The 139,739-nt window shown below is 47.6% G+C and overlaps 6 protein-coding genes and 2 pseudogenes across 11 annotated transcripts; 5 read left to right on the top strand and 3 right to left on the bottom strand.

Annotated features, from left to right (window-relative positions):
* Positions 1–21,070: 21,070 nt before the first annotated feature.
* On the top strand, positions 21,071–21,437 carry LOC308560839 (histone H2A type 1-H pseudogene; annotated as a pseudogene). Its single transcript has one exon. The product of its transcript is annotated as a histone H2A type 1-H pseudogene (transcript).
* A 22,753-nt stretch (positions 21,438–44,190) lies between these two features.
* HYI (hydroxypyruvate isomerase (putative)) lies at positions 44,191–46,871 on the top strand. 2 transcript variants are annotated; one of them, XM_081144078.1, is made up of 9 exons: positions 44,224–44,426; positions 44,508–44,619; positions 44,751–44,931; positions 45,606–45,720; positions 45,931–46,009; positions 46,098–46,147; positions 46,251–46,320; positions 46,455–46,589; positions 46,712–46,871. In XM_081144078.1, the coding sequence occupies exons 3-9, from the start codon at positions 44,765–44,767 to the stop codon at positions 46,783–46,785; spliced, it is 690 nt and encodes a 229-aa protein (XP_081000204.1). In that variant the 5' UTR covers positions 44,224–44,426; positions 44,508–44,619; positions 44,751–44,764; the 3' UTR covers positions 46,786–46,871. The 2 variants fall into 2 exon arrangements, with proteins under 2 accessions (XP_081000203.1, XP_081000204.1); XM_081144077.1 differs by lacking the exon at positions 44,751–44,931 and having other exon boundaries at positions 44,191–44,426.
* Positions 46,867–94,981, bottom strand: SZT2 (SZT2 subunit of KICSTOR complex). The gene is made up of 72 exons (XM_081144079.1): positions 94,904–94,981; positions 86,565–86,690; positions 86,090–86,263; positions 85,623–85,793; positions 83,081–83,212; positions 82,188–82,329; positions 81,680–81,786; positions 77,569–77,779; positions 77,183–77,353; positions 76,504–76,738; positions 76,205–76,334; positions 75,303–75,445; positions 74,909–75,061; positions 74,654–74,768; positions 74,241–74,458; positions 73,950–74,165; positions 73,479–73,557; positions 73,195–73,289; positions 72,771–72,939; positions 72,468–72,582; positions 72,252–72,365; positions 71,867–72,037; positions 71,605–71,699; positions 71,252–71,375; positions 70,982–71,146; positions 70,691–70,895; positions 70,295–70,410; positions 69,930–70,176; positions 69,293–69,434; positions 69,074–69,166; positions 68,840–68,918; positions 68,443–68,736; positions 68,145–68,286; positions 67,859–67,966; positions 67,708–67,771; positions 67,293–67,478; positions 66,763–66,930; positions 66,589–66,676; positions 66,396–66,467; positions 66,014–66,215; positions 65,104–65,203; positions 64,265–64,394; positions 62,089–62,241; positions 61,903–62,005; positions 61,709–61,814; positions 61,511–61,622; positions 60,766–60,884; positions 60,491–60,655; positions 60,135–60,219; positions 59,819–59,983; positions 59,564–59,731; positions 59,073–59,206; positions 58,475–58,641; positions 58,256–58,353; positions 58,041–58,173; positions 57,788–57,918; positions 57,578–57,678; positions 57,328–57,504; positions 56,861–57,128; positions 56,679–56,758; positions 56,467–56,592; positions 56,141–56,340; positions 53,711–53,801; positions 53,392–53,472; positions 53,235–53,309; positions 50,807–51,020; positions 50,294–50,447; positions 50,021–50,143; positions 49,508–49,913; positions 49,270–49,386; positions 47,847–47,915; positions 46,867–47,697 (listed from the first exon to the last, which is right to left on the bottom strand). Exons 1-72 carry the CDS (start codon positions 94,928–94,930, stop codon positions 47,554–47,556), a joined length of 10,299 nt encoding a protein of 3,432 aa, XP_081000205.1. The 5' UTR covers positions 94,931–94,981; the 3' UTR covers positions 46,867–47,553.
* Positions 89,306–89,812, top strand: LOC308560367 (DNA replication complex GINS protein PSF1 pseudogene; annotated as a pseudogene). Its single transcript has one exon. The product of its transcript is annotated as a DNA replication complex GINS protein PSF1 pseudogene (transcript).
* Positions 94,982–95,079: 98 nt separating the features above from the next.
* MED8 (mediator complex subunit 8) lies at positions 95,080–100,306 on the top strand. Its single transcript, XM_081145005.1, has 7 exons — positions 95,080–95,136; positions 96,621–96,739; positions 97,412–97,556; positions 98,073–98,213; positions 98,404–98,485; positions 98,840–99,088; positions 99,925–100,306. The coding sequence occupies exons 1-7, from the start codon at positions 95,131–95,133 to the stop codon at positions 99,987–99,989; spliced, it is 807 nt and encodes a 268-aa protein (XP_081001131.1). The 5' UTR covers positions 95,080–95,130; the 3' UTR covers positions 99,990–100,306.
* Positions 100,307–111,745: 11,439 nt separating this feature from the next.
* ELOVL1 (ELOVL fatty acid elongase 1) lies at positions 111,746–116,776 on the top strand. Of its 2 annotated transcripts, XM_081145003.1 has the most exons (8): positions 111,746–111,974; positions 114,583–114,642; positions 114,827–115,017; positions 115,192–115,272; positions 115,411–115,467; positions 115,559–115,664; positions 115,754–115,890; positions 116,066–116,776. In XM_081145003.1, the coding sequence occupies exons 1-8, from the start codon at positions 111,884–111,886 to the stop codon at positions 116,285–116,287; spliced, it is 945 nt and encodes a 314-aa protein (XP_081001129.1). In that variant the 5' UTR covers positions 111,746–111,883; the 3' UTR covers positions 116,288–116,776. The 2 variants fall into 2 exon arrangements, with proteins under 2 accessions (XP_081001129.1, XP_081001130.1); XM_081145004.1 differs by lacking the exon at positions 114,827–115,017 and having other exon boundaries at positions 111,882–111,974.
* A 179-nt stretch (positions 116,777–116,955) lies between these two features.
* On the bottom strand, positions 116,956–125,039 carry CDC20 (cell division cycle 20). The gene is made up of 11 exons (XM_081145002.1): positions 120,872–125,039; positions 120,539–120,773; positions 120,272–120,420; positions 120,087–120,183; positions 119,775–119,903; positions 119,481–119,677; positions 119,273–119,367; positions 118,897–119,125; positions 118,618–118,743; positions 117,591–117,708; positions 116,956–117,201 (listed from the first exon to the last, which is right to left on the bottom strand). Exons 2-11 carry the CDS (start codon positions 120,717–120,719, stop codon positions 117,023–117,025), a joined length of 1,500 nt encoding a protein of 499 aa, XP_081001128.1. The 5' UTR covers positions 120,720–120,773; positions 120,872–125,039; the 3' UTR covers positions 116,956–117,022.
* Positions 125,040–125,174: 135 nt separating this feature from the next.
* On the bottom strand, positions 125,175–137,605 carry MPL (MPL proto-oncogene, thrombopoietin receptor; the record flags this gene model as incomplete). Of its 2 annotated transcripts, none has more annotated exons than XM_081145000.1 (12): positions 125,175–125,747; positions 125,957–126,044; positions 127,978–128,074; positions 128,223–128,382; positions 130,712–130,854; positions 131,029–131,210; positions 135,026–135,152; positions 135,407–135,569; positions 135,976–136,274; positions 136,795–136,973; positions 137,247–137,379; positions 137,527–137,605. In XM_081145000.1, the coding sequence occupies 12 exons, from the start codon at positions 137,603–137,605 to the stop codon at positions 125,460–125,462; spliced, it is 1,938 nt and encodes a 645-aa protein (XP_081001126.1). In that variant the 3' UTR covers positions 125,175–125,459. The 2 variants fall into 2 exon arrangements, with proteins under 2 accessions (XP_081001126.1, XP_081001127.1); XM_081145001.1 differs by having other exon boundaries at positions 136,000–136,274.
* Positions 137,606–139,739: the final 2,134 nt, after the last annotated feature.

Genomic DNA, 139,739 nt, shown 5'->3' with positions numbered 1-139,739 from the left:
TTGCAGGGAGCTGTGTGGACACATATGAGCTGACCAGATCTGGAGCAACAGCTGCAAACGGTCTTCACTAAAGAAACACGCGATGCTCCACTGCCACTCGCCAAGCCTGTCCTTCTTTGACTATGACCAAAAGAATTGGAGAATTAAAAAAAAAAAAGAATTGGAAAATTAGTTGGTGTGTGATGGGAATCACTAATTTTTTACACTTCAAGTTGTTTGTGATTTTACTAATATAATTATCTCAGGGATGTAGTACACCTTTTATTTTGTTTAGATGGAGAGGAAGGATCCAGGAGTTTACGTTAGGTCCTTTCTATGAAAAAAGCCCTGAATCCATACCGGTCAGGGACCTAGATAGGGATCAGGAGTTGCTGCTACTGTGAATTCTAGCTCCACCTCCAGGAACTAGGAGAATGACTGCAGGGTAGGGCTGGGGCCTCAATGGGCCTTCTGTGAGGTGGACTCAAGTTCAGATCTCCAGTTGCTCCCAACCCCATACACTCCCACTCTAACTAGTGGACCCCAGTGGCATCCTGGTGATCTAGGAATCAATGTTGGGTCAGTGTCGATGCCCAAGAACCTCTAAAATGCCTGGGGTAGCACAGGCCCTGAAAGAGGGTAGGGTATTCAGAACCCCAGGGATTAGCTTGTCCATGCTCCTGTACTGATTCAGCTGACCTACCTGGCCTTGGCCTCTCTCCCCACGTCACCTTGGAAGGCGTATTAGTCAGGATTTTTTCTGTCGCACATGGCAGAGAAAGTGTAAAAGTCCAAGGTGTAGAAGAAAAAGCTTAAATTCTCCATTGTGTTTTTTATTTCATTTAAAGAATATATATTTTTATTGATTTTTAGAGAGAGGGGAAAGGAGAGGGAGAGAGAGAAAGTAAGAGAGAGATTGATGTGAGAGAGAAGGTAACAATTGGCTGCCTCCTGCACACCCCCTACAGGGGACTGACCCAGCAACCTGGGCATGTACCCTGATCAGGAATCAAACCGGCAACCTCTCCGTACACGAGATGATGCCCAACCAACTGGACCACACCAGCCAGGGCTCCATTGTGTTTTTTAAATGTTTTCTGCTATAATCAGTATTTCTTTTTCTTGAATAACTTCTGCAAAGGAGAAAAAACTTAAAAATACTTTTTCCACAGGGGCTGGGTAGAGGTGGGTAAAGGGAGGGAAAATGGGACATATGTACTAGTGTCAACAATAAAAATAAAGTTAAATAAAATAAAATACTTTTTCCAAATGCCAAGGAACTCTACCACTATTATACTGCTAGCTGATTTAAATAAAACAAGAGCACTGACATCATACTCATCAGGTTAAATATTAAATGAAAAGTTCAATTTCCTATAACAAACTTACAATGACTAAATACAATTTTCTATAATAAACAAGCATCAGAGTCTTAAGGTTAAGGGTTATAAACAATAAACCATTGTAATTAGAGTAGAATATCACAGCAGAGCTTCTTGCATACAAACTACTCAATATCATCATCACAAGATACAAAAGAACAAATTTGAAATAAGATTTAAACTCTGTAAGGTTAACTCTCTCACTCTCTCTCTTCCATGTATCTTTCAACGTACCCCTAATCTTTACCACACAAAAAATTATACCCAGCCAGTGCTTTCCTGTCTTAAGAGACTTCATGCCAATAGCTTCTCATTCCCTCCAGCTTCCATATTTATTGCTTTCAAAACTCCTGGTTTCAACTACAATTTTAAACAAAGATGAATTAAGAAATTAGCGGCTTATAATTGTTTACTTCCTGAAAAATGACTGGGTCCAGGTGCTCAAATGGTGATCAAAATTATCTCTTTGTCTCTCTCTCTCCATCTCTCATCTCTACCTAATCTCTGACTCAGTTGGCTCATTGGCCTCTTCTACTGCAGAGTTTTTCCTCTGTGGGGACAGTGAATGGCTCCAGGGGCCTCAGCTCGTACTTCTAGAGGATGAGACAAGACTCTCTTGGTAGGTCTGACAGAAAACTTCCAGGCAAGAGTCAGATCGGCCCGACTTGGTCATGTGTCCATCCCTGAACTAATCATTATGGCTAGAAAAACGGAATAATCTGTAAGCCTGCTTCACGTACTCACCTTTGGGTTCTAGGGAGTAGGGGCTGAGCAGGGATCAGTGTCACCTAAACCTCATGGAATTAGGGAGGGTTCTTTTCCCAAAGAAAAGGATGCCAGGCAGACAAACAACCTTGGTCTAAGGAAAAAGGATGGAAGGTGGTGTTATATTAGGTCAATGGAGATAATACAATTGTGACATTTTCTCATCAAGCCCCATCAGGCAGTGAGGCCCATTGCCCAACCGACAGCCTAGAGTTTTGGACGCTGAGGTGGATTCTCAAGAATATGTTTACGCAAAATGAGTGTGCAGCACCCTTCCAGGTGTGGGCTGCCACCTGCCTCACTTACCAGAGCTGGATTGGATATTAGGAAACATGCTGGATGGACGCTCCAGCGGCCTGAAACCCCAGCATTGTATCATCCGCTCTGAAGACGCAGCTGCTGTGTTAGAAAGGTCATACCCTCAGGTCACTGAGACCATTTTTAATGAGGGAGTGTAGGCCATTTGGAATGGCAAATTGGTCTGGAAAAGAGGCTTGGCTGACAGCCTAGGGCAACCCTCAGAAGCTGTACTTACAACCTTGAATTGCATAACCCGGATCTACCTCCCTAGCCAGGTGGAGGTGGGGAATCAGCAAAGAGCTTTACTGGGAAATGAGCAGTTGTTGATAGTGAAGGGGAAGACATGGGTCCTTTTGGCAGGGAGGGCACATAACTCTTATGGCCTGAACATCCTACTCTGTGAATGACAGGGTTCACCCTGATTATTGGGTATTGCACAGGATTCTGTGTGCCTCATAAACGGATTGTGGAAGCAGTTGGAACTGTTTCAAAAAGGCTGCCCTATGGCACTGAGGTCCATGCATGATGACTGTGGGCCTTGGGGAAGGAACAGATGCTGGGGTTAATTAGGGCATGGTTCCTCTGGCCCAAGACACAGGACATCCAAATAAAATGGGACACCTGCGCCCAAAGCATTATGTGGACAACGTTGCTCACCAGTCAGCCTATTTAGAGATGACTCAGAGTGGCACACTCCTAGAAATGGTGTGCTTTGATGGTTTTCTTCTGAAAACGGACAGTTAAAATTGGGTGACACAGTTCCTCCCCTGTCTGGGATCAAGCCCACCAGGCATCAAGAAGCATCATCTGTGTCGGGGGTGCAGTGGGAGAAGTTCTCAGTTTATGGGTTTCTTGTTTTTATATACGCTCACCAAGAAGTTGTGAGATATTGAGAATCATTTAACCAGCAAAGTTGTAATTGGCAAGGCTAGGGCTGCTTCTCAACAGGGACCCTCCAACACAAAGGATTTCATAGAACTTTATTAAATGTGTGTGGAATGCTCTGTCCAGATGAGAAGCAGCAGTGGGGCCGGTACACAGAAGCTCTAATCCGTGCAATGCCCTGGAAACTCTGCTCATACTCCTCCAGGCCAATTCCTAAGCTTTTGCCTTCTCTCACTGTAGACTTTCTCCCTGTAAATCTTATGTCTGATAAAAGGATTTGCATCCAGAATATACAAAGAACTCATAACTCAATAATAAGGCAAATAACTCAATTTTTAAAGAGGCAAAAGAATTAAACAGGCATTTCACCAAAGACATATATGAGTGGCCAACAAGCACATGAAAAGATCCTCATCGTTAGTCTGTAGGGAAATGCAAACCGAAACCACTCCACACCCACTAGGATGCTAGAATAAAAAAGACAGGCAATAGCAAGTGTTGCTGAGGCTGTGGAGAAACTGGAGCCCTCGCACATGGCCTGTGGACACGGGAAATGCTGCGGCACCTGGGAAAACAGCCTGGCAGACTCTTAGCATAAACTGACCGTGTGACCCAGCAATTTCACTTCAGGTATCTGCCCAAGAGAAATGAAAACAGAAGTCTACAAAAGGACTTACATGTGGAAGTTCATAGCAGCAGTATTCATAACAGCCAAACAGTAGACACAACTCAAATGTTTATCAACTGGTGAATCAACAAGTAAAATGTAGTATATCCATATAGTAGAATACTATTTGGCAATAAAAAGGAATGAACTACCGATAAAGTCTACAGATGAACTTCAAAAACATTATACTCAGTGAAAGAAGCCAAACACAAAAGATCATGTATTCTATGATTCCATTTATATAAAATGCCCAGGAAAAGCAAATCTACATCAAACAAAGTAGATTGTAGTGGTTGCCTGTGGGAATGTGGAATGACTGGAAATGAGCACAAGGATTCTTTGGCGGCTGATGGGAATGTTTGGGGGTGATGGTTGCACAGTATTGCAAATTTACTAAAAATCATTAAACAATACACTAAAAAAAAAAAAAGACAACAGGATAAGTAATAGATGAATGGAACTGAGGGTGATGCTAGTATCCAAGGGTACTCATGGTAGAGGTAGGCTCTAAATTTGGCTGAGCTTCCTGATAGCCAAAGGAAAAAAGGAAACATAATTGAGTATGCTAGTCATAGTGTCTTTCAGATGCAAAACAAAACGAAAGGAACTAATTCTTAAGAGCAGCTCTGCTTTTTTCAGTCCTTAGACCTGAGAAAATTTTTCTTAGTGAGAAAACAATGTATGAACTAGTCAACTAGTCATGCTTACTATCCTATAGTCAATTTCATTTCCATGTTTTTTTACAGTTTCATACAATGTCCTTCATTGTCATTGATGGAATGAGGTTAGAGTTGTGCTGTTCAATATGTATGCCCGATAAAATAATTAAAATTAAATACTTTTAGAAATTTAGCTCCTCAGTTCCCCTAGCCACACAGGCAAAAATCACCAACCATGACTCAGCAAAAATCTGTCTCCATGAGGCATTCAAAATTGCTACCCATGATTCAGTGAAAATCACTAACCATGACTTGGCGAAATTATCTGGACAACTCAACGAAATCACTTTCTGTTCCTCTCTCTGAAATCAATAAAAACATATTTTTAAAAAATAACAGGAAATATGTTTCAAAATGTTTCTTCTCAAAATAACAAGATTCCCAAACAAAAGTCAGGCTTCTAAATTCACACTTACTTTAAGTCTCATTTTAATTATGAGCGGTAAAAACGAAATGAGAAATCATCTCTGAAGTATTAATGAGAATGACTTATTTTGTTGTTATTGAAATTACCTAGTGAAATATGTACTCTGTGAATTAAATATTGAGAGGGAACTTCGGGATTACAGTGGTTTAGATAAGCTATCACTATGAATGAAATTCTCCAAGCATTTTGCTAAATATCTTAGGCCATTGTTAAAGAAACAATGCCAACAAAAATTAAATCCTTCTTTAAAAATATTGATGCTTTTCAATGAATTTTCCTCTGTCTTTTCTACCCATGGCCTGTTCCCATCAAAGCCATGTGTGTGTTCACTCAGTAAGGAATTGGCGAGTCTCTGATCACACCCTGCCTTCCACAGCCTTAGACCAGCAATGAAATGCTCCTCAGCTCAATGTCAGAATTCCCCGCTGAGGTCAGGTTCTCTGACAGCCAGCACTTTTAACCAACTCAGACTACAAAACAGCTTTGGACAAGTTGGTCCAGCTTTGCACTGCCTAGAGAGCAGGCACTACAACATGCTTTTCCCAACCCAAACTGGAAAAGAGCTTGGTAAATTCAAGGGTATGAAAGGAAGTCAGTTAACTAGAGCATTTTGGGCAAAGGGGAAAATTATGTCTCAAAAACAAATCAACTAATGCCCAACTCTGTGAATGCTTTTCTGATGCTGCGATCCCCAAAGTCTGCCGTAGCAGAAAAGCTCACTGGAAAAGGTCAAAGGAAATGATTGATTAAATGACTGCACCAACCTTCCACCCATGGGAGACATGGAAGGGTGGGAAAACACCTGTAAGAGGACATCGACCATAATCCCCAGGACCAGCTGAACAGGAAATGCCCCGTGAGGCCAAGGAGAAACCAACCGCCTCGGTGAGGATTTGGTGGGCTGTGATGGCGAGAAAAGGATGGTGAACGAGGGGGGTGCCTGGTGAACCTTAGGAATGGGAGCCCAGCGGTGCGTTGGCCCCAGGTTGGGGTGAGACACCACCCTTGTCCATGAGGATATGGGGAGTCCTCTCCATACAACACTTAATCCGGAGACAGCAGAGGATAAGGGAGGAGGAAAGAGCGGAAGGGCAAGTTTCAGCCCCGCAGGGCACAAGGACATCCACAGTCACTTAACTGAAGAATTGGAGGACTGTTTTGCCCAAGACAGACACCCCCACCTATCTAGAGGCTGCCTGCTCTGTGGGGCATGTGGTATGCCCAGGCCCTTGCTACACTTCACATCAAAAGGATTTATAGCCCCCTCTGTGAGAAAATAGGAAACTCTAGCCTCAACAGACTAATAATTCCTTAAGGGGCTGAATCTTTTCCTGGAGGGGAGAGGAGTGGAGAGAAGATACCCGAACTGATTTGGGGTCCAGTACTGCTTCACCTGCTGGCGGAGCAGATGCCAGGGGACCGGCTATGCAGCGACAGGGCCCTCTTCTCCTGGGTGTGAGATGACAGAGCGGTGGCTAGCCCACGTCGGAGAGGGTGACGGCACGGCAGGGCTCAGATATTAAGAGTGGGCACTAGGAAGTAACTCCAGAGGGACTGCAGCCAATGTTGTCAGGGTTCTGCTCATGTCCCCCGGATCGTTTTTGCACACCAGCCCCCGAGTGCTTTCAGCCCAAAAGCCTGCACTCCGTCTTCGTCAGAGGCTGAGCGGACAGCGGGGCAGCAGCAGCCGTTACCGGTGACCACGGACTGCCTGCTCCCGGGCCAGATGATCCTGTGGGGTGGCCTCAAAGCCCTGCTGTGGGATGGAGCCAAAGTTACCCTCCTGGGACTCTGCTCAGTATCCCACCTCACTTGACCCTCTCCCTTCTGGCCCCAGAACTCTTGAATCGCCTGCACACAAACCCTCCTTTTGGGGTTTGCTTCTGGGGAACCAATCACATATCTGCAGCCCTGTGGGGATGGCTGTTAGTGAGCCCAGCTCACGGGGAGTGGGGGGGCGCTCTCACAGGGTACATGGGCTCCAGAAGCTTCTGGAGTGGACTGTCTGATAAGGTGCACGGCACAGACTGGAGAACCTGGGTGGCTGCAGCCAGTCGCTGTGGGAACGATCTGGCGGTTTTCCTGAACAATCTTAGCCCCTCAACAATCTGGAGGAGGCCCCTGCATTCCAGCTCTTAGTGAAGGGAGGCGAGAGAGGTTGGGATCAGCGCTGGGACCAGAGGACAGACATGAGGAGCTGGAGGTGATTTAGATGAAATTCTTAAAAGATGAGGCCTGGGGAGGGGAGAGATAAACCCCTAACCTGAGGGCCCTTGAGACAGGCCCTGGACCTGGCCAGATACCCCTCTCTAGTTTGTCTTTGGGGTGGCAAGTTTGGTGCTTTGGGATTACTGGATATCTTCACAGGCACCCCACAGGTCAATGGTCAGATAGCTTCACGGCCCACCTGGAACAGCCCAGGGCCTGTGGCATGAAACCCTCCACCCTCTCCTGCCCTGCAAATGTGTGTGGACTGTGGTGGTGAAGGGCATCTTACAGCAGACTGTGCCATGGGAGAAGGGTCTGGCAAATACTACATTTCTCTTGGGGAGGGGAGACTGAAGTGGGCAGAGCGACTGCCCAGGCTGCTCCTTCGGAGTAATGAGAACGCAAAATGGGGGGCCTGGACAAAGGGCACTGGAGCCTGGCAGAACGTTCAGCTTGTCGCTCAGTTCCCAGTGAATCCCAGAATCCTCCACAGCAGTCACACATTCCTTAACCCCAGGGCATCCCCCAGGCTTGGTGACTACTGAAGGTCCTCTCGGGCCAGCCGAGGTCTGAGAAGAGGCCCTGGAGAAGAGAGTAGGTGAAAATCCAGTCTAGGGCTGGCAAGCACATCCCTAATGAAAGCTCCAGGGGTGAAGGCAAGGCTAGAGTGGGAGGCGAGGAGGAGGCAATACGCTGGGAATGAGCCAGGAGAGACTCCAGGACACAAGCAAATAGCACACCCACTTCTTTTTGCTGAAGACCACAGCATTTCCTGAGCAGGAGAGGGTGGGGCCGTGAACCAAGGCCACCCAGGGGATGCTCAGTGGGTGGCCTCTGTCAGGCTAAGGGTGCTGGGGTTTTACACAATGATTTAGAAAGAGAGTGGGGGAGGAGGCTGGAGCCACCAGGGAAAGGGAGAGCAAGAAAGGAAGGGTGGAGAGAACGCAGAGGGAGGGCAGCCACTGTGAGCAGAAGGACTTGGGGGAAGGAGCTCATGGGGAGCAGTATAACTCCTGTCATCTCACAAAGTCTCAGGAAAATCCACATTATCCATCTCTGCATTTGGAGTTGGAATTCTATTTATCTGGGATGCAGGGACTGGCCACAAGGCTGTCAGAGGGAGAAGAGGCACAGTCCTATGCAGACCATTCGGGGGACATGATGAGCCAGTGAAATCCAGAGAAGGTTCAGGGTGGGGGCGGGGGGGGGAATGAGAGAGAGAGGCCCCATGTCTGGAATCCAAAGGACCTCCTGTTTCTGTTCCTCCTTTTCCCAGGACAAACAGGACTCCATGCAGCCCAAGTGGGTGGTCAGTGTGGAAGAATGGCTTCAGAACTCAAGAAGGCCCCCAGCTGAGCCAAGAAGGAGACTTTGGGACTTGGAGACCAACTCCAGCCTGCCAGAATCTGGCTGCAGCCTTGGCTGGATCAGAGAGACCTGGCCTGTGTGACATTTCAGGGTGTCGCCATGGGCCTGAGGAAAAGGGAACTGGGGAGCCCACAGTGCCTGCCTTGAATTTGACCCTAGGTCCATGAAGTATCCTTCAGAACTACAGGGGTTTCAGGAGAAAATGGAAGGACTTGGTAGGTCCCAGGAAAAGCAGTGGGCTTGAGCAAGTCGTACAGCCCACTGCTGAGTGAAAGAGGGGCCCTCTCTCCAAGTCTGTGTGACTGTCACTGTCAGGACTCTCATCTCCAGGGCTGGCCGTTCGGGGAACAGGAATGTCTGGGTGCCATGTTTGTGAGATGAGCAAGTGAAGAAATCTGAAGTATGTTTCTATTGAGACCCCAGTAGGATCAGAGGCTGATAAGCCTGGTGGAAGGTGGGTTACGCCTTTACTTTGGATCTCTTATTAAAGAAGGCAAGATAGTTCTGAATAGAAAAATAGTCATCCCCAACTCCATCACACCAACACCCACTTATAACAAATGTTTGTGACACCCCCTTTACTATTCTGAAATAAATGCATAGGTAATATTACCTACTATATACGTAGCTCCAAATGTTTCAAATGTCAAAAATATCCAAATAAGGTCCCAGCAGTAACAGGAGAGTGACATGATGAGACGATACCTGTGTGTCGGTGTGTAAGTGCTCAGGTGTACCTGCACTGATGCTGTAACGAGGGTCAGATGCTTGTATGTGAATGTGAGGTCCCTGTGAGCAGCATGGCTACAAACGCAGTGTCTGGCATCAAAATAACTCGAGGGGCTTTGCTCTTAGTTTTCCAAAATGTGAGCAGCTATTGGAAAAGTTCTCAGCAAAACTTAGAACTTAAAGGTTCTAAGCAAAAAGGATCTACACATAGTTGTTGCATTCCTGGAGGGGTCATCCTTGAAGGAAGTGGAGTCACTCAGGACACTGGCAGAACCTGGGGGTGGGGAGAGGAGCAGTAAGCCCCAGTTAAGTCTTCAAAAGATGGGAACCAGTATGTAAACAACCCCCCAGGAGGTGTTTAGAAATTTTGTGGGGGCATACTTGGTTGTCCTTGCATTTTGCAGTCAGGGGCCAGGCATGCTGGACGTTGTGCGAATTCAGGACAGTCCTGCACAGTGAAGAGTTGCCCTATATCCTGCCGACTTAGGACCAGCCCACTGGACTGTCAGGCAAGTAAATAACCTGGTTATAATGATCTGAACCAAGACCCTAACTCTGTGTTACATGACAACAAAGTGTGCAGTGCCCTCCACACAGTGTGGTCTTGGGAGTTGTCGCCTCTAAAAGGGTGCAGCAAATGCTAAGGACCCTGCAAATGCTCAAAGGGGAGCCTGATCTGGTCCTGACACATGAACATAGCCGGGGAACTGGCTGTCTGGACAGCCCCACCCTAAATGAGGAGCCAGCTCCTCAACACAGAAAATCAGATTGGGAGTTCTCTCCTGGCCGTCAGGTCCGGATTACAGAAGTGCCAAACGATTTGATTGCAACTGTGGCACTTCCCCAGTGGAGCTTCACTATGGGACCGAGCTCCCCACTGTATGAGAGAGCAATCTGCAGGCACTGTCCTCAGAAGGTAGCTTTGCATATAGCAGTCTCAAGGTTCCCTCCATCACCTACCCTCAGCAGGAGGGCAGCAACTCCAGGAAACAGCTACTCAGGGAAAGACAGAGGAATAGGCTAAGAGGGAGAGATGCAAAAGAACTGGCTGCAAAAGGGAAAGAACGCAAGAAAACCCGTCATGCGATGATGGGGCAATACTGCATTTGAATGAGTAGCACATTTCTTTCTTGTTGGTAACACCTGCTATTCCTCTGGGGTATACCTCCTGAACTCTGAAAACATCTGGTGTGAAGGTCACGGTGTTCTGCCCACCTGACTTCCCCAGATCCTCAGCAGAGCTGTGCTGCCCAGGGCTGGCCAATCAGAAGGCCCCATTCTCTCAGCCGCAGTGATGGGGCCAGGGAAGTCATGTGACCTGAGCTGGAACAATCACCAGTTGTCTGGGCCCTGCAACCCTGCAGATGTTGAGAGAAACAAATGTTTTCTCCCCTGGTGTTGCTAAGCTGAGAATATGTGAATTTGGAACTGTCAGCACCCATCTCCCCTGGCAACATGGAGGACACCCATCTAGAGCTGGAGAGAAGGTCAACACACAGAGGGGAGGAGAGGGAGCCCTGTAGGCTGTGAGCAAGGCTCTGGATCCAGCTGCGCACCATGCTAAAGCTGCCTGCGAACTTCCTATTGGAAAAAGCTCACAGATCCCTCCCCTCTCCCCCCTTTTTTCTGTTGCAGCTAGTTTGAGATGGATTGCAACTGGAAGAGTCCCAACTTCTACAAATAGCAATAATTCATTAATTCATTCATCAAATGTTTGTTGCGTGTTCATCACATACCAGGCATTGTCTCATGTATGCTGGAGCTGTCTTATAGTATAAGAGCAAACAAGTAAATTTGATCCCTACCCTCAGAGAGCTTACCATTCTGTGGGAGAGGCAGAGTAAAACAATTCCACAATCAGTTATTTTATATAATAATTCTAAGAAGTGCTGTGAAGGTATACCTGTGGAATTAAGCTCCACGAGGGCAGGAAACTTCTTCTCTTTTGCTCACTGATGTGTCCCTAAGGTCTAGGACAGTGCCTGGCACAGAGCAGATACTCAATAAATGCTTATTGAAAAAATGAACAGGAGACAGAGGACATAACAGAGAGGAGGTTCGAGAGTCAGAGAGTTTTCCCAGGAAGCAGCATGTAAGCTGAGATCTAAAGAACACAGAGGAGTTGACAGAAGGAGCAGAAAGTGTGAACGTGGGGCTGCTGGAGCAGGCCCACATGAGGGAGGAGTAGGTTAGCATGGCTGGAGCGCAGGGAGCAAGGGGAATGTGGGAGATGTGGGGGCCCTCACCAGGAGCGGCAATGGCCACACTCAAGATCTGGATCATATTTCCAGAGCAGTGAACAAAGCAGCCAGGGGCCTCACCTCGAGGATCTTAAATGGAAGTAGAGAATGAAAAGGGAACGGGGGCTGAGTGAGAGCAGACACGAGTGTGAAGCTTGTTGCATTCAGCCCCATGAGAGATGGTAGAGAGGAGGGCACAGCCAAGAGATATTTATAATCATTACAATCAAATGAATGGAAATAATACTCACATACCCAATAGGAAATGACTTCCTGGGCTGAAAAATGATTGGGTAAGTAAATAAGTCAATGAGTTCCAAGAAAAATTAATAAAACATTCTATACTAGGACATATCCTGGCAATGAAAAAAATTCTTTTTTTCTAAGATGAAGGAAAAACATTACATGGATCCATACATTAAATTGGGTCACAAAGGGGAAAATTTAGGTTGGTTTTAGGTTTTGCCTTAGCATTTCCAAATGCTAGAAGATAGGGAGCAATGGTTATAGTTTTGAGTGAAAAAGATTATGACACAAAACTTCTGTACCCAACAAATTGTCACTTATGTGCAAAAACAACAGAAATATATTCCAGATTTACAGAGAAGGATGTAGAAAATGTACCACTCATGTGTTCTCCTTAAGTAAACAACTTGGAGACACACTTCAGCAGCTCAAGAGATGAATTAAAATTAAGAACTTGAAAATGGGAATATTATAACATAAAAGGTTTGGTTGCAAGCATTAAAACCAACCTAATCTATCATAAGAATTGAACAACAAAAAATCTATTCTTAAAAAATATATGTGATTGAGGCCGGCCGGCCGGGTGTGGCTCAGCAGTTGAACATCAACCTAGGATCCAGGAGACTGCAGTTCAATTCCCGGTCAGGGCACATGCCCAGATTGTGGGTTCGATCCCGAGTAGAGGGCATGCAGGAGGCAGCCTGTCAATGACTCTCATCATTGATGTTTCTCTCTCTCTCTCCCTCTCCCTTCCTCTCTCTGAAATCAATAAAGATATATTTAAATATATATATATATGTGATTGAAATGCAAGTTGAATTTATAAACTCACAGTATATTTTATTTTATTTTTTAATAATTTATCTTTATTGTTGAAAGAATTACAGATGTCGCCCCTTTCCCCCATTGATTCCCCTCCCCCGTGCACTCCCCCAGGCCTTCACCACACTATTGTCTGTGTCCATGGATTATGCATATATGCATATAAATTCTTATGTTACTCTCTCTCCACCCACCCACCCCTGCTTTCCCTCTGAGATTCTTCAGTCCGTTCCATGCTTCTATGTCTCTGGATCTATTTTGTTCATCAGTTTATTTTGTTCATTAGATTCCACCTATGAGTAAGATCATGTGATACTTGTCTCTCTCTGACTGGCTTATTTCACTTAGCATAATACTCTCCAGGTCCCATGATGCTGTCTCAAAGGGTAAGGGATCCTTTTTTTTATGGACATGTTTTAAATGTCCGAGAAGATGCTTGATATAATTTCAGTCTTCTTAAACTTGTAGAGACTTGTTCTGTGGCCTACCATGCTAATGTCCCATGTGTGCTTGAGGAGAATGTATATTCTGCAGCTTTGGGGTGAAATGTTCTGTAAATGTCAATTAAATCCATCTGATCTAGAGTGTCATTTAGAGTCACTGTTTCCTTCTTGATTTTTTGTCTGGAAGACCTATCCAGTAAAATCAGTGGGGTATTAAAGTCCCCTACTATGACTGTATTGCTGTCAATCTCTCCCTTAAAGTCCTCCAGAAGGTTTTGGTTTTTTTTTCCAGCCTTTTTTTCAGTGAGTCTTTTGTTTTGAGGTGGGTCTCTTGTAGACAGCATATATTTGGGTCATATTTTCTTATCCATTCAGCTACCCTTTGTTTATTGATTGGAGCATATAATCCAAGTATATTTAAGGTTATTATTGATAGGTTCTTATCTATTGCCATTTTATTTTTTATGCCCATGTTTCCCTTTCTCTCTGTTTATACTTCTTATTACAGCAGTCCCTTTAACATTTCTCTCAATGCTGGTTTAGTGGTGATAAACTCCTTTAGCCTTTTTTTTTCTGGGAAGCTCTTTCTTTCACCATCTATTTTGAATGATAGCCTTGCTCAATAAGAGTAGTCTTGGTTTCAGATCCTTGCTTTTCATTGCCTTGAATACTTCATACCATTCCCTTTTGGCCCATAGAGTTTCTGATGAGAAATCAGCTCACAGCCTTATGGGAGTTCCTTTGTAGGTAATAGATTGTTTTTCTCTTGCTGCCTTTAAGATTCTGTCTTGCATTTTTGGCATTTTAATTATGATGTGTCTGGGTGTGGGCCTCTTTGGGTTCTTCTTGTTTGGGACTCTCTGTGCCTCCTGAACTTGTGTGACTTTTTCCTTCACCAGGTTAGGGAAGTTTTCTGCCACTATTCAAACAGGTTCTCTAACCCTTGCTTACTTTCTACTTTTTCTGGCACTCTTATGATGCAAATATTGTTATGTTTTATGTTGTCCTACAGCTCCCTTAAGTTGTCCTCCTGTTTTTTAATTGTTTTTTCTTTTTGGTTGTCTGATTGAGTGATTTTTTTCTACCCTGTTTTCTATCTTCTTCTTCTCCTTCTCCTTCTCCTTCTCCTTCTTCTAATATGTCTTTATTGATTTCAGAGAGAGCAAGGGAGAGGGAGAGATAGAAACATCAATGATGAGAGAGTCATTGATCAGCTGCTTCTTGCACGTTCCCCACTGGGGATTGAGCCCATAACCCAGGCATGTGCCCTGACTGGGAACTGAACCTCAATCTCCTGGATCATAAGTCAATGCTCAACCACTGAGCCACGCCTCGCCAGGCTCTACCCTGTCTTTTAATTTGTTGATCTGATCCTCAGCTTCTCCTAATCTGCCGTTTATTCCTTCCAATGTATTTTTATTTCTACTATGTCACTCTTAATTTCCTTCATCGTTTCCATATATTTTCTCATGCTGTTGAGTAGCCTTATGATCAGTATTCTGGCCTCTGTATCTCATAGATTGCTTATCTCCATTGCAAATAGCTCTTCTTCTGGAGAATTCTTTTGTTCTTTCATTTGGGGCTTCTTTTTTTGCATCCCCATTTTGGCTGCCTTTTGGATTTGTTTCTGTGTATTAGGTAGATCTGCAGGACCCCCAGTCCTTTGGATGGTCTCTGGTGCAGGCCAATTGTCAGATGCTGTTTGTGACTTGCCTTGAGTACCCTGTTTGAAGCTTTCTGCACTCCACAGCTTATAGTTCCCTCTGCTGGGGCTCTGTGGGAAAGGACCAAGATGCTCACCAAGGTCTGCTTCTAAGCCCTGGGTCCAGAAGCAAATCAGGCAGAGACTCAAAACACCCAGAGGCTGATTGTTATTCAGTCACTTAATGAACCTCAGGCTGTAGAAACTTCTCAGGGCGGAGTGAGAGGTTTTACAACAGGATGGGGCAATTGCTTCCCCCAGAAAGGCAAAAGCTGCTTGGACGGTAAATGTCTGTCTGAGAAAGATGTCCTCTACCCTAGGAAGGAATGACTCGACACAGGAAGCCAGATGGATGCCCTCTGAGATCTATCCCCAAGCCAGCATCCCTGGATTCACTGCTCTAATCCACTCTGCCCTCCCTCCGCCAGAGCCCAAGATGAGTGACTGCACACAAAACTTTGTGCATTGACCCTTTAAGAGGGTGCCTGCATTTCCAACTGTCTCTCCCTGGCAGACAAAAACCCTGATGCTTTTCACGGCCAGATGCTATGTGGGCACATTTCTCAGTTTTGGTGCTCTGGGCTGGGGAGCCAGCTTGGTGTTTAGACCCCAGAGTCCTCAGTGGGAGCCCCTCACAGCTGAGATATCCCTCTGGACCTTCAGCCCAGCCAGCCCTCTCGTGCCTCTGCATTTCCTACCAGTCTCCATGCAGTCTCTACTTTATGTCCTTGGCTATAAGGGTGCCCTCCAGCTAGTCTTCAGTTGATTATTCAGGATGGCTTTTCTATATTTTAGTTGTAATTCCAGTTTGGTTCTGGGAGAGTGTCAGTGTAGCTTCCACGCGATCCACTGCAATCTGGGAATCTCTCACACGATATTTTAAAAGACTAGAAAATGAGTGAGGAGTAAGGGAAGCAAAGATCCACTAAAATCTTCATTTGACATAAAGTAAAGGAGTTAGAAGATAACTGATTGTTCTTAACTTTCCTAATCAGAGAAATAGAGGCTTAAGAATATATTTGGTAAATATAAAAGTCAATTGCTAGTAAAATTAAAAACAGGATTCCTACCTTTTATTTTTATTTTAAATATATTTTTATTAATTTCAGAGAGAGGAAGGGAGAGGGAGAGAGAGATAGAGACACCAGTGATGAGAGAAAGTCATTGATTGGCTGCCTCCTGCACGCCCCCTGCTGGGGATCAAGCCCACAACCCAGGTAAATGCCCGGACCGGGAATCAAACCTTGATCTCCTGGATCATTGGTGGATGCTCAACCACTGAACCATGTCAGGTGGGCCAGGACTCCTACCTTTTAAATCATGGTAGGTAACAAAAAGAAAACAGAACATTCTCTATGGCAAAAAGCAGGAAGTAAAGGATTCCTAAGTAATAGAGATGCAATATGAAAAAAGGTTTTTAAAAAAATCTGGTGCTAAGATTTCAAGTGATTTCAATAAACAGGGGAAATGAGGGGTGAGGAGTAGATTTCAGGCATTCTAATGATTTTATCTTGTTTTGGGAGATGTTATTAATTTATTTGATTTTTGACATTGATACAAAAATTTATTTCAATATTCAACAAAATCTGTAAGGACACCTGCTAGAAGTATAGAAACAGAATGCAGAACTTCCAGATCACAAAAAGGAACAAAGATATACTATTAAGCCCTCAAAAATCAGGAAGGGAAAATGGAATCAGAAAGCATGATTGATAGAAAATATAGAATAAAATAGTAGGCAAAATTTCAAATACACCAGTAATCACAATAAACCATTAGTTGCAAATGATACAATGGTCTCCCTAGGAAAGAAATGATAATCATCTGTGAAACTATTAAAATCAAGAAAAATGTTCAGGAAGGATGCCAGAAATAAGAGCAACGTATCAAAATCAATATTTTTTCTATTTGTCTGTAGTAATAGATTAACAACTACTACTTCAAAATACCTAGGAATACACTTAAAACAATGTGTGCAAGACAAGGAAATAGCAATCTACCCAATAGAAATATAAGCAAAGGTTATAAACAGTCAGTTCACAGAAAAAGAAAAATGGTCAATAAACATAAAAACATGTTCAATTTCACTAGTAATCAGAGATATGGAAATTGAAACAATATTAATATCAAGAGTGAAAAATGGTTCACTTAATGTTTAGTGATTGTGATGGAGTGGGGAAGCAGATATTCTCATAGGAATAAAAATCAGTAAATCATTTTTGTAGGGCAATTTTGGAATGTTTAAAATTTAAATGTCTTTTGACCCAGCAATTCTGCTTTCAAGAACCTATTCCACAGAAATATCAGCACTCGTGCCAAGATACTCATTGCAGAATTACTTATAATAGTAAAAAAGGAAGGAAACAAATACCTAGAAGTGAGGGAATGATCAATTAAACTACAATATGTCCATGTGTAAGAAAGTACCAAGCAGCTGCCTCTCTTTTGTGCTTAGGTGGATTTAATAATTTCACCTTGAAACAAATCTTCTCCATTCAGGAAGGATAGCCTTAGTGGGATCCACCATTTATGGTAGTGTATGTTAGAGAGACACACCTTGCCCTGAAAAAGTGGCGAAATGAAGCCTTCTGTGGCTTTCATAAAAGCAGGATTTTTACGTATGCCCCTGGTTTGTGGAGGCTTGGACCTTGAGGAGAAGGTAAACTGATTTGTATCAGAAGTCCACAGCTTGAGAAGGAAGAGACAGTGATTGCAGCCCCTCTTCTCTGATATTTGACATTACGCTATTGAATGAGCAGGTGGAGTGCTCAAGTCTTGATGCAGGTCTGCTGGTGGGAAGAACACCGTGGTTTCCAATGGAGACCTCACTGTGAAGGAAGAATCTGAGCTGAAAACAAGTATCTAAGAGATTCTAGGGAAAGCTGTGCCTTTAGGCCCAAGTGCCTCGCCATGGTATTGTTTTGGGGAAACTGTAGTTGAATGGTAGCTCTACGAAGAAAGACCCAGGCCAACAAGGTCACTGCCAGAGTAGAAGAGCATTCACTGATTGTGGTGACCAGGTTCATTAGAAACACCATGTGGTATCAACTGAAGAAATGGAATGTCACATGAAGATAGATAACTACAGTGGCCCGCAAGGCCCGGTGTTACATGGCTCCCCATAGCAATATGACCTTGTCTCCAATAACTGCCCCCTCACTCACTCTGCTTCAGACACATCAGCCTCTTTATTGTTCCCCAAACATGCTAGCATGTTCCTGCTGCATTTTTGCTCTTGATCTTGCCACTGCCTGGAAAGTTCTTTCCTCATATTACCTCACTTCTTACAAGTTTGTTCAAACATCACCTTTTGAGTCAGGTCTTCCATTTTCACCCTTTGAAAAATTGCAAGCTCTTTTCCCTCCCAGATAGCTAGGGCTCCCCATGACCTTTCTCAGTGAAATTTTCTCTACAGTACTTAACACCTTATTTATTTATTTATTTTTAAATATATCCCTACTGACTTCAGAGAGAGGAAGGGAGAGGGAGAGAGAGAGGCAGAAACATCAATGATGAAAGAGTCATTGATCGAGCCCATAACCCGGGCATGTGCCCTGACCAGGAACCGAATCCCGATCACCCGGATCCTAGGTCGACGCTCAACCACTGAGCCACGCCCAGCCGGGCAACACCTTACTTATTTATTTTATTTATTTCTGACCCACCACTTCCTACCTTCCCTAGAATGTAAGCTCCATGAGTCAGGGGTTTTTTATGTTTGGTTCATTGATTCATCCCCATGACCTAGAACAGTGCTTGACACACAGCAAGCACTCTATGAATATTTGATGAAAGAATAAATAGGTACTCATAGAAAAACTCACGTCAACGTTTCTCTCTCTTTCTTCCCCTCTCTCTAAAAATCATACCATTGGGTGAGGATTAAAAAAAGAAAGAAAGAAAAAGAAGTGACTGCTAATGGCTATGGGGTTTCTTTTTTATTTTAAAAAATTTTTGTTAACCCTCACCTGAGGATATTTTTTCCATTGATTTGTTAGAGAGTGGAAAGGAGGGAGGGGGAGAGGGAGAGAGAGAAACATTTATGTGAGAGATGCATCAATTGGTTGCCTCCCCCAGGGATGGAAACTGCAACCCTTCTGTCTTAAGGCCGGTGCTCTAACCACTGAGGTTCACCAGCCAGGGCTATGGGGTTTCTTTTAAAGGTGATGAAAATATCCTGGAATTAGATAATGATGGTAATTGCACTGCCTTGCGAATATACTAAAAAAACACTAATTGTACACTTTAAGAAGGTGAATTTTATGGTATATAAAGTCCATCTCAATTAAAAATAAGCAGATTGGACAAAACAGAATCAAAGATTAGGGAACTTGAAGATAGGTCAATATAAATAATCTAAACGGAAGCACAAGGATAAAAAAAAAAAGGTTGAAAAGAAAGAGAACAGCTTATTAATAACATATGAGATAGCATCAAGAGGTAGCACCCATATAATTGGTGTCCCATAAGAAGAAGATAAATAGAATGGAGCAGAAAACATGTTTGAATTCTATTTGTAGATGTTTTGCCTGAAAATACTCCAAATTTGATTAGAAATACATAGCAAACACAGATCCAGGAAGCTCAGATAAATACAAAGAAAATCACACCTGTACACATCATAGTAAAACTGTTGAAATCAAGTATAACAAAGAAAAATCTTAAAAGCTCCCAGAGAAAAAGATACATTGTATAGAGGAGAACAATGGCAAAGTGTCAGCTGACTCCTCATCAGAAATAATAGGGCCCAGAAGACAATGGAATGACATCTGTAAGTGCTGAAAAAAAGGATTGTCAGCCTAGAATTCAACATCGAGGGAAATAAAGACATTTTCAGATAAGCAAAAGCTGAAAGTAGTCATTGCCTGCAAATTACACAAGAACTACTAAAGGAAGTTCTTCAGGCAGAAAGGAACTGTTATCAGATGGAAAATTGGATCTTTAGGGAGGAACAAAGAGTGCTGGAAAGGGAATATATATATTTAAATATAAAACAACTATTTTTATTTTTAAAAATTCTTTAAAAGTCAATTGTTAACACTAATAATATATTGTGGTGTTCATAAAGCATGCAGAGGTAAAACATAACAATAGCACAAAAGATAGGATGAGGTATAAATGTAATTAGATCATTGTATATTACCTTATATATAATGTGGTATATAAATTCAGCAAAGATTATGGTAAGTTATAGATGAATATTTTAATTCCTAGAGGAAACCACTAAATAATAATATAAAGAGGTAAAGGTTAAAAGCCTATAGAATCCAAAGAAGAGATATACAAATGGCCAATAAGCACACAAACAGATCTCAATATCATTCACCATCAGAAAAATGCAAATCAAAATCACAGTGAGATACCATTTCACACTCACTAGGATTGCTGTAATAGAAAAGACAGATAAAAAGTACTGGCAAAGATGTGGGAAATTGGAATCCTTATACATTGCTGGTGGAATGCAAAATGGGTTACTTTGGAAAACAGTCTGGCAGATCATCAAAAGATTAAACACAGAACTACCATATGACCTAACACTTAAACTCCTAGATATATACCTGAGAGAAATGAAAACATGTTCACACAAAACTTGCACATGAAAGTTTATAGCAGCATCATTCGCTATAGCCAAAAAGTTGAAACAGTTTGGTGTCCATCAACAAATGAATGGATAAATAAAATTCGGTAGATTCATACAATGAAATATTATTTGACAAAAAAATGAAGTACTGATATGTGCTTCAACATGAATGAACCTTGAAAACATTATGCTACATTAAAGAAGCCAGACACAAGACACCACATATTGTATGACTCCATTTATATGAAATGTCCAGAATAGGCAATTCTATAAACACAGAAAGTAGATTGGTGGTTGACTAGGACTGGGAGAAGGCTGGCAGCAGAGGGAAGGGGAACTAAAGGGTATGAGGTGTTTTGAAGGGGTGATAAAATGTTCTAAAATTGGCTCTTGTCTCACCTGCCAACCGCCCCGCCCGGCCCCTACCCAACCCGGAAAAAATTGACTGTGGTGATGTTTGCACAACTCTCTGAATACACTAAAAATTGACTGTGGTGATGTTTGCACAACTCTCTGAATACACTAAAAACCATTGAATTGTATATTATTTTTTAACATAAAAAAAATAGTGAGAGAGCCAAGTCAGAGAGGGGGTTTTCTGTCCATCATGTCCAGACACAGAAAGCAAGGAGGCAAGGCGCAGGCCAAGGCCAAGACACCGTCCTCATGGGCCGCGTGTCCTGCCTGCTCCACAAGGGCAACTGCGCCCTGTTGGGGCCGGTGCGCCCGTGGGCCCGTGTACCTGGCTGTGGTGCTGGAGTATCTGACCGCGGAGATCCTGGAGCTGGAGGGCAACGTGGTCCGTGACAAGAAAACACATCCCATGCCATGTGCAGCTGGCCATCCACAACAGAGAGGAGCTCAACAAACTTCTGGGCAAAGTCACCATATGGCAGGGCTGCATCCTGCCCAACATGCAGCCAGTGCTGCTGCCCAAGAAGACCGAGAGCCACCATAAGGCCAAGGCCAAGTGAACTGGAATATCAGAATCTTCCTCAATCTCAACCAAAGGTTCTTTTCAGAGCCACCACATTTTCACTGAAAGGGCTTGCCTTTTCTGTATTGTAGCAGCTACTTGAAAACGACCTTACTATAGTTCACAGTAAATGTCAGTACATAAATACCCCAGAAACGAGACACTAACCATACATTTGAAAGTTAAAATGTTACCATCAGCGGACACAGATGCTTTGTATCAGGTAATTAAGGCGATCCCTGCAGCAGGCCCTTGGGGTTAAAATTGAATTGTATACTTTAAATAAGTGAATTGTAGGGCACGTGAATTATATATCAGCAAAACTGTATTTTTAAAAAATACCAGTGGAGAAGATAAAAATGAAATACTAAAAATGCGTGATGAATCCAAAAAAAGGCAGAAAAAGAACAAGGGGGAAAAAACATAGGGAATAAATAGCAAACAAATAACAGGATGGTCAACTAAAACCCAACCCTATCTATAATTATATTAACTACAAATGGACTAAAATCTTAATTTAAAGGTGGAAATGGACAGACTTGATTAAAAAAAAAAAAAAAAGGAGGATCCTTTCATTCTTCTTGAACTTTGTTCTGGGATGAACTAAGTTACTTTTAAACAGTTTGATCCTTTCGGATCTTGTTTTTATGATGTGCTATGTAGGTCTGCAGAATGCTCAGGCTAAGGCTAAATATTCCCCACTCTGAGTCATTCTATGCATTGCCTGAGTGCTCTGTCCAATGCCTGGTGAATTTAGAATTTTCCAGTCTGGCCTTGTGTGAGTGCCAGGCATTGTTCCTGCTAATTCTTTTGGGTAGTTCTTTCTCCAGTCTCAGAAAGTTTCTTCACACATCTGTTGACTAGTACTCTGTGGAAAACTGGAGTGGGATCCTCTGTAAATCCTCAAGGTTCTCCCTCTCTGCAGCTCTCCCCTCTTTTGTATTCTGCCCCATAAACTCTAGAGGCCTCGTCTCCAGACTCTCAATTCCATCTTCTCAACTACAGGCACCTGTAGGTTCTGTCAAAGTCCCCCGACTTATGCCATGTCTTAGAAGCTCTCTCAAGGCAGTAAGTTTGGGCAATCTTAGGGCTTACCTCATTTGTTTCTCATCTCTTAGGAATCACTGTGGGATTTTTTGGTTTTATTTTTTTCCTGAAGCCCAGTGTCTTTAAAACTTATTTCATGCATTGTAGCTGTTTTTGTTTGTTGTCTCAGGTGAGAGGGTAAATCTGGTCCCTGTTACTCTATCTTGGCTCGACATGTAAGAAAGCAAAGATATTAATATTAATATTAGAAAAAATAGACTTAAAGATAAGATGTATTATTAGAGATAAAGATGTCATTTTTTAGTGATGAAAGGATCAACTAGTCCAGGCAGCGGGTGCTGAAATCTCCAATGATTGTGGATTTGACTAGTTCTCCCAATAGTCTGTCAACTTTGCTTTAAGTATTTTGAAGCTCTGTTAGTAAGTGCTATTATGGACTGAATATTTGTGTGTCCCCCAAATTTATATGTTGAGGACTTAACCCTAAAATGATGGTATTCGGAGGTAGGGTTTTGGGGAGGTAATTAGGTTAAAATGAGATACCGAAGGTGGGCCCATGATGGGATTAGTGTCCTTATAAGATAAGGGAGAGACCTGAGCTCTTTCTCTCTCCACCATGTGAGGACATAGCAAGAAGGCTGCTGTCCGCAAGCCAGGAAAAGGGCTCTCCCTATGAACTGAATCTGCTAGCACTTTGATATTAGATTTTCCAGCCTGCAGAACTATGAGAAAAAAATGTCTGCTGTTTAAACCACCCCATCTGTGGTATTTTGTTATGGCAGCTCAAGCTGACTGATATTTAAATTGTTATGTTTTCTCAGTAATTGATAAAACAAGTACACTTAAAATAGTAAAGATACAAAAATCTGAACATTATCAATCAGTTTGACCTAATTGACATTTACAGAACACTGATTGAACAATTTCAGAATACACTTTCTTTTCAAGTGCACAAGGGACATTTACCAAGGTAGACCATGTGCTGGGCAACCAGACAAGTCTCAATAAATTCCAAAGGATTGAAGCCATCCAGCATGTTCTCTGAGTACCATGGTATTAAATTAGGAACAAACAAAAATAAAATTTAAAAACCACAAAAATCCCCAAACATTTGGATATTAAAAAACACATTTTTAACCTAAAGATCAATGAGAAACTGACATACCTAGGTTGCAGTTTCGATTCCCAGTCAGGACATGTCCCTAGGTTGCGGGTTCCATCCCAGGTAGGGGCATATATGGAGGCCACTGATCGATGTTTCTCTCTCACATCAGTGTCTGTCTGTCTGTCTCTCAAATTAATAAACATATCCTCGGGTAAGGATTAAAAAACAACTATTAAAGTCTGAGCATTTTATTATACACACATTTTCCCTCAATAGAAGAACCAGGAGGTCTTTTCTTCCTCCATGAGTTGCATTCACTGATTAAGATGGAAAAAGCATTAAAAATATATGTTTAACTCCCCTCTCCGTATCTTTCCTTTTAAGTAGGATTGATATTTTCAATAAAGAGCTTTGTTCTAGAGGTCTTCCTTGATATTTTTAGCTTGATTGAGAGCTAATCAAATAAAAAAGTGTTTATAGAGCTTTAGAAATTATTGTTTCCTTGGGATTGTGCTTCCCACATAAGTTTAACATGATTGAAAATATAAATTTATGTTGTGAGAACTGCAACAGATGTTCTAATGTTTGTCTGTCTGTATGTGAATGGGGCTGAGCAGTGCATTCTCTCCACTTACATTAAAATTTATGAAAAACACAGGGTAGATCATTTTGCAACATATTCTGTTTTCCATCCACTGGTATGAATTTGGCTGATAGAAAATTGACTTGGTCTTTAAACTGATTTTAAATTATATCCCAGTATGATTTTTGGTTTTGAGAATCCAAAGTTATGAATTCTTCCTTCTTTCAAATGTATGATTTGTTTCCTTTAATCCTCGCCTGAGGATATTTTTTCCATTGCTTTTCGGAGAGTGGAAGGGGGACAGAGAGAGAAACATCGATGTGAGAGAGACACATCCATTGGTTGCCTCCCGCACAAACCCTGACTGGGGCCGGAGATCGAGCTTGCAACCGAGGTACGTGCCCTTGGCCAGAATCGAACCTGTCCACCGGCTGGCGCTCTGACCACTGAGCCAAACCGACTAGGGCTCAAATGTACAATTTTTTTTTAATGCAAAATGCTGTTGACCTGTTTTTGCTTCATCTGTATGTCAGAAGACCTAGCTCCCTTCAGCCTCTGATCAAGTGATAAAATTGGGTTGTTAGAAAAGGGCTTCATTATATAGATTCTGAGATAGTTCTGACTTATTCATGAAGCAATACAGGGGAGTAAAAAACCCAAAGCCACTAAGGGAGCCCATAGTATTAAAGTTTTTATTTTAGGGATATATCACTTAAAAGTAGGTTTCTATAACTCTTTTAGATATCCAGCTGGCAATGAGCAACAGAAAATGGGGAGAAAATGCTGTTTTAGAAATTTATTTAAAGATACCACTTCTGTCCTGGCCGGGTAGTGCAGTTGGTTAGAGCGTCGCGCCGATAACCGAGGTTGCGGGTCCAGTCCTCAGTCAGGACACATACAAGAATCAAGCACTAAGTGCATAAATAAGTGGAGCAACAAATCCGTGTTTCTCTCCCTCTCTCAACAATAATAAAAAAAGATATCACTTCTGAGGAAAAAGGAGAAACAGGGAAAAATGAGGCAGAGTTCTTAGACCTCACCTCACACCACATGCAAAAATAAATTCCAGATGGGTAAAAAATGTAAATAGTCTATTTCCAGAATCGCTGTCTGGAGAAACCCTCCTAGTACAGAGCATTTAAAATGCTGGATGAAATACAAAAAGCATCTTTCTTTTTAAAGGCATGGCAATGTTGTCAGGAAAGGAAGGGAAAATATCAGAAGCAAGAAGAAAGTTCCACTCCAGAAAAATTCCAGCTGGAGCTAGTGTTTGCCTGGGGACATCTGTCCATTGCTGGTGGCCTAGCAAAATGCAGAGGACAGGAATTGAGGCTTGAGGCCTAAGGGGGCAGGGAGGCTGCATTAGGAGCCTCCACAGAAAGCTGGGGTTTCCTGGGGATGAAGGAGAGAAGTGACTGAACTGGAAAAATGCCATGGACAGAAAAAGACAACAAGGATACCTGTCTGCAAACCTGGGGCTGTGGTCGCTTGGAAGTGATGCCTCATATCTGTGTGTTAAAAAAACCTCACCTGGCCGGGTGGCTCAGTTGGTTGGAGAATCATCCTGTACACTGAAAGGTTGCGAGTTTGAATCCCAGTCAGGTCCCATACCTGGGTTGGCGGCTGGATCCCCGGTCAGGCGCATACAGGAGGCAATCGATCAATGTTTCTCTCTCACATCGATGTTTTGTTTCTTTCTCTCTTCCCCCCCCCACTTCCTTCCTCACTAAAAATCAATGAAAACATATCCTCAGATGACGATTAAATAAATAAATAAATCTTTAGCCTAAAACTTGGTTAAAGTGATTCTGGGATTGTAGTGCCCCCAACGGCCTAGCAGAAGCAAACATGAAAGATTTCTTTCCAAGGAAGAATGTATTTTCACCCAAGCCTCAATTCCCACAGATATATGTCCAAAGAATATGAGTTCTCTCTCTCTCTCTCTCTCACACACACACACAAAATCCGTAAACATAGGAGGTAATAAAACACTATGTATGTGAATCAGCAGAAACGATACACAGCAGAATTGGGCCCGTACATATGATAGCTACTAGAATGATCTATATAGGATATAAAATATGTATTTAATATGTTTAAATAAATACAAAAGACATCAAAAGTTTGACATAGGAGCAACAGACCTTCAAGAGGGATTAGGCACAGTTGAAAGAGAAACCAAACAGAACTGGAAATTAAAAATAAAGTGGAAAAATAGGAGGCTTAACGGGTAGATTGTACACAGGTGGAAAGAGAAGATAAGTCTAGGAAATTACCCGGACTACATTAAGAAGAGACAAATATAGCAAAAATGTGAATGATTAAGAGGGATGGAAGAGCAAATGAGAAGATGTAACATAAACCTTGTTAGGAGTTCTAGAAGGAGCAGGAGCTGCAATGTTCAGAGACTGGGGGTGAGAATTTCCAAAACAGATCAGAGGTGCCAATGACCAGTATGAGATTCAGAAAGACAAACAATTCCCAAGCAGGATAAATGAAAAGATTTTATATATATGATGAAGAAAGGGGAAAAACAGATCATGACAAGGGGACAAAAATTAGACCAAAAGCTGTCTTTTTAGCAGCCACAGTGGAAGTCAAAAAATGGTAGAACATTATCTGCAAACTGCTGGGAGAAAGTGATTGTTGTTTAATTATATGCTTAGCAAAATTTTCTTTCAAAAGTGAGAGCAAAATAAAGGCATTTCTGGACAAACAAAAACAAATTTCTTTCAAGTGACTAAAGAAGCTGCCAAAGGTTAAGCACATGAAATGCTCATTTTCAGTAGTCATTAGGGAAATGCAAATTACAGCCACAGTGATAGCATTACACACCCACTGCAAGGGCTAAAATGTAAAAAGACTGACCAACTACATCAAGTGTTAGTGAGAAAGGAGAGCAAACGACTCTCACACTGCTGATGGAAAATGTGCGTGGCACAACCATCTGGAAGAACAGGTGGCAGTTTCGTAAAAGTTAAACACACACCTATCATATAATCCAGCTATCCCACTCTTTGGTATTTACATAAGAGAAAAGCAAACATTTGTCCATACGAAGACTTGTACTAGTGTTTATAGCAGCTTTGTTTGCAATAGCAAAAAAACTTAAAACAATCCAAAGTGCATAAAGAGGTGAACAAATAAATAAATGATGGCTATCCACACAATGGGATACTATTTAGCAACGAAAAAGAATGAGCTGTTGCCACACAGAGGATGGATGCACCCAACCTGATTCTGCTGAAAGAAGCCAAACCCAAAAGAGTACACACAATATTATTCCTTCTATAGGAAATTCTAGAATATACAAAAAAACCTTTAGTGACAGGAAAACAGACCAGTGGTTGCTAGGGATGAGGCAGGAGCAGGAGGGGCTGGAGGGAGTGATCACAATGAACATAAGGAAACACGTTGGGGGCATTAAATAAAGTGTCTGATTTCATAAGTTCTGACATCACCATCACCCCAATCAAGACCATCCGACCCACACTAAAAATTATTATTATTATTTTAAATATATCTTTATTGATTTCAGAGAGAGGAAGGGAGAGGGGGAGAGAGAGAGAAACATCAATCATGAGATTCATTGATCGGCTGCCTCCTGCACACCCCCAATTGGGGATGGAGCCCGCAACCCGGGCATGTCCCGGCCGGTTACTAAAGAGAGTGTCAGGCTGAAGGAAAACGATCCAGGATGGAAGCATAGCATTGCAGGAAGGAAAGTAAAACACTAGAAAGGGTTAATATATATATATATATATATATATATATATATATTAGTGTGTGTGTTTAAATGAACAGTGATTGTTTAAAACAACAGCAATAATGTCTTGTGGAATTTAAACAGTTGTAGAAATAAAATGAATGACAAAAATTGCACCAAAGGTTGGGAGGGAGAGGTAAATGGAGTTAAACTGTCGTTAAGTTCTATTGTTTGTTAAGTAACAAAAGTATTAATTTAAGGTAGACTTTACTCAGCCAAGGGGTCATATTTTCTAAATGTAGTTTTAAATTTAAAATAGTTTTAGGTTTACAGAAAAGTTGAGAAGATAGTTCAGAGAGTTCCCATAAACCCCTCACCGTGTCTCCCTATTATCAACATCTTACATTATTCTGGTACATTAGTCAAAATTAATGAACCAATATGGACACATTGTTATTAACTGAAGTTCACATTTTATTTACATTTCTTCAGTTTTAACCTAATGTCCTTCTTCTGTCCAGGATGTGACCTAGGATACCACCTTACCTTAACGTTTCACGTCTCCTTAGGCAACTCTTGTCTGTGACAGTCTCTCAGACTCCCCTTGTTTTTGATGACCTTGACAGTTCGGAGGAGCACTGGTCAGTATTTTATAAAATGACCCTCAAAGGAGATTTGTCTATTTTTTATCGTGATTAGATTGGAGTTGTCTGTTTTGGAGTGGAAGAACACAATGGTAGAGTCTCATTTTTTTCACATATCAAAGGGAACCTACTATCAACATGACTTACCACTGTTGACATTAACCGTGATTACCTGGCTAAGGTAGTGTTTGTCAGATTTCTCTACTGTAAACTTACTCTTTTCCTTTCTGTATTTTTTTTGAAAGGAAATGACTATGTATGGTTTATAGTTAAGGAGTGGGTAATTATTTTCTACCTCCTTGAAGGTGGAATATTTATATAAATTATTTGGAATTTTTGTGCAAGGGAGATTTCTTTCTTCTTCCTAATTTATTTATTCATTTATTTACATCAGCATGAACTTATGGATAATTATTTTATTCTTTGGGTTATAATCTAGTACCATCTTATTATTATTATTTTGCTCAAATGGTTCTACCTTTGGCCATTGGGAGCTCTTCATTTGATTTCTGTGTCCTTTTGGCATCCCCTCCACTCATCTTTCTTTTTTTAGAAAGCACCTCTTCACTTTCTGGCACTATAAGATAATATAGACTCATCTTGTATATTTTCTTTGCCAGTTTTAGTCAGCCATTTCTCCAAGGAGCCCTGGTCTCTTTGACTTTAGAATGGTATTAGAAACCAAAGTCTGGGTGTTAGGTGTGTTTCTTGCTAATGGGGTATCACTCCTTCCAAGCCCTCTCAGCTGACAGAGCAAAAAATATATATATGTGTATACTAGCTCATGTACATGCACAATAGGTATATGTGTCTATGTATTTGTATATATTTATATATGTAACCATCAGTATCTATATAAAGCTAGACATGAGTTTATACTGATGTAAGGAAATGTATTCAATCTCCATGGTAGTCACTTAAAGAAAAAAAATGTGAAACTAACAAGGTAATAGAGGGGAAAAATGGAAAAATACAAAATAATTAGTCCCAAAGAAGGCAAGAAAGGAGAGATAAAGGAACAAAAATTTGATGAGACAAGTAGAAAACAAAGAACAAAATGGTAGATTTAAATGTAAAACAAAATTGTGAGAGTGTCAGAAAAAAATTAGGACATTCACCTCTCCAGATCTACTGCCCACCCTCTTCCACCCTGCTCTTTGCTGGGGGCCAACCTGCATGCACTATGTCAATGGATTCCTCCCCTTCTGGCTTCTTGTTGGGTTCAGCCAATGAAGATCCCCAGCAAGACATCTCCCTTAGGAGCCCACTTGGGCTGGCCATGCTCTTTGACCAAAAACCATTGCTTTCTCTCCAACTGGCCCACTCCATAGGAATTTCCTTCTGGATTCCAGAAACCATTCCCTCTTTACCACTTCAGGCCTAGAGGTACTAATAGTTCTGCTTTTATTAGTTTTGGGTTACCACATTATCTCTTGCGTGTCCCCTGTACACTGCCCAAGCCTCAATAAATGGTCTCTTCATGAAACCCTCCTTGAGTTATACTAATTTCAGTGTGCCATCTGTTTCTTATTTGGACTCGGACTAATACAGTAATTGTGGAATCAGGAAATACTCTCTCAAAATGGGATTTTAGAATTCAGCTGCTCATATATTTGAGAAGCAGTGATAACCTTGCTGGGGAGAATTAGGAAATAGGTAATCCATGGCATGTGGTGGCATCATCATTACCCAAATCATCAGTGGTGGCAGCAGTGATGAAATGCAGATGGAGGGTAAGACAGTAAAGAGATCAAGTGGCTCTGACACTTAATTGCTATGGCAACAACAGTGGTTATAAAACAGTGGAATCAACTGGATTCTTTCTGCCACATTGGGAAAGTATGCACAGGAGAAAAGAGAAAACAAAAGCTATGGAAATACAATGTAAAAGACACATGGAAAACCAGGATACCTCCATGGTGGCACTGAAAGAGTCTCGTTTCCAGTAATTGCAGAGCAAATGTGGCTAAGAACCAAGCCCAGGGTCCGATTGTAAGGGTTGTAGATTTGCAGCACCAATGAAATGCTTAACTCTGCCAAGTCGCTCACACCCAGGCAAGGTTACTGGTGGGAACAGTGGAAGTCTTCAGACATGGGAAGGGGATACATGATGCCCAAAGATCAGACAATGAGGCTGAGAATTCTGACCCTCCATATTCCTTCAAACCCCTTCCGCTGGCTGAAGGGGCTCCCTCTACTTTGCATAAAAGCCTAACAATAATTTCACTCAGGGTGGTTGCCTTACAAGCTGAGGTCAGTTCTTAGGTCCCATCTCCTTGCCTCTTATCACTAAAAGGCCTGCTCCACAAGAATATGGCTTGTGCACTTAAAGAGCTGCAAAACCTTGCCACGGTATAGAGTCAAGAATCTAGGGGAAAGTGTGGGAGTGGATTATAAGGGTGACAGACAAGTGGTTCTCAAGGTGTGGTCCCTGGACCAACAGCATCAGCATCACTTGTGAACACGTTCGAAATTCAAATTCTTGGGCCCCGCCTTAGATCTATAGAATCATAAACTCTGGGAAGAAGGCCCAGAAAGCTATGTTTAACAAGCTCTCCAGGTGATTTTGATGCACCCTTAAGTTTGAGAACCACCGATATAAAAGATCCATTATATTTCCATTTCCTGAGTCTCTAGACACCCTCCTCTACAGCATCATTGCTCAAGGCTGTGGTCTCAGACCAGAAGCACCGGCATCATGAAAGAGCTTGTTACAAAATGCAGAATCTTGGGCCCTACCCTAGATTTACTGAATCAGATTGTGTGTTTTAAAAGATCCCCAGGTGATTTGCAAGCACCTTAAAGTTTGAGAAGCCTGCCCTGGCCAGTGTGACTCAGCTGGTTGGAGTGTGTCCCGTGTACTGAAAGGTGGCCGGTTCAATTCCTGGTCAGGGCACACACCTGGCTTGCTTGTTTGATCCCTGGTCGGGGTGCATGTGGGAGGCAATCGATTGATGTTTCTCTCTCGCATCAATTTTTTTTCTCTCCCTCTCCCTTCCTCTCTCTAAAATCAATAAAAAGCATATCCTCCCGTGAGAAAACAAAAGCAGAAAGAAAAAACCCTCTTTAAAATTTGAGAAGGCCTGTTCTACAACAGTGGTTCTCAAACTATGGCATGTATCAGAATCAATACACTTTGAGAATGACTGTGCTGTGTAGACCTGCTCACTTATTCCTCTCCAAAGCCCCCAGGAAGGCCTAGAGGACACTCCCCTCACTGTGCTTGAAAAGCTTGTGGTGACTGTCATCTATCAACTGGAGGTGACAGTTGGGGATGACACAAAAGAATCGGGTTCCTTGATCTCAATGGGAATGTGGGATGCCAGAGTCGGAAAGTCAGAGGAGAGGCAGGCCAACAATAAGCCACAGAAACAGAATGACAGTCGGGGTGCTTTGATCTGTAGGGAACTGTGGCAAAGGTTTCTAGAAATGAAATAGTTGGGCAGCCTATGAAGGTGCTGCTTGCCAAACACAGATGAAAAATTCTAAGTCTCTGGGTAGAAACTGGAGGGGATATTCATAGCCTTTTACTCAATACCAGACCTAATTAAGTCAGTTCACTGGCTGAGACCCTCGCCTGAGGAAGTATCTTGCAATGTGGCCACAGATACTGTGTGTCTTCCCCTAAAGGACCTGCAGCCATTTCCAGGGTAACCATGCACTAGTGAAAGGGAAATACTAGATCTTCCTGAGGTTAACAGATGTTGGCTCTGAATTCACTCTGATCACCAGAGCCCCCAAGTGCCACCATGACCCACCAGTGAAACTGAGAACTTGTGGAAGTCAGATGGTGTATGGAGACCTAGACAAAGTCTATCTAATACAGTGTCGGTGGGCTTATGTACCCACCCTGTATTTTCTCTCCATTCCAAGAATATACAGTGAAAAGAAAGATACCTGATGACTGGCAGAATTCTTATATTGATTCTTTTACCATAAAATGAAGGCCATCATGATGAGAAGGGCAAAAGGAACCCTCCAGAAAGGACCCCCTTGCCCACACCCCTGGCACACCAAGAAAGTAAGTCAAAAGTAATAATACTTCAATCCTGGGGGAAATTACAGAGATTAGTGTGACCATCAAAAACTGGATATATGGAAGAGTAGTGATTCCCAACACATTCCTGTTTATCTCACTTATCTGGCTAGTGCAGAAGCCAGGTGGGAAATGGAGAAAGACAGTAAATCTTTGCAAGCACAGTCAGGTAGTGATGCCAATCACAACTCAAGAACCAAATTGGGGAATTTTTACTGCGGCAATTCGACACAGCCCATGGCCCCTGGCATTCAGCTTTTGACCTGAAAACCATTTTCTTTCCATGACAACCTGGAGCAATTTGCATTTACGCAGCAGGGCAAATAGAATGCCTTTACCATCTCACACCAGGACAATGTCAAGTCTCCTCCTCGCCATCATAATATTGTGTGAGGGGAACTCAATTATTTCGATAGCCTACACGACATCCTGGTTCATTACATGGATGGCATTTATGCTAACTGGACCTGGTGCGTGGGATGTGCCTAGTGCTCCAGATGCCTTTGTAAGATATACATGCCTGAGGCCGAGGGCCAACCATGTAGGTAAAATTTCCAGGGGCTCGGCGGTCTGGGGCATCCTCCTGAAGTGCAACACAAGTTGCTGCATCTTGAATTTCGCACCACGAAGAAAGAGACACGCTAAAGTTGGAGGGAAGCCACCTTGGACCCCTCTATCTTGGAGGGAACCAAGCTCTCTCCTCATAGGGTAAATACATACACAGTTATTTGTCTTCTCTGCCTGAAGTGCTTCATTCAGCATCATTCGTAAACTTACAGAATGCCTTATCCTTCCCATGGCATCAAAGACAACATCACCTCTGATGACGGGACACATATTCTAGCATGACAAGTGTGGCAGTAGGTTCCTCCCTATGAAATCCACTGGTGTGACCATGCGCCTAGAATCAAGTAGCCTGAGAGGATGGTGAAGCAGATTACTAAAGGCTCAGTTACAGCGCCAGGGGAAGACAACACCCTCCAAACAGTACAAGCTTTAAACCTGAGGCCAATACGTGCTGCCATCTCGCCGAAGGCCAGCGTGCATGTGTCCTGAACAAAGGGCCAGCACTAGGAGTGTCCCTCTCACTGTTACACCTAGTCATTCACCAGACGGCTTTTTTGTTTCCATCCTTGAAACCCTAGGCTCAGTAGATACGAAGTTTCTAGTGTCCAGAGTAGTAATTCTTCCACCAGGAAGCACGGTCATGGTTCCTAAATAAATTGGAAGCTGAGATTCACCCTGTGCATTTTAGAATTCTCATGCCACTAAACAAACAAACAGGGAAGGTGCTCTCTAGCTTGGCTGGGTAATCGACCCTGATCACCAGGGGGAGGTTGTGTGGCTGCTACACAATCGGGTGAGGAGGACTTTGTTCAGGGCACCTCTGAGTTCTCTCCTGCTCTAAAGTTCGGGTCAGTGGAAAATTGACAACTCAATGTTAAGAGCACAAAGACTCAGATCCTATAGGAATGAAGGTCTGAGTCATTCCACCAGGTCAAGAAACTTATCCAGCTGAGGTGCTACGTGAGGACAATAACTTGGGCTGAGCGATGAAAGGAGACAGCCGTGATTACCAATTTACGCTCTCTTAACAGCTACAGAACGGGGACTTTAACACCTGTGTTTTATGTTACTTTTTGTCCCCTGGTATCGGTTTCTATTACTATTTGACAAAGCATCACAAATTTAGCAGCTTAAAACCACATCCATGTGTTAGCTCACAGTTCTATAGGTCAGACGCCCAGGCCCAGTGCACATGGCTGGATGGGTTCTCTACTCAAAGTTTCAAAAGGCTGAAACCAAGGTGTTGGGCTGCATTCCCATCTGGAGTCCAGGGTCCTCTTTCAGGCTCACACGGCTGTGGCAGAATTCAGTTCCCTGTGGCCATGGGTTGAGGCCTCCATATCTTTGCTGGCTGTCAGCCACTTTCCTTCTCCATCCTTAAAGGCAGCAATGGAGAATTTCTCATGCATTAAATTCAAACCTCTTTAATCAGGAAGAGCCCTGGCCCTTTTGGGAGCTCACCTGATTAGGTCAGGCTCACCCAGGATACTTTCATTACTGATTTGGGACCTTAATTACATTTGCAAAAGTCCTCCAGTATCTAGATTAGCGTTTGATTGAATAACTGAGAGAAGCTGTGTGTGTACCAGTGGGCAGGAATTTTGGGAAGCCATCTCTGAATTCTGCCTACCACACCTCCAACAGGGATGAAGCCAGTCTGAGACTGCCTCGTGATAAAATGGTAGCCAATGGGGTGTTGCGCATCCCATTGATGGGGACACGAGTTTCTCACCCAGCTGAAGGATGACAGTGTATTCTGAGGGAGGAAAGAGGTGCCAGAGATATTCTGTTTGTCCCTCCGGATCTCTTTTCCTCCTTGCTCTCTGTCCAAGTAGAAGGATCTATACTGATTACAGCAATGGGTTTCCTTGTCCTCTGGCTCTGGTTCGTTTGTCTAGTGGGGAGCAGGAGATTAGAGAGGGGAAGGAGAGAACGGTCAGGGTTTATTTCTCAGGCTTCCTCCCTGTAGGCTGAGGGCAGGAAGCTCTATGGGACCCTCTGCTCCTGGATTTCAGTAGCCAAGCCCCCATCCCCTGCACCCTCTTAGACCTCGGAGTGGTAAAAGCTCTGCTGTTACTAGCCCTAGGTTGGGGCACTCTCCTGTTTATCTTCCCCACACCCTGCCCACACCTTTGTAAATAGTCCTTTTATTAAATCTCCTGAATTATTCTAATTTGAATGTGCCTTCTGTTTTCTGTTTGGACTCTAACTGACACAAGAACCTATTAAGAGACAGACACAGAAGTATGGCAGATGGAGATATAAATATTCCTCTTATTACCACCACAACTGATACTGGACCATATGGCTGAGGTCTGCTAGGCAAGCAGGTTTGCTAATACTTAAGGCCGAGGTCAGCCCTGGAGGGCTTTGCCCCTGTTCCACTGGTGGAGCGGAGGGGCAGAGAAGGGTGTGTGCCTTTTCACAGACAGGACGGAGGCCGGGCTGAGCCGAGCACTTTGGCTCCTTCTTTCTGCCAGTTACCAACAAGCTGAGTCATTCTCCTTGCCTTGGGGAAGACTGAGGAGTGGGGCAGGAGGCCGGGAGCCCTCCACATGGGAGGGCAGACCTCCTTCCACAAGGGGACATAAGCTTGACAGAAAGGCGGCATTCCTCCAATACCTCGACCAGCAAATGCTACTTTAAATAAAGTCAAAGACAAGCAAAAACAGCCAAAGACTTAATATCCAGAATTTCGATAAAGGACACCTACAAACTGATTAATTAAAACATCAAGAATCCAATTGAGAAAAAGGCTACAGAGAAGCAATTCACAAAAGAGGTATTAATGGCAAATAGACATCTGGAAAAAAGTTCAACCTCAGTAATTATCAAGAATTTGCTTTTTAAAATGTTTTTCCCCTTCAGATTGGCAAAAACCTTAAAGACTGATGCTATCCGGTGTCGATGACGGTGTAGGGAAGCAGGCACTCATAGACTGTTAGTAGAAATGTAAACTGACAAAGCCTTTTGGAGGGCAATTTAGCCACGAATTAGAACTTTGCGCATAGTCTTTGGCCCAGCGAGTCCACGTGTAAGGATCTGTGCTGGAGAAATACTCATATGTGTACACACACAAAGCGGCTTATGTAAGGGTGCTTACTGTCTGTAACAGTGACAAATTGGAAATGATCTTGTTGTCCATCAACAGGGGAATGACAAAATCTTCATATTCTGGAATAAAATGCAGTTAAAGAATGGCCACAGAATGGGAGAAAGAACTGTAAGATAGACTGAGTTTACATAAATTTTTTTCCCCTAAGGAAAGACTTCCTATATATACAGCTATATGGAAAAAGGTAAGTTGCAAAAAATGTATACATAACGTTGTTGGTAGAATTCCTGAGGGTAAAAATTAAACAAGGGAAGAAGATTCCATAGTCAGGGTTACTGAGATTTTTCAAAATTCCAAATGTAAAAAAGAAATCCAACTTTCTGAATAGTCACACTTATACCCTTTGAGTCATACAACACTGGTTGTACTTAACTCAGTTTAAAGTTTGCATGTGTGCATGGGTGTGTAATCAGTTAACACTCCATTAGTCAAGGCTGCAGGAGCTTTCTTGAGTCACTAACAGCATGCACGTACAAGGGAGGGGCACAAGAAGAGCCTCTGGATTCCAACCACCCAGTAATAGAATAGAAACGAAAGATAAAGTGCCAGTTATAGGCACTTCCTTTTAAAGATAAGGCTGTATAACATGGGACAGCAAATATTATAATATTCTTCCAAGAATACAGATGATCGCTCATGCAAGCACAAATTTCGTAAAGCCATTCAGTGCTGTTTTGTATAATGACGTTATTCAATACCCCGTGTGTGAGATGATTCTGTTTAAATGTGCTGAAATTTTAGTTACAGAGTCCTAATGGAGACGAACCACAGATATTCCTCTCTGACATGCTCGAATACAAGAGAAACTATGAAAGAAAAATTTAACCAAAGATTTAGTCTCCTTCTTGACACAGTTACAAGCTCTCATGAATCCATGTGATATAGACTATTACTGGTAAAACTGAGTAAAGTAGGAGAGTTAAATTGCAAAGCCTTAGAAATGCAGGCTCAATGGCTCAAAAAAATACATAATAGAGTGACACTTGAGTGTTGATATTCTTAAATCTAGGCAGCTGTAACTGAACACATGGCTGGATGTGAAAATATATCACATGATATATAAGATCTAATTTGAACATGCTGTATAAAAATGATAAAAAGACTGGTAGCTCAAAAAAGAAAGTGAAATTGAAAGGAAAATGCTCTCATAATAGAGCAAGGTAGAGAAGTACTTAATGAAGATTAGGTGAAATAAAAAACATCAGCAGAAACTCATGACTTGGAAAGAGAAAGACTCCCTCTTAGACACTGAAATCCTTAAGTTGCTGTGGGGTCATCCAGCCTCGTCCTACAAGCTATATGAAATTATATAAATGCATGAAATTATTTAAGTACATAGTCCCAGTGTCCAGGGTTCAGATCTTTAAATCATTGTGTGTTTTTTGCCCAGAGAACCAAGTGTTTCTTGAAATGCGCACAACTCTGGACGTTGGGCTGAGAAAAGCAAGTTCGTTCTTGTACATGCTGTTTTTGGAAAGAGTTAAGGTGAAGCAGCGAAGGCCAGCCTTGCCCGTTCCCTGCCAGAGGTTCCCGGTGCCAAGCGCGATGCCTCTTTTGGGTTTTCTCTGCCACCTTGCTGGTACGTTAGCTTTATTTTCTCTGGCTGGCCGCTGCCACGAGGTAAGGTTCTATCAGGAAGGAGAAAGGAGGGAACAGATGTTGGGTCGGCACCCTACACTGTCTGTAACAGCTGCCGTGCTGGTCCATCATGGGTCTGGGGCCTACTTGTTGATTGTCACTGTGTCTCCGAAGACAGCAGCACATGAGATGGCAGCACTCATTTACATCTTTTTTTTTTTAATTTTTTTTTTTTTATAATTTTTATTTTTGTTTAAAGTATTACAGATGTCCCTTTTTCTCCCCAATGACCCCCCCCCCCGTTCCTTCCCCCTTCCCAGTCCCTCTCCCCACCATTGTCCGTGTCCTTGGGTTGTGCATATATGCATATAAATTCTTTGGTTACTCTCTCCCCCTCCATCTTAAGGCGAGTAAGTGGTGAAAGTGACACAGTCCCCCAAACAAGGGAGCTGCACCCAGAAGAACAAAGAGATCCCCTATTAGTTATCTGTTGCTGCTAACAAACTACCCCAAAAACTCGATGGCTTGAAACAACGAACATTTACTATCAAAGTTTCCATAGGTCAGGAACCGGGTGTGGCTCAGCTGTCTCTGACTCAAGCCTTGTCTGCCACAAGACTGCAATCAAGGTGCTGGCCAGGGTACAGTCTTCTCAAGGCTCAATAGGAGCTGATCTGCTTCTAAGCTCACTCACATGGCTGTTGGCCAGAGACATGAGTTCCTTGACAAGCAGGTCTCACGATAGGGCGGCTCACAGTACGGCAGCTGGTTCTCCTTAGAGCAGGGGAGCGAAAGCGAGGGCGCCTAAGGCACAGGTGCGGCCTTTTGGTAACTCATCTCTGAGCTGACACTGTGCCACTTTTGCTCTACTGTATTTGTGAGAAATGAGTTGCTAGGTCCAGCCCACATTCAAGAGGAGGGGATGTGAAGACCAGGAGGTAGAGATCGCTGGGGACCATTTTACAGGCTGCCTACCAGAGGTCCTGAGGTCATGCAACAAAAGACCACTAGACTGAGCAGTGACACGTTGAATCTAAAAAGTGGTAGTTACAGCTTAATATAAACAAGCTGAGTCTGTAGAAAAACCTTGGGATTATGACGATACTACAACAGGGATGTTAACAAAAAATGTGCTAACAGGTGGTAGTGATACATACAGGTTTTAAAATCTGTTTTTAGAAATATGAAACAGATACGAAATGATATTTATAACATATAAGACACAAAGAATAGTGATAAAATGAAGATACACGACCACAGCATCCAGTAGAAGACAGACGGGATGGTCATTGCTTTTGAAGTTTCCAATATCACCCTCCTCCCCGTCCAGAGGTCACCACCACCCTAATTTTGTGACCATTACTCACTGGCTTTCCTTCATAGTTTTACTGATGTATTTGTCTTACAGACCTCTTACACAGGATATTGTTCGGTTTTCCCTGCTCGACTGAGAAATGGAATCATACTGAATCTATTTCTCTGTGACTTGCTTCTTTCATTCAAGATTACGTTTCTGAGATTTATCCATTTGTTGTGTTCACACCGATGTTTTCAATCTGACCCAAACATCACTAGGCTCTTCGTGTATTACTCTAATACAAAAGCAAACTCAATTTATCCTTTCAGCCACCAGCTCTCTCCTCACTTTTATATACAACAATGTATGGCTTTATCGCGACTCATCTATGAATGATTTGGGTTGGTTCCGTATTTTTGCTACATAAATAGTGCTGCTATGAACATCACTAAACTTGTTTCCTGGTACACTTGTGCAAAAGTTTATCCAGGGAATACACCTAGGAGAGGAACTGCTGGATCAAGGGCACATGAATGTCCAGCTTTAAGAGATCATGCCACATTGTCCTCCAAAATGGTTGAGTGATTTACACTTCTATCTCCAATAAATAAATGTTCTAGTTGTTTCCAGTTCTACCCAATATTTGATATTGTCTTTAAAATTTTTTTTTGCCAATCTGGGAGGTATAAAATAGAATTTCATTGTTTTTTGGTTTTGTTTTATTAATCCTCGCCCAAGGATATTTTTTCCATTGCTTTTCAGAGAGAGTGGAATGGGGGGAGAGAGAGAGAGAGAGAGAGAGAGAGAGAAACATCAATGTGAGAGAGACACATCCATTGGTTGCCTCCGCATGTGCCCCAACTAGGGCCAGGGATTGAGCCTGCAACTGAGGTACATGCCCTTGGCTGGAACTGAACCCAGGCCTCGGGCCAATGCTCTAACCACTGAGCACAACTGGCCAGGGCTCACTGAGGTTCTTATTCCTATTTCATATGGGTTAAAATATATATATATATATTTTACCTCATTGGCAAGTGCAATCCAGTGATCAACTGCACACTCACATTCTAGCCATTACCCATGTAATTATTTACAAATCATCGCTACCTTAACTAATTGTCATACCTGTGCAAATTCCTTAGTTAAGAGTTAACTGCAAAGAATCAAGATTTGTAATAATAACTTAGTGTAATGCCTATGTGGCAAAGTGGTATAAAGACAGTCAAACAGTGAATAAAAAGAAATAATTTTCACGATGGCCAGTTTGGCTCAGTGGTTGGAGTGTCAGCCTGTGGACTGAAGGGTCCCGGGTTCAATTCCTGCCAAGGGCACATACCTCGGTTGCAGGCTAGATCCCCGGCCACCACTGGGGCGAGTGCAGGAGGCCACCAGTCAATGTGTCTCTCTCACATTGATGTTTCTCTCTCTCTCTCTTCTTTCTCTTCCTTCTACTCTCTCTGAAAAGCAATGGAAAAAAAATAATTTTAATGGGCATTGTTTTCCTGTCTTTGTTTTGCTATATTAAATGAAGGTGTTTTAAGGGAATTAGGGGGAAAGCGAGTGATACCTGTCTAGCTCATACACCACCTCTGCTCCCCTAAAGGGTATACAGCAAAGAGGGAGTGGACCACTGGGGGTGGACAAATTTTGTTCCTATTACAAACCCCAGCAGATGATGGTGCTTTTAAAGTCTTAGAATTTTCACGCTCAGAGATTTACAGTGACGTATTAATAGAGAAATTACTTCCCTGGGATAGTACTCTGGTCAACATTGGATTGTAAACATGTTAAAGTTTGGATTGATTAAACTGTTAACCTCAGTGAGGTCATATCCTGATTGGACTACACCCAAGAAACACGTTCCAGGACAAGTCAAAGTGCCAAGTATAAAGCCAGCTCAAATGGGCAAGAAATCAGGTGATCCGTCATAGCTGATGGCAGCCTGTTCTTAGAGGCGGAATTGAAATGGAAACTGCCAAGCATTTGGAGTCACTATGAGACCAGCCTGACGGCCAGGTGTCTGACAGGGCCGCCTCCGCATGGAAGCCAGCAGTGACAGAAGACAGTGGAAGTTGAGTGCTCCTAATGTTTTTTTTCTATTTTTTTAAAAAATATATCTTTATTGATTTCAGAGAGAGGAAAGGAGAGGGAGAGAGAGAGATAGAAACATCAATGATGAGAGTCATTGATCAGCTGCAGCCGGCAACCCGGGCATGTGCCCTGAGCGGGAATCGAACCCCGATCTCCTGGATCCTAGGTTGACGCTCAACCGCTGAGCCACGCCCAGCCGGGCGAGTGCTCCTAATGTTGCACTTTAAGCTTCCTTCTGTCAAAGCTAGCACAGAAAATAGACCAAGCTAGCACAGAAAGAAGACCAAGAGGACTTCTACTCATGGACTGTTGGAGAATATATGTACAACATTTTGAAAAGCAATTTAGCACAGCCATGAAGAATTTAAACGTATTACTATTTTTCGACCTTGTAATTCCAACCTTAGGAATCTGCCCAGTCAGAGGGGGAGGGGAGAGGCCAGGGAGAGGGGACTCAGACTAGGAGGAAAGAGAGAGAAAGAGAAACGGAGGGAAGGGAAGTGAGTCTGTGCCCATGAGTGCAAGGACACGCAGGCAAGTGTGGATGGGCAGTGGCCTCCTAGCTCCCCTCCTCCTTAGACCCCTTCCCTATTCCCTTGCCAGCTCTGGGCCCCAGCTTCAGAGGGGCGCATGGAGGGTGGATAGGATGCTGAGCCTCCTCAGATCACGAAGAGCTAGTAGTAAATTCAACATTGTAGCTGGGTCCAGCATTTTCTTTCAGCATTGCAAAGTAACCTACTGCCTATAATCCATCACAATCATAGGGGACCACTGTCTTATATGTGGTTCCTCGTTGACCTAAATATCATTATGTAGCACATGACTGTAAAGGACTTTGGGCAGGCAAACACTGTAATGAACATCTGTACAAGAGGAACCTAAGGAAACAATGCAGAGATCGAACTGAGAAGTGCATTAAAGTGCTTTTACAATGTGCACACATATTGAAAAACTCTAATGTCCGTCAACAAAGCAGTAATGATAAATTCTGGGTTGTCTAGGTGTGGAACAATGAGCAGCTAATGCAATGGTTTTGAAGAACATTGAAAAACACAGGCATAAACATTAAGGAAACAGTTAAAACTGGTGTGGGGAAGGCCTGTAGAGAAAGCTCTCACCCTCTACCACTTCTCATCAATTATCCCAAACAGGAAAAGACATACCTTGTGTCTCCAAGAGGAAGCTGTATCTCCTTTACTACCCCAGAAGGAGGAAGATTTTCTTCTTGCCCAGCAACAAGCCCAGTCAACGGAAAAGGCCAATAAGTCATGGTCACTCTGAACTTGTACTTTCCTTCAAGGAACTTTCATTTTTCTTCTGCTAATGACTTTGGTCAATCAAAGGTCATCATCACCAGTTCAACGCCAATAGTAGTTTCCAATTTGTGGTGTGGTGAAGGGAGAGACTTTATTCAGTGAAAACAGCTCAATTGTGAAAGAACTCGGCTTCGGCTGTGACAGCTCAATCATGAAACAGCGTGACTGTGAGTCCACTTTGGTGTTACAGTTCTGGCGTTGCAGCTCAGCAGGGGAAAACGCAGTGTTCGCTGGAAACTGAAAGTGCACTCAAGGGAGACAGAGGGAAAGCTGGATTATAAAGAGAAGAGTTCCCACCACCAGTCCAGGATTGGTTGTTCTCATGGAAATGAGGACTTCAAATCATCATAGTTTGATTGGTGCAAAAAGCACTGTCCTGATTGATGGAATGGAGCCACTCTGATTGCTTAGTTAAGATTGGATGGGGAAAATTTCAGTTCTATTGGTTGAATTTCGATCCTAGGTCTCTTATAAGGGTTGATTCAGGTGAGAGGAGCACACTGCTTGGCAGTGGGGTCTGTGGTTTTTCCCTGAAATGCAGCAGAAACAAAACAATGACTGCTAGACTCTGGTTATGAATTTGCTAGACTCTAGTTACGAATTTGAGCCCAATTAAGGATGAGTTCTTTTTGGCAAGTATGTTTTTCTCAGGGTCAACACTTCCCTGTCCCACCGTCCCTTCTATAAAAGCCTTCCATTTTTTGTTTTTTTTTAAAATATATCTTTATTGATTTCAGAGAGAGGAAGGGAGAGGGAGAGAGAGAGATAGAAACATCCATGCTGAGAGAGTCATTGATCGGCTGCCTCCTGCACGCCCGCGACTGGGGATGGAGCCCGCAGCCTGGGCATGTGCCTGACGGGGAATCGAACCCCGGTCGCCTGGCTCCTAGGTCCACGCTCACCGGCTGAGCCAGCCCGGCGGGGAAAGGCCTTCTATCTTGTGTAACTCCTGAGTATCTCTCCTTGCTAGATGAGATGTTGCCTGATGCATGAATTGTTTAATAAAGCCAATTAGTTCTTCAAATTTACTAAAACGAATTTTATTTTTTTTTAGCATGAGAAATGCTCACAAAATAATATTAAATGAAAAGCAGGCTATAAAACCACATATAACTTACGGTCAACATTTTCTAAGAAAAAACCTGCACATTTATTGTTTTCATCTGTAAGGGAAAGTTAAGGGGTGAGCGGTGCGATACCTGGTGGTACGTGTTCTTTATTCGGTCACAAGCTTTCCCTTGTTCTGTAACGAACAAACGCTGTTTTTATAACGAGGAAAAATACTTCGGTGTTCGCTCAAGTCGCATTCCTTCATTCTGACCGGGCCCTGGAGGCAGGCCCCCGACCGCAGCCGAAGGGGCGCGGGCTCCGCGGCCCCCTGCCTGCGCGCGGGCCGCCCGGCCCCCGGCCCCCCGGCCCCCCGGCCCCCCGGCCCCCCGGCCCCCCGGCCCCCCGGCCCCCCGGCCCGCCGCCTCTCCTCGGAACCACTTCGCTTCCCGCTGCCCGAGGTTTCACCGCACACGGCTGTTCTTACCAAAGGCGCCCGCACACAGCTCGCCCCCGACGCGGGCCAGCGCGCCCCCGCTCGGCCGGCCCGGGCACGGCGCCTCCGCCCGCCCCGCCGCCCGCGCGCCCCGCCCCGCCCCCGCTTCCGCCTTCCGGCCGCCGCGGACTCTGCCCCGCGCCTAAGCTCCCCGCCGGGCATGGCTCAGCTGCGCTTCTCGGCCAACGTGTCGTGGCTGTTCCCCGAGCTCCCCGGCCTCCCCGCGCGGTTGCGGGCAGCGGGCAGCTCGGGCTTCGAGGCTGCCGAGGTCGCCTGGCCGTACGCGGAGCCGCCGGAGGCGCTGGCGCGCGCGGCGCGGGAAGCGGGGCTGCGGCTGGTGCTGATCAACACGCCCCCCGGTGCGCGCGGGGCCGGGGCCGGGGCCGGGGCCGGGAGGGGGGCCGGCGGGGGCCCGGGGCTGAGGCCCGTTCTCGCTGCAGGAGATCGAGAGCAGGGGGACATGGGGCTGGCGGCCGTCCCCGGGAGGCAGGCGGACTTCCGAGAGGGGCTGGAGCAGGCCGTGCTGTACGCCCGGGCTCTGGGCTGTCCCAGGTACCGTCCTTTCCTCCCGCTGCGCCGGGACGCCCGCGCGGGGTGGGAGGCCGAGCGCACTGGCACGTCCGCACCCTGCAGTCCTGGTGCTTCGTAAATTGCCTTTCGTATTTGTTGTGTGTCATTCTCAGTTGGCAACTCTTTCATGCTTCTCTCCTGCTGGGATCCCATGCTGGGAGCTCAGTCTGACCGGGGAGATAGCAAAGTAAACAGAAAGCGGAGGATGGATGCATTTGAGAATGGGGCAGTTCACGGAGGCGGTGGGAGCAGAGTAGGCACCTGTCTGGGCTCATCAGAGACCGCTTCCTACAGGTACTGATGTTGAACCGGGTCTTAAGGAGTGAGCACTGGCTTGATGTAAGGAGCTTTCCAGGCAGGGATGCAGTGGCCAGGGGCAAGAGGCAGCTTGGTGTGTTCAGCAGAGTTCAAGAGGCTGGAGAGGTAGCTTGTTGGGGCTGGATGTGGCTGATAAAGATCAGTTGGTGATGGGAGGTGGAAGGCTCAAAGTGGGGCTGATCAAATAAATGTCAAATCCTGTAGCTCTAAATAGGCTGAGAAGGAACTGGCAACAAGGGGTTGTTATTGGTGCAAGAGGGGATACAGAAATTAGGGGAAGAAGCTAAGAAGAAGTAGAGACAAGCAGCATGGAATTCTCAAGAAGGGTCCAAATAATTTCTAATAGGTGAGACTTAAGCATGTTATAGGCTGAGGAGAAGGGTCACTGGAAAGGAGAGGTTGAAAGTACAGGAGGGGCTAAGTGAGGGACTGGTCTCTGAGGCCCTCAGGACTGCGGGACAGGGCTTGGCCTGAGCCGCCTGAGGCCTGAGCGTCAGGGCCAGGTGGTATGGACTAGAGACCTGGAGGGATGGGAGGGTTGGCATGGTAGAAGGGCAGCTGGAAGAGGTGCACATGGGGAGCTGAGGGAGCAAAGGCCCTGTTTCTGGAATGGACTCCACGGTCCCCTCCAGTCCCATTTTCCCTCACAGGATTCACCTGATGGCCGGCCGAGTACCCCAGGGTGCTGATCGGGCAGCAGTCAGGGGTGAAATGGAGACAGTTTTTCTGGAGAACCTGAGGCACGCAGCTGGGGTTTTGGCTCGGGTGAGATGACAGTGGAAACACATATAGACAAACATACTTACATGAAATGTATCCGAGTGTGCAAGGAAGAGGGTGCACAGAGCGGAGCAGCCAGGCATAAGGCTGGGCACTGGCCTAGGACAGGGGCTGGTGAGGGGACTGACCAGTGACTGAAAGACAGAGGAAAACCTGGGGGGAAGAGCTCTATTCACAGATCCAACATGGTGCTAGGAGAACCTCGTGGGACTGCTGGAGCCCATTAACACCCGCATCACTGACCCCCAGTACTTCCTGGACTCGCCCCAGCAGGGTAGGACCCCAGCCCTGTGCTGCCTCCTGTCCCTTGGATTCTTGTGCTCTCCTTGAGGGTCACGCGCCCCTCCTGGTTTCTCTCCTAGCGGCAGCCATCTTACAGAAGGTTGGAAGACCCAACCTCCAGTTACAAATGGTACGTGGGAAAAAAAGGAGTGCTCTCAGAGGTCCCATGTTCTCCGAACCTGGGAAGAATGGTGTGGCCTGAGGGGTCTCTGACTGCAGTAATCTCTGCCCAGGACATATTCCACTGGCAGATCATGGATGGAAATCTGACAGGAAACATCCGGGAGTTCCTGCCCATTGTTGGTGAGAGGGTCCCTCTCTCTGCTCCTTCCTCATCTGCTGTGCTGCTTCTGTCCTCCCACCCCTCCAGGCCTCCTGCATCTGTCCCTCAGGCCTCAGCAGGAGCCTGGGCTCACATCTGCTACATCTGTCCCCAGGGCATGTGCAGGTGGCACAGGTCCCAGGCCGGGGGGACCCTGGCAGCCCTGGAGAGCTAAATTTCTCCTACCTATTCCAACTGCTGGAAGACGAAGGCTACAAAGGCTTTGTGGGCTGTGAATACCAGCCTCAAGGTAAAGGGTGGGCTCAGGCTCCAGGCCTGCCCTGGGGAAGGGAGAATTGCGTGGACAGGTATTGAACAGGAGACGTTTTCCTCCTCATGGGTTGAAATGCCACTGCCTCCTTCTCCCCTCAGGAGACACAGTGGAGAGCTTGAGTTGGCTCCGTTCCTACTGGGACAGGCGGGGCCGCCCACAGGCTGGCCAGTGAGGCCCTGCAGTCCACCCATATGCTTCTCTGGGGCAGTGAGTTGAGCATCCTGAGTACCCTCTGAATTAAAGACAACCTGCTGAACATTTTCATACACGTATGTTATTGGGGGCAGGGGGACACAGTGTCTAACCCTTCACTTTCTCTGGATCGCTTCCCTCCTGTTGAGAAGGGGCACACAGCTCATGCTCAAGTCTTCCAGTCTGCGGCATTGCTGTGGAGAAGGGAGAGCTTTAAGTCTACCTTCTCATGTACAGATGGGAACACCAAGAGCAAAGGGACTGGCCCATGCTCAGGTGCTTCAGAGGCAGAGCTGGGGTTGGACCAAGGTGTCTTCTCTCAATGGCAATGTCCAGCAATAATGCCCCGGGGGAAATGAAGACCAAAGAGCTCAAGGAGGGAGGCAGGATTCAGGTAGAGTTCTCCAGTGAGTGCTAACCACCTGGTGTGAAGAATTCCTGGACTCCACTACGTGAGCAGGATGGAGTCCCTTTCTGGAAGGGCCCAGGGGCCTGAGAGGAGATGGGAACCTCAGGGAGTTGACCTGACCCACTAGCACCCTGGGCTGGTAAGCAGCTGTGAGTATTTAGGGAAGGTAGTCCCTGTTGCCAGGCTGGGCTGCAGACTCCCCAGGTAAATGCACAAAGGCTTTGGTATCCCTCAGTGTCTAGGCTCATGCTGGGCACAGAAGGGCCGGTCAGTCCTGCTTCACGTGGGTAATCTTACAGATCACGATTCGAGGAACAGTGACACTCAGTGGTCCATTCCTTAGAGGAGACGGGTCCAGAGGGTGAAACAGGCTGTGTTGATGACAGACTCAAGGTGATGGTAGGTGGAGACCAGCTGGGCAGGGGGACTCTCACTGTCCTGAGGCTGTACTGGGAAGGGCTCTCGGAAAACCACTGTGAGAGACTGGGGAACACAGTGGGAGTACACTGGTGAGAGGAAGGCAGGGTAGGCATCCCAACCTCAGCAAGCTCTGGAGTAGAACATTTGGGGTACAGCCTCCCACCAGGCTGACACAAAGACCCCCCTTCCCCCCCCCCCCCCCCCGTTCTCACCGTCTTTCCCAAGTGGGAATCCAGAAACACTAGCACAAAACAGTCAGTGAACTTCTGATTTAGCACAACCTGCAGCAAAAGACAAAATGAGATGGGGAGTGAGGTTTGTCTCACTTGAGGAAGCACAGACCTGGAGGGCAACCTGGGAGTGGGTGGGACCAGTCTGAAGAAGGACTGCTTCCGTCACTACACCAGACCCCATCTGTACTCCACAGTCACCCAGAACCTCATCTCCAAACTGAACCTGTCTTCATCCTCACTGGACCCTGGTCAGCCTGTCCAGCCTCATCCAAGTCAAGGGGAGGGCGCGTGACTGGAAGGTTCCTGAAGTCTAGCAGCCCTGCACACAGCTGGTACTGCAGCCCAACAACGAAGGGGAGTTCTCTGCCCCTGATAGGACCTCTCCTTGCCTCCTGTCCTGTCCCAGGTCTTTATCTCTCTGACCTCCCCTGGACCATCCCCACATCTCTCTGCCCCTGAGGCTCAGTTTTGCAGTTTCTCCCAGGTGATCTCTTGCATTCCCAGGGCTGCAGGGACCACCTGTTCATACAGATGCTACCCAGATCTCTCTCCTGAGTTTCAATCCCTTATGTCCACATGATCCTTCTAAACTGTGGTCCTAGTAGGTCCTTATGGACCTCAGACTCAACTCATCACCCTTCCCAAGCTCATTCCTGATTAGCACTCCCACCACCTCCAGGAGCCCCCTCATCTGTGCACAGCCATCCACAGTACTGCAGCCTTACCCTAAGGGACCCTGGCTTCTCTGGATGACCCTTCAGAAGACCTAACCTAATATTCCCCATCAGTACTAGGTTGTAGGACCTGTATCACCACCAACCAACTCCTACTTTTTCTGGTGAAGTCTTCCATTGAATGTTTCCTTTCCTGGACCACTGCTCTCATTGGGCCCATCTCTCTAGCCTCTTAATCCCCCCATGCGTGTGTCTACCACCACGGCTCTTCTCTACTGTCCTTCTCAGCAGTGCATTCAACCTCTACTGTGTACACCAGTCACCTATGGATCTGGCTAAAAGCAGATTCTGAGTCAGTGGGTTTGGAGGGGCCTGAGTGCACTTTGGTACGCTCCCAGGTCATGCTGGTACAGCTGTGTGAGGGCTGCACTGTGGCGGAAATAAAGCTTTAAAGCCCAAGAAGTCCTTTCTGGGACTGCAGCCTCTAAGACCAACCACCGATGAGGTTCCAGAACTTGGCCCTCAGGATCTCCAGCCAAGGAAGGTTTGTGCTTTTACAGCTTTGTACTCAGTGCTCAGAGGGTTTTTACATGTTGTATCTGAGCAGTCTAGGCCTCTCTAGAGCAGAGCTTGGTCAGGCTGGGGTTCTCTGAGGGAGACACCTGTCATTACTCCAATGAGGATTTCTGGTGAGTGTCCCTTTCCAGAGGAGGGTCGAAGGAACTTACCAGGTACTGAGTTCCCAAGTCTGGGCTCTGGAAATGGCGACAGCTCTGGGGAAAGCGGCTCAGGAGAACCTTGATCAGGCTCTGGTACCAGGAGACCGTCATAGACAGGAAGCAGTCCTGGGGAGGGTCCAGAGGCCTGGATCTGCTGTCCCAGAGCCACCCTTGCACCCTCCACCCTGGATGCCCGTGGAATTCCTAACATCCATCTCAGCCCCTTCTGAAACCCACAGTTCCTTACCAGCTGGGGGTCAATGTCCGCAATGGATTTGGCATGGACTGCTTCTAGGAGCTCCTCCAGCTCAGCCAGGGCCAAGCGCCCCCCTAGCCGCAGTCGATCAGGCCCTGGTGGCTCCAGCAAGAAGAGGCGCTTCCAGAGGGTATCCCGGCGGCAGTGCCCTCCAGCTAGCCGCACCAGCTGAGCCAGCCGGGCCCGTGCCACACCCACCTCTGCAGCCAGTGGGGGGAACAGAGGAGTGGGGCCAGGGGCCAGACCAAACCCTGAGGCCTCCCTAGGGCTACTAGCTGAGCTCCCAGGAGCCTCTGGCTCAGGGGGAAGTCTGGGTGGCTTCCGGAACCGGCGCAAGTCAGCAGTTAGTCTGGGAAAAAGCTCTCGCTGGCTGGTGAGCACCACAAAGAACTGCAGCCTGGGGTGGGGAGGGGGCAAGAATGTGGTGGTTATAGCAGGAGACACATAGCAAGGGCAGGGGGCAGGCTGGGCAATGGGCATGTTCAAGGTGGGGGATCTGCTGACCGCAGAACATGCCGCTCAGCCTCTCCTTGCTCCTCAAAAGGTGCAGCACAATGACAGACAAGCAGAGACACATCAAAGTCATCCTGGTGACGAAGTCCCTCAGAGTCCAGGTAGGAGCCAGAGCTGTGCAGTGGGGATGAGATGTCAACCCCGAGATTTCAGTGAAGTCAACCTCACCCCTTCTGCCCAAGAAAAGACAGGTCTCCCTACTGCAAGGATGGCCCTGACCACAGTTCCACCAGAGAACATGCTGGTGTCCCCTTTCCTCCTTACCTATGCCATGCTGACACCAGGGCATATTCATTGTGTTCTGGGCCCCCTGGCCGGGCCATTCGCAATGGCTTCATGTGGTAGGAGCTGGCATGGTCAGCCACATAATTGTACAGCTGGTGGGCGGCAATGAGTGGTGTGGGGAGCTCCAGGGTCCCTAAGGGGCAAGTTACAGGAATTAGTGAGCCTGGGCTAGACACACTGATCTAGTAGATTGGGGAATTAGGAGTCCCCAGGACTCTGACTGACAGGTAGACTGGCCCTGCCTGTGGAACACTGAGATGGGACAAAGTGGCTCAGGACAGACAGGGCAGGGTACACGACATAGGATCTAAACTTTGGTAGGAAACAGACTGTGAAGAAGTTAGGACAGAGATATGGGGACAGGGTCCAAGTGATATGAGACAATTAATATGGGATAGAAAGACGAGGTCTGGCCCCGGGAAATGGTCCCACCGGCCCACAGCTTGTGGCCGATTCTCTTTCAGGTTCACTGGCTTGCCCTTGGGCACCAACCTTGGTAGATGTGATTACGACCAAAGTGGGGCCCATCAGGGTGGTGGGCCAGGAAGTGCCGCAGGAAGGTGGTGAGGTGGTAGCCGTGCCGCAGCACCAGGTGGGCGCCCAGCACGTGCTGGTGCACGAGGCGCAGGTGAAAGTCATAGCTGAATGAGTGCACGTGCATCAGGTCCCGCACCTTGTCGCACTCCTCAGTGAACAGCATGGACAGCTGGGGAGGTGGCAGGGGCTGGGTTAGGACACGGTAGCCCAGGCTGCCCAGCACATTCCCATTTCCCTCCTCTTGCATGGGAAAGACAGCTCAAGATTCATCCTGTTGCTGTGGGCCCCCTCTGCCAGACAGCTCTGGGAAGCCCTCCTCGTTATATTCTTTTTCATACTGTATCATAACCCTGTTTACATGAAACTGACCATTTTGAGAGACGGGACTTTTTACTCTGTAGCCCAGGTTCCACTAAAGTCTGGCACAGATTCACTGATGCAACAAATACTTGCTGAGAGCCTACCTAGTACATTTTAGGTGCAGGGGACACACTGGACAACAAATCTCTGCCCTCAAGCTTACATTTGAGTAGTGGGGAGATAAGACAATAAACATTAGAGTGAGTACACAGTAGAAGACAGTGTTATGGAAAATCAAGAAGTAAAGCAGTTGCCATTTTAAACAGGGTGGTCAGGGTAGGTCAGATATATACTTACTTACTATTAGAAAGATTTTGTGGGCCCCTTCCCATCTCTCCAGCTTTATTTTCCCATCAAAGTACTCACTCTTTCCAAGTACATCACATATTCTCTCTATCCTTCTATACCTGCTGTTCTCTTTGCCTGGATGCTGCTCTCCCTGATCCTCAAACCTGGCTAACTTCTCATTGGTAAAGCTTGGTCTGGGACATCTTGACAAGGCGAGGCCAGGCTGGGCCTCCTCTAACTGATCTGTGAATGAAGGAAGGAAGGAAGGATGGCAGAGAGATTGAGCTGATGCTTTTCCTGGTGGAAACCACCATTACTGAAAGTGTGTTAACAACTGGATCTGTGGTGCCAGAATGGCAGAATCTACCTGAGCACTTCCTTGGGGGCCCTGGGCAGAGGAGTTAGTAGGAAAGAAATGACTGTAGAAGAAGCTCTTTGATCTTGGGTAAGTCACAATCTGTCTGCTTTAGTTTCCTATCTACCATGAAGATAAAGTAAAGGTCTCTATAAAGTTAGAGGCAGTGTGAAAAACTTCAGTAACCAAGGATGAGCCTCAGTGTCAGTACTGCCCCCAACTAGCTCTGTGCCCTAGGGCAAATTACTGAACCTCCATGTTTCCTGACTTGTACAGTAGAAACAAAACTCCTCTTCACTTAGTACATATACTAAGCACTTAATAAATAACAATAATAAAGCAATTTGGAAATCTAAGTAGGGTTAGAGATTAGATATGTAGAGGCAATAAGCCAAGCTGGATGGAGATCAGGGGGCAGGGAAGCCAGGACTTCTGGAAGCTCGAGAGAATAATGAGGGTAGCTCCTTCACACCAATACTACAGCCCAGTGTGAAAGAGCACCTGCCTGTCCACAGCACTCTTCTGAGCATTCAGGCTCAAGTAGGTTCCTGCACAGTCACCAAGCTTTTCTGGATCACATTAACCTGTGACGACTGGTCTAGGCATCCACACCCAAGTCAAGGGCAACAGTCTATGGGCAGGATATGAGCTATCCAGGTAGGAGAGTCTATGTTGTCTGTGCTGAAGGGTGACAGACTGGGCCCAGGCAGATCCTGATCTCTAAGAAACTAAACGAGAGGTACAAGGAAGGCACAAGCCTTCACGTGATATGTGGGGCAACTGACAGAGCTGAACTCACTGAAGTACAGAGGGTTTCACATCCCTGACCTCACTCGAACTTCTCTCATCTGAGAACTCCTGAGTGCTTGGCCCTCACAGGGTACAGGGGCCCTGCCTTGAGGCAGACAGACAGGCATAAATAACAACTAAGTGACAGGTATGCTGTGTGGGTGGGAGCTCTAGTCCACATTCTAAATTAGCCTACTGACAATGCCAGGCTATCGCCAGCTCTAGATTAGGCCAGGCTGCCCATGGCACTGACCTACCCATGTGTCATTACTCACTATGCTCAAATGTCTGCACTGTTTAACCATCTATGATTATGGAATGACCACAGTGCTAGGCTGTCAGTGCCGAGTGACCGGAGCCAGACCAGCCACTGGGCTGGACTGCCTGCTGCCCTCATGCTACAGCTGAATACAGCTCCGGACCACCTGCAGAGTGACATTGGTGGTCACCAGAATGGTCACTGACCTGGCCAGCCCACAGCACCAGATCATTCCTAAGCCAGACTGTCCATGCATCACTTTTACTGGCTACAGCACACCAGGGATGCATGGACCACGCCTGAGACCCCATATTCCCATCCCTACTACTTACCTGAGAGTTGACGGCTTGCCCCATGGGGATTCGGGAACATTCCAGGGCAAACTGTTTGACACAGAAGTAACAGCCCTGGAGAGAGGGTGAAGATGAGGTCAGGAGGACAAGAGACAGGTGGGTCTGGCTCTCCCCACTCAATGTTCCCCCTGCTAACCTGGAAAGCCAGCTCCATGAGGATGATGCCTCCGGGCAGTGCCCGCTGGAGGTGGTAGGTGGTAACCAGAGAACCAGTGCTCTGAAGAAAGAAAAAAAGATGGCTTCAGGGCAGAGTTGGGGGTTCACCGGCTTCAGATCAGCAGGGAAGAAGTCTCTTGGGTGGGTGACTTTAATGGTGTCAGGCTGGGATCAACAACCTCAGTCATCACCCAGGGTCCCTGACCTCTGGCCTTGAGGAAATAACTCAGGCTTAGTGACACTGGTGTCTGGGGCATCACTGATTTCAGTGTCGGGGAAGGTACATGACGATGTGTTACCTTGGGGCTCCCATCAGTCTTGGTTTTGGGGCAGGAGAAGGAGCTCCGACCCTCTGTTCCAAGGATGGCCATGGCCCGCAGCCGGCTGGTGCTGCAGAAAAGGAAGAGGGACAAGACGATGCGGCAGGTCAGCAGGGTGAAGGATTACGGTTATCAGACTCCATCTGTTTCACGTGGAATCGTTTTGCAGGAGAGGAGACAGGTGCAGAGAGGGAAGGACCTGCTCAGGGCACCATGGTGAGTAAGTGGCAAGGATGGGACTGGAGTCCAGGTTGAGACTGCGGGGCAGGGCTCTATCCACGGTAACTGCTGCTTTAAGGGGAAGTGTGAGCAGTGCTCAGTGCAGAGGTGGAGACCAGGCCTTTCCCTACCAGTGAGAGGATGAGGGTAGGGCCAGAGAGGCTGCTGATAATGTGGGGAGACGCCCATGAGGGCATGGAAATGTCTGCTTACTGGGGGCCACAGGGGAGGGTGGGAGGGGGCAGGATACTGTATGTCTAAGATTCATTAGGAAAATTCAAGGAGATGCTTGATGCCCTGGTTCAGTACTGTCCCGAGAGGGAAAAGGGGCTCTTTTGACTGGGGAATGGTACTCGCAGCATTCCACAGGCCCACTCTTCTTCATTTCTCAACCCAGAGGCAAGGAGAGAAGAGCAGCAGGGAAAGGACTGTGAACAAGACCAAACAGAAAGGGCCAGTGGGACCCAATCGTTATACTTCGAGGTACAAACCACCAAAACTCTTGTGGGTGGTGGGGAGGGGCTGTCTATGCCTCTGGTGAAAAGAAATGTCCCATTTCATCCTTAGGGAAATAGGGACAAGACCTAACTAGTGACTGGCAATTAAGACAGGTGACAAAGGAAGGCCTGACTCTGAATTCTGCTCTAGAAACACTCTTTAAAAAATTATATCTTGCCTGGCCGGGTGTGGCTCAGTGGTTGAGCGTCAACCTAGGATCCAGGTGATCGGGGTTCGATTCCCGGTCAGGGCACATGCCGGGGTTGCAGGCTCGATCAATGACTCTCTCATCATTGATGTTTCTATTTCTCTCTCTCCCTCCCTCTCCTTTCCTCTCTCTGAAATCAATAAAGATATATTTAAAAACTAGATATATTTAAAAAATAAATATGTCTTTATTGATTTCAGAGAAAGGAAAGGAGAGGAAGAGAGAGATATAGAAATATCAATGAGAGAGTCATTGATCGGCTGCCTCCTGCGTGCCTCCGACTGGGGATGGAGCCTGCAACCCGGGCATGTGCCCTGACCAGGAATTGAACCCCGATCGCCTGGATCCTAGGTTGACGCTCAACCGCTGAGCCAGGCCTGGCCGGGCTAGAAACACATTTTTTAACCTAGTGTATCCTTTGTTTTAAAGAGGAATTCAGATTTTTGACAAATAAATAGAAAGTAAGCAAACTAGTCTCTCAGAGAAGCTCCTACAGCTGGGACCTGGCCAAAGGCAGCAGGCCAAGCAGCTACTCTTCCAGTTGTCACTGAGAAACGAGGGGTGGCATCCCAAAGGCACAGGCCTGTCCTCTCTTCCTAAGGCCTGGAAAAGAGGGGCAGCCTGGGAGGTGGAAAGCTGGTTACAAAATGCTAAGGAGTTGGAATTGGCTTTCTGGTCCAAGGTGGTGTCTTGATTAAGGAAACACAATTATATTTACTAGCTTGAAAGGGCTTCAAACTTAAAATAGAGAGGAGGGAGAAAATAAACTCACAAATCCAGAGACGCGTAAGTAACTGTGTAACATGAACAGATACTTTCCCATCAGCCACTTGGGAAGAAGCTGGGAACACAGAATCTGGAGGTTCAAATGTTGAGAAAAGCATAGAGCAGGGTCACAGAAATGGGAATTTGAGATTTGATTCAGGAGGAAAGGTGGCTGTGGACTTGTCACTGAGCTCCAGGGAGATGGAAGGTGGTGAGAGAGGGGCTGCCTACTTTCCAAGACTCAGACCTGTCACTAGTGGCCAGTGAATGAACATGACCAAGAACAGGCCAGAGTGCAGTGATGCAAGTAGGCCCAGTGCAGGGGTCCTTGGTGAAAAAGATAGCTAACCTTGATGAGAAAAGGACTTCCTGAGTCATGAACCATGTAAAATCTCAGGAGAGGTCAGTGGGGTGATTGGGACAGCAATCATTAAGGCCCAGGTCCAGAAGCTTAGGAGCGTGTACCAGATTTATGTGTGTGTGTGAGCATGTAAGCATGTAAAGCATATGAGATGGAAATAGGCACGAGCTCTGTGAGAATGTACACAGTTCTGTGAATTCCATGAGATGTGTGAGGTTTACAGGACACGCCTGAGGGCTGCATGGAAGTGTCCAAGATCCTCATGTATGTGTGCTGGCCTAATGGGGTGAACATGCACAAGGCCTGAGTTGTCCTCTTGGGACTCATGTAAAGAGAGGAAGGGCAGGTGGGGCCTCACCTTCGGGCGGGCGAGGGGGGCCGCAGCGGCACCAGCACAAAGCCCATGCTCTGCAGATATTGCATGTACTGCTGCAGGAAAGCCAGACTCAGCTCCTTCAGCCAAGGCTCCTCACGGGCGCCCGGTGGAGGCATATCCAAGGCCTCACAGCTTGCAGGGGCCTCTCGGCTCCCAGACCCTGACTCGGGGCGATGGCGCCGCTGTGGAAGTGGAAATTAAGGAAGGCTCTACCCACTGTTAACCACCCTGCAGGGGGTGGAGGAATGGAGGTTGCTGTGGGTTAAAGGGAGGTCCCAGGGGAGAAATCCAAGAGTCTTGAGCCTCACCTGCCCCTCAGGGGGCCCACAGGTCTCCGGGGGCCCATGCAGCCAGGCAGCTGGGTCGAAAAGCAAGGCTGTTGCACAGTAATGCACCAGGCGGGATGACTGCTTCAGGGTCTCCAGCTCCCCAGCCTGAGGAAATGGAGCAGTGAACACTGGAGTGGTGGCCAGGGAAGGGTCACAGGATGCTTCTGGAAGATGCGGGTCAGGTGACTCACACTGATAGGCATGCTGGCTGGGGTGGAACGCTGCTGCCAGGTTACAAACAGGTTCTCCATCTTCATCTGGCGCTCCAGCTCTGGGGGTTGGAAGCATTAGTAGTGGCCCCCGGACCTGCCGCCCCTTTCCCTCCCAGACTCCACAGATTGCCCCTGCCCACTGTCCAGCACAGTGCCCTCACCTCTGCGCTCTGTCATCTTTATCTCCAGGAACTGTTGTCCGTGGTAGGTGACGGGATCGGGGAGTCTGGGCACAGGGCCAAGTGAGGAGCTGGGGCGGGCAGCAGTGATATCCCTCAGGGCCTCATCAAAGGGGAATGTGTCCAGGGGAAGGGGGCCCCCACCCCGAGAGGACCCACTCAGCCGGCCTTGCTCTCGGCTCAGCGGGGGGCTTGCACTCCGGATGAGGGTCTCTGCTTCCACGGTCGGCAGTAGGAATGGGTTTGGCTCCTGAGAAAGATGGAGCCTCACAATGGGTGCATGGCCTTTGTCCTCAGACCTTCTCTCCTAGCCCATGGCCTTCTCTCTCAGACTCTCCCTCCCCACCATCTCTGCTCCCTCTTCTGTCCCCTCCCCCTGCTTCTAAGCTGGTTCTTCCTTAAAACCCTCAGGGGCTAGAACTAGAGAAGGGAGCCCGAGCAGTAGGCACCTTTTCATCCCGCACTGGGAAGTCCAAGTGCCCATAATGATGGAAGAGTCCAAGCTTCTGGCTGAGGAGGCAGAAGATGAGATGGGCACGTGCATTCTGCCACTGCACCAGGCGAACCAGCGCTCGGCCCAGTGCTGCCCCTAGGTCTGGAGCCCAGTTGTAAGTCAGCAGCTGCAGCTGGAAGTCAGGGGTCAGGGTCAGTGGGATCACAGAATCTGTTCTCCCACCCAGTCTTTGGTCCCATATCTACCTTCTTATCCACGACCTCCAGTAGCAAGAACCTCTGCCGAGGAGCATTTCGTCCTGAGCTCCCGTCGCCTCCTGGCTCGAAGCGCTGCAAGGCTTTGGCAGCTACAGGGAGGGGGGGGCCACATGGGGGTCTGGAGGTAGATCCCCCTCAATCCAGTCCTGTACCCCTTCAGTCACTATAAACCTACCCTCCCCTAGGCCATGCCCTCACCCTGCTGGGTTGGTCTCCTCCACTGCAAGAAGCTCCTTCCAAGAAGCAGCAGATGCCGCTCTGCTGCTGGACGAGGCGTTGGGCCCAACTGTCCAAGGGAACAAGGACTGAACCTGTCTGGCTCTGAACTCCTAGAGGGAGGGAGGGATGCACAGAAAGCAGACCATCCATGGTCTCATCCCCTTGGCCATCACCTCCCTAAGCCTAGGCCCCCACCTCTCCTAGCTCAGCCTCCATGAAATCCCAAACTCACAAATGCTGCTCAAAGACCCGGACACTGGTGTCTCCAGCCATTGAGGTGACCAGAGTGGTAAACTCAGACAAGATGGATGGAAGGAGGAACCGGGACACCATGTGAGTGGAGCTCCTGGACACTGAGGCACAACCTGGATGCAGGGCAAAGAAGTCACAGTGGAGCTGCAGGGTGGGGACCAGGTTGAGGATGGGAGTGGGAAGCTGGGGTCTCACCAATCTGAACCATGAACTCCATCCAGCGCTGAGTAACCTGAGCGAACACAGGCTGCAGGGTTCCCACCTCGCCCTCCTCTAGCTGTGTGGTCCGGCGTCTGAAGACACAGCAGAAATAAGAACCACACAGATACTTGACATATAGGTGTTTATATAAACTCAACACCCATCTGTGATTTCACACCACACCCTCCCCTGACACAGCACACACAAACACACCTCTGTCTCGGGGCTCCAGAATCTGGGCCTGATGCCCGCTCAGTTCCACCTGGAGTCCGAACATTTTCAGTTTTGTGACGCCTCCGGCCTCTAGTGTCTTCTGGCCGATCCAGGACAATGTCATCAGTTGTTTTTGGGGAACCCAAGTCCCCAGATTCTGTTTTATTCTGGAGGCAATGCAGTGAATGAGGAGGGGCTACTGGGAAGGGGAAGAGGGTAGAGGATGGAGGCATCATGGGATGGTAACAAGAGCCGGGAGGATTTGGAGGCCCAGGTTCAGGCCCTGGCTTCACTGATGGCTGACTAAGCAGCCCTGGGCAGGATACTCAACTTCTCTGAGCCCAGCTGCCTCACTGGTAAAGCCCTGCTTATCTTGCAGGTTGTGGGCATATGGTAAGAAAAGTAGAAGTGAAGGCACTTAATAAGCTGAGGCTCTCTATCAGTGAGAACTGGTCACACTGTGTAAACTCCTAGCCAAGGACAGAGTAGTTTTGTATAAAATGTGAGGCAAGGCCTGCAGGGGAGTGCAGGGGAAGTTAGGAGGCAGGCAAGAAAGTATAGAGGCCAACTTCATCACTTCCTCCTATTCTCCCATTACCAGCATATCCCAGAAGCTACGCCGGCTAGCTTTGCTGGGAGGAGTCACAGGCTCCCCAGGGACAGGCCCAGGGGGAAAGGTGCTTGCTCGGCCTGCAGGGCTCTTGGTGTCCAACGTCCCACTCCTGAGACTTCCTGTGGACACCAGACAATACAGATTTCTGTTACTAACCATCAATCCCCATTCCAGACAACCTAGCCCCAAGGTATGACAGTGACTTGACACTTTCTCTACCAGTTAGTGAATGGCAGTATGTGCAATTGAGCGTGACTGCAGGTGTTTGTATGAAGTGAGTTCCTGATATTTCCCTCTCTAAGTGGGTGACCCTAAGCATGGGTACATTTCTGCTGGTGACTTGCTGGCACAGGGAAGGGAAGGGACAACTGTGAATGTGTATTTCAGATGGGGCCTCTGTGATGTCTTCCCACCTTTGTACCCTCACTGAACCACCATCTTGCCTGGATCTGTGACATTCTCTGGCCCCCACATACCTGGGGACATGTCCTCTGTGCACAGGGAGGCTGGCAGCAGCCGCAGCTCCATGACGGCATCAGCCAGGGCCTGGCGAGCTGCTCCTCGGAGCTTCTCTTCCAGCTGCACTATACTGATATTCCCTTTTTCCCACACATCCAGTCGAAGCCGTGGGGCCCCACTCTGAGCTGGAGGAAAGAATGGGGGTCAATTGAGAGTGTCCCTGTTTCCTACAGCATTAACTGAACACCTCTCCCCTGACAAAGCTGCCCCACCTGAAGAACTGTCCGGCATAACTGGGCAGCGAGTGACCTGGGTCAGTTGCTCAAATTCCTCCTCTTGCAGTAGATCTGGGGGCCCCGGAGAAGAGGGGGGCCATGACACCAGTGAGATGGGGGCCCCTCCCTCATCCACAAAGGCTAGAGTGATGCAGGCGACTCCTGGGTAGAAATCCACAGGACAACTCAGGTCTGGGACTTCCAGACCCCCTTTCCTACCCTCAACCCCCCTTAACAGCAAGGATGGGAAACGCCCTCTGAGCCACCAGACAGGAAAGGGCGTTCCCACACCTGGTAGTGCCCTACACTGTACCTTTGCCACCAGTCCCCTGTCCACCAGGCTTGTTATACAAGTAAATGTCCAAGTCGGGGAGGCTGCCCTGTGGTGGGAGTGGATGCTGGGGAGAGAATAGCCACAGAGAACTAAGACTAGGCAAATGGACAAAAGCCATCAGGGAATGGGTGTCCACAGTGGGAAATGGGGAGCACAGAAAGACGCAGGCAAATAACAAAGGTGTACATAGGGGAGGGAGAAGGGGGTATACACAGGTCCATGGGCAAAGATATACATGGGGCATCTGCATAAAACAGTTACACAGTAAGGGTGTGTGTGTGTGGTGGGGGGGCTTGGGTGCATGTGGGTGTGGAAAGAAGTGGGTGAAACCTCACCTGAAAGTGGTTCCGGCCATTGCTGTCTGTGTACTTGGGGGAGTGCAGGAAGATGAGCAGGTTTTGCCGCAGGTACCAGGCCAAGGCAGGAAGCCAGGGCCTGCAGAAGAGGGGTAGGGCCAGGTGCAACACCTCTGAGGGGAGACTTCCAGGGGGCTGGATGAACTGCAGAGAGTGGGAAAGGGAGTCATAGCTGGATGAAGAGGTTCTGGCCATGACTGTCCTGCACCTGCGGCTGTGCCAAGGAGGATGTTGGAGTCTGTGAGGGAGCTGACCTCCACATCAGCTGGTGTCAGCTTGCAGTTCCGAACAAGCATGACTGTGATGACGTCCAGAGTGGCCTCATCCAGGCGCCGACACAGAACCCGCACCAGCTCATCTGTGATCTCTGGACCTTGAAACAGCCGTGGTGGGAAAGTGGAGACCCTATGAAGGATCTGGCTACCCCCAACCAGCCCTTAAACCCAGACTCAAACATTCTCCCACACGCTTAAGGCAGCCAGCACTAGGTTCTAGTTCTGCCAAGCTACTCATTGTGTGACTACGGACAAGTAAGTTTTACCTCTCAAAGCCTCAGTTCCCTTAGCCATAAAATGGGAATAATAACAACATCTACCTCATATGTAACAAGCTTAGCCCAAGACCTAGTACACATTGATTGAGCCATAAATATTAGCTGGAAAATCCATTTGCCTAATAGACTCCTCAGGCTTGACATATCTCAAATCAAACCCATCATCTTCACCCCCAACTTGCCCCTGGTGTCCAGCCAGTGGGGCCACCATCTATCCCTAGTCACCCAGAATAGATACCCGAATGTCAACTTTAATGACCCCCCCCTTCCCCAAGCTGCATTTCAATCAGCTATAGGTCCACCCCCGAGTATTACAGCAGCCTATCCTTTCCCATCCAGTTCCTACTTGAAGAAAGCCCAGAGCACAGCATGAGCGCTCCAGGAGAAGTCCCAGAGAATTCTGGAACCTCATCTGGTCACTCCTAGCCTCTCCTTGCAGTCCTTACCAGCCTGCCCTACCCCGTGCACCAGCAGCTGGATATGTCTGTCCACCTGGCCCACAGGACGAGCAGCATCTGCACCGCGGCTGGAAGCCAAGTCGAGGGGAGAACGAGGACCCTGTAGGAAAATTCTGGTCAGGGCCTGGCTCCAGGGAGCAAAGTCTGAGGGAGCACAGGGCATCAGGGAGTGAAGGTGATACATGCCGAGGCTTCCTCAGAGTAGATGGGCTCCTGGCTTCGGGACAGAGCTAGAGAGGGCGGCAGAGTATCACCTTCCCATGGCCGCTCACTGCAGGACGTCTCCAGGAGCCTGGAAAAGAGAGGCAAAGTCTTTGGACATATCTCCTTCTGCGCCATCCATGACTCACGCTTTACCCGTCTTCTCAGGGCCCACATACCGAAGATAATACACGGCCTTCGTTGCTCGCTCCTGATAAACAAACATATTCTTCCGGTTCACCACGGAAAAGGCATTGAGCACAGAGCGCAGGGCCTGGATGGCTGTGGGAGTGACGAGGGCTCAGGGAACTCCCTTCTCCAGATCCCCTTCCACACTCCACCTGCCCTCTCATGCCATCACATACCACGAGACACCCCCATGCTGGGCCCCATTTTGAGGCGTGAATGGACTCGAATCACGGTTCCCCACACAACGTCACAGGAGAAATGGCCAGGCACAAACTGCATTGTGGCTGCTAGGTACCCTCGGGGTGCACAGCTCTCATCAGCAGCATAATCTGATACGGAAGAGGGAGACAGTGGATCAGAAATGGGATACAGCCCTCTGCCCTCATAGACTTCTCACCTGTGAACTGATCTACTCATTCTCACTCCCCTGGTTCCTCGGCCCTGTTACCCTGCAAGGGAAAGATGGTCTTTTGGGTATTAAGGCAGGACTATGCTCTTAGGAAGACAGGTCATAGCACAGAGGTTTTCAGAACTATGCTAGGGAGATGTGGAGAAGGAGCCAAGAGGTGTCAGCAGAGGCAAAGCATGAGAAAATCCTGTAGATAATGCCATAACACCTTGATCCTGTCACAATATACATCGTATGTAATACACATCCCATCTGTGTACCCATTGGGAGTTGCAACAATAACCCCATTAAAGCAAGAGTATGACTGCTTACACACACACGCTGCAGAGTGGGGAAAACTGTGTCCTGTGCTTTTGGAGGACAGCTATCCCAAAGCAGTATACAAGAGCCCACAACCACAGTCTAATGCCTTGTCTGACCCTTTCCAGGTTGCCATGGAACCTTCCAGTAGCCCAAAGGTGGCAATTTGGCTTCCCAGAGAAGCTGCTGTCAGATGTGAGCAGTGCACAGGAAACCCAGGAGGCTGCAGAGTCTGGAATGGAATGCTGGTTGCTATGGGTTTCAGCAAAACCACATGGAGAGACTAAAATGAGAAAGGGCTCTGCCTAGCTTTGCCTGGTCTTACATCTCAGGCTGCTGGAAGTCACTGAGAAGTAAAAGTGCTGGGCTGCCCTAACTCACGCTCAATTTGCAGAAGACACTGTCAAAACCCTGGGAAGCCCTCTAATTGCAGGAATTCTGCTTTGATATGGAATACATCCCAGGATGTGCTGAGAGATGCACTCTGGAGCTGTCAGGAAGGTTCGTCTACAGACTTGCTGAGAATGTTAAAAATAAGAAGTGGTCTGATTTTACTTTTAACCAGAAGGGAGAACTGCAAAGGAATGGCAAGATTTGGCTTTCCTCTAAGACAGCCAATTTTCAACCTTTTTCATCTCATGGGACACTTAAACTAATTACTAAAATTCTGTGGCACACCAAAAAATATTTTTTTTATGATCTGACAAAAAATAATAGGTATAATTTTGACTCATTCACACCAGATGGCTATTGTTGTGTTGGTTCTTGTCAGTTTTTAGTTTGATAATCTAAGGGAAAAGAGGTCAGTGCCTCTGACTAGATAGTCAGGTATCCCATGTTTTAAAAACTTGTGGCACATCAGTTGAAAATCACTGCTCTATGAGTTGGGGTGAGAAGTGCCCAGGAGTAAAAGAAGGGAGCAGAAGTGCGGAGACTTCGGTTACCATCTCAGTGGATTACCATGTTTCCTAACCATGAACAGAAATCCCAAAGGGGTCCTGTGCCTGCCTGTCTGGAGGGACAGCCAATCAGAAGGCAAATCCTCCCTGGGGCGTCAGGCTCTGCTCGTCTGGTCTTCTCTCACCTGTCAACTGGCCTACTGTCCCCCACCCCCTACCCTTTGGCACTTCTATTACCCTGCAGGAGAAAGACGGTCATTTTGGGAAACAAGGCAGGGCCAGGCCCTTAGGAAGACAGGTGACAGCCGGTGCCCCTTCAATGGCCCCTCTCTCCAGTATTCTTCAACCTCTCCCTTTCTACTGGCTCTTTCCCTGTGGAACATAAATGTGCTCAAGTCTCCCTACCATATTTTAAATTTGCTGCCTTGACCCCCATTTCCCTTAGTGCCTGCCATATCTATTTCATCTCTCCCTTCACTGCCAAGCCACTTGAAAGAGCAGTTATTCTGTGTTCCACCTATCTAACATCCGTTCACTTTTCCATTTCCTCTGATTTGTATTCCCATCTCTCCACAGAAAGTCACTGAGGAACTTGAAATAGCCATATCTAGTGATCCTTTTGGGTCCTCTCCTCCTCGCTCTCTGTATTACTTGGCACCGATGAGCAAGTAATAGTGACTCTGCCCTCAGCTTCTCACCAAAGTCTCTGATAAAGGACAGGAAGACTCCTGGGTGGAACCTCACCATCGCTGGTCAGTGGTGCCCGCTGACGGGAGTGGAAGGGGGTCTCACTGCGCCACAGGTCTTCTTCACTCTCAGCCACCAGAAGAGAGTTACACACGTGACTGTCATGAAGGTCCTGAAGAAGCAGCCGCTAGGAGAAGGAGCAAGGTATCAAGGAACTGAAATAGTCCCTCATAAACTGGTGGTGAAAGGTGATTGAAGGCCAGAGAGAATGCTCATTATCACGGGGGTCAGAGGTCAAAAAGGGCATCAGTAATCACTGGGAGGTCAGAGATGGTATCTAAGTCACCGGGCTCAGGGCTCTGAGCACTGGACCCCAGTTAGGAACACTTGTTCCTCCTTTTTGCCAGAATCTGTTCACCATCCTTCAGGTCCTAGCTTAAAAATCACTTCTTCTAAGAAGCTTTCCCTGACACTTCAGATGGTCAGATCCTGTTATATGGTTTTATAGCCATCTCTACTTTTCCTCTGCAGAAGTCTTCACAATTGTAATGAAAATAATTTGTGTGATTTAGTTGCTCAATGGATACAAGCCCCACTGGATACAAGCCCTAGGGAGTCAGCTTTCTCTCCTGCTCATCATTATATCACACCGCAATGAGAGGGAACACCTCATAGTCCCTGGGAGGGTATGAGAGGAACCCATAGTACTGGGGATGGGGATTAGGGAGAGTTACCTAGTTTGTGAGGAGTCTGGGGAGAGGAGGCATCCCAATAAATGGGGGGGGGGGCGGTCAAAGAAAACATCCAAGATGGATCAACAGCCTCTGAAAGTCAAGGTCCTGAAAATTCCTTCCTCACTGGGGCTGTGACCATGCCTGGAGAGCCCTGCCCCTTACCTGGTTGACCTCCCTGCAGATCTCCCCAACTCGCCTCACCAGGAACTGCTGAAGGTGGCGGCACTCGGTGCCTGGCCCCCCGTCTTCCCGAACAAGGCTCCTAGGAAGAAGGAATGGATCAGACACAGAATTGCAGTGAGGAGGAAATTGTGGGGGGAGGGTCATGGGAGCTGCGCCAAGAGGAACCATGAAAAGGAAGTAGGATTGAACAAAGGAAAGTAAATATGATAGGAAATGGGAAACATGGAATTCTCAGTAGCAATTCTGGAAGCCTAGCTCCATGCCTCCTCATCAGCCTCCATATGGGTACCACCCTGAGGCTTCTGTCATGCGGCTCACCCTTTCTTTATTCTCCAATCTTCTTTATCAGAACAATGGCCTTCCCCTCTCTCAACCCCACTTCTGCGATCAGAGCAGTATTTAACCAGAGGCCTAGGTATGAATCCAAGCTCTGCCACCCACTCTGACCTTGGGGAAGTATTTAACTTATCTGTGCTTGAGTTTCTTCATTCATAGTAATACTATAAGCATACTAATATTTTGTAGAGCTATTATATAAAGTAAGCTGATCCAGATAAAACACTTAACGGTGCTGGCCACTTAGTAAGCACTTGTTAAATATTGCCTATTAGTCCTTATTTTTATATATCAACTTTCTGAAGCTGTTTTGAACAGAAGATTCTTTTAATACCCAGCGAGGAGCCAAAATCCCCATTTAGGAAAGTAGAGTGACATCCTTTGCTACTAGCTGTGGGAAGTGGTCAGGATCCCCCAAACTTAGAATAAAAGTCAGACCCCTCCCAAACCCTCAGTCCCCTGTCTTACCGTTTAACAACCTTCAAGGGGGGATATGTAGGACCAGGGACAAAAGGCTAACAGAGTCAGGGTGCGGGCCCTAGCTCCTGCATACCGTGCATGTGCATACACTTCCACACGATCCTGCAGTATCCGGACGATGAGCCAGAAGTCAGGCAGGCAGGGCCCAAGGAGGCCTGAGAGCGAAGGCTGTGGAGGTGTTGGTCCAGTTGCGGTCCGCAATGTGAAGGGGGCCTTCTCACCCAGGGTCTCATTGGGACCCTCACTGTCAGAGCCACTGCTGCCACCATCATAACCTGTGTCAAATGTGCTGAAGTTCAACCCCATTCTTAGGCTCATCTGAGCCTCCAAAGTATATCAGGCTTGATGGCTCCTTCAGGTTAGTCCCTTCTGATGCCCCATTCCCAGACCTTCCCCTGTGTGGCCCTAAGTCCACTTCCCATCAGCTCAGAGTCCTTGACCCTGCCCCAGCTTACCTAGGTGGTCTGAGTCCATACTGCCCTGACTGGACATGAGGCTTAGTCCCCGGCTGGGCCTAGGCTGGCTTCCTGGGAAGACAAGGAAAATAAATACCTGAAGCTCCTCTCAATCCCACTTAGGACAGCCTTTCAAAAACGGAAGCAGGTCCAGGGATATACAAGTCCTGGGTTGTCCCCAGACTTCTCTTACCTCCCTGTGGTAGGCTGGGCAGACTGATGATGGAGGGTCCCTCAGAATCCTCTGGGGAGCCAGGGACTTGGGGACTGGCTATCAGGGCCTGAGGGGAGGAAATCAGGACTGAGTCAAGGCCCCACACCCACCCTACCCCTCTGCCATTCCCAGGTCAGCCCAGGAAAGACTCACCTCCCCTTCGACGCCTTCAGCCTTATCCTCATGGCTGTGCCAAGCCCAGGCCGCTGAAGGGGGCACCCCATGGGACCCACCTGGCTGTTGGCCAGCTGCCACAAAGAAGAAGCCACTATCAGGGTCCTCAAGAAGAACATGGCCAGGAAGGTGGAGGCGGCGGAACTCCTGAAGAGCAGGGGCCGAGGTCACAATTTAGGCAGGAGCATCCCACCTTATTCGTGGCTTCCCACACTTCCTTATCAGACCCTCACAACTGCCTCATGAGCAGGCACTAGCATCCCCACTGCTGCAGTACGAAGAGGTTCACTGACTTGTCTAAGGTTCAGTGGCCCAGTGGCAAGGTTGGGAGCTGGGTCTCTTCCCACTTGGGCCGCCAGGTGTGGGGTAAGGGGCAGATGATATGGTGACGGGGTGGGCAAAAGGGTAATCAATGGATTCAAACCAAGAGAGGGACTTCCAGTTCTGTATCTGGAGTCCAGGGAAGAATGGTGCAAAGGTGACCAGGGAGTGTTCTGAGGGCAGCCTACCTCCTTGAATTGTGTGAGGGAACGCTCTGGCCCAAACACAAAACTCAGTGGCAGAGTTTGGCGAAGGCAGGTGGAACGTCCAGGAGAGCTATGGATGTGGGCAGCCACTCGGTGCAGGGCAGGGCTCTGGGGGATGCCCCCTCTTCGGAGTGCCCCCACCATCTCATCCTCCAGCAACCAGCGGATCTACAGAGGACAATCCAGAAAGTGGCAAAGGGCACCTCCCCTGCTGACTGGGGCATCACCTCACTCCAAGACTAGAAGACACTAGAAAATACTCTGCCTCACAGACTGAAGAAGGCCTCATTTTGATCCCAGGATAAAGGGGGTGCCTTACCCCACTGATATGATGAAAAGAGCATCAGTTACAGGGTTGAGGGGCTGTCGCTTAGGTTGGGGGAGGGAAGGCTCTCACCTCACTCATGGTGGTCTCAATGGCCAATCTGTGAGGTGTGGCCAAATTAGATAGCCCTGGGTGCCTAAGTGGAAGAAAAGTTTAGATACTGGTTTCCAGAAAAGGAAACTGAAGGGGAGCAAGGAACTCTGAGAGAGAGAAAAGGAAATACCTGTCTTCTTCTGGGGGTGGCAGGGAGGGCCCCAGGCCATCATCTGACCTTAAAGATGATGGTTGCCCTGGGGATCGTGGGAATGAAGCACTACTCTCAGATGTTGACCTGAACAGAGTAGGAGCAAAGGTTGAAGGTTAGCAGCTAATATCCTCCCAAGACCTCCTCAGCTCTCCTTTCTTGAAATATTTCAGGCGTCCTTAGTCCTCAAGTGTCCCTAGATTCCTTAATGGTTCCCCTGCCCCAACAAGGTTCCCAGGTCCCCCCAACAAACATGTCACCATACCGGTGGTGCTGAGGGTCTGAGGTTGGAGGAAGCTCCACTTCCAGCGGCAAGGTCAGCACAAAGACATCCAAAGTGACACTGAGGTCCCTCAGGGGAACTCGGCCCCCAATCGGGGGACCCTCCAGACTGGAAAGCACCTGGCCTGGGAAACGGGGGAAAGTTAGGGGTTACTGGGAACCCTAGGACAAGCAGATTCCAAGTTCTCCGTGCTAAAGAGTTATACCCAAAGACTCTTGCCCAAGCAGGTAGACAGGCTGCACTGGGACCTGGGGCCCTCCCCTAGGCACCCCCAACTCACCCAGGCACGTGGGCAGGCTGCACACAGGCACTGAGCTGTGCTGCCCACGCAGCCGCACGGAGCATGTGAGGTGCAGGAAGAGTGGTGGCAGGTCATGTACAAGGCTCTCAGGCCCTGTGGGTGAGTCACCCCCCAGGATACTGAAGGAGTCTTCATCAGGGTTCACAGTGTCTGCGTCTGACAGTGAGGTGGAGTCCAGCCCAGCAGGCCCTAGGTCCGGTTCACGGCTCTCACAGTATTCCACCTCCAGTTCCGGGTCACTCTCAGTGACCACACAGCAGGCAGATGTGTCTCCTAGAAATGCATGTCTCATGGTTAGTAGGAGAGGCTGGCAGTGAGGGCCCCTGAATTCTGGCTTGAAGCAGCCTTCCCCACCTTGAGCCAGTTGCCCACACACCTTCTTCTCCCATGAGCTCAGCCTCTGAAAACTCCAGGTCACTGATTTTTCTGTCTACAGTGTCCCGGGGGCCCTCATCCTGGGCAAAAAAAAGAGACAGCTTGATCCAAGGCAGAGCAAGAGCCACAACCCAGCCTCAGGGAGCCAAGAGTCAAGAGGATCCAAGTGGGCCAAGTGGAACCTCCGGGGCTACAGGTTGGGGTTAGGAGAAAGGTAAAGAAGAAAGCTACTTACCTCTCGCCTGCTGGATGGAGGGCAGTAGAAGAAATAGTGGGGATTGGAGGGCACTGTGCGGAAGTGGAGACCACTGATCTCCAGGAACTTCTCCTGTTTGGGGGTTAGGAGGCTATGTCAGTCATCCCTCAAAACACAACAGACATCTATACACTCATAACCCAGGAGAAAACATTAACCCCCTGCAGAGGCAAGACTCTGCTCCTCTTCTACCCTCACCTGGATGAGGCTATGAAGGGCATCATGCGCCTCTCCTCTGTGCTGGCAGACGTCTGTCAGAGAGATCTCCAGGCCAGGGTCTGGATTGCCAGGGACACGGGTGCTCTGAAACTCAGGTTCGCTCAGGTCCTCGGTCTCTATGCTGAGTGGTTGGGGTGGGGGGCATTAAAGTTTTAAGAACCACCAAGTCCTAGAGGAGCCTGCTTCCCAAATGGAAGCAGCACACACCTGTCTCTCTTTGTCTCTAGGAAGGTGAGCTGGGGACTCAGCAGTGGGCAAAATACAATTTTTGTCTCCATGAAACTCAAATTAGTTTGGGGGATCATTACTATTATATGAATATGAATGTTGTCGGAACAGCTTCTACTTTCACTGACAGCAACTGGCAACTCCCTACCCCTAACCCAGCTCAGTACTCCACAACAGAATAGGAGATGGGGAGAGCCAGGAGGGAGAATGCTCCCCAAGCCAAATGGAAGAAAGAAGTCTGGGCAGGAGGCAGGAAGCCAGCGACAAAGCACTACTGCCTGTCCGGTGCTTGGGTGCCACCTTGCACAGCCATTCCCTGGGGTCGGAAGGTCCCACTTTATTGGGACTTTGTATGCCCCCTTCTACGTTATTCCAGGACAATCCTAACCTGGACTCAGAAGCCAAGACAGCTCGTTCCCGAGGTTCAGGGCCCTCCTCGATGCTGCTGCTGAAGGGACCAGGGCTGAGAGGGCCAGGGCTTGGGGGTACATGAGGCAAACCCCGAGTGTGTCCACAAAGTGCGAGCAGAAAAGGGGTGATGTCTACTTCTTGTAGTAGCTCCTCACAGGCATCCACTGCCATCAGCAGGTCCTGGGAGGTCACAGTCTGTGCTTGCTGCAAGCTCCGGAACAGCCCTAATAGCAGAAGAAGGGGCCATGAAGGTCAAGATCTGGGATTGCCTCCCCAGTCCCAGTCCCTGTCCTGGTAATCCTGTCTCCTCCTTAACACTCCCTCCTGTGGCCACCTGCTCACCACGGACGTAGCATCGCTGAGCATGCTCCTGCAGCAAGGCACAATGGTTGGCTGCCTCCTTGTACCTGGGCTCCATCCAGGCTGAGGAGGGGGAGGTCTGGTCAAGAAACTGAGTCCTAAGAATGAGAGGAAAGAGGGAGCTTGGCCAACTTCCCTAAGTGACACTCCAGACTCACCATCCACCTAACTCCAATGGATCATCCACAGGTTCCCACTGAATGTATTCATGGTCCAGCAAGTTCAACTGATTTGCTGAAGGAAGCCCAGCAAGGAGCTGGCAGGACATGGCTAAGCAGCTGAGCTCCTGCCACTGACCACCAACCTGTCTGTCCACACCTGAGTGTGTACCTGAGCCCTGGCTGGGGGAGGACCCAGATCAACGTTGAGGGCACTCACCGGAAGATGAGATCTCGGGGTGCCTGAGGGGGCTGCATGCCAACCATTTGCTCCCTCAGAGCATCCAGGGCACAGCTATAGATGAAGACAGGACATCGGGTCCGGGGCCCATCTGAACCCTCTGTCTGTGGAGCCTGACGCCCAGTGTAAGCCTGTAAGTCCCGATGGAAGGGTGGGCTCAGCTCTCCTGGATTCTGGGCACTGTCTGTGGGAAGAGGTGTCACATGGTCTTCAAGCCCTCCATTCCCATTCCTGCTCCTGCTTAACTGACTTAAGAGTCAGCAGCCTTACCACAGGCTGGTGTGACACTGAGGACAGGAACCTGGGCCTTTGGAGCCCTGACCCCAGTTTCTCCCAGGTCTTTCAGGCTGGAAGCACCGCTCGAATCACTGAACTTGGGTTTTGTGTCCTCTTGAGCGGGTCCCTCTAGGCCATAGGTGACCAGATGCTGGACATCTGAAAAGTAAAAGAGAGGTATAAATCAGAGCAACCTGGTGGGCCTGTGAGGGAGCTCAGGGGTTTGCATCTGAGGGGCTAGTGAGGAAGGTCAGCGGTTGGTACCTGAGAAGGTAGCTGGGAGGAATGTAAGAAACACATGCTGGGGGGTCACAAGCCTTGCATAGCAGTGCCAATGAGGGGGCTGGGCCGAGATGAGAGGCTTGAGAGTTTCAGGAGGGTCTACATTCTGTAAGAGACACACAAATTAGAGCAATCTATAGGGATGCAAACAACTCCTCCCTTCCTCCACCTTAGAGGGTATAGCTTGTAAGATCCAGAACAAAGGGGAATGACAGTATCCTGTCATTGGCAGGAGGCATCTAGTATCCCAAGTGATGGAAAGCTAGAGTATGAATACGTGGTGACGGAAGGAGGTCAGTACGAAAAAGGGATCAAGGAGATGAATCAGTGCTGACCAGGGTAGGAAGTGCCGAATCTCCAGTGGCCTGAGTGTTGCTGGCTGACGGATCCTTCAGGATCCCATGGCCCCCCACTGGTGGTCCCTCTGGACCTACAATGAGGGTAGAGATGAGTGGAAGAGGGCAGAGCCAGCAGAGAGGCAGGGCTCTGAGGTAAAGAGATGGGAAGGCCAAAAGCCAAAGACAGAAAGCACCTTGTGGGGTGAGAGAAAAGGGGCTGGGCCAGAGTCTGATTTTTGGAAACAGGTGGGGAGCTTACCTGGACCGTAGTGGGTCCGCCGCAGCACCTCACTCAGGAAGGTAGTCTGGTCAGCGGTGCTCAGCGGGATCTCCCGGTCACTTAGCTCCTGCCCCAGGCAGCTGTGCAGCAGGCACAGCACCATGTCGTTGGCGGGACAAGGCCCCTCGGTGAGAGGGACACCCTCTGGCTCTGCCCGACACACACTCCACTCAGCACCAAGAGCCTCCTGCTGCCCAGTGCCCCGGCTCAGCCCTGACCAGCACAGCCCCTCCTGCAGCTCCCAAGCCTCCTCTGGCCCCCATCACTCATCTGCTGGTTCGCAGACTCATCTTCTCTCTATACTCTAATTCACCCAGGCTTGCTGGCCCTCTAGAGGTGTGGGGTGAGTATGAAGTTCACCCACCTCTATAAAGCAGAAGGAAGAACATCTGGAGCTGCTGGCACTGAGGCAACAGTCCCATTAGGTCAAAATGGAAAGGGATCTCATGGACACAGGTGTCTCCTCCCTGGTCCAATCCTAAGAGGAAAGGAAGGAAGGAAGACAATACCCAAATTGAGACCAGATTTTCTCTCTCTGGCTGCTTTCTCCTCTCCCTTTAGGGACCCCTTCCCCACTGACCATCAGAGACCCTTGGCTCTGGGGGCAGGGGACTCCATTCCTTGCTCTGGCACAGCTGTATCAGGTATTCAAAGCTCAGCATGGAGCGTATGCAGGCAGCATCCCGAGGGTGGAGCTAGGGGAGGAATGGCAGAGGTCAGGGGTAAGTCCCTCCCAGCCCCAGAGGCAGGGGCCTCTAGCTCTCAAGGAAGCCCACACAGTCACTCAGAACACACAGAGGGATCAGAGCCCAAAGGCTGTGGTACTCCCAAAGGGATGGCACCCCAGCTGGTAAGGGGTGGGGATACTGCTGAGGTCACTCACAGCTTTAGGGATCTCAGAATATGTCAAGTCCTGGAGATGCTTCCAGCTCTCAGGGCCGGGCCCTACGCGCCCATACTGTGGCTCCACCCACACCTCGGTGACCAGATTGAGCTCTGCATCTCCCTCCAGGGCTTCCACCTCCACATCATTGTCATCATCTGTTGAGAAACTAAAGGAGAAAGGGCCCTGAGCCTGGGAATGAGGAGAGTCTGATCCACAACCCCATGGCCGGAGTCAGTCCATGGAAGGTGGGAAGGCAGTAGACACACAAGGCAGCACAAGTCACATACACCCTTACTAGACCTGCGCCTGCCTGACGAAGCACCTAAAAACAGCACGCCCTGCCCCACCTCCCTCAGGTCTGGGAGACAGAACTTCGGGCGACAGTAGGGGAGAGGAGGCAATTCTGAGGGGTCGGTCTCACCTGTCCTTGGTGGAGGTGGCGTGGGGGGGGAAGAGGACGTACTGGACAACACAGGTGTGCCTCTCTTCCACCGCAGCCTGCCCTGGTGGCGCGTGCTGAGGGCAGAATAGGAGACCCTGGGCAAACCCCAGCCAAGGCAGGGGTCTGGCACTCAGAACTTCAGTCCTCTTGCCACACTGCCCTGGAACTAGCCTCAGGCCCAGCAGTCCCAACCCAGCTAGAGGTCAGTGCCTCTGGGATGGTGACGAACCTTGGTGGGAGGTGTCATGGGGGATGGTACCTACCTGAATGGGAAGCTCCAGCACCATGTTGATGATTCCTTCCCCGCTGCAGGCAAAGTGGAACCCTTCAGAGAGTCGGACTCTGAAGGCCCATAAAGGTGGAGGCAGGGGCAGGATGAGATGGGGGAGAGACGGTCAGAGTACATCCCTGACCCCATGCCACTTAGGCACCCACCTTCCAGCAGCCATCCAGGCACACTTCAGTGCTGGTGGCCTTGCTAGGACCAGTGGTCCCTTGATTGTAACAGGTCAAATTAGAACCAGAGGCCTAAATAAGTAGAGTGGAGGGAGGAGGGTAGAGGGCAGTGGCAGGCCCTGCTCTGTGCTGGATACTCTGCATAACAGCAGCAGCAAAGGGACTGGGCCTTAGAGAGGGGCAGTGTCTAGGGTAGGATTTCTGTCAGGGTCCAAACCCAGAGTCTACACTAGCTCTTTCCCTCCCCCCACATTGTCTGACAGGTTCAGGTAACATACTCAGTGAGGATAGAGAGGAGCTGGGCAATGGCGCTGAGTGGCAGTGCAGGGGCCAGTCCTGATGGGACACTCCAGAGCCAGCGCTGATGGTAGAGGTAGCGGGACAGTGACGCTAGGCTAGAAGAGGCTGAGCGGCCCGATACCAAGGGCAGTGGCCCTGGTGGCTCCAGTGTCAGCAAGAAGGGTGCCCGGTAGTCCAGGGGTAGCTTCTCATACCTGGGAAACAGGAGCAACTCCCAGTTAATCGCTACTTATACACAACTAAGCCCCAATCCGACCCTCTGTACCAACCTGATGAGTAGCTTGTCCAGTGGCTTATGCAGGACCACAAGGCAGGGCCGGTCAGAGAGGGCCTGCTGTGGCCCCAGCAGCGGGGGGGACTTGGAGGGAGAGTTTCCCCCCCCAATACCCCCCAACCCTTTTCGTTTCACTTTGGGTGTTGGCTCCTTGCTTTGTACCCGGTGGGGGAAACGCAGCCGCAGGATCTCTTCCCGCAAGCCAGACACAATCTGAGGGGGAAATGTGATTAGATTCTCCTACTCCCAAATCATCCAGATCTGGGAGAAGGGGCCCACAGACAAGGTGAGAGAACCTTACTTAATCTGGGTGCTCTTCTCTCTATTGGCCTGGCCCTGTGGGTTTGGGGAGGAGCCAGTCTACACTCTAGGCTCCTTGGGCTGGGAGTCAGTCGGGGCCCAGCTCACCTTGTGCCGGGACTGTGCTGGTGTGCCGATAGGAAAACCCAGGCGAAGAACCATGCATGGGGCCTTGGAGATGATGCGAACCATGTAGAAGGAGGAGGGGGGCTGGTCTGGGGCACTGGGGAGAAATGGGAGTCATTGAGCAGCCCTAGGTTGGCTGTAAATGAGTTTAGGAGGAAGAAGGGATGCAGTCTGGGGTTAGGGGAAGAGACACAAGCTGAGGTGGTGGGGGAGGAGTGAGGGGACATCACTGCCCACCTGGAGAGCAGTTTCACATAGGAGTAGCCCTCAACTAGCACGAAGCTGCTCCAGTCCCGAAGCAGAGAGGTGAGCGAGGAGTGTGAGATCCTGCACTGGACAGTGCTGTAGCGCCCATTGCTGCCCGGGGTGTGCAAATGCTTGGGGATTGGTCTGGAAAGAGGGGTAAGTACTGAGGTCAGACCTCCCAGCTCCAATCTTGGGGGAAAAGAAGAGACTGCAACCTCTTTCTTCTAGGACCTGTTTGAGTATATGGGGGCTAAGGCAGGAAGAAAGGGTATAGTTTTTCTTGGCCAAGGTTGATAAGGGCTCATCTGTTGCTCCCCTTCCCCATCTTCCCCGACCCCTCACCCCTGCTCCTCCATCCCTACTAGGGCCCTAAGAGGATACCCACGTGTCGTGCTCCAGGATTAGCACTAGGCGATGCATATGCAGCCAACGCTGCCATGAATTAGCATCCATGGACAGCACTGGCTTCCAGTAGGCAGCAAACTGGGCATGGGATGAGTCGGACCCACTGTGTTGAAGGGAGAGCACCTGGGGATGGGAAGGACAGCCCTATAGGAGCATTTGCAGAAAACCAGGGTACAGCCTCCAGGCAGTGTACAGAACCATGGGGTTCAGAGGGTCAGAGACGGCAGTGGCTTAAGGCTCAAGGAACCTATAATCCAGCCTGGGCTGGAGGCACAAACTGCCTCCAATATAAAGGCTAGATTAGGATGAATGAGCCCAAGGACAGACTGTGTAGCCTTTTAAATCTAATTCCAGGCAAAGGATGAGACCTGCCATGCTTCTATCACTGACTTTGGAGCAAAGCCACTGAGTGTTGGCAAGTCCTGAGATGAAACAATTGCTCACCAGCACAAGCCCCCCAGGCTAGCAATATCAGGCTGACAGCAGGGGGCTGAATGTGAAGAAAGCACAGGACAAAGGAAGCTATGGTCTTCAGGAAATGCAATTCAGGGTGGTTGTTAATGGTGGGAAATAGGTGAAGGTGGCAGGGGGAGGCCAGAGTATGCCAGATGGTGATGGGGCAGGGGTGCTCACAGTCAGCTGGGATACCACCACCTAGGCATTCTATAAGTCTTTACCTCTCACACTTTGGTCTGTTGAGGACAGCCAGCCTCTCTACACATCCTTCTCCTCCCCCGGGGGCTTGGAAGGAGGGAGGAAAATTGCTCTCAAAGCTATCAGGTTCTGGTTTGGGTGCCTCAGACTTGAAAGGGAAGGAAAATGCTGTGCCAACTCAAGTCTGGGTGGGCACAAAATGGGGCTAATGAGATCAGAGCCACTCACCGGGGTGGTGGAGCCAGGAGGAATGTAGAAGAGTGGCACTCCACTCTTGGTGCTGTCCGGAAGTGTGAAATGTTCTGGGACTGAAGAGAAGGACTGGAGGTGGGCTAGCATCTGGTCCGTCTGGTTAATGCTGTAGGACAAGGGCCAATCCTGAGCCAGACCTAACTCTGGTGGGTACAGAGGGGAGCCCTGCATACAAGGCTGGTGCTCAGAGTGACCCTTTTCATCCCCCAAGTTCATATATCTGTCCCTCCACACAACATATGGGGCATCACTCATTGAGCAGTGACCTCACTCACCTCTGAAGCGTGTTCCAGAACCGCCGGATAACGTGGGTGCGATACAGTGAGCGAATGGGTTGCCTTAGTGCACAGGACACGTCATGTAAAATGTCATAGCCACCTTCCATTGTGACTTCCACCCGTGTTCCTCGAGAGCCCTCAGGCTCCAGGGGCCAGGGAGCCATAGCCACATACTCAATGCGCATGTTGTGTTTCCACAGGAGCACCAGCTTCACCTCCAACTGAGACCCTCCTGCAGGGGAAGCAGAGGACTAGTTAGGAGAAGCAGGCACAGGACTCCGGGCCTGGGACTGAGTCCTATCTGAAACCCCCACCTACCTCATGGAACTCTAGCCTGGCCAAAGGTTCCAAGCATGGTTCCATAGATTTCAGGCCCACAGCCTGCCAACTGACACAAACAGAATTTTGCAGTAATCTGAAACAAAGCCAAGTTCAGGATATCACACCACTCTCAGGTGACTCGCCCTAGGCAAAAGGAGATGGAACTGGGCAGATAAATGCTAAGAGAACCAAGTTCTGAAGGCAGCTCAAAACCCACTTATCTCAAATGACAAGCAGATATTTCACTGTGACACTTCTGTGTGTGATACATGTATCCTCTGCTTTGTTCAGCAGGTGTTCCCACACATAAAGTCTGAGAGATTTGTGGGATACAGCAGGGCCTAGTAACCCTTACCTTTGGCTAGTGTGACCTCTCGGACACTGTAGCCCTCTCGAAGCCGTACAGACACGGTGCTGACCAAGTCAGCTGGCACCTCCTTTTCAGTGTGCTTCTTCCGTCGCAGGGCCAAGGCAGGGTTGCTGCTGGCGGAGACCAGGTGCTCATTAAATAGGCGGTGCTGAGAGCCTAGTGAGGATGGGGAAGGGGACAGTGGTTACCCGTAAGTAGAGAGAGATATGGGGCAGGGGCTATGCTGAAATCATGGGGAGAACAGTACCAGGGTAGTTAGCCCCAGTTACACTTTCAGTCCCCCAGGGACCCAAACCCTAGATAGATTCCTGTATCATCTTGGCCCATCTTACACGTCCCCATTCCCACACCTGCCCCAGTCTGCCTCTCACCGCAATAATACTCAGGGTTCAGGGCTTCCCCACTGCGCAGGAAGGAGTAGAGGAGAAATGCCCGGTGGTAGACAGTCAGACCCAAGTTGCCTGGCTCGGGCTCGGGACAAGTGGACAGGTAGGAGCCAAATGTTGCCATTGCGATGAACTTCATCAATTCCACATTGGGTACGTGGCCAAAACTGCAGTCATAAGAGTAAACTCCTCCCACCTGGAAAAAGTGAGCAACTGGAGACCTCGCTCAAAAAGATGCACCAGAGGTCCAGCCAGCGGGGCTCAGTGGTTGAGCACTGACCTATGATCCAGGAGATCTCGGTTCGATTTCTGGTCAGGGCACATGCCCAGGTTGTGGGCTCAATCCCCAGTAGGGGTGTGCAGGAGGCAGCCGATCAGTGACTCTCTCTCATCATTGATGTTCCTATCTCTCTCTCCCTCTCCCTTCCTCTCTCTGAAATCAATAAAAACATATTTTTTAAAAAATTTTTAAAAAGAGGCACCAGAGAAAGAAGTATAACAGTGGCTTATACATGGTGGCTGCTCCCATGCCTTGGACCACAGTGTGGAAAGTGGGCCACTGTTCTCACAGGACAGACCACTGTAACTTTCCTTCCCTGGGCCTTTCTGCCTGAGGCCTGTGCCATCTGGTTATACCATTCTTTCTCAATCAAATTCCAGCCTGCTCAAATTCATTAAAGATTTTGGCAACTGGTTCACTGGCTTTGTGCCACCATCCTGAGAGACTTCAGTGACTCCCTAACGAAGTGTCCTCCCAAACTTTAGGGTGCATATACACACCTGGGGATTTTGTTAAAATGTAGCAGGGCTGGGGTGTGGCCTGAGATTCTGCATTTCTAACAAGCTCCCTGGTGAAGCCAATGCTGCTAGTCTGTGGACCATATTTTGAATACCAAGGCTATAGATCAGAGACTGAAAAACTAAATACAACCCATGGGCCAAATTTAGCCCAACACCTATTTTTGTAAATAAAGTTTTATTGGAATGCAGCCACGTCCATTCATTTCCATATTGTCTATGGCTGCATTCATACTATAAGAGCAGAGCTGAGTAGCTGAGACAACCCTATGGCTTGCATAGAAAAAATACTTACTAGCTGGACCTTTAGAGAAATGTTTGCAGACCTACTTTAGATGATTCATGCAATTCTCTGGCCTCTCAGTTCCTTAACCCTCATTTCCTGGAACTTCATTCCACTCACCTGCCTGCTGGCTAAATGCTGACCCTTGGCTTTACCTGAAGTTACAGGAGTCCCCCCTTATCTGTGGTTTTGCTTTCCGCAGTTTCAGTTACCCACAGTCAACTATGGTCTGAAAATATTAAATGGAAAATTCCAGAAATGAACAATTCTTAAGTTTTAAATTGTGTGCTGCTCTGAGTAGTGTGAGGAAATCTTGCTCTGTCCCACTCAGGACGTGAACCATCCCTTTGTCCAGCGTATCTATGCTGCGTATGCTACCTGCCATTAGTCACTTAGTAGCCATCACGGTTATCAGATCAACAGTCAGGTCTAGTGGTTCAGTACTGAAGTCCTTGTGCTCAAGTAACCCTTATTTTACTTAATAATAGCCTCAAAGATCAAAAATAGTGATGCCAGCAATTCAGATATGCCAAAGAGAAGCTGTAAGGTGCTTCCTCTAAGTGAAAAGGTTTGTATGTATAGAGAAAAACATACTATATATAGGATTCAGTACTCTCTGTGGTTTCAGACACCAACTGAGGGTCTTGGAACACATCCCCTGTGGATAAGGGGGGGCTTCTGTACTTATCTTTGCAATTACATTTGGGACATCCCACTGATTACACACAACCTTATCCCTTTAGATTCCATCCACCCTCCTCCTGCTGCTCTTTGACCTTACTAAGGTTGCCAGGCCTTGAACCTCTGCTCTCCTCAAGCGTCTCAGCAGCCGCCTCATCCTCCTTTTTCAACCAGCGGGACCCTATGTTCAAGCAATTTCATCAGTAACATTTTCAATTCCCTAGCCCTCTTCACTTTTTTTCTGCTTCTGTCTCAAAAACCCAAGTAGGATCTATGTCCCCAAAGTGGATTCCAATGGATCCTAAATGGGAGAAAAACAAAACGTGACACACGGAACCCAAAGTGGATTCCAATGGATCCTAAACGGGAGAAAAACAAAACGTGACACACGGAACCCAGCTAGTCCTTCAGTGCCGTCCTCGGCACTATGCCTCCCTCCCACTCTGGCCTCCCTGCACGTGCAGTACTCATCTTCACCTTCTACTTCAGAGAGAAGTCGCAGGCCTTTGGTAGAATTTATCTACAGCTTCACTTCAATTCTTCTAGTTTCCAAGAAAGACCTGACCTTCTCCTGCTCCTCAAATGTTTCTTAAACCAACTGCCCTCCTGTCAGTTTAGGGTTTTTACTCCATCAGGCTTCCTTTTCTTTCCCTTATTTTCAAGCCCGGTTTACTATGGATCCTCAGAAACGTGCTTAAGTCTCTAGCTTAAAAATCAAAACAAACAAATAAACAAACCACAGTAAAACTCCCCCTCCTTCCACCCTGTACTTCCCTCTGGCTATCATTGCCTCTCACTCCCCACATGATCTGAATAGCCAAATTCCTTGGGTCAACACTTGTCTCTACTTCCTTCTCGTCTATCCACTCTTCAACCCACTGCAATCATTTCCCTCACCACCTCTTCACTGAAATGGCCTAAAAAAGATCCCTGTGACCTCCTAGTCACCAAGTCCAAAGAGCACTTTTCATTCCTCATTTTACATAATCTTTCTGCTGCAACTCACACTGTTAACTACTCCTTTCCTCCCAAAACTCATAATTCTCTGACACCAGACTCTCCTGGTTCTCATCTGATTATTTCCCTTCATTGTATGCTGAGCCCTCTACCTATGAAAGACCTTTAAATACTAGTGTTCCCCAAGGTTCTTCAGGGACCCTCTTCTCTACTCAATTATCATCTGTAGGCTGACATCTATCTCTCAACTGGTGCTGTCTCCTGAGTATCAGATCTGCATATCCAGCTGCTAACTGCTATGAATAGCAGCCATTTATCAAGTAATTATGCACTACATTAAGCACTTTAAATGCATCCTCTCACCCAATGAGGTAGGTACTATTGTAATCTCCATTTACAAATAAATCCAATCAAGAAGTGAAGTGATGTGCCCAGTGTCACATCACTAGTAAGTAGAGCCAGGATCAGGCCAGGCATGCCTCACTCCAAAGGCCATGTTCTTAACTACAGTCCTGTTGACCCATCAAATGCAACATGCTCAAACCTGGATTCATCTTGTCCTCAGCGCACCCCAACCGCTTCTCCTCTGTCTGCTCTGCCAGCTACCTGACCACCACTGAAGTCAGAGGCCTGGAGACATCCTTGACTCTTCTTTCCCCTTCTCCTCGCCCCTTGCGAATGGTAAGTCATGGGGACCTCTCTCTTCATTTTCTCAATCCTGTCCTTTTCTCTCTTACCCTAATTCCCCTAGCTTAAGCCCTAATCCTCTCACCCACCTTCGCAATGAATAGCCTTCTTGCATCCATTCCTGCCCTTTACCCAGCATCAAGAATGACCTTAATTAAACACAAACCCAACTACTGACTTTCCTTCTATTTATCTGTGTCACCCACAGAATTATGCTGAAACTCCTTAATACAGCAGAACCAGCTTTTCATGCTCTGGCTATGCTTCCCCTCCAGCCTTGTTTCCCACAGCTCTTTGCCTCCTACCCCACAGTCTATCAATCCAAATCGACTGCAGTTCCCTGAATATACCACTTTCCTCCTCTGCTTAAGCTAGTTTGCGCTGGGTTTCCTGACCCTGGCAAACAAAACAGTAATAACTAATCTAATGGGGCTGGAGCTGACCGCCGGACTTCAAGTGCTGCATCCTTTGTACTGTAATACGTTGTCTCCCACATCCTCAGGAAAGAGGACAGAGACGAGTCCTCTCCCACCACTGACACCTGTCTTGTTCTAGACATGGCACCTCTCCCCACCACACACGTCATTATACTAGTGGCTTTCCCCGGGAAATCATCGCCTGCAAAAAAAAATAACATCCCACTTTGTGAGATGCCACTCTTCCCTCTCCTCCATCCTAGGAAGTCCTCACCTGTACAAAGGAACAAGCCACAGTGCCACTGCGAAGCTGGTTCAGCAACGTCTCACAGACAGCAACATCAGGGACGCTGGTCACCCCATCTGTGATCACAATGATACCTGCAGCAGGAAACATCAGACTCAGACCCAGGGACACTGACCCATCAAAGCCAGGCACTCAACTGGCTGAAGCCCTGAAGACCTCAGTGTCTGCCAACAAATGTGCTTTATAAGTCTCAACACCTTTCCTCTGTCCTCCCCTCCTGCTTCTTCCTCTTGAGTCCTGGATCTCAGGCTCTTCCTGAGTGATGTCCTTGGAGCGCTATCCCTTCCCACTGGGATCCTGATAGTTGTTAGAGCTGTGGATACTCGAGATATCCACTAACACACATTTAACTCTTACAAACAAGAAAGCAGACCCTCTCCTCTGATTCCCTGGAAACTAGCTTTGCTGGTAATGCTCCCTCAATACCCTTCCTGAATTCTATTTCCCCAATCCCACCAGCATTCCTTCTACTGACCTGCACTAGAGTTTGAAGGGAGCAACTGCAGCGCCAAGATGCCCTGACGAATCATACTGACCAGCCCAAGATCAGCTGTCACCATGGAGACTCCCATTTTCCGGCTGGGGGGCTCCCCTGAGTCTGGGGACTGGTCCTCTGCCTGGTCCAAGTTATAGAAAAGACATAATGGGACACACAGCATTGTCGTATCCATAGCAAAGCCCAAATTTACCGCAGCACTGCCCAGGCCAGACAGGCCCAATTATGTGAGGACCCTAATCCCATGACTATGAGCCCTGACTGTGCTCCCCCTCCCAGTGTGTGTTCAAACACTTGCCCACAGATGGACAGGGAGTCCAGTACCATATGAAGCATTAGATTGTACTAGAGCAGGGTTTCCCACCTTTTGCCAATAATGCCCCCTTTCTATATTTTCCACGGCCATTATGAAATATTTTATACACCAATGACACTAAGTTTCAGACATAGAGAACTGCCACCTTCTGGCTACTTCTAGGATATCGAAAGGAATGAGAGTGCATTATAGTAAGCCCAAAGAGCTTTATCCTCAATTGTATAAAATACTAACTAGAAATCAAAGCCACTCATGATCACCTTCTCAGATCCATCAGGGGAGAAGATCCAGGACTATAAAAACACATCAAACAGCCTTCACGTTTTTTCCCAGCGAGACTCTGTATCCTGGCGAGAGTACTGGAGCCCTCCTCCCAATAGGGAACCTGCCGTGGGTACTAACTAGCACTTCTATCCCTGGCTCGCTCTGCCTCTGGCTCTTAGGCCTTTTTTCTGCCCTCTTTCCCCTCTGTATTTGATTGTCCCTCCTCTCTCCCCTCTGTACCTTAACAGCTGCTCTTTCTAAATGGTCTCTACCTACTTTGTCTCCCACATACCTGGCTCTGGGGGTCATACTGCTGCTGCAGCATGGTGGCCACCTTATCCTCAAAGAGACAGAGCTGCTCATATACCTGCTGCAGGAACACTTCCCGCTGGGAAGGGTCTAGAAGGCAGCCCTGGACCAGCACCTGAGAAGCACAAGGCAAAGACCAAGACATGAAGGTCAGGGGGACATTGGTCAGTACCCCTCCTAGTTTCCCTATTTATTCTCCCTCTAGGCAATCCTGACTTCCCACCCAAGCAGGCTAATTCCACAGCCAGTTCCTCCCTCGTCAGAGCATCTACTCCACCAGTCCTCAACCCAAGTATTCCTGCTCACTGCCCCCAGGTCATTAGTCACCTTAATTTGGGTTCACAACCTTCCTCTGCATCGGCCTCCACGCTGCGTTTCCCCACATGCCCACATGGGGGCGCCAAAAGATCTTCCAGCTCCTTGGATCCTGGGCTACCAGACTGCTCCACCTTAGCCTGGCAAAGCCCTTTTCATTCTAACTTATATACATACATACATATATATATATATATATATATATATAAATTCTCGTTGCTTTATAAGCACTACTCAGAGGCTGTCTGGAACTTTTCTCTTTTTTAAGTTCAAAATCATCTTATTCCCCCAATGAATGCTCCTTCCTTCCCTTTACCCTCAGTGATAACTTCCCCGTCAATTGGTCTACAGGAACTCCTAGCTTACTCTAACCCTGAGGGTACACGGCTCTCCAACCCACGGATAGCGCTCTCAGCTTTTGCTAGATGTTATACCTAGGGTGTTCTTGTGCTTCCTTCCAGGCTCTGAAGAAAATATTTCTCCTCCCCTTTTTCCCTAAAGCTAATCTCTCCATCTAATCTTAGATCTTTTGTCTCTCTAATATTTTCATTCTTTCTCCATGGGGTTTCTTTTCTTCTACTTCCAACATAAATAAGTGCCCAGATCCTGAGCTCCCCCCCCCCTTAGCCTTTTCCTGTTCCCCTCTTCTTCCCCCAGGCCCATTACTTTTGTCTTTCTCTCGCCTAAGCTCCAAGGGTCCTTCTTTTGCTTCTATACCTTGTCTCCTGAGCCTACGCAGCCCAGCTGTCTCATTTCTACTACCTTTGTAACTTTCTAAATAAACTTTCTCTTATAATTTGGGGAAAAAAATAATAATAAGTGCCCCTATCCTAAAAATGTTACATAGGGCCACTGACCCCTGTGGTGGCCCTTGGGATCTCTCCTTTTTTTCTCCCTATCAGACTCCTTCAACCTGTCCCACATGCCCACTTCTCCCAACCCCTGCCCTCCTGTGCAACAGCTACCTCCTCATTCCCTACTCAGAACTGGGGAAGAGGTGAGAGGGGGACTCTGTGCCACTCTACATGCCAGACTGTGAGAAGCAAAATAGAATGAGAGGAATATAAAAAGGCAAGAGAGATGTTCAGAGCTGTATTATTGAGAAGAGTGAAAATTGGGTCAACTAGGGTCCAACAATAAAGGTTTCGTTAAATACATAATAATAAAATATTATAAAGTCAAACAGCCATTAAAAGTCATGTTTCTAAAGAATGTTTTGTTTTTCTTTTAATTCTATTATTTTTCAAATCTCCTTCAATGGACATGTGTTTGCCAAACGCAACCAAAGTGTTAAGTGATTACCTAAAACCCATGTTTTCCCTGGCTAGGCTATCAGCCCCTACAAAGTCTGTCCTCTCTCTGGGGACGGAGCCCACGACCAGCAGTCCTAACAGCTGTACCAGGAGAGCCCTTTAATCCAGGGCAGAGAGCTTGGATCCAGGTGAGCACCAATTGCCCTGTATATTTCACACTCAGATGCTGTGACTTGCATCCTTGTCTTTCAAAGCCAGTTGGACAGCTAAGGTGACAATGTAGCCATCAGGCACAGTTTCAGAGGAAGCCCCTACCAGCGAGTCGAGGGTAGTTAAGAGCAGATGAGGGGAAACTGAGCCATGCTTATCTAAGCCCAAAACAGCTATTCCAGTAAGGGACTTGGCCATTCTCCAAAAGCAGTGTTTTGTGATAGCCTGCTTGGGTGTGGGATAAGCCTTGTAATCATCTGTATGGTCAGCATTACACCCAACACTTTATAGGGCTCTCAGGGGAAATGACCCACCTCAGTCCTTGGAAGAAATTATGTTCCTGGATATTAGCTATATTTCAAAATCATAAAACTATTCCTAAAGACCATCTTCTGGGGTTAGTTCCAGGAGTCAGGACACCAACAAACCTGATGAAACTGAAGGTGGGGGGAGAGACACGCAGAAAACAGAAATCCAGTGGCCAGAGCCAGAGATTTACAGGAGGGGTGAGAGGAATTTGTCCAATCAATGCCAACTGACCTAAAGCTTATGGGAAGGCTCTTTAAGACCAGAGGAATTGATTCTTTCCAAGAGGAGAGAGGCTCATAGAGATGACTAAGAAACAAGTTTAAGAAACTCGCAGAGCTGGGGACTGTGGGTGCAGGCAGTGGAGACAGGATAAGGACTTGGTCACAGGGCTATCAGAAATGAGGTCTGAGGTACAAACTTGGAGAAAGGATGCAATACCTGGTGGGACTGCAGGCCAATAATTGAGGAGTAGGCCTGGATAGTTACATAGATCTCAGGCTGGAAGTTGATGCAGGATCCAGGCACTCGGAGGGGCTGGAGCAGCCCACGGAGGAAGCGGGAGAGGGCATGGAAAACTTCATCAAACAAGATCTCCCCTGTGGAGTCATCCTGAGGGCAATGCACACAAAGATCTCTCAAGAGTGAGCAAAGTAGCCATGGACAGAGGCGAGAGACAAGCAGCTTCCATGGGTCAGCGGGACTCTTATCTTCAGTTGGTCACACTCCCAAACACAGTGCCACCGCTGGAATGGGATCTGTCTTTAAACACCCATCATTCCTTCACGGCCTGTCTCCTTCCACAATGGTAGGATAAGGCCATTTTTCATTTCTCCCAAGCCTTTCCTTCTCTCTCCTCCTCACCCCCACCCCATCCTTTCTCCCACTGTCTCCCCACAGCCCCTTACCACAATGCCAGTAGATGGGCTAAGGTCCAGCTCAATGACAAATCGATATTGCCAAGCCAAGAAGGTGACCTGAGTGGAAGGTACAAGGAGGAATGGCCTTGGGACCACTGGTTCATCTGGCTGCCACCCAGGGGGCAGGACACTGAGGACTTCCAACTCCTGCTCAGACTGAAGCTGGCAATTGGGATGAAGAGAAAAGGAAAGGGTCAGGAAGAGTCACCCCTTTCTTCCCAGGACCTGAACTTCCATAACCAAAATGAAACACCATTGGCTCCACCTCCTGCAACCCAACATATACTCCTCCTATCTGGAAAATTATGAAACAAAATTTCCCCTGTGGAATCATGTTGTGGCAAAGTCAAAGTGACTTGCCCCACCCAGAGTTAGTCTCCCCTACTGCCTCTTTTCAGTATCCTCTTAAAAAAACAGATCTTCTGAGCCAGCCCCTCGCATCCTGCATATCTCTGGGCCTCACCAGCATCTCCTGGGGTGTGGCTTGCACAGTTTGATGCAGGTGATTGAGAAACCAAGCCAGGCGAACATTTCGAGAGATCCGATAGTCCTTTTTCATCAACAGGAACACCTGTCCAGCTTCTTCCACCTGGGACAAAGAGACATTAATAAATTTATAAAAATTCACTGAGTTCTCATACATACAGATCACTGTGCAAATAACTTGTCCAAGGAGCTCACAATCCATAAATGAGAGGCAAAGCAGCACTCCCACTTCCATGCAAGGTATACCCAAGGATTCAATTCTCAGCTCCCTACTCCCATTCCCCCTGCAGATCTCTATGTAGATGGACTGACCTTTACACATTAGCAAATGTTTATGTGTTTCTCCTATGAACTATAAGCTCCCTGAGAGCAGGAATTGTATCTTGTTCTCTTTGGGTGTCCCTGTGCTTGGCAAATTGCTTAAAATAGAGCAGACACTCAATAATGCCAGATAGCTCCTCCTGATAATCCTTGACGACAGCAGGAACTAGGGGAACCGTCACTGGTAAATGGTAAGCCTGCTGAATGAGTACCTCAAAATCAAACTTCTGTGGGTCACAATCTCCCACCCCCACACCTGCCAGCTATCAGCACTCTAGTTCCTTCCCCCCACTGCCTTATGGACAGTTGGTTCAATGTCCTGACAAGCATCAGCTCCCTTGCCCATGTCTTGTCCTTACTCCGTAAGCCCTGCCAAATGCTGACTTGTGCTGAAGTGGACATTCTCCCTTCTCCATACATGTGCCACACCAGCTGCTCTGACAGAAAGAAAGCTGCCACCTCTGGCAGGCCTTTACCAATCCTTTTACTTCTCCCTGGTCAGCAACCTTTCCTATTCCTCTTAGAGGGTTTTCCAATCCCTCAGCTCCTGTAGTCCTGGCAGATAAATGTGCCTATTGTTTCACAGAGAAAATAAGGGTCAAGTGGTCTGAACTCCCCCAACATTTCTTCCTGATTAATCTTTATATGTAACACTGCTTTACTCCCTTCCTCTTGCCTCAGATGAAGAGATTACTCTCCTCCTGTTCTAGACAAATTGAAAATTTCTCCTCCTGTGTACCTGACTGGTGAAGGGGAAAATGCCAGGCAGTGAGGATTGGAGAGAGTGGTAGAGAAATAAACAGAAAGAAGTTAATGACTGCCTATTGAGAAATGTGGTGTTGAAAGAAAGTGGCCCCCTCTCCCGCCCCAAAATAGGGAAATATGCATGGAGGACAGATAGAAATAGCTCTGGAGAAGCAAAAATAGAGGGTGCCTAATGTCAGAGAAGAATATGGAGAGCGGAGATGCAATGACTAAAGATGAAGGAAGTCTTCTCTAAGACAGAGGGCAAGCATAAAAAGATACAGAAACAGATACTGGGAAGTGGCAGGGATGAAAGTAGAAGGCAAAAAGAGGAGAGGGACTCATATTTATTGAGCACCTAAAATATATTCAATAGTAAAACTGTAGAGGTTAAGTGCAAGAATTTCAGATTCAGACAGCCTAGGTTTGAATCCCAATTCAGCCACTTATTAGTTAACCTCTTTAAACCTCGGTGTACTCATCTGTCAAATGGAGATAATCCTAATACTAATCTAATAGTTCTGTTCTGTAGATTAAGTGAAGTAATATATATGAAATACTCAGCACAGTGCCTGGTACTTAGTAAGAATAGAACACAATTTAACTATTACAGGTTATTACCAGACGCACAACACTAGGGTCTTTACATAGGTAAGCCCATTCAGGCTTCACACAATACACTTAACAGAAAACGGAGATCTAAAAAAGTTAAGTGACTTAACATCATTAGTAGGTACAGGGTCAGAAGTCAAACTCGGGCCTGAGGAGTTGCAAAGCCCATCTGAGAGTGATAAATGGATTAAACTAGGGACTTAAGAGCAGAAAAGGTTTAGAGTGGTCACAAGAAGGAACATGACAGGCGTTTACAAGCCGAAAGGATACTCTGACACAATCAGAAAGACAAAATGCTAACTTACACAATGCTTTGCTGTGACTCAGCGTTACTCTGTGTTGTCTCTACACCATCTAGGATCACACGCTGGGAAAGTCTACTCTCTGTCACACTGCTTCCCTACTCTGGGCTGAAGTAGACCCTGGCTAGGATTCTGGCTTTTATCCTGAGTTAGGTCAAGCTACCCAACTCTTTTTTTCAGTAGGGCAGTAACGTACCTGCTTCAAAAAATTCCCTCTGGCCCTGGCTGGTGCGGCTCGGTTGGTTAAGCGTCGTCCCCATGCACCAAAGGGTTGCCAGTTCGATTCCTGGCCACAGCACCTGCCCAGGTTTCAGGCTTGGTCCCCAGCAGGGGTCATGCAGGAGGCAGCCAATCAATGTTCTCTCTCACATCAATGTTTCTCTCTCTCCTCTCTCTAAAAATCGATAAAAAGTATTAAAAACACACACAACTCCCTGTGGATCTTGGAGCAAGACATAACTGCACCATGTGTCAAGGTTGTGGCAAGGCTGAGTGGCTGACTCTTGTTGTGCTGGGGTCTGGGCTTGGACCCAGGGTGGGGGTGTCCTTCGCCTGAGGAGCCAGCCAGCGTCTTCTCAAAGATGAGTGGCCTGAACCCACGAGGACGCTGGCCAGAAAGGGAGCATCCACCAAGCCAGAACCGCAGCAGAAAGTTAGTTCCCTCTGCTCCCACACCAGGCTTTCTGACTTTCCACTAAGGCTGGAAACCCAATCTGGATCACACCCTGAAAATGCCCTTATGAAGGTTTATAGAAACAAAAAGAAAAAGGAGGATGGGCTCAGGCAAGTTCCGCAGAGGAAAGCTTTACATGAACAAAACCAATGAAATGAAGTCAGGTGGACGAAGTGATTTGATACCAACTATCAAATTTCGACAGTTCTTTGCTAAGAAATTGATGCTGTATTGTAGCATACCTGTATGATCCACTCAGGTGGAAATATAGCAGTTTTGCCAATGCTTTACGATATCACATGTCTGCTGAAGAAATGGCCTGGTTCAATCATTATAAAAAGTCCCTTGCTACTTATATGAGGTCATTGAGAGGAGATGAAGGTTTGGATATTACACAGGATATGAAACCTCCCAAAAGCCTGTATACTGAAGTATGATGTCTAAAAGGCTATGGAGAATTTGAAGTTGATAATGGTACTTCAGTTCTATTAAAAAAACAACCACCAGCACTTTCTACCTGGATGGAAGCGTGAGCAGCTGATTAGACAAGGTGTCCTGGAGCACGTCCTGTAGTAACCTAACACAGAAGCACTGCCAAGCTTCCCTGTGGCATGAGGCTGAACCCACCCATACAAACTTCTCCACTCACCCTTGCCCCCACCCCTTTGGTTTTCAAAGTTATAGACATTCTTACTATAACCAGGAATACTGGGCTGAGAATGGATTCCTTCTCTTTTTTTGTAATCTATAACATTCCTACAGTTACAAAAAAAGTTTCCCTCTGGCTACTATGTGACTCAAAAAGTTTCCCTACTGACCACGGGAAATGATACTAGTCTAGGCCAGAGCTACTCAAAGCAACCATTCTGTGAACTGCTTGAGAATGGTCCCAGGCAGGAGTTGTGCTACAATGTAAAACCACCACTGCCTTTCATTGAGAAAGTCTTGTTATGAAAAACAAACAAAAGTCAGCTTGAACTAATCTTTGAGACAAGTGAGCTTAGTTGTATTTTAAGGGATCTTTAGAATAAGACAGATAAGAACTGGTGATTAATTAGAAGTGAGGAGGGAGGAGGAAAGTGACAAAAAGGTGTCAAGGGTGACAAAGGTAGCATCAAAAACCAGTAAGTGGCATAATGATTTCCAAATTAGCTAGAAAAAATTGACATAATTATTTACCATCACGCCTAACCACAACCTCCTCAAAAGGTCCCATCAAATTAGTTTTATTGCGAAGCCCCTAAAATCAGAAAAGCGGTCTACTGGCAATGAAGAAACTGAAGCAATTATTTGCCCTCTCTTTCTCTGATCCAGGGTCTCAGAGTGGGATACACTTTTAACCCAGGCAACCTCTCCCTGAGGATCAACTGAGCTGGTGTGGGTGTGATATTAGCCACCACTCTTGTGCATGAATTGACTATGCTGAGGTTCTTATCTAAAAAAGGATAGGCTGGGGCTCAGAGTATTATCAGAACAGGAAGAATGTCCCGCCCTGGCCAGGTAGCTGTTGGTTGGAGAGCTATCCTGATGAACCAAGGTTGTGGCTTTGATTGCAGGTCCGGGCACATAAAAGAATCAATCAATGAATGCATGGATGGGCAGAGCAACAAACTGATGTCTCCCCCCCACCCAAATCAATTAAAACAACAAAACAAAAAAACACATAACAACAGGAAGAATATCCCAATTTAGCAGTCCTTTCTGCTTATCACCCTATCCCCAGAGCCTAGTACAGTGCCTGGCAATTTTGCTGAATAAGTGAATTCACTCTATGTTCTAAGCAAAGCAAACTTGATATTTAGAACTAATCATAATCAGTACAATTGTTCTCAGAGTGAGAAAATCTTAACACTAATCTCGGTACCATTTTCCTTTTGTTCTTCTTTGGTAGTTAGTAAAGAATTTTTTTAAATGCCAGCTTGTTTCAGCTATGCAAGAGAACACTAAGGGAAGGAGTTGTGGCCTATTCTGAGCCAGAATTATAAGAGTGGAGAGCAATGTCCACAGGTCAACATTATAAGGACTGTTGGGGACATTTGGTCACTCTATCTTCTAGGACTAAAATCTTGGCAATTCCATGATTTCCTGCACTGTTAGGGATCTCTGTTGGGCATTCACAAAGCAGTCTATAGTTCTTCATAGCACCCACCAGTTTACAATAAAGAATTTATGTGCTTTTAATTTTATTTATTTACTTATTCAAATTACAAGAGAAAGTTTCTTTAGAAAGCTACAGAGGTAGTAGAGGTGATCCTTCAAAGTCAACAACCACATTTTCAAAATATCTTTACGTTTTCTTCACATTCAAGATGTAATTTGTCAGAACCAGAAGACTTAAAAAGATTTAAGCAGCTCAAATGTTATTTTTCAAAGTGTGATCCAAGGGCCAGCTGCACCAGGATTACCTGAGGAGCTTATTAGAATGCAGATTCCTGGGCACCACTCCAAACCAAACCAATTAGAGTTGATAGGGTTCAGGAATCTACATTTAACAAGCTCCCCAAGTGATTCTTCCATTTTAATGTTTGAGAATCCCTGAATGAGTTGTGTTCTCACAGTGTCTACACTCACAGAGCTTCAAGTCCTTAACATTTAATCCCCGAGTCTGAAGTGCATTACTCTTGGAGTAGTTTGGCAAAGAGAAAGCAGGGTTTTGGAGTCAAGAGATCTGGAATCAAATCTGGTTCTACTAGTACTATCTGGGTGAGCTTGAACAAGTTACTTAATTTTTCCAGGCCTCAGTTTTTTTTCATTGATAACATGTAGATAAGATTATCTACTTCATAAAGATACTGTTGCAATTAAACAGGAGAGTCAGAACAATGATAGAGGAAGCCTATCATTCTTTGGACCATTTACTGAGGCCTACATACCATTTATGACAAGATGAATAAAACATTATCAGGTACTGCGCTGCATATCATGTATATCAGCATAAAGGAAACATTCCCGTCTCACTAATTTGTTGTTTTTTGCATCCATCTCTTTGTGGTTAAGATGTAATCCAAGCCTTGTGCTGTTTTCTGTTAAGAGCCCCATGAAAAATGTAGACTTTCCCTACCTTGAACTGAAGCTTCCTTACCACTATACATATGATAAAGTCCTGAAACTCTAGCATGGCCTCAACCTGAATCTGCTCCAGCCTCATCTCTCACCCATCTCCCCCTGAGTTAGAGTCCCTAGGATCAAACGCTGGTTCTGCTGCTTATTAGTATAAGGTCTTGGTGAAGTTAGATTCTCTGTGCCTTAGTTTCCTCATCTGTGAAATGGGAGTAATAAAAGTACCTATTTCATGGGGATTTTTTTAAAGTATTAGATGACATTTAGTAAGCACTTTGTTAGTTATTCTCATTGTCACACTGTACCCACACTAGCAGCTGCTTCCTCTCAGTCTCTGAAGGCTCTAAGCTCCTTCTCACCTTAGGATTTTCACTATTCCCTCTGCCTATAATGCATTCTGCCTCTTCTCATGGCCAAATTCTCCTTCTTAAGGCTTAAATGTCATTCCTCTGAAGTGACTTCCTGATTCACCCCAGCCCCCACCTCTTCTTTCAAAAGTAGGTTAAGAACCACTGTTAAATTTACTCATTCACTCTGTATTTTTCCTTTGCAGCACTTATCACAATTCAGTGTTTGTTTACTCCATTAAAGCAGGGAACATGTCTTACACTGCTCCATATCCACCCTGATAATTAGCACAATTCTAAGTCCATAACAGCACTCAAAATATTTTAAGTATTTCCTGAATGAACGCTTTCTTAAATACACGTCCAATCTTTCTCTCCTGGGATTGTAACAACCCTAAAAGTCGGTCACTTTTCTGCCCAGGGGCACAAGAACTTTTCACTCTCTTTACTTCCTGAGATAAAATTTTCAGAAATGCAAATCAAGAACTTAACAAATGCTTAACTGTTGACCGAATGAGACTCCCAGGAGTGTTTTGACTCCAAGTTACTTTAGATCTGCACTATTCAACATGGTAGCTACTACTATATAGGGCTACTGAGCACTTGAAGTGTTGCTAGTCCAAAATGACAAGTGCTGAAGTGCAACATACACACTGCACTTTAAAGATTTGGTACCCAAAAAAAAGAATGTTAAATATCTCATAATTTAAAAATATTTAAGTTGAAGTAATATTTTGGAAATATAGGGTTAAATAAATGTATTACTAAAATTTTTTTCTTTTTAACTTTTTAAATGTGGCTACTAGAAAGTTTGCATATATGGTTTGCATTAGATTTCTATTGGACAGTGCTGTTTTAGACTGTCTGCCTAGAAAGTATGTTGTATTTCCCCATTTTTTCCCCTTGCATTTTAATCCATAACAAAATAGACTACAAATTCTTGTTTTTTTCTCAATACTGGTATTTCTGATGCATAGGCTATTCCACCATCCCTGTGAACATGTCTGATTATTTTAAATAAGGCACAGTTTCCTACTTAATCTTGGGACTCATCACATCAAATCCCAATGAACTGGAAATTTACCATCCTGTGGCTATTTTATTATTTATACCATAAACATTATGGTTAAGAACATAAGATCTGGAGCCAGGCCACCTGTCCTTTGGAGTCCTGGCTCTACTAGTTACTAGCTGTGTAACTTTGTTTCTCTGAATATCTCTGTGCTTGTTTCCACAACTGAAAATTGGGGATGATAACAATGTCTACTTCATAGGGTTGAGAGCATTAATTGGTATTGGCAAAGTGCTTAGAATGGTGCCTGGTATGCAGCAAGCATTCAGTAAGTAATGACTACTATTTGTGTCATCATACACACCCCTCACTCTTCCCATCTCCTCATATATTCTCTCGTAATATTGGACACTTCCAGTGATGTTGTTCCTTCCAAATCTGAGCAATTTTATGCTCAGACCTTCTAACTCCAGAATTCTGCTACTCCCAGCTGAGTAGCGCTTGGGTAATTCACCTCCCTCACTTTTCAGTTTCCTCATCTGTAAATGAGAATAGGAGAGTATTGCCACCTTCCTTGTAATAAACACAAAGTATATATATGAAGTTCCTTCGTGGTCCTTACCACCTAATGGATACCTCAAATGTGCTTTCTGGTTTAACACATGAGATCCTCACAACACACCGTAAGACAGGTATTTTACGAAGAAGGAAACAGGACCAGGGAAGTCAAAACTTGCTATCTGTGCAAGTTAGCTATCCGTGCAATACTGGAACGGAGTTTCACTCTGAGTCAAAAATCTTTTCAGGAAGCCAAAGCTGCTTTCCCTAAGCATGAGCGCTAGAAATAAGTTATTTCATGCTGTTAATGGGATTCCAATGTTTGCAGAAATGCAGAAACCGGTAAAGTCAGTCTATCGCCCTGCTGCCCGCTGAAACTGCAACAGAAAATCAAGACACAGGTTTTGTTAATACCACTATCAGGTCAGAGAACCCGAGGGCCCTAGAGTCGGCGACGTGGATGGAATTTCAGTAAGCAAAACAGAGCAACGGGTTTCTCTTCTAGCCCCGAAGGAAACGGCGGACCTCGGGAAGGCGGTTCACCCGACGGGCCTTCGGGGCCGGGCCGGTCTCCGCCCAGGCTCCGAGGCCCGGTCGTCCCCGGGCTCGGAGGAGGCCACGGCCGCTCCAGGCCGCCGGACCCGCCCCCTCGGACGGGGACCAGCGCGGCGCCCGCCTGCCCCTCACCTCCGGCTCCGGGCGCTCCGAGGCCATCACACTGCTCCCGCGCCGCCCGGGCCAAAAGAGGTTCCGCTTGTGACCTTTGACCCGGCTACCCCGCACCTGGCAGGAACAGGAAGTAGGTGGGCGGGACGAGTTGTGAGCTCTCTGATTGGTGGAAGGAGCCCTCTCAGCGTGACCGGTCGATTTGGAAACCGGAAGAGGCGGTCGTTGTCGCCGACTCGGCTGCAACGATGCAGGTGAGTAGCGGTTTGGGGCTATTGACTGCCAGTTAGCTTAGGGTAACCCGGCGGAAAGTAGCCTGACAGGAGAGAGAATGAGGAGTTGGGGCTGAGAGGAGGGGGCAGGGCCCGAGGCTGACGCATCAGGGAACGTGGGGTGGAGGTGGGAGGCCTACTGGAGAGGGGAGGAGAAGGGAGGGGAGGGGAGAGAGAAGGGAGGGGGAGGGGAGGGGGGAGGGGGGAGGAGATGACCTGGGCTGGAAACCCAGCTGACTGGAAACATAGACTATGGCTAAATCGGGAGGCAGGAAGCAGCACTGATTTGCTGGGTTGAGGGAAAGGATCAAGTTATAATTTGGGAAGGTTGAGATGCATTCTAAGGAAGACAACTCAAGAAAGTGGCGGGTTAGCCCAGGCCCGGCCCCATCCTCGGCTGTTGGATGGGCGCTGTTGGATGCAGAAATAACAGGGGATTTGTAATTGGAGAGAAGCCTGAGGGATGAAGAAATTGTGGGACTTCAGTCGCCAAAAGCTAATTATAATCTGAGGCCGTGGGTGGAACCCAGGATCAAGGCTCCTGCCCTGCACATTGGCCAGTTTGCCACATGATTTCCTAACCTGTGCACCATAGTAGTTAAGGATGAAGATATTAAGTAAACCTGGAGGCCACAGATGGAAAGAAATTGCTTTCCAGACCCCCCAGCATTAACAGTTGTTTGTCTCGTGCTTAGGACATGCTCATTTTATTGTAGTTTATTGTTGACAGTATTATAGATGTGTCCCATTTTCTCCTTTTGTCCCCCTCCATCCCATCCCCACCCCAGCCCAAGCATTTTGTTTGTTTTCCATTTGTCATTTAGTTTCTTGTACACCCTTAGCCTGTCAGTAAATGTTTACAGGTTGACGAAGCCTGTGAAAGGGGCACAGGAATGCTGGCACAGAGATAAAATGAGTGCAGATTAATTCAGCAAGGAGGAGATTGAAACATCAAATGCTGAGGGCAAATGAAGAGTTGGGGCAGGGGGTGTGGTGGTAGTTCACGGCCAGCCAGTGTCCAGAGAAACCTTAATGTGTAGGTAGATTTCTCAGAGATTGTGTGCCATTGACAAGAACAGCCTGGCTCACAAGGCAAGTTCTGGGACAGAGGAGTGCATATGTTGCAGAAGTACACAAAAGAGAATAAACCCAGACATTAAGTCTGGAGAAAACTCCTCAATAAGAGAGAATAGAGTGTACCTAATACAGAGAAAAACCAGGCATGGATTGATGGAGAAAGGAATCAGTTGGTAAGAGGAATTGAGGTCAGGTGAATGAGTTGAAAGGTCTAAGGGTTGATGTTCTCTGTAACCCAAATACCAAAGATAGAAAACAACCTGACTCTCCTATGTCAACGAGATCCTGTGTTACTTAATAGTGTTACTGTCATCCTGACTTTTCAGCCTTCCTTTGTATGTGTCATACTCGCACTCACCTGAGTGACCAATCTGTTCCTATTGGTGCAGAGGGAGGAGAAGCAGCTTGAGGCATCATTAGATGCACTGCTGAGTCAAGTGGCTGATCTGAAGAACTCACTGGGGAGTTTCATTTACAAGTTGGAGAACGAGTATGACCGGTTGACCTGGTAAGGGTGGCCAGGGTAATCTGGGGAGGACTCCATGGGTGGAGGGGCCAGGCCTCCTGGTGAATAGGACACCTCCAGTGATATAACCATTTATCAGTTTGCAAACATCTTATGATTTGGTGTGAGCTGGGTTTCCCACCATTTAACAAATGAAGTGTAATTTAGGGCCTCCCTGGCAAAGAAGTAGAGAAATGCCTAGTTTCCCAACCTCGGTTCTTTCTAGCTTTTGAGTCTCACCCTTTGACTTCTCTGAGAAGAAGTCCTCCCACTACAATAGGAATACAAAGGTCATACTGGATCTCTTGCCATAGATGTTGGTGAGTCTTTTTAAGTCCAGCCTACTGTGGAAGTATGAAGTGTGGAAGTCTGAGTAAACTGAGGGCTTTTATTCAGTTTCTGTATTTTTAGTGATAACAGTGTAGCCATGGTTCCTATTTTGCCACTGTTCCTCACCCCATTCAAATAATGAACTGCCTTTTTTCTCCATCTGTGTCAGAAACTGAAAGTATGTCCATCTTTCCTAACCCCATAATCCCTATAAGCCACCCTGGTTCCTACCCAGTCCATCCATAGGGCTGAGTCTTTTGGGGGTGAGCCTGGGTATTCCTAATCTAAGGGACCCCTTTGAGATTCTGTTACTGGGAACATTCTGACACCTTCTTACTCTACCAGGCCCTCTGTCCTGGACAGCTTTGCCTTGCTCTCTGGACAGTTGAACACTCTGAACAAGGTCTTGAAGCATGAAAAGACACCACTGTTCCGTAACCAGGTCATCATCCCTCTGGTGTTGTCCCCAGACCGTGATGAAGATCTCATGGTAAGAGGAGGAAAAGGGTACAACCTGGGAAATTAAGTCCTTCGATAAGGACCTAGAACACAGTTGTTGGTTGATTATTCTAGAAGTTCTGAATGTGGAGTAGTGTGTGGCAATAAAAAGTGAGGGCTGTATTTTAAAGGCCTTGTTTTTTGTCCTTCTGGAGTTGGGGAGCTACTCCCAAATAAACCTGAGGACTATGTCACCAAGGCAAAGACCTTTCTCATCCAACACCTATCTTGAGCAAAAAGTATGTTCTTTTGTGACTTTGTATATTTTAGTGTCTGATGAAAACATAGCAGAGAGATTTGCCCCAGTGTCTGGTAGAGATAGGGGTGTGAGGAGACAGAAATGAAAGGTGGAATGAGGGGTGTAGTGTCTTAGGAAACTAAATATTGTAAGTCTTAGGCTGTATCTTCCCTGAAAATGTACTGTTTGCCTATGGCAGGAACTATATATCAGGCCAGATTGAATCTTCTTGGAATGCCTAGGATGATTAATAAAATCTGTGTTTTACAGCGGCAGACTGAAGGACGAGTACCTGTTTTCAGCCATGAGGTGGTCCCTGACCATCTGAGAACCAAGCCTGACCCTGAGGTCGAAGAGCAAGAGAAGCAACTGACAACAGATGCTGCCCGCATTGGTGCTGATGTAGCTCAGGTTGGACTGATTCACTGCCTGCTGCCCCCCATTCCCCAAGTCCCATCATGAGAAGCTAGGCTTCACAGTTGCTGTCTGGTAGGGATACATGGTTGATTGCATGTAAATTGCCCCTAGAAGAGCACAAGAAAGCAACTTCCCCACAATCGTTTCTTGCTTTCCCTAATCTCTGTACCAATTTGTGTTACAGAAGCAGATCCAGAGCTTGAATAAAATGTGCTCAAACCTTCTGGAGAAAATCAACAAAGAGGAACGAGAATCAGAGGGTGGAGGTATGGAGGGATCGGCTGCAAAATGGAGAGGGAAAGAGGGATAAGATCACTTTTATGGGAATGGTGGTTTTGATAATAGTAAAGTGAGGACGTAAGAATGAGCTGACATCCACTCTGTTAGCCTTTTGTGTTTAAGTCCAGCTCTGGAGTAGATGGAAGAAATGGGCAAAATGAAAAGGGAGAATTCTAAGATAGCCATGGGCGTCCTCTGGCTCTTCCTCTGGGCTACCAGGGAGTCTAGATGCTGCTGAAGTCAGAACTCTAAGCCCTGGTACTCATAATGGTCTTCCTACTGCTAGGTTCAATCCCGGGCCAAAGGCATACTTCAAGGTCCTCATTTACCTTTTTCTTCAGGTCTCCGGCCAAACAAGCAGACCTTTAATCCTACAGACACCAATGCCTTGGTGGCAGCTGTTGCCTTTGGAAAAGGACTGTCTAATTGGAGACCCTCAGGCAGCAGTGGACCTGGCCAGCCAGGCCAGCCAGGAACTGGAACAATCCTTGCAGGAGCCTCTGGATTACAGCAGGTGCAGATGACAGGTGCTCCAAGCCAGCAGCAGTCAATGCTCAGTGGGGTGCAAATGGCCCAGGCAGGTCAACCAGGTAAGGTGGCAGGGATTGACATGGTGACAGACCCTGAGCAGGGAAGTGGGAATAAGCTGAATTGTCTGAGCCTCCAGCATCCCCAATGCTGAAGATTTTCTTCTGTTCTCCTGGACTGTGGCCCAGAAAACAATTTTTAGGAGTAAAAGTCTCATTTGTGACTCTAACAGACACCAGAGAATGAAGAATAACTTTGAATTACAAAAACTGCTCTCACCTCCAACCCCCATCTCAGAGCTCTGTCTCAACTACTCTTCTGTTCCATTTACTCTGGATATTAGATGTGTTGTCAGGGTTTTTTTTTAGAGAAACTGATGGTCAGACCTTAATTAAGACCATTTGGTAAATGGGTTGGAAAATGACAAGCAGGCAAGTTTCCCAGTGCTACATGTATTCTCTGTATTCTGTCTCTCCTGTTCACTTTTAGTGATGATGAGAACAGTCTGGAGGAGTTCAGATACAAGTAACTAGAAGAGATATTTTCTTCCAAGCTGTCTGAGAAAAGGGGCAATTAAATTAAGGACATATTCTTTTACCTGTGACATTAAATGGGGGTCACACAGGTTTAGCTATATCTTCTAGGAGTAGGTGAGCAGGAGTCTGATCACTTCTACTCTCCTCCCCTTCTTCTCCCCATCAGTCCTTTCCTCCTAGATACCTTCAGGTAGAGAGCTTGGTGAGGAACCACACCTCTGAGCTTTGCCATCCAGGGTCAGATGCCACAGAGGTTCTGAGATGATAGAGGGGGTGGCAGAAGGAAACCTGAGAGACCACATTTCTGAATTATCATAAAAGTCTTACCATGCTTCAGGCGTCTTTCTTCATGTTCCTTTTAGGGAAAATGCCAAGTGGAATAAAAACCAACATCAAGTCAGCTTCAATGCATCCCTACCAGCGGTGAGTGTGGCCAACAACCTCCACTCCCACGTGCTCTTTGCAGATTTGGGCAGTAATGCATTTTGCGCAAAGCTGACATAGCTAGGTACAATAAAAGAACATGGGCTTTCAGCAACATACAAATCCCAGCTCCATCACTGACTAACTGTATGACCTTGGGCAAGTGACCTAATTTTTCTGAGCCTGTTTTCTTATTTGTAAATGGTAATAATGCCTACCTCATAGGGTTGTTATGGGGATTAAAACGAGAAAATTAATGTAAAGCACTTAGCACAGTACACGAAATTATTGGTATTCAATAAATGATAGTTTCTATAGCCACTTCCCCCTACAGCCCTCCTCAATCCTTGATCCAGAATTGACCCTGATCTGATACTGCTTCATGTCAGTGGTGAGCTGATGAACACAAGATCATGGACCACTCTGTTCTGTTTGAAAGCCTGTGCTTATTTTATGCTGCTAGAAACTGTGGCAGCCTCTATGTCTTAGAGCCACACTGTCTCTGCCCAGGTTCCATTCTGGCCATCTCTCCAAGCTAAGTGATAAGACTTCTGGGCTGAAATGAACTGCCTACCTGAAACTCCGCTAAAGCTTGGGCCTTCTCTGCTCTCCATCCTTTCAGAAGCCAGTTTAGCTCTTACCTGAGAAATAGTCACAAAGTCTTCTGTCCGTTATCTTACCCTGCACACATGAAAGAAGATGTAGAAGGCCAGTAGGTGGGCACTTCCTTAGAAAGTGGCTTTATCAGGCAGGACTGTGTTTTCCTTAGCACCTGAAAAGTCTCTTCTTCCCCAGACTCATTTTTCTTACTTTGGAGGTAGGGGGAATTTCACTTCACACTGTCCTCGGGGTTTGGTTATCCTCATCATGTGCCTAGTTGCTAGACTCCAGCCAGGATGGCTTTCCTCCAGACCATTGAACCTGTGCCTCAAGTAAGAGCCAGATTGATGGTGGGAGGGGGCAGCCACCAGCCACCAGTACCTTTGCCTGCTTTTTATAAAAAATATGTTTTTATTGATTTTGGAGAGAGGAAGGATGAGGGATAGAGAAACATCGATGTGAGAGAGAAACATTGATTGACTGCCTCCTACACGCCATCCCCTCTGGGGATTGAGCCCGCAACCCGGGCATATGCCCTGACTGGGAACTGAGCCGGCGACCTCTTGGTTTGTGGGTGGACACTCAACCACTGAGCAACACCAGCCAGGATATCTGCTTTTTTAAAGCTGAAGAGCAGAGTGAGTTTGGGTCTCCAGTCTAAGCTGCTTTCCTTGCTCCTTTGTAGGCAAAGGCAGGGGTTGAGTCAGCAGAAGGGAACCAAGAGATTTCTCTGATAAAGTTATTTAAATTTCAATGATCATTGTGTCAGGCTTATCTGACAGCAATTTATGAGAGAGCTATATGGGGATCAGAGACCATATCAGAGACTGTCAAGGTTGCTTCAAGGTAATTCTGATTTGTTCTCCCTAAAAAGTTTTATCTTTGATTAGCTTTTATCTAAAAGTCCTGAGGTATGAGGACAGCCTTCCAGCTGCCTTTTTTCTGTTTTCTTTCATCACACACTAGTACTTCAGCATTTGTTCAGTGCAGGCAGAATTCTGCCAGGCTGTGGCAGCAAAGGACTGGAAAAGTGGACCCCTATGTCACATTCATTCTTGTTCCATCAAGACAAGAAATGGTATCCCCAAAGTACACTGACCATGTTACACAGCAGCACGAGGAATCCTGTCATTGGCTCTGAGGCAATGCCGGACCTTTCTCCGCTTTAGCAGTACTGCCTTACTGCTCTGTCAGCTCACTCAGATGTTATCTTCTTATTCCTTCCCTTCTTACTGGTGATGTCAGAGCTGTTATATTGCCCAGGGTTTATGCTGTGCTGCTTTAAACCCTGGAGCATCTTTTGGCAACTGCTATCCTTTATTCCACCAAAAGATTCCTTCCTGCTGAAAGGCACCAAACCCACATTTTTTTGTTGTCTATGGTTAATAGTGACTTCATCCCACCATACTATTTAAAATGGATTCCTCCAAGAATGGAAATATCCCTCTGCCCCAACAGGAACATATGTAGGACCTGAGCTATGTCTTGTGACCATAAGCTAATACCCCTTATCCTGGAGGCATTCACATCTCTATATTCTAAACTTTGAAAGCACATACTCTCATTTCTAAGCCCACCCCACCTCCAAATCCTCTGGAGCACACAAACCTATGTAGCATCTCCAACTTTGGGGCCCATACAACCCAATAACCACCTCAGTGGAGAGTATGTATATCCCACTCCTAACTCATTCCCTCAGGAAGGAACATACAGGGTGTCCCAAAAAAATACATACACACTTTAACAGCTGATAGCTCAATTTTGAAAATGAAATGTACTCAAAGGGTGTATACATTTTAGGGGAACACCCTATATATGGAGTTTCCTTTGAAGAAGCAGACATGACCTGCTTACTTGCTCAAACTTAGGATTTGCAAAAGATGGCCCTCTTGCCCTATTCTGGTAATATTCCTCAGTTTCTGACTGCTCTGCTTTCTCCTACTCTTGGGGCCCCTGGAGAATGAGATTGTCTTCCAGCTTTATGTCTAATCTGGAGAAAGAACAGAAGCTGTGAAATCTTGAGATCCTACTACAACACTGGGTTCATCCTGCTGAAGGTGGGAGCATACTGGATCAATGTCTGTGACACCCATTGCTTAGGACTTCTCCTCCCGTTCTGTCCTAAGGCTGTGATTAGGTCATTGTTGAACCTCCCTTTTATTCTTTGCCCCAGTCACCCCACTTTCTTCCGCTTCTGGTGTTTATTGCTGTATACTTAGCTAGCTTACTTTAGTTAACCTGTACTTTCTTGGGAAACAGCCAAGATAGGTACGTTGTAGCTAAGTACTTTTTCCAATTTCATAAGGGGTCCTAGCACTAGGGCTGAGCTGGAGGAAAGAAGCTGAACTCTGTAGGAATGCCCTAGTGTAAGGCTGGTCCCTTTTCCCACCCCCTTCTCACCTCCCCCAGGCAGCTGAGAACAACCTCTCCCTTTGTCTGAGCTTCTCATACAGAATAATCCTCCTATGGACAATGTGTTCTCTGTGCCCTGTGGACACAGGAGCCGTATGAGCTGATCCCAGCACCAGTCAGGACGGAGGCTGAATCCTTCCAAACGCCCACCCTGGGTCAACTCCTGATTACTATCCAGAGAAACTAGTAAAGGATGTACATTGTCTTCCATATGCTCCAGATTTGGGGGGATAACCTATTCAAGTTTAGCAACAGGCCAGATGTAGGGACAGGGGCTTTGGTCCCTTTTCGGTTCAGCCCTGAGGGTTCAACGTTCCTAATTGGGAGACTTGATGTGGCTCTGGCCTGAGGACCTTGAACACACAGGGGCTAACATTTGGAAAGGATTTGCCACCCTGTATGGCTACAAGCCTGTACAACATGTTACTGTACTAAATATGGTAGGCAGTTGTAACAATGGTAAGTATTTGTATATCTAAACATAGAAAAGGTGCAGTAGAAATATAGTATAAAAGATAAAAAATGGTTCACCTTCATAGTGCACTTACGGTGAATGGAGCTTGCAGGACTGCGATTTGCTCTGAGTGAGTCAGTGAGGGAGTGGTGAGTGAATGTGAAGGCCTAGGACATTACCGTACACTACTGTAGAGTTTACAAACACTGGACTCCAGCATTACCACAAACACCATGCGAGTAATGCATTGCACTGTGACATCATGATGGCTATGACATTACTAGGCGAAAGGAATTTTTCAGCTCTGTTGTAATCTTATGGGACCACTGTTGTACATGCAGTCTGTTGTTTTCAGAGACGTCATTGTGTGGCACATGACTGTGGTCTGAAAGGCTTCAGACTAAGCCGCCAGATTCCCTGGGGATATTTATTTACCTTTTTTCCTTTTTTGCCATTACATTTACTTCACTGGAAAAGTTTGGAAAAGAACTCAAATTTCCTGGAAAGGCAAAAAAGAATCTGTATGATCTAGCCCCCTGACTTATTTTCTGTATTGCCCAGCCACCCACTCCATTCCCAAGACACAAACTTCTCGAAGTTTCCTGAAAGCAGCAGACTCTTTGTAGCCTCCATTTCTTTATTCCCACTGGTCCCTCTGCATGGAACACTGCCCCATCATTCTGTCTGATGAATACCCAATCATCCTTCAAAATTCAGCTCACAAGTCACTGCTCTTTGAACTTTTCCAACAACCAGTCTGTCCTCAACTCAGTGCCATTCCCACCAAGTAAGGTCAGTTACCTCCTCTTTTATGTTCCACATTTGTACCTTGTACATACTAACTCTAGCTCCTGCTGCCCTTTACTGTCCCCCAAGTTCAAGCACACTAAACTGTCAGGGTTTGAATCCCAGTTTTTCCAACCAAGAGTTGTTGTGATCTTTGACAAATAACGTGTGTCATGTACTACAGCATCTGTAATGTAGCATGTGGGTTAAAAGCAGGTTCTAGTGCCAGACTGCCTGGGTTTGAATCTTAGCTGTGCCACTTAACTAGCTGTGTGGTTTTGAGCAAGTTAATTTACTTCTCTGAGCTCCAGGGGGTTTTTTATTCTTGAGAATGATAATAATGCTATTTCATAGTTTGCTGTGAAGTTTAAACAGATTAATACAGAGTGCTTAGAATAGTGCCTGATAATAGTAGAAGCTTGGTAAATATTACCTATCCTCAAGGTAGTGTCTAGAACTCGGGTCTCAGTAATTGTTGCTTAAATCAATGATTGATCAATATCTCTGAAGAAGCAACCTTTTTTCCCCTCTGTGACTTGTCTGTGCTCACATCTCAGGAGCTTGGCCTCAGGAAGTATCCTTTATGCCCATTTCATACCTCATAGTGTCTCCTTAGAACCTAGTGCGGAGCAGGCACTGACTTGCCTGATGTGATAAGACATTTTCAAATCTAGTTTTGTGAATTTTCTTTCTCCCACTTAGTTGTCACCTATACGGTTCCATTAGAGCCCAGTTTGGTCTCTTAAATTGCATCATTTTTATTTGAGACCAAATGACAAACTCCCTCACCTGAAATGTTCTATTTCATCCCTCCTATACTCTATCTCTTCCCTGTCCAAACCAGCTAAAGACTCAGTTCCATGGCCTGCCTACATTCTGTCCCTAAACAGGGCCTTCACTCATAGATCTCTCTGTGCAGCTATGATCAGTTCTCTCCTTGATTGTCCTTACTTATTTGGCCTGGGCTCAGGCCTTCATGGGTGGCTGTGTATAATTCACTGAGTATCACAACCAGAGCTCCATGCAAGCTTCTCTTCCCTTCACACTCACCACCCAACCTTCAGGCCTTGTTTTGTTATGGCACACCCCACTGTTCTTGCCACTAAACTATAAGTACTCTCAGCTAGAGCCATAAGGAAATACCTGGGGGTCAGGTACTGTCTCACACCTCAGTGGCTTACACACACTTTGCCCTCCACCTGGAATGCCTGCCCTCTCTTTTTCCTGCTCCAAACCCCGCGTTCCCCTAGTGAACAATTCATCCTTCCAGTTCAAGTACTATCTCCACCCCTGTACAATTGACCATTCTTAAAATCATACCTCTCCCTTACCCTCCACAAACCTCCGTTACAGTACCTAGCCATTGCAGTTTATTTATTTACAAGTTTAAATCCTGACCAGGACACTTACTTATTGTGTGGCCTTAGGCAAGTTACTTTACTTCCAAGAACCTCAGTTTCCACCTCAAAGGCTACCTTCAACTGAGCATATTTAAAATTAAATTTAACCTTAATTTTTTATAGGATCAGGTGCAAGCTTCTTTGAAGGGCATACAAGGCCTCTCAGGCATATAGTCAACACTCAGATGCTGACTGCTATCCCCCTCTTCCTCTACTTTCCTAAGCAATATCATTTTTATTGAATGGTATATTAAACTGTTTTGATTGCAACACATCACAATTAAACTAGCTCAACCAAAAACAAAAAAGAGGACCCAATTGTATTTGGGTTATGCAGATGTGAAGGGGAAGGGTGACTGGCTCTAGTGGGGCTTGGGGCTCCAATTTCTATGTTCTCTGTTGCTGCATTTCTCTACAGCAGGATAGCTCACCTCATGGAAGAACCCTGATTGTTCCTGCCCGGATACTGTGCCATTAGGAGCTTGGGCTGGGGGAAGGGGGAGAACACCATGATTCATGGACCAGTGGGGTTGGGCAGGAATTCCTTAAAGGAAATGAAAGTAGGGGGATGGGAAAATGTCTGAATACAGCCCAAATTAGAGCTCCCATAGTCCACTTTGTATTGTTTTATCTCTACAGAGTCCTTGGGGTTTTTCTGAAGCCCTGTCCTTTCTCCTGAGCTTACTGTAGTTGTTTCAGATTGCCTGCTGAATGTGCTGTCTTACCTTGAACTGAGCATGTCCCAAACTGCATTCATTTCCTCCATCCTGCTTCACCTGGATTACCAACTTAGCATTGCTGTCAGTTCTGGATCCTCTCTGTTCTATCCCCTCTTCTTCCTTCTCACTCTGATCGCTTAGATCAGGCCTTCACTGCGTCACATGTGTGCTTCTGAGCTATTCTCTCAGTTGGTCTCCTTTTCCTCTTGATAATAGAGCTTACTGTCATTGGGTTTATCTTCGTAAAGAACAATAGGGATTATACCAACGCCCTTTCTTAAAAATTTTCAGGGACACTCCCAATACAAATGAAGCACCTCATTCTCTCATTCAAAATACTTAAGATATGGGGCCAACCTACTTTTTAACCTTCTGTCATACAGAGGCCTTTCATTCACCTTATCCTTTAGCCAAACAGATTCACTTGCTGTTCTCTATTCCAGTCCTGTGCTTTCCTCTATCCATCCCTTCACACTTTTCCCTCAGCCTAGAACACCTGTTTGCTTCCACCTCACTTGCTATGTGACCTTTAGAAGATCCTTCACCCTTTCTGATTCCCTTCTTTTCATCTGATAAGCAGTGATAATAGTACCTTATAGGACTGAACCATAAGAACACATGGAAAGCAACTGGCCCCATGCTTTCCAGAGAAAGTATTGCATAGTAAGCTACATTTTCTCTTTCCCCCCTTTGGCTAACTCTCTTTTTTCCATTTTAATAACCTCCCCTGGTTTGTCCCCTACCCAAAAGCTTCCCCTTTTCTCTCTCCAGAGCTCTTCCTGCAGGTTTTATCGCAACCCTCTTCCCCCTACCTGAGTTTCTTCAGTTCAGTGGACACTATGATACCCATGATATTGGCTACCCACTCTTGTCCCTGACCTCTCAAGAATCCAGGCAAACCCCCAAATTCCAGATGATATGATGAGTGTTTGCAGTCTCTCCCTTCTGCCAGCCAGGTGTCTTTCCAGCTCCAGTTTCTTAAGCCATGGTCCCACAGCCTTAGGCAGTGAATATTTTCTAGCTGGCTAAGGCCCAGGGACATGTAGAATGATTAACTGGCAAACCCTTCACCCTCATCTTCGCTCCCTTGTCCTCACAGACTTGGCACTCCTCTCAACTAACCTGTGTGAATACTGTGTAGAAAGTACCCTTTGTCCTTTACAGAATGGGGATGGGGAAGCTTGACACAGCCCCTAGGAGGCTGCTTCCATCTCTACCTGCCACTCCCGTTGTCCCTCAGCCTAGACTCTTAGTTTCTATTGTTCTTAGACGGATACACCCCCCACCCCATCCCCCATGCCCCCTCCCCCTCTCCCATACTCTGCTCCACCTGCTCACTCACTTGCATACAGGCATACTCTATTTTTTACTTATTACCATTCCTGTTTCTTTGATCCTACTTTCCTTTAATTTTTCTGCTGAAACATATAAAACCTAAAATAATGATGGGAATAGAGTTGTTAGAGTTTATACAGATGATAGTTTTCAGACCAAACCCATGGAAAAAGTAAATCTGTGCCTTCTGGGGAAAGAGGGTGGAGAAGGGCCCCTTAGAGAGCAGTGCATGAGGAGGGGAGTCAGGGTGGGGCCCAGGGGAAATTGTCACCTCACATCCTATCAGGAAGGAAGGGGTATTTTAGTTATTGGACCAGCTATACTTTCTCTGCAACACTGGACCTTTATCCTTATCAAGATTGTGAGTTACTGGCCCTGGCTAGGTAGCTCAGTTGGTTAGAGCGTTGTTCCAATACGCCAAGGTTGTGGGTTTAATCTCTGGTTGGGGCACATACAAGAATCAACCAATGAATGCATAAATAAGTGGAACAACAAATCGATGTTTCTCTCTCTCCCTCCCTCTCTAAATCAATAAATAAATTTTTAAAAATAATAACAAAAAAAGACTGTGAGTTCGTGGACCCCTCCAGTTTCTCCAGTTTATCAGCCTGCCCCTGGTGTGGGGACCCTTCACTGAACCCTCTGACCTCCAAGGCCTTCAGCCTAACTTCCTTGCAAGTCCCACTGTTCCATTTCCTTCCAGTCCATTGACAAAGTTACTCTTCTTTTCCACACATCTCAGTCTGTGAGGTGTATGCTGGAGCCCATTGTTTCCTTCCTCACAGCACATAAACACGCTCAAGCCTCTTCCCATTAAAACAACCATTAAAATCAATCTGGAGGTGAGAGCCAGGCGTTGATATTTTAAAAGCTCCCCAGGTGATTCTAGTGTACAGCCAGGGCTGAAAAAGATAAACAATAAAATTCGAACCTTGGAATACAGGGCTCTTCATAAACTGACTCCTGCCTAGGTTTCCTGCCCTTACCCATATGCCCTCCGAGCTGGAGCCACACCAAACTACCTAGAGCTCCCCAGACCTGCCACATCTCTAGCATCTGTTACCTTCACATACATGCTTCCCTCTGCCTGGAATACCTTTTCCTGCCTTCTATAAAGTGTCCTTTAATGCTCAGTGTAGGTGTCATTCCTGTGAAGCCTTCAAGAACTAACCCCCACCCCCATGCTTTCATAACCCTCTGGATTTATCTCAATGGGAATGCTCAACACATGCTGCTCTAATTGTTCATTCATGTGTCTGTCTTCTCCACTAGACTGTGAGTGTTTTACAGAAGTCCCACAGCCATGGGGATGCCATTTGGTAGGACTTGGGTCTAAGTGGTCTGTATCAGATAGTTGAAGATGCTTTCTCCCAGGACTAGGACAGGAACCGAACAAAGTAAGTCTTCGGGCATGTTCATTCATGTTCAACACTGATTGAAGGCTTGCCATAGTCTTTTGCCAATGTGGTGAATACAGGTGAATACATGGATAGCTGAAGTTCCCTATCGCTACGATTGGGCCTCGGGGACAGTTTCATTGTCTATAATGGTCTGCTTTGTTCTTCTCTAGTTCCTCTCTAGATAGACAATGAATCCAAAACCTCTCAATAGCACTCTCAGAATCGTGCTTTGTACACAGTAAGCATTTCAGAAACATTTGTTAAATGAATGCTCGTGAATCTACATACAAGTGTATACCTCCTTGATACATTGCTTACCTCCCACCTTGTCTACTAAACGTTGAGATAGAAACAGTGCTAAGCACTTCATGTGAGTTATTTCCTTTCATCTTGACAGCAATCCTATGAGATAGGGACTGCTGTCCTTCCCATTTTATAGAGGGTCAGCAGCTTACAGAAGGTCACACAGGCACTAACTGGAAGATTTAAACTCAGGCCTTTGGAGCCAGGTCTGACCCTGAAGCCACGAAAGTATTTGTGGAACACATTAGGCTTTCAATAAATATTTATTGACTCAATACTGCTATTCTAAGGGAAGTAGAAAGGCTTTTGAATTCTTTGTATTTTTTATTATTTACTTTTGTTCAAAATATTACAGATGTCCCTTTTTCTCCCCAATGACCCATTCCACCCCATCCCAGCCCCCTCCCCAGTCCCTCTCCACACCATTGTCCGTGTCCTGGGGTTGTGCATATATGCATATAAGTTCTTTGGTTAATCTCTCCCCCTCCACCCACCCGCCCTCCTCTGGCTTTTGAATTCTTACTAACCTCTCACTTGACTCTGGGCCCCTTGACCTCCTTACTTTACTTGCATTGTCTCATTCACTCTAATATTCACTCAACAAACATTATGGAGGGTCAAATGACCCAGATGGATGATGGATCAGATGCTAGAGACGGAGACAACTAAAACATAGCCTCTGCTGAGAAGAACTTATGGGGGGCATACAGATAATTACACTGCAGTAAGATTATGATAAAAGAGAGAGGGAATGATTTACTGCCTGGGAGAGCTGCTTCTATCTTGTATTGAGTCAAGAGACAAGGCTTAGAGAAGTGGGGAGTATGAAAGATGCTGACATCCTTGGGGAATGGTTAAAGCATAGGACGTGGCCAAGGAGAATGGCACAGGTAGAATGGGAGACTGAGGGCATGCCTTAGTGTACAATGTGAAGTTTGAGCCTTTAGAATAGTTGAATTCTTCTGTCATTTTCTGTTAAGGGCAGGTACTAATGGGATGGATCATAGGTGTACTTTGGCTCTGATCTCTTACCTCTAAGACTGAGCTTCCATATAGCTACATCTGACCATTTATGAACATACTATTTCTCCCAAACCACCATCTCCTCTGAATTCCTTATTCTATCCACATTTATACCATCCAATCCTATAAGTAGTTATTGGATCTTATATGCAAAGCACTATTCCAGGAGCTACTGGAGATAAAGATTGCATCTCACTAAAACCTATTCCTCACCCCCAGGAATTCAGTCCAGTTGATGAGTGTGTGAGGGAAAGCTAGATAGACACCTGACTTGGGGAACTCTCCACAGTGTCTGCCTCTTCATTTCCATCAGTTTCCAAACCTTCCTAGGCCAGGCTGTATCTCTCACTGGTCTCCCTCCAAATGCCCTCTTCATACTGGCTGCCAGAGAGAAGTGATTGGGCTAGATCGTAGACCCCATGCAGGGACAGCTCTGCCTTATTCATTGATGTGTCACCAGCACTTAGTAGTCTTGCAGGTGGTAGGTGGTCAATAAATATTTGATGAATTATTTGATAATACAAGCCTGATTATAGTATCCTCAAAAATCTTCAGTTTCCCTTCTGCTTCCAGAATAAAATCAAACAGTCCCATTTGGCCTTCATACTACATTCAGTCGCAGCCAGCTTCACTTCCTTTTTTCTGCTTTCACTACCTGGAAGGCCAGTGTAGCCAGTGACTCACGGTTCCTGCCCCAGGCCACGTGTGTGTGCGCGCGCGCGCGCGCCCATGTGTATTTAAATAAAAAGCAAATTACTTTGTTACAGTTTAGTGCTCTTAAATAAATATATCAAACAGACACAAAGCACACATGTGCAGAGCATGTAACAAGGGTTCACTCGGACGTCTAATACTCAGCACTTCTGACCATACCACCTCCCACTGGGCATATTCCGGGCAGAGCGGCTGCGCACCAACCACTTGTATTTTCCCAGCTCCATGTCCCGAAATCCTCTCAGCGACTCCTAGTGCTGGGGCTGATCCAGATTTATAGGCTCGTAGGGAAGGCTTCCATGCTCAGTTGCTCCCTCCTCCAGAGACCTCCCTGCTCCTTGGCCCACCCCTCAGGTCTCACGCCCTCTGGAGGGGGGCTGAGCCCTGGAACTTCTCCCAGGGTCCTAAGCTGGGTGGGCTGCCTGCCCGCACGGATGTGTCGGCGGTGCTGGTGGGTTAATCACCGGCGGGCCCAGAATGCCATCCGGGGGCTGAATGTCAGGAAGGAGCTGGGTGCAACCCTGGCCCGGACCGGGCTGCGCGCGCGCCCCGACTGCGCGGGCGAGATGCGAGGAAGGGCCGGGAGCCGGCGGGGCGCGCTTCCTGCGCGGAGCGCGCGGCCCGCCCTGCTCCCGCCCTGGGCCGGCGGCGAGGCCGGGCGGCCCCTCCTGCCGCACCGAAGGCCCAATCAGCGGGCGCCCCCCACCCGGCCCGCCCCCGCCCCCTCTGGTGACAGAAAGTCGGCCCAGCAGATGAGGAAGTGGCAGGCAGGCTGCCCTGGGGACTTCTCTCTGGCCCTGCTCGCTCCGAGCCCTCCACTGCTGCCTGCCTGGCCTCCCACTGGTGAGTCTGGACCCTCCCTGGGCGGGCGCTCCACGTGCCCGGGGCCCCCTGCCTGGTGGCCCGGCCCAGCCCTGCCCTGCCCAGCCCTGGGTGTGGGCGAGGCTGTTCCTGGGGAGAGTGAGTGGGAGGTCCCAGCTCTCTGGGGCAGGGCCTCTCCAGCAACCTCCCTCCGGTCCATGGACCCCATTTACTCAAACCGAGGCCTTCCTCCCCTACCTCCAGGTCTTACCCCTCTTCCCTCTTGGCCCCTCCCTCTCTCCTCCCTCCTCTGCCCTCCTCTCTTCCCCTCCCCCTTCCTCTGCCTGTTCCCTTTCCCCTTCCATCCATCTTAAAGGAAGGAAGGATTGGACTGACTTCCCCTACCCAGGACACACCCAGATTCTTCTCTAGCTTGGAGAGAGGTCCTTTCCAGAAGCCTTGAGCGGCTCCTGACCTCCAGAGTGCTTGCGAGAATGGTGGTTGGGAGAGATAACAAGCTGGCAAACTCACATGAGTCAGGAAGGAACTGTGTGTTAGAGCACATGCTACCCCTCCCCTGCTAGGCCCTCCCACAGAATAGGCAACCAACAAAAATATGATTGTCAATGAATGAATGAGTGAATGGTGGTTGTCATCTGTGAAAAGAGATCTGTGTGCTTGACCGAGGGCAGGTGTGGATCTGCATGTGTTGTGGGTGATTTTATATTCATTCCCTGCTAAGTGGGCTGTATGAGTTTCTGTATATGACCACATTTATCTGTGACTCACATATGTGTGCGCATAAGTATTTGCACATGGTAATGCGGGACCTATGAAGGAGGATGTGTGTTTTGGGTGTGTTCACTAGTGTGAATGTAGTTTGGAGCAGGTCTGAGTATTAGAAACTATGCATGTCAGAGTCCACGGAGGCTTGTTTGGGTGGTGTGGCAGAGAAGGGCAATTGCAGCCAGCAGGAGGTGTGTGGGCTCCGTGTATGCATATGTATACTAGCCATTGGTGAATGGGTCTTTGGGTGGGTGAGGGGAAAGCTGCATGAGAGGCAGGTGTGTGTGAGATGGTGCGTGTGTATGGGAGGACTTGAGCCTGACCATGGTGGGGCACTTAGGGGTTGACATGGAGGTTGAGGGAGCATCTGTGAGATGTGTGCCCAGTCAGTGTGTGTGAGGGGTGCATGTGCAGCCTCTGTGATGTGCAGCCTCTGTGGATGTGTCATAAAGTGTGTTCTTCACTCAGTATCTGCATAGAGAGTTCTCTGAATAGAAGGAACCTGGTGGACTGGAGTGCTGGCTCTCAGAGCGTCTGCAGCCGGTCTGTTCAAGGACTGCCTTGTCCCTCTGGGACTGCCTCAGAGCCCCAGGCTCCCCTGGGTCTGGCTTTTGTGTCCCAGTGAGCCCTCCCCCGTCATTCCTGGAGGGCCTGAGGAGGAGAGGGCCTAGATCATTAGACCCCTCCCTGTGGGAGGGGAAGATTCCTGAGACCTCCTCCACTTCCCCACCTCCTCACATGCCACTGGCTTCCGTGCCCCTCCCTGGGAGAGAAGGGTGATTGTACCCATTCTGAAGTAGGACAAACTGAGAATTTATGGCTAGTTTAGCAGGTGCTGGGTGTTGGTTTTCTGCAATTCTCTTTGTTCCAAGGTTTGGGCTGGGGCTGGAGCCTCAGCAGGTTTGTGGTTTAAAACCTAGAACCTTAGACCATCTGGCTGGTCAAGGGTGGGTGGGTGGATGGTGAGTCCTAGCTTTACTTGGCTTTCTCAATCCTCGTGGTTCCTGCTCCTCCAGGCACTGACCTGTGGCCTGGACCCACCCTCCACCCCATGTGCAGTGCAGTGGGGGTGGGCGGAGGGCGGAGCTGCTGCCAGATCTAGTCAGACAGGTGGAGCTGCCAGGGCAGGAGTCTCAAAGAGCCAGGCTCCCAGAGAGGAAGGGCAAGAGGAGAGCACCGGAGAGGAGAGGAGCCAAGAGGCTGGAGGTGAGAACTCAGGAGGGCAGAGGAGAGCCCTAGGGAGTATCCCAGCAGAGAAGAGGAAGGGGCAGAAGGAGTTGGGAGGTGAGTGTCCTAGAAGGGGCCAGAGGGACCATTGGGAAGGGACTGGATGGGCTGGGAAGTGAGAGTCCCAGCAGGGGAGAGGAGGGACCCTGGGAAGAGGAGAGTCCTGGAAAGGACAGGAGGAATGGGCCAGGAGAGGTTGAAGGGGAGGATCCTGGGGAAGAAGAAAGACCGAAAGCTGGAGAGGTGAAAGACAGTTCATTCTGGTGATGAATTCTCTGTTAGTGAGAGGTAAGACTTTCTAGAATGAGATCAAATTGAGAGTTTTCTTGTGGAGGAAGAGGGGAGAGGAGGTTACGAATTAAAAATCTCCAGAGGAGAGATGAGAGTTAAGAGAGGAGAGGAAGGTGTGGAAAGGAAGGGCGGAACAGCCCTTCCCAGGCAGGCAGGATATGTGGGAAGCAGATGCCCCCGCCAAACTGCCTCCTCCTACCCCTAGTCCCCAGCTATTCCTCCCCCTCACTGTTCTATCCTTTTTGCAATGAGGCATCAGGAGTTCTCTGGTCTGTGTCCTATCTGTGGGTCGGGTGAGATGGGAGGACATAGCTCTGGCTGACACCCACCTTCCACACCTCCCCAGAGACCTTAGCCGGGATGGAGGCTGTGGTGAACTTGTACCAGAACATGTTGAAGCATGGAGGTAAGATGCTGTCCACCTGCCCTTCCTACCTCCTGTCCTGAGATCTCTGGATCTAGGGCTGTCTCCTAATGGAAAGTCCCTATGAACCCCTTTGACCCTTTGTGATCTGATCTTATATCTGTACATCTGATGGGGACCCTTTGAACCCTGTGGCACTTCCTGACTCCTTTGATCCTTATTACAGATCCCCGGATACAGGGCTACCCTTTGATGGGGTCCCCCTTGCTAATGACCTCCATTCTCCTGACTTATGTGTACTTCGTTCTCTCACTTGGGCCTCGAATCATGGCCAATCGGAAGCCCTTCCAGCTGCGTGGCTTCATGGTTGTCTACAACTTCTCACTGGTGGCACTCTCCCTCTACATTGTCTATGAGGTGGGATCCTGGGATGCCTAGGCTTTAATTCCTGCAGGCAGGATAAGGGGCAGGCCTTAGAGCCAGAGCATGCATCTCCTTTCCAGAGGCTCAGATCCATTTCTTCAACTAGAAAGTGGGAGGGATTGGGGGGAGGGAGGAAATTCTGGTGGTCTAATCCACACCCCATCCTAGTTCCTGATGTCTGGCTGGCTGAGTAGCTACACCTGGCGCTGTGACCCTGTGGACTTTTCCAACAACCCTGAGGCACTGAGGGTAAGTAGGAGCGGGGATGGGGGGCAAGTCATAAGCAACCTGGGGATAGGAGCAATTTGGGTGTGACCTGTGCTCATGGGCCAGTTTAAGGAGGCTCTAGTAGTGTGGGGTTCCTAAGGCTTCCCTGACTTCTTGCAGATGGTTCGAGTGGCCTGGCTCTTCCTCTTCTCCAAGTTCATTGAGCTGATGGACACGGTGAGAGTATATGAAATATGAGAACTTGGAGTGGGGGAGAAACGAATGAGAGGCCCTGACTCTGAAACTCCTTTCCCCACTCTTCTCTCAGGTGATCTTTATTCTCCGGAAAAAAGATGGACAGGTGACCTTCCTACATGTCTTCCACCACTCAGTGCTTCCCTGGAGCTGGTGGTGGGGAGTAAATATTGCTCCAGGTGAGTGGTGAAGGCCATTGGGGAAAGAGGGGCAGGCACTGGGGATCAGAGGCTCCACTCTCCTGACCCGGTTTATTGTCCACTCACAGGAGGAATGGGTTCTTTCCATGCCATGGTCAACTCCTCTGTGCATGTCATCATGTACCTGTACTATGGATTGTCTGCCCTTGGCCCTGTGGCTCAACCCTACCTTTGGTGGAAAAAGCACATGACAGCCATCCAGCTGGTAAGGGGCCTGAACCTGGTCTATAACCATCCCCCCAACATTCCTAGTCTGGATCCTTCTTTTATCCAACCGCTCTCACCTTTGACACTGTTCCCTGCCTGTGTTCAGTCTCTCTACCCTCTTTCCCTCCGGTCCTCTCAGTATTCCCTCTGACCCTTGCCTTTCTCTATTCTAGATCCAGTTTGTCCTGGTCTCACTGCACATCTCCCAGTACTACTTCATGCCCAACTGTAACTACCAGTACCCAGTCATCATCCACCTCATCTGGATGTACGGTACCATCTTCTTCGTGCTCTTCTCCAATTTCTGGTATCATTCTTACACCAAAGGCAAACGACTGCCCCGGGCACTTCAGCAAAATGGAGTTCCAGGTACTGCCAAAGTCAAGGCCAACTGAGAAACATCCTCTTGCTAGGCGCCCACCTAAGTGCCTCAGGACTGCACCTTGGGCAGCATCCGTCATTGTCCTCCCCAATTATACCTGTGACCAGGGCTTATGTGGTCAGGACTGAGCAGGGGACAAGCCTTCCGCTCCCCACAGCTGGTACACAGGGACCACAGCTTCCGTTCCTTACCCACTTCTCCCAGCCAGCCCCAGGGACATGGCCTCATTGCCCTCTGCCACTCGAGCTGGGGGCTGAAAGGGCTGGACGCTCACTTTCCCCTCCCTGCCTTAAACTTGGGAGAGGAGCACTCAGGGCTGGCCCCCACCAGGGTCTTGTTGCCTTTTTCCTCACTCTGAAGAGGTCAGCAATAATCTGTCACAGTGGACTCAGGCTCCCTCCTTTTCCACCCCACAGGTCAGAGTGGGTGGGAGGCCTGGGAATACAGCCTGTAGAGGCTGCTCACTCACTTATGTCTTCATTAAAAGTGACAGAGGAAACCACTGAGGCTGTGTGTACGTGTATATAAATGGAGGAGGTGGGTACAAAGCCTGCTAGCCCTGTCTAAGAACAGGAGGTACAGTCAAGGCTCCCACAGGATGGACGTTTCTAGCTCTCAAACACAGGAGAGGAGCCCCTGGGGAAAACTACTGGGACAGAGGTCAGTCATGAAAGGACAAGAGAGGGAGACATGACTTTATTAGAAAAATAAAATAAGCAAACAAAAAACTGAAGTGATGAGTTGGTCCTCAACGGATGCCTTGATGGATGAGGCTGCTTTTGACTGCACTAGCCTTCTCCCGCTCCCGCCGCCGTGCAGGGTCCAACTCAAAGCAGCGCCATATCCGAAGGGTCTCATCTGCTGCTGCTGATGCCACTGTGGCCCCATCTGGACTCATGGCCAGACTTAGGACCCGGGCTGTGTGACCTGGGGCATGAGGAGGGGAAAAGTGAGAGCAGCACCTGAATGTAGACATACTACTACTACTCTCCCAATTTTCAGGGCAACCTACCTTTTTTGGATTTTGTTTTTTATAACAGCTTTATTGAGATAATTTACATACCATAAAATTTATTCTTTTAAAGTATACAATTCCTTAGCTTTTAGTGTAGTCACAAAGTTGTGCCATCATCACAACTATAACTCCAGAACATTTTCATCACTCCATAAAGAAAGTCACTCATTACCCTTCCCCTCCAGCCCCTGACAACCATCAGTCTGTTCTGTCTCTTGCATTTGCCTCTTCTGGATATTTCATATAAAAAGTCATACAATATGAAGTCTTTTGTGTCTGGCTTCTGTCATTTAGCACCTACCTTTGAGCTCAGCCACCTTGGCCATGGTTGGGTACTTCCAAATAACCAGCTGGTTCTGGGCAAAGCCATGGCCTGAGATGAGCTCCTTGTAGTGGGAAGACCAGAGGATGGAGCACACCTGTGGAAAGGGGATGGCGTTGGTATGACATAGAGCCAACGCTCCTCAAATCAGAACTAAGTCTATTCTATTTTATGGACTCAGGCTTGAGTGACCATAGTCCTAACAAAAGCCTTTTGAGAGTTATAATCGTTATCCATTTTACAGATGAGGAGTCAAGCAGAAGGAAGTTCAACAATTGCCTAAGATCACATGCAAATTAAGTTAGTAGGTGACAGAGCCAGAATTTGAACTCTGGCTCAAAAGCCCAAATCTAGAGTGAAGGTTGGGGGAAGGGTAGTAAATGGAAGGAGAAGCAGCTGGAGTAGTTGCAGGGATGCTCACCAGCAAGGTCCTCAAATTCTAATGGATTTGGGTTAAATGCTGTAGGTGATGGGGAGCCATGCAGGGTTTAAGGAGAACAGTAACATACCACCCAGAACACAGTATAGAGGACAGCCTGGAGGAGCTAAGAATGCTGAGACCAGTGCACTGGGCCTCTGCCGGGAAGAAGGATGAGACTGAGGGAAGGGAACACATGTGAATGACATTTTGAGGTTAAAGCTGGTATCTTGGTGACTAGATGAGGATAAGGGATTCTAGAAGGTTTTTCAGATTTCTGAGTAGGTTCTGTCCCCTCAAAGAATATAAGAAGAGGAGAAGGAACACATTTTAGGGAAGCAAGGGGAAGTAGCAAGTTTAATTTGGGACATATTAGGGTGATGCTACCTATAGGACATGGGGTAGGAGATAAGCCACAGACTGTTGGAAATACGGGTTTGGAGCTTCTGAGTGAGAGCTGACATAGAAGTTTGGAAATCATCAGGGTACAGACTTGGTGAAGCCATTGAAGAGGACATGGTTGCCCAGAAAGAAATAAAGAGTAAGAACTTATCTGGGAGTGAGAGGCTAGAATAGGTAAAAGACTACCTGGGAGTGGGCATCCACAGCATTCAGACAGGCCCCAGAGCAGACGTTCCAGATGCGAATGTGTCGATCACTGGTGCCCCCTCCAGTTGCCAGGATATTGGACTGCCAGGGACACCAAGCTACAGCCTAGATGGGAGAAAAGTGGGATCACCAGGTACTACACAAGGAGGTATAGAGGGTCCCAGACTAATCTAGTCCAATCCCAGCATCCCATCTCCCTGTAATATTCCCCAGGTTCTGGGTGAGGGTCTGCAGAGGCCCCAGCCCAGGCTCTCTCACCTTGACAGCCCCTTGATGCTGGGTGAATGTCTGCAGGGGAACCCAGCCGCCCTCTCCAGGAGCATTAGGCCACACATTGACCAAGTTATCATTGCCACCACTGGCCAAATGTCGTCCATCTGGGGCCCAGCGCAGCCCACACACTTCCTGGCTATGACCACTCAGTGTGGCCACATGGTGTTCTGCTACCCGAACATCATGGTGGTGGATGTGGCCAGAGCGTGAGCCACTGCAAGAAGGAAGAAGGGAATCAGGTTCTGTGGCAGCGCCACATGCCACCAGTAGGCCAGAGTTGCTTCACTTCAGAGGTGTACAGTCTGGGGAAAGGGCAAAAATCATAGCCTGACTTTGCAACAGATTGGCAAAAACCACTGACCTGGAAAGGATATAGCTATTCCAACATAGGGAGCTCACTCGGGCAGAATGACTGGTCATATTCCGAAGCCGCTTCTGCTGTTGCACATCCCATAGCTAGAGAGAGAACCACTACAGTCAGAGATTGGGCCTTGGCATAACATCCTCCTGCCAGGCAAGCTCCCGGGGTCTGGGGAACAATAGAGCTGCAGCACAGGGACAAGTCTCACCTGAACCTCAGCACTGCTGGTGCCCACAGCCAGGTAGTTGCCCTCTTTGATCCAGGACACAGAAGATACATAGTCCCCAGGCTGCTCCATCTGCAGCAGCTGCAAGATGTCACCAGAGCTAGCACTCCACAAGTACACACAGTTGTCCAATGCCACAGCCAGTACATTCCCTGAGCTCCAATCCACCAGGTTCAGGTCTGCCAGAGGGGCAAAGGGGAGAATATAAGCTTCCTTGTTTGCCTGGTCCCAAAGCCCTCTTTCCCATCCACGCAGCAAGGAACAGGCTGCACTTACAATAGTCATTACGAATTTCAGGGGCATCCAGGATCCTGTCTGGCAGAGAAGGAATGTAGCGGCAGGTCTTCCTGCTGGAGCCAGGGGTAGCCTTCTGGCTATAGAGTACTTTCAGCCTGTTCTGGTAACCTGTGGCAGTGGAGTGAGTCTAGACACTGGGAGAATTGAAACCTCCTCCTGGCCCTAGCCTGGAAGGCCAGATAAACGCTTCCCTCCCCTCAGTCTCAGGTGGGAAGAGCAGACGGGAATCTCCCCTCAGCTCTGGGGATGGGCTGACACCTCCCTCCAAAACCCATGAACTTAAGGTCTTACCCTCTGGAACTTTTTGTGGTTTTCCACTGAGACGAAGGATCTTGGCTTCCTCCACATCAAAGCCGTTCAGGTTCAAAGCCCAGGCTTTCTGATGTTCCTGGCACATAAGGGTGGTGGTGAGGCAGGACGGCCTTATGCAAAGTACACAGACGGGTCCCTGCCTTAAGTTCCTCTGGGGCACATACCTTCTTGGTGGGCGTCTGGCTGTTTTCGGGGTGGTTCTCCTTGCTCAGGAGGAAGCTGGCCACCTCCATCTGGGAAGCACTGCGATGGGGGATATAGCGGTCCCCGCCAGGTTTGCTGGGAGTGGTCTGAGCCTTGGAGCTGGATTTGCCTGGGGTGGAGAGAGGAAAGCCAGACAGTCTGCCTAGTGTCCCGCGGGAGTGAGGGGGCACGCGGGCTGCCGCCAGCCGTTCCTTCTCCCTCCCCGTGTCCCGCCGCACCCCACTGACCGGGGGTTCGGCCAGGGGTCCTGCCGGCGCTGTGGGATCGATTCGCGGCCCGCATGGGTGAGGGGGCCGGCCCCACGGCTTCCTTAGCTTTGCGCTGCCAGCGCGCGGGGGGCGCATTGGGGATGGGTGTGTCCAGCTGCAGCAGCGAGTGCAGGTCACTGTCGAACACGAACTGCGCCATGGGAGCGAAGCGTCCGGAGGGGAAAGGGTCTTTGGAGTGGGTGCCCGCCGAGCCCTGGAAGAAGACAGGCGACCGTGCTCAGGAAAAGCCGGCCCACAGCCAGGGCCCCCCCGGCCGCGAACCCACCCCGGTCGGGCCCAGCCGCCTCTTGCCTTCAGCTCGGAGCAGGTAGCGATCCCGGACAGCCCTTAGAAACGCCGGCCTGAGTTGCTTAAACTCTCCGCTCCCGGCACTCATTGGCTTCTTCAAAACCCAACCGTCGTAACCGTCGCCTTCTCCCATTGGCCTCTACGGCACTGGGGGGCGGGTCTTCCGGGGAAACGTACAGATCTCACGAGAGTCCAGCAGTGGAGCGCGATTTGAAGGGTAAGGGGCCTTCAGCCAGCGCCTGAGAACCTGCGTCTGAAAGCGAGAGGGCGGGGCGGGGCGGGGCGGGGCGGGAGCACCGGGGGCGGGGCTGGCGCTCCTCCGCCCGCCCGGTTCTCTCCCATTCATTCCTCTGGTTCCCCACCCGCCTTCACATCTAAATCCTGCGTTTGTATTGTATTTATGATACCTAAGCGCAGAACTCCGTGGAGCGACCTAAAGCTTTTGAGCCCTTTAGAGAACAGAAAGGCAGCGGGCGCCGGGCGGCCGGCGGGCAGGGGTGGGAGGGTTTGAAAGGGTTGGGAGGCTTAAGAGCGGAGAGGAGGCCGGAACTGGTTAGGGTGAATCCGCTGTTTGCCTGGTGCCTGTAGGAGCACTGCTGGAAACAGTGTAGGAGCAAAGCTAACGTTTGTTAGCTTTTTAAAATTGTTTTGGTGGTGGTTGTTTTACAAGCAGGGAAAATGAAGCTGAAAGGGGTGAATTCCTTATAGTCCAGAAAAAGGGTCAGGATTCAGCCCTGCCTGGAAGATAAGGGTGGACTGCCCCGAGGGGGTCTGTGGCTTACCCCGTGGAGGCTTTAGCGGTGTCAGGAATTTTAGAGATCCCCTAGTCTAATCTGCAGTGAGGCACCCCCCTATCCTGGCAGGACACCTCCAGGTCTGAAACCCATTCAGTCCAGTGCTGTAATAATGAACTGAATGAATTGTGTGAATATCCTTAAAGGTGAAGAAGCAATAATAAAAAAAATAACGGGAACCGTTTATTGACCATGCGCTAACTGCTCTGTTTAAACAGTTTGCATACATTGTTGCATTTAATCCTTCCTCCTCTAAGGCAGACACTCTGTCATCTTTTACAGAAAAAGAAACTGGGTCAGAAAAAGGTTAGAAACTTTCCCAAAGGCACATAGCCAGTAATAATAGTGGCATGAACTCTGATGATGACAGAGAAAACTCTGGGGCTCTGAGCCCAAATTTAATATTGTTATTATTGTTGATTTTGAAGTGTTTATGCTCTCTATTTCCAATTTCCTTGGAAAACAAGGAGTTGGATGCCCTAGGGTTGTAAATGGGGAGTCCCATTTATGCAGAAAATGTAGTCTAGAGTCAGGCTGGTCAGGGCCTTGGCCAGAAGCTAGTCATTGTGGAATCACTGAGAGTTTCTGTATAGGGAAGGGCTGAACAAAACCTATCTGAGGGTGGGACATGGCTAGCAGTTTGCAGCTTCTGGAACAGGATTAACTGCAGAGTAAAAGGATAGGGTAAATAGGGGTACAACCTCAGGGAATTCGTACATTTTTTAAAAAAGGAAAGAAAGAAGCCAAATTATACTGACATGGACTTTGAAGTGGGAGGAATTCTAATATGATGCCAACAAGTTAAGCAGAATGATGACAGAAGAGGTCAGATTTGGCCACTGGGAAACAAATCATGGGTGACCTTGGAGAGAGTGGGATCAGGAGAGTGGGTGTTCGGGTTCCATTTGAAAGGGTTGCAGAAGGAAGGGTGGGGAGAATGTGGAGGCAGCAAGCACGGGCTCCTTGGGTGAGAAATCTGGGAGTGAGACAGGGACAGTGCATGGGAGCCTGAGGGAATACTAGCGCCAGGAGGCCTATGTCTATTTGAAGGTGAAGGCAAAAGAGTCAGGGGAGGTGAATGAGCCAGCTGACAGAAAGAAATGGGATAGAAAACACAGGGAGCCTTTCCAGTCTAGGAAAGAAAGACCACTTCCTCTTAGGCTTGAGGGAAGGAAAACAAGGCTCTTGAGATGGATAGAGGCCGAGGAGCTGGTTAGATGGGGGAACTCCCACATGAAGGACTTGAATCTAGGGAAGCAAAGGACATGGAAGGAATAAAATATAGGTAATACTCAGGGGGTGGAACAACTTAGTTGGGATAATAATAAAAATAGCTCAGGAAACACTGAGTAGTCACTCTATGATTGGCATTGTGTTAACATTTGTAATCCTCATATTGGCAAATCATGGAAGAGAAAGAAAGGTTCTGAAGAGTCAAACTAAAGATTTAGAGGTCAGGAGTGAGATTAATAGGGAGATAATCTGGAGGCAACATACAGGTTGAGACTGGAGAGAAATGAAGAGAGACTAGAGGCAGAGATTTTAGTTAAAAGGTCGTAGTTCAGTGGAGATAGAGATGGAATTTAGGAAGTAAAAGTGATCAGGACATGATGGCTGAGTGGCTGGAAAGGTGAGAGGTTCAGGGGTTTGGGTCTCAATCCTCGTCTTGAATCCCTAGGAGTGAAGTCGGAGCCTTGAGCATAGAATGATGGAAAATGACTATACTGGATGCCACCTATTTGTCCCACCCAGACGCATCCCTCTCTACCCTGCCCTGTGCCCTGTGAGGTTGATTCCTGTGCCTGTATCAATGGGTTCCCTTGGGCTCTGGTTTCTGTTTGGGTTCCACCCATAGGAGGATATTATAGGTTGAATTGTGTCCCCCCCCAAATTCCTATGTTGGATTCCTAAGCCCCAGTACCTCAGAGTGTGACCTTATTTGGAAATAGGGACATTGCAGATGTAATTAGTTAAGATGAAGTCATTTGGGTCCTTATAAAATGGGGAAATTTAGGCACAGAGACACACTGGGAGAATGCCCTGTGAAAATGAAGGCAGGGATAACGGTGCTGTTCCAGAAAAGATTGCCAGGAAAACCCTGGAAGCTAGGGGAGAGGCATGGAACAGATTCTTTCTCACAGCCCTCAGAAGGAACAAACCCTGCCTGACACCTTGAACTCCTAACCTCCAGAACTGTGAGACAATACATTTCTGTTGTTTGAGCTACCAAGTTTGTGGTACTTTGTTACAGCAACACTAGCAAACCAATACAGAGATCAGAGGGTGGGAAAAGAGTGCGCTTGAGTTATTTATTCCCCTGGCTCCCTCCCTGCCCTGCCCTATCTCTCTACCTAAGGCCACAGCTCCTGCCAGGCAGCCCTCTCTCACAGCGACTCTCCCTAGATATAGTAACCACTCTCTAACCTTACCCTTTGATGCCTAGGGGTGGAACTGGCCCCCAGCTGTTGTTAGCCCTGGGGTACTGCACTATTCCTTGAGAGTTTTCCTAAATCCTGCCTTATCTTTATAAATATTCCCTTTATTAAACTCTCATCAAGATACCCAGTTTGGGTGTGCCATCTATTTCTGCCAAGACCCTGACTGGTACAGTGGGTATGTTTGGAGCCAGGAAAAAAAAAAGAAGCAAAAAACAAAAAACACTTTTGTCAGGGGAATCCATAGCTAGAATGGCCAAAGCACATTTACTGCTGTATGTGAATGGCTTACTGGATGAGGGAGGTTGGCATGAGGTTAAGGTAGTAGTGTCCAGAAATATTTCATTCATTTAGAAAACATTTATTGGAGGCTTACTGCCGTGCACCAAGCACTACTCAGGGGAGAAAAGACAAATCAGAGCCCTTGCCTTCAAAGAACTCACAATCTAGTAGTGGGAGACAGACATGTAAACAGTTACTTGCATAAGGTATCACAGGTGCTGTAGTAGAAGTCTGGGCTGGAGACAAGAATTTTGGGATGGTCAGGATAAAGCCATGAAAATGGATGGAACTGGAGACTGTTAAGAATGGACTCTTGAGGGACTGCTATAAATAAGATGCCATGATAAGAGAACAAGAAAGAATAATTCTAACCATTCAGGTATATTAAACACTATGTCCTGGGCACTGTGCTTTCCTTAGATTATCTCACTTAATCCTATTCACAACTCTCTGTAGGGTTTCACTGCCCCTATTTTATAGGTGAGGAACTAAGGTTCAAAGACTTTATTTGCCCACAGCTAGTAAGTGAGATGACAGGAATTGAACTCAGTGCTGACTTCAGAGTTTATGCTCTTAAGCACTGGAGGAGCAAAACCAGGAGAGACTGTGATGTTATGGAAGCCAAGGTAGGAGAGAATTTAAAGCAGAAACAAGTAGTCACCATGACAAATGCCACAGAGAGATCAAATAAATGGAGGGTTAACAAGGTTCCTATTGGATCTTGCAATTAGAGAGTTTGAGGTGAACTCTGAGCAGTTTAATTAGCAAAGTGGTAGAACTAACTGAAGTAGTCTAAAGAGCAAATGAAAAGTGGGGAAGCATGAAGACTTCTTTTCAAGGAGTGTGGCATTAAAGAGGAGAGAGAAAGAAGGTGGAAGTTAGAGCTTAGTCAAATAAATGAGTCTCCTGAGGAAAGAGGGTCCTGGATTTATGTCAGCAGCAATACTGCAAGATCAGTGTTGTGAAGCCCAGCTATGAGGGTCAACAAGCGGGATGAAAGTGAGGTCTGAGATGTGTATGGTGTTGGGGTGGGGTGGGATGGGATGGGGTAGGGTGGGTAGAGAGAATGGGAAGAAAGGTCTAGAGAGTTTGGATCTGGCCAGGGTACTGGGAGTGAGGGGCCTGCCAACAGGTCAGCGGTAAGTAGGAATGGTTGGCAATGTGAGTGGTGCAGTAGGATCCCGACTCAGTCATGGGTGGGCACACAGACAGGGGCATGGTCCCCAGGCAAGAGGGCTGTAATCCTCGGTAGTCCATCTGGGTCTGGGAGGAACATAGGGGCAATGGAGTCTTCTCTGAGGACTTAGGTAGAATTTCAAGGAGGCTGGGTTCCACTTCCTCATAGACATCTGAGACTGCAGGCTTGGGCTGGGAAAGATGGGAGGGAAAGGAGTCTGGATTAGCAGGTCCTATGGGAGGAAGACACAGATTGTATAGGAAGAAGGGTTTGGCTGGGGGTAGGGCCCAGGGCAATGGAATGCTGGTGGGCAATGGCCTTGGAAAAGTTGTGTTATAGGGGCAAAGATCCAGCTCCTCGTAGGACTAGTGGCGGGTAGTAGGGAGGGGAGTGCACTCACCGGACTCAGGGCTGCAGTATCCCTAAGGTACTGGCCTAGGACCCGGTGCAGGTCTGGAAGTGAGGGCCACAGGGCATGCCTCAGGTTCCTTGGAGAGAAGGGAGAGAAGGAGACTGAGTCATGGGAGTGTGTTGGGGGGGTGGAGAACACTGAAGTGGCAGTGGGGAAGGCAGTGAGGTGGGTGAGTAAAGCTTGGAGAGGTGAGAGTGTAGTCAAGGTAATAATGTAAGAGCATAGGTGCAAAGGAAACCTCAGGTGGGGAAGGGAAGTTAGTGGTGGGAGGTTCAAAACAGGAGTGCTACAGAGTGTTCTCAAACATTCTGCTTCAGGATCTTTATAGTTTCTGTCTGGGACACTCAATTGACTCCCTCACTGCATTTAGGTCTCTGCTCAAACACCATCGTAACAGAGGTCTTCCATGACTACCCTGTCTAAAATCGTACCACCTCCCTGTCACTCTTTCTCCTGCTCTGCTTTATTTTTCTTTGTAACACTTGACCTATTATATATTTACTATTATTATATATATTTGTTTTTGTCTGTCTCATCCCACTAGAATGTAAGCTCCATGAGAGCAAAGAGTTTGTGTATTTGCTCACTGCTGTATCTCCAGTGTGTAGAACAGTGTGTGGCCCATAATAGGTGCTCAATAATTAGCTCGATGAATGAATGAAGAGAGCCAGTGGGACTTATTATTAAGTTACTGGGAAGGTGATCTATCTGGGAAGAGAATGGATTTAAGATATGTTGGGGAACCCCCAGTTCTTCAGGTTCATACTTCCACATGGAGGGACTTTAGCTGAACAACACTTCGGGCCTCTTCTGTGACCTCACTCATCTCTCTCCAGGGGAAGAGGAGTGAGTTACCTGGTAAACTGGGGAAAAGGTTCAGCAGCATCACATCCTTCCCCCCTAACTTTTTTGTTGGTCCTGGCTACGTGCATAGAGACTACATTCCAGTCAGCTCATATATGTGAGCAGGTTAAAAGTCCAAAGACAGACATGTTGAAAGAGAGATGACAGCCTGGGGCGGTCAAAAGAGGCTGCCTGGAGGAGTTGCCTTCTGAGTCTTCAAGAATCAAGAGATGTCACCAGCTGAAGGACTAAGATGGTATGGATTCCAGCCTTTCTGTTAGTAACTTCCAATGACATTCTCCTCAACTTCAGTCTTCCCACATAAGTCACTCATTAGTAACATTTGTTTAAGGGCATGCTATTTGGCATACTCTGCGCTGAGGATTTAAAGATGACCAAGTGAGGTATAGGGAAGACATATAAAGAAATAAATGCAGTAAAATGCTGCTGGTACTATGATAGGGACACAAAGAGAGTAGCCAATATGGGAGGGTTGGGAAGGGTTTCCCAGCAGTTGGTAGAGGAAGTTATTTAAAGATAAGTGGGTATTAGTCACCCAGGGAGGATATTCCTGACCGAGGGGACATTCTGCGCAAAGGCACTGGGAAATAAAGCCTGTGGAGGAAAGAAGACACGGAGAAGATCGCCAACAACGTGGCAAGGCTGACGCACGGGGAGGAAGACGGTGGAAATGCTGGCAGGGCCGGACTTTGCAGAGCTTTGCCTGTCCTCCCATAATCTGAACTCTATCCTGGGCCGCTAACAAGGAGATTTATGGGCGCATTTTAGAAAGACTTTTCTGGTGGTGTGTGAGGCAAACTGGAGGAGGAGGCTCAGCGTCCGCGAGTCGGGCAGGGCGCGGAGGGCGGCGGGGGAGCGAGGCCTGGGAGCTGCACGGGCCGGGCCAGGCGAGCGGGGCGCCTCAGTGGTCCGGCGGGCGGGCGGGCGGGCGGCGGCTTCCTACCGCCACGCGGAGCCGGGGGTGGGCGTCTGAGGCGTTCAGCACAGCGGGCACGTCAGCGCGTTAGGAAGCGGTGCGACCCCGAGGAAGCCCTGCGGGAAGCGGCTGGAGCCTCAGGCGTGGACTTGCAGCTGGGGACCGCGTGCGAGCGCCCGGAACGCTTATTTAGAGGCCTCGGGCCCCGGCCCTGGGGGCCCGGCGGTACCTGTAGTGCGCGGGAAACTGCCACCTCAGCAGCAGCAGGCCCAGGAGGGCGCTGAGGCCCAGCACCAGCAGCAGAGCGGCCACCAGGGAGATCCAGGCTGAGGGACGGGACAAGTCAGGCCCCGCCCGCCCCCGGCCGGAGCCCGCCCCCAGGCCCGCGAACCCCGCCTCGGTCCCGCCCCTCGGCCCCTCCGCGCCGCGTCCGGCCGCGCAGCCGCAGACCCCTTCGGCGCCGCGGGCCCTCACCGGTCTCCGAGGCGGTCTCCACCCGCACCGGGTCGGACCAGGCGCTCCACGGGCCTTGGAAGGTGGGGCCGTGGAGCCTCGCGCGCAGCTGCAGGCGGTAGCGGGAGCGCGGGCGCAGCTCCAGAGTCTCCCCCAGCGCGCCCAGGGGCGGCTCCAGCACCTGCGCAGAGGGAAGCGAGCGGGTGGACCGGCGCCGGGTGTGGATGGGCGGGCACCGGGTCCTCCAGAGAGCGGCAGCTTTTGCACCCAAAGCCGACCACTGTGAATCCCAGGGGAACCTCAGAGAGCCTCACTGACGGAAAGCACGCCTCGCGGCGGGAGCGAGAGCGAGAACAGCGACAGGGACAGCAGCTCGCTGCACCCGCGGCCTCCCCTGCCGAGGCGAGCCCGGCTCCGGGGAAACGGGCCCCACGCGCCGACACACAGGCCTCATCGGCGCGGGAGCTGCTCGTCCCGACACACATATGTACGATGCCCCCTGACCCGGACACACGGGCATCCCGCAGAAGCAGTGAAATCCCAGACGCTCAGATACTCAGGGCCCTTTGAAAATCACGCGCACCCAGCAGAGGATGCCAGGATTATGCCAGGTGCTGGCGCCACAAGGGCAGATTCCAAGTAGAGGGTACAAGCATCGCGGGTACAAGCAGGGAAACTATTAACTGAGTAATTTAGCAAGCATTTACAGGCGTTGGGGAAAAGGGGAAATGAAACATGGTCTCTCTCATGTCTAATAAGGAAGACATGCAAACAAGTAAATAATTACAAGTAATTAGTGCTATAGTAATATAAGTAAGGCACCAGGAGCACCAAGGAGCATTTAGTGCTGCCTGAATTGCTTGTTGGGGACTACAGAGTAGTTTAGCAGGCAGGCTGGATAGGCAGGCTGGATGGTCAAAGATGAGGCTAAGACAATGGTAGGAGGGACTGGAGGACTGTTAGTACAATAAATTAAACTTGCTTGTTGATAATTAAGGAGAAGAGACAAGGCAAAAGGAAGAAGAGTCAAGGATTCCAGGCTTGGGTAACTGGTAAGCGGTGGTGCCATTGTCAGAAACAGGGTACAGAGGAGAAGTAAGTTTGAGGAGTAAGCACTGTATGGTTCCACTTTATTAAGTTCATCAACAGTCAGACTTATCAATGGTAATGTTGGAATAGTGGTTACCTTGGAAGGGAGGTGTGCTACTGTAGGGGCAGGGGGAGCTTCAGGGCTGCTAAAAATAGCACTGTAATCTGGATAATGGTTACATGGGTGTATACGCATTTACAAATTAATCAACTGCATACTTAAGATTTGTGTACTTTACTGTGGATGAATTAAGTTTTGGATATATAGTAGTCCCTCCTTATCCACGGTCTCGCTTTCCATGGTTTCAGTTACTGGTTTCAGTTACCCACAGTCAACCGTATTCTAAAAATATTAAATGGAAAATTACAGAAATAAACAACTTGTAAGTTTTTAAATGCCTGCCATTCTGAGTAGCATGATGAGAACTCACACCGCCCCGCTCCATCCCACCCAGGACTCAAATCATCCCTTTGTCCTGCCTGATAGTTTCTATGTAGCTGTCAAGGTATCACAATCCTTGTGTCCAAGTAACCCTTATTTTACTTAATAATAGCCCCAAAGTGCAAGAGTAGTGATGCTGGTAATTTGGATATGCTGAAGAGAAGCCATAAAGTATATGTATGTATTTATAGGAAAAAACATAATATATATAGGCTTTGGTACTATCCATGGTTTTTAAGGCCTCCAACTAGGGATCTTAAAATGTATCCCCACAGATAAGGGGGGACTACTGTATGAGTCTGAAATGCCCCTGGGGGCTTTATGTAGATCTATCTGGTAAGAAGTTGTATATACTGTATATGTGATAAATAAGAATAAAAGTACAGAAAGAAAGATTTAACTAATGTATTTGAGTACCTTCTATCTGTCAGGCAGTATGCTAGATATTTATATAATTAACCTTTCCTGTAACTCTGGAAGGTAGATAGCTTTATTCTAATTTCACCAATGAGGAAACTGGGACTTCAAAAGTTTAAGTAATTTGCCTGTGGTATAGACATTCCTTTCCATATGGTAAGTCTGGGATGGTTAATGTATGATTGTTAAAACCATGGAGTTGAAGCACTCACCTAGGGAAGGCGTATATTATATTTATCTAGAAAAGAATCTAGGATGGGCCTGTAGGAAGCACAACATATTAAGGTAGAGTGGAAAAGGAAGAGCCAGGAAAGGAGAGTGAGAAGGTTCTGTCAGAGAGGTAGTAGGGTAATCAGAAGAGACTGATATCCCAGCGACAAAGGGAAGAGAAAATATTAAGTGGGAGATGCCAAAGAGAAGTTAAGATACCAGTTGCTTCATAAACACAGATATACAAGCCTAGACATGGACACATGACACCCTCACCCCTGGTAACAGGCATGGTGAAACTCAGGAATACCCTGTGTGGTGAGGTCTGTGGGCATATGTTCCTTGGCCTTACCTTCCAGTCCTGATGGCCTTCTCCTGTGTATCGGAGCTGATAGCAGGTCTCTCGGGCTGCCCAGGATGATGGGTGCTGCCATTCCAATTCCAGCTGCCCGCTGGAGACCTCTCTCCAGTGCAAGTTTGGCGTGGGGATGAGCACTGCAGGGATGTCATCAGGGATTGGCCTAAGCCCTCTGTGCATGAGACATCATGCCACCAGGGCCGTGGGTCAGAAGTGTCAGAGTTGGTGGTGATTCTGGGCATAGGGTCAGATGCAGTGGTGGGTGGGAGAGGGTGAGAGTATGTGGGAAGAGAAAGGAGGAAAGTTCTTACCAGCCTGGTGGATCCAGAAAGGGGAGCCCAGGTAGCTGTGAAAGGCACCCTGGGCTGTGGTCACCTCCACAAGGATGTGAATAACGCTGTCATTTCGTGACTTGAAGTGGCAGCGGGAGAACTGGGAGGGTTGTAATCCTGGATTTTTCTCCTCCGCTTCACACTTCTCCCAGATGGGGTCCCTAAGAATCAGCCCCATAGAATCATTGAATCAGGGTTGCCTCAGAGACCAATCCTGACATTCTCCATCCCACAGGGGCTATGCACTGCGTGGATTATAATCTAACTCCTCTTTTGGATGGGCCACCAGGGCTTTCTCTGTCTTCATTCCATAATGTTTTGTTTTCTGAAGTTTGCTTTGATGTCCAGCTTCTTCCCCTTAAGGAAGGAGCTAGATAATACATGAAAATAGCATGGAGTATAGAGTTCAGGTCTTGGCTTGTTGGCGTATAACTCTGGGCAAATTACTTGGTTTATCTCTGTCCTGATTTCCTCATTTGTAAAATGGGTTAATAGTACCTACTTCACAGGATTGTTTCAAAGGTCAAAAAGCCTCATCATTCTGCAGAAAAACATCCTTATGTTTTAAATCTGTTCTCATACAGCAACCCTCATAGTCACCTCCATATGTTATTTAATCAACAGCCTCCTAACTAGCTTTTCTGCCTCCATTTTCGCCACTCCCTTCAATTTATTCTCCACACAGCAACTGAAATTTGCTTCCAAAATGTTGATCTAATGATGTCCAGAATATATCACAAATCTGTCCATTTATTTTGATCTTGAACACTGCCACATTAGATGCAACCACCATTATCTCTTACCTGGATTAATGCAAATTTCTAACTGGTGATCCTGCTTCTACTCTTACCTCTTTATAATTTCACAAAGAAACATATCTTTTGAAAATGTAAATCATATCATGTCACTCTTCAGCTTAAAATCTTTTAATGGCTCTCCATCCCACTTGGAATAAAATCCAATCTCCGTACCAGGGCCTTCAGTACTCTATATGATTTAGCTCCTCCCTACCTCACCATTTCCTTGTCCCACAATTCTCATACCAGTTTCCCACCCTTCATCCACACGGGCCTTCTTTCTGTCCTACAGTTAGGCCAGATGCACTGTCTTTGCACTTCACTTTGCCCTGGATTGCTCTGACTCTAGATTTTCACGTGACTTATTCCTTCTTGCCACTTAGGTTTTAGCTCATTTGTCACCTCCTTGGTGAGGCTTTCTCTGATCACTCAGTCTAAATTAGCAACCCTGCCCTATCCTCCCACACAGCCTCTATTACATAATCTAGTTTTTTTATTTATTGTTTGTCACCTCCTCTCTTCCACTAAAATGTAAGCCCCCCAAATGCTGGAAAATTTTCTGTTTTATTTGTCACTCTATCTCCAGTGCTTGGCATAGTCACCTTCGATAACTGTTTATTAAACAAATGAATTGTGTCGCCTTCCTGATTATAGTCCGTAAATGGCTTGTTATTACTAAAATTATTTATCATTTTATGTATTTATATGTTTACTCATTTATTCACCAAATTATTGACACTATGTGCCTGGCACTGTGCTAGGCCCTAGGAATACATAGGGGAAAAATCTTTAAGGAGCTCTCATTTCAGGGGAGAGGCAGAAAACAAATGGATGGTATTTTTCTGTGCTGTGCACAGACTGATTCAGGAATATCAAGAAGGATGATCTTACCCAGAATGGGAGGGTCAGCGAATACTTCCTGAACAAGGCATTGCTTAAACTGAGTTTTGGACTATAAATAGGAGGCAAAGGGGAGAAATGGGCATCCGAGGCACATGCTTGGGCACAGATAAGAGATATGGTGCTTTGTGGGAAGTTTGAAGTGGTGCAGAATGCTTTTAGCACACAGGGCCTGATGGTGAGTGGTAAATGTGAGAGGGCAGACCAAGGTCACGGGTGGCCCTGTGGCCTTTCTAAGGGGCTTGAACTCAATCTTGTAGTAATTATGGAGACATTAAAAGATTTTAAACAGGGAATTATCATAATTGGCTTTGTACTTTAGGAAGACCACTCTAACTGTAGTTTGTAGGGAAGGATTTGTGAGGGTAAAGTAGAAGGAGAGAAATCCATTAGGACACTGTTATGGTTCCCACGTGCAAAGTGATGAGGATCTGAAATAGGGTTGCGGCACTGGGGGTAGAGGGGCATAGATAGATTCAAGGGATGCTGAAGAGGTAGAAATGACAAGACTGGACCCCGAGGATGTAGAAATGGCAGAAGTCCAGGGCAATTTCCATGTTTCAGGTCTGAAAATCTGAGCTGGTGGTAGGATGGAGGGCAATAAGAAAAGGAGCAGGTTTTGATAGAGGGAATGATAACTCCAGTTTTGCCACCGTTTAACCCATTCAAGGCACCTCTGTACTATGGAAATCTATGCAGTTATTAAGAACAATCAGTTGCATTTTTAAAATGACCTCCAAGGCATATTTTTAAGTAAAAAAGTGAGTTCACACACACACACACATGCAATTTATGCTGAAAAGTATTATGTATAGACATATATAAATGCATAGAAAACTGAAAGAATACATTAAAACTGTGCATAGTGTTTTGTTTCATCACTCATTCAGCAGTTTTTTACTGAGCACCTGCTATGTTCCAGGCACTGTGATGGGTGAAAATACGTTGGTGAGTAAAGACAGACACTGACTTTGCCCTCATGGATCATGTTTAGTCAAGATCAGCCTTTTCCAACTGGAATTCTGAGAGAAAAGATTTTTTTAATCCTCAGCCGAGGATATGTTTATTGATTTTAGAGAGACAGGAAGGAGAAGGGGGGGCACTGATGTGAGAGAGAAACATCGATCAGTTGCCTCCTGTATGTGCCCTGACTGGGAATCGAACCTGCAACCTTTTGGTGTACGCTCCAACCAATTGAGCCACCTGGCCAGGGCTGAGAGAAAATTTTATTATCAATCAAGTAACCACACATTATAAATGTAAAATTCTAACTATGATAAGTACTTAAGAAAGAAAGTCACATGGTACAACAAGGATGTATAGTAGTACTATTGGAAGGTCAGGGGAGGGTTCCCTGAGGAGGTGACAGTTGAGTTGAGGTCTATCTGAAGGATAAGTAAAAGTTAAGTAGAGACAGGAGAGCTGGGTAAACAGCACAGGCAAAGACCCAGAGGCAGGAGGGACTATGGCAGATAAGAGGGAACCGAAGAAGACCAGTACTGGAGCGCAGAGAGCAAAGGGCAACGCAGTGTAACACGAGGCTGAAGGCCGAGGTAAGGGCTGAGTCTTTCAGAACTTTGCAAGGCCATGACAGAGTTCCTTACCCTAAGATCAATGGGACACTATTGAAGATTTTAAAGTAGGGAGTGTTACGTTCCTCTTTTTACTTTTAAAAGATCACTCCAGCTCCTGTGTGGAGAATGATTTGAGGATTCAAGAAGTGACCAGTTAAGTATTCTCAGTCACCCAAGTGAGAGGTGGCAATGGCCTGTACTAGGATAATGCCAGAGGTGAACAAAAAGACGGATTCTAGAGATATTTAATAGGTAAGATCAACAAGGCTTGGTTATAGATTGGACACGGTGGGGGTGACAAATCAGTGAGGTGTTTAGTGGAGATTCTTGAAGACCAGGCAAAGTTTTCATTGGATGTGGCAGATAGTGGAAAATTGCAGGATGTGTCCGAGTGGGGGAAGGCCAGGCAAAGTCTGAGTTTAACTCGGTCAGCAGCACCAGGCATAAGTTGGAGATGAATGAGAATACAGGCTGTTGCAGTGCTCCAGGTGACATGATTAAAGCTGAACTAGACCAAGGCATTCCCCGTGGGAATGGAGAGAAGCTGAGAAGATAAAACACCCTTTGGAAGATGAGAGCATGGAGGCCATTTGGTTGTGGGACAGGGAGTGGAGTAAAGAAGACCAAGAACAATCTCTCCCCTCTTTCTGCAAGTTTGTGCCTCTCTCCCATGACATCAAACTCAATCACCAGTTTAATGCTCACCTGTCTCTGGGACAGCACCATGGCCTGCCGTGATAGAAGAAGCCTTGGGAGCTAGCGTGGTCCTGTTGCTGCCACTGACAGGTAACATTCTTCAAGTCCAGGGTGAAGCATTGCAGTCCAATTTCCACTGAATCAGAGAAGGAAGTCCCATCAGGGCCCACAGGCTCCTACTCTATAGGGTATCCAGATCATCTTTACACTCATAACTTGGAACATTTACTCCTACTCTTTGTTTTCTCCACGAACATAGTTCCCTCTGCCCGGTGGCAGGTTCAAGGTCATCAGGAAGGACCATGGTTATCAGAGCTTCCATGTCTAGCCCAGGCCTCCCTAGAGATCTTTTTACTTCCTCTTCATCTCCTCATTCCTTTATTGACTCACCTGCATCTCCAGGCAGGTCCACGGTTGCAGAGTGGGACCAGGGTCCCCAGGAGCCATGGAGGGAGACCCCATCAGGTTGGCTGCGCAGCTGGAGCCAGTAGGAATTCCCAGGCTGGAGCCCTGAGATGAGGCAGCTTCCACTCATCACTGTCAGAGATGGAGCCTTGAGAGAAGAATTCCAGCCTCAGAATCTAGGTCTACCTCTCAGCCAAGGCAGCCTCCATCTCTTACATTTGAAGCCCCACAGCATGCCTGTGGAGAGATGCTCAATTCCTTACTGGATGGATATGCACACAGACTGGGGGCCAGGTCAGTGGGTTTCAGGTGGTGTTCAGGGGTTTTTAGGGAAATCCCCATTAATTTGGAGACCTGAAACTCTCAATTCTGTTGGTATGAATGACACAAAGTGGGAGATCCTTAAGTAGACATAGTTCCTGGGGACTAATCAGAGTTTGTACTAATTCCCCAAGGACCAACCCAGTCTGGAATCCCCAGGGCATGGCCTGTCCTTTCTTGGGGCAAAATTAGGGGTAGGAGATAGGAAGTGGAGTGGAAGAAGGCCAGGATACTTCTCTAGTTGGGGAGGTCTGTTCTGGTCTGTCTTGTTGGGGCCTCATGGGCTGTGCACATGCAGGCTGATCCAGAGCTGGGGCTGGGTTTGGCCTCCGCAGAGCTGGGCAGCAAGTTTCTGTGGACAGCAACTGCATGACTGTGGAACCAGTGGAGTTCCTGGGATCCTTGGGACCATAGCGGAGTTGGTGCCTCAGGAAATCACTGATTTCAGGAGTTGGGGCCTTCCAGCTGATCTGAAGTTCCCCTGGTTGGCTCCCACCCATGGCTTTGATGATATTGGGGGGAGCTGGTAGGCCTGAGGGCAAGACAAGGCACATCAAAACTCTCTGAGTGCCACAGTCTACAATTCAATCTGTGGATTGTAGAGAGGGGTGCTAGAGGCTGGATTGGCTCTCTTGGTGGGCAGGGCAGGGCCTCATCCTGTTCTCCTTTCCTCATATGGACAGTGACCTCATTCTAGCTTAGTCAGACTCAGTGATCCTCAAGAACAGGGACTTCTTTTCATCAAGAGCAAGGACCTCTGTATCCTTGTCACCTACCACAGTGCCTGGCACATAGTAGGTATTCTGTAACTGTTGAATGAGTGTATAAATGAGTAGGTTAATGGCAGGAGGGCCAGGTGTCTCTGATGTGAAATGAAGTCTAGGTCTCGATGCCAAGGCTGGGAGGAATGATAAGGTCATCTTGAGGTATCTCTGGGGACCTAGGGATGGAGCACACGCATGTTGTCCTGAAGGAGCACCAACCAGTATGACTCTATGATCTAGCCTGGGGGCAGCAAACAGAGGGGCCAGGGTGATGGGGATGGCCCTTACCCACATGATCCACAAAGAGCACCCGCTGGGTCAGGTTGAGGTTCAGGAACACGTTCTTCACCCAGAGGCGCAGTGGAAAGAAGAGACGAACATCATCCAGGGCTGGAAACTGGCACACATATCGAGTTCCAAAGGGGGGCATATTCTGGGAACTCAGGGGGCAGGCACGGGGCTCCTCCCTGTGGGCATAGGAAAAGTCCATCCTACCTACCCGACCACCCTCAGGACCCAGGCTGGCCCCAAGCCCTACTTCTCTTTCCATTTCTGCCTTGCTCTTCTCCATGCCTGGGATAGGTGGGATGAAGGTTTATGTAGGGGCTTGAGCTGGGTCTGTTCAAAGCACACCGGTTCATTAAGTGGCTCCTTAGGGCATGCACTTCCAATAATTCTCTTATGGGGCCAAAGGTAGAACAGGACAGACGCAGGCGAGTGGGGCACAGCCCAGCACATACCCTGGGTAGGCATACAGCAGCTGGTATGTTCCACTGGGTGCTGCCCCTTCCTCATCCCAGAAGCAAGTGAGGTCCTCAAATGTTCGAGAAAAACAGTTCAGGGGCTCTGGGTCCGAGGCCAGCAAGGAGGCATCTGAGGAACAGCTGGTGAGTTGGGCTCTGGGTCCTTCCAGGCATGTTTGAGAAAGAGTAGGGGACCAGTGGGAGCCTCCTAACTTGCACCCCTCCCAGGGCTCCCTCTTTCTGGCTGTAGGTGAGCTCCACCCTCCACACACCTCACCTTGGCTGGTGACTTGTGCCAGGTTTTGGGGGACCAGGAGGAGGCAGGAGGTGACCACCAAGAGGGCCCAGGAGGGCATCTTCTCCGGCACTGTGTGCCTGCCTTAGCCCATCCTCCCTTCAGGAAGCCGGGCCCCAATCCCCTCCCGGGCCAGCCCCTCAGGTTCCTGTCAGATACAGCCCCACGTCCTGTCCCTGTCCCTGCCCTTGTGGGGCCCATCTAGACCACACTGGGGCCAGGGGCCAGAGGCCAGGGGAGGGGGAGTGGGACAGGAGGGTAGGAGGAATTTGAAAGAGAGGAGGCAGGCCTTTTGGTGGGAGGGAGATGAGGGTTGTATTTTTGACCATGTACCAGAAAGAGACAAGCTTCCATGTGTGTCTACGCTGACTATTATAGAAGGGTGTATTATCAACAAGAATAGTAGCATTTACTGAACACTTACTATGCTGCCATGCTTTAAGGGCTTTCTATCTATTGACTCAGCTAATCTTCACAATAGTCTTATTGCTCCCTTTAGAGTAATAAAACCCAGACTCCTCCTAATCCAGATGCACAAGGTCCTGCCCGACTGGCCCCTGCCTACTCAAATCTCATCTCCTACCGCTGTCCTCACTCTGGCCCAGCCACAATAACCTCATTGTGTCTCTCATCTTAACCCTTATCATGCTCAGCCTTTCTGCAGCATTTGATATTCTTCTCCTTGTTTGGATCCTACAATGTGTCACATTCTCCTGGTTCCTCCTACTCTCGTAACAGTGACCCTCCCCACCCCCAGTTTCTCTCTCCCTCCACTTCTACATTCAGGTTTTACCAGGTCCTGTGACTTCTACAGGGAGGTGGTATAATAGTGGTTAAGGGTGCAGAGCCCACAAGACAAGAAGTTTGCCCATGGCTGGCAGAGGGTTGAGATGAGGGCCTTCTGCTCCTTCATGGAAGGAGGTTCAGCTACCTGTCCCTGCCATTTCCCCATTTTTCTCTGCTCCCACACAGCTGGAGAGAGGTGCTGCCCCCAGTCCTTCACTTCTTTAGGATATCAAGCAGGAACTGAAACACGCTTAGGGAGACCACTTAGGTCCATCTACTCTTTGGCCAAATAGTCCAGTAGGCTTCTAAGGTCCGGCCCAGGCAGCAGGCCTAGGCTTTACTGTCCGCATGTAAGATCGCAGTGCATCCGTTGCTGAAGGAACTCAAGGGGCTGCTGGATGGGGACTGGCTCAGGCAGGACGTAGAGTGGTGTTAAAACTGCTCTCTCCGGGCAGGGAGAGGGGAAGTCTTGGTTTGTTGCATTTGTTGCATTTGCTGCTTTTTGTGATGGAAATACCCAACCATGGCCAATTTCAAGCTACTAACAGGATGTCACTGAGCAGTGATTGGGAAGAGAGTTGGCTCCCCTGTGCCCTTGCCCTTGTCTCACCATTTCCCCAGATTTCCAACATCTGTGTTTTTATCCAGTCAGAAAGTCTAAGATAGGTAGCTCCAGGCACTTGAGTCTCCATCTCCCCGTCGCTTTCCCAGCACTGCCCGACTTCTCTCCAAAATGATGGCTCCATTTACACCTCTAGCAGCGTGTTAGAGCCCTCTACCTTCCCCACACCCTGTATCAGCGCTGTTTTAAGTCTGCCATTCTGAGAGTTCAGTGTTTTTCTGAAGCTCGAATTTGCTTTTATTCTTTCCCTGCTTGAAATCCTTTCACGTGTCTACATGTTCCTTTGGCCCAAGACTCACCTCTTGATGCTAGAACACAGCCCTTTGACCTTTCATCTTCCAGCTCTTGGGCTCTCTCCCCTTTCCTGCCACAGAGCCTTGTTTCCTTGCTTCCCCAGGCAGAGAACCCTCCAACCTCTTAGCCTGCTGGAACTTTCTTTGTGATTCAAGGTTTGTCCCCAAGTCACTTCTTGGGGAGACTTTTCTTATCTCCCAACTATACGTAATGGAGGAAAAAGCTAATTTTACAAAGAGAAATGCAATCCCACATTCCTTTCAGAGGCTTCAGTGGCTCTCTTGTGATCAGAAACAACTTGGTGAGCCTTTGGGCATGACCTTGATGGGAAGACATTAGAGAGCTAAATTTGCTGAATATAAAATTGATGGGAACTTTGGCATGTTCTATGCTAACTCCTGAGAAAAAGGAGGAGGGCTAGTAAGTGACAGACAGGGATCTGAGGAGAGGCTTCACCAGGGAGAAATTCCAGTAAGAGGACTGTTGGGGGAAA

The sequence above is a fragment of the Miniopterus schreibersii genome (genome assembly GCF_964146895.1).
Source record: "Miniopterus schreibersii genome assembly, chromosome: 8".
Taxonomy (NCBI): domain Eukaryota; kingdom Metazoa; phylum Chordata; class Mammalia; order Chiroptera; family Miniopteridae; genus Miniopterus; species Miniopterus schreibersii.
Note: the sequence above shows the minus strand (reverse complement) of the source record. Positions and strands in the feature narration are given on the sequence as shown.

Coding starts and splice junctions, on each gene's coding strand:
- HYI (XM_081144077.1), top strand. CDS start 44,228: ATGGCTCAGCTGCGCTTCTCGGCCAACGTGTCGTGGCTGTTCCCCGAG. Junction 46,010..46,097: donor CCTGGACTCGCCCCAGCAGG/GTAGGACCCCAG, acceptor TTTCTCTCCTAG/CGGCAGCCATCTTACAGAAG. Junction 46,321..46,454: donor GGAGTTCCTGCCCATTGTTG/GTGAGAGGGTCC, acceptor ATCTGTCCCCAG/GGCATGTGCAGGTGGCACAG.
- SZT2 (XM_081144079.1), bottom strand. CDS start 94,930: ATGGCCTCGGAGCGCCCGGAGCCGGAG. Junction 74,459..74,653: donor CAGCACAGTCCCGGCACAAG/GTGAGCTGGGCC, acceptor TTTCCCCCTCAG/ATTGTGTCTGGCTTGCGGGA. Junction 67,479..67,707: donor TTGAGACCACCATGAGTGAG/GTGAGAGCCTTC, acceptor TGTCCTCTGTAG/ATCCGCTGGTTGCTGGAGGA.
- MED8 (XM_081145005.1), top strand. Junction 97,557..98,072: donor ACCGTGATGAAGATCTCATG/GTAAGAGGAGGA, acceptor TGTGTTTTACAG/CGGCAGACTGAAGGACGAGT. Junction 99,089..99,924: donor GGCCCAGGCAGGTCAACCAG/GTAAGGTGGCAG, acceptor TGTTCCTTTTAG/GGAAAATGCCAAGTGGAATA.
- ELOVL1 (XM_081145003.1), top strand. CDS start 111,884: ATGAGGAAGTGGCAGGCAGGCTGCCCTGGGGACTTCTCTCTGGCCCTG. Junction 115,468..115,558: donor TCATTGAGCTGATGGACACG/GTGAGAGTATAT, acceptor CTCTTCTCTCAG/GTGATCTTTATTCTCCGGAA. Junction 115,891..116,065: donor ACATGACAGCCATCCAGCTG/GTAAGGGGCCTG, acceptor TCTCTATTCTAG/ATCCAGTTTGTCCTGGTCTC.
- CDC20 (XM_081145002.1), bottom strand. CDS start 120,719: ATGGCGCAGTTCGTGTTCGACAGTGACCTGCACTCGCTGCTGCAGCTG. Junction 119,678..119,774: donor TGAAATTCGTAATGACTATT/GTAAGTGCAGCC, acceptor CCCCTCTGGCAG/ACCTGAACCTGGTGGATTGG. Junction 119,368..119,480: donor CCAGCAGTGCTGAGGTTCAG/GTGAGACTTGTC, acceptor TTCTCTCTCTAG/CTATGGGATGTGCAACAGCA.